The sequence below is a fragment of the Prionailurus viverrinus genome, chromosome A3 (assembly GCF_022837055.1).
Source record: "Prionailurus viverrinus isolate Anna chromosome A3, UM_Priviv_1.0, whole genome shotgun sequence".
Taxonomy (NCBI): Eukaryota; Metazoa; Chordata; class Mammalia; order Carnivora; family Felidae; genus Prionailurus; species Prionailurus viverrinus.
In genome coordinates this window covers 67489862-67634040 of record NC_062563.1, presented here as the reverse complement: position 1 = coordinate 67634040, position 144179 = coordinate 67489862, and the positions used below count along the sequence as shown (strand labels likewise).

Genomic DNA, 144179 nt, shown 5'->3' with positions numbered 1-144179 from the left:
TACCAGAGGATGTAAAGAATAAAATAACTTGAAAAAGCACCACCCAAAGAAGGTCATTATTAACATTTTGGTGTATATTTTTCCAGATTATTTTTCTATGCATATGTAACAGGGAAAATATTTTAGAACTATGTTAATGTGTTCTTCTCTTTTGCACTTCCTTGTATGTCAGCAACCCTCATTCTGTACAAAGCATCCTTTTTCCATAAACTATCAGATTCTGACGACAGGAATGCAAAGAGTGGAAAAAGAGTCAATGTTCAGTTTTTTACTTCTAAAATAAGATTTTTGATTAGACATTAAGAGTTTTGAAAGCCAAATGTTGAAAATAGAGAAGTTTTTAAAAAAATTATTGTATTTCTCATCAACCTAAGAGACACAGATAGAGTTTTACTGAAAGCCAAGAATAGGGAAACTCCAAGGATGAGGGATGTGAACTGGGGGAAGAGGGATGAGTTTGATTGGAGGATTATGGAGGGAAAAAAGAATGGCTTGGGGGAATGCGGAGTAGACAGGTGTATCCTGACCAATATTCTCTGGACCGAATTCCTGGAGGGGAGAGCAAAGGGAAAGGAGACTTCTCTCTGCCCACCAAAAGAAACCTAGGAGACTTCAGTTCAGGGAGATCCCACCCTAGTGTGGGTTGGGTAGAGCAAGAGTAGAACTGCATGGGTTGTGACTAGACAGATGAAGCAGAGCAGCAATCCCAAGCTGGTCTTGGCTCCACTGTGACCCAGAAGGGACCCCTTCAGGGGGAAATCTAAAAATTAGCCCAGCCTTTAGTTGGGGAGCAGCTAGTGTGCATCAACCAGACCATCCCCTCACCTCCTTCCCCCCTCCCCCCGTACCCCCACAGCCTCCATCTGGGGGAAGGGGGTGGGGGAAAAACAGCCTTGTTAGGGAACTGGACTTTGAATTGATGAGCATTTACCTGATAGAGACCACTTTAAATCAAAATAGACTGTTAAACCACAAGAGACTATTTAATCTGGAGGAGACTGAGATAACTTTAATTGGAAGGGTGGGAGTGTGTGAGAAGATTAGATCAGTTAAGAAAAGTAAAGAAGCCAAGTGCCCCTCTTTAAGAGCAGTGTAATCAAGCTAGATGTTCTATTTTAAGCAAATGAAATAAATGAAAATGAATAAAACTTTATAAATACTTTTAGCATACACATTTTCGTAACCTGATGTTTTTCACTTTACAGTATGGTTTATTATTATTGTGTTGTTGTCTCCATGTTCCTTCCCCCCAGCTAGGCTATAAATATTTTGAGGACAAGGACAGTGTTTTCTTTGTGTCTGCCTCAGTGCTGAGTACAAAGCAGACACTCCATACCACTACCACCTAAAACATTTCTAGTTCTTTCCCTATTTACATGCAGCTAAAAAAAATCTTGAGGCAAGCAGATAGTTTGGAAGAAAGGGCCAGTGAAAAGAACACTGCATGGATCTCTGAGTTCTCCTGATCGGTCACTGACTTAAGGTGAGTCACTTCTTCGCCTCTTGCTCTCACTTTCTCCACTTTCCTCCCTTTCTCAGAAATAATGCCTTCACTATCTTTTCACGCACATGTGAGGCTCAAATAAGGAAATGTACATGACATCACTAGGAGGTGAATGCAAAATAACCACATCAAAATCTCATTTTTACTAGTGACCCCAGACTAGAATGTCAAAGTGCCTGGGATCAGGCTCTCTTCCAGGCTGCCCTCCTTGCCCAACCTTCCTGCAAACCCATTGCTACAGTGTTCTTCCCCCTCCACCCCCCACCATCAGCTTTCTCTGACTGTGGCAGCCAGACCAGAGTCAATGATCTCCCAGTAAATACTTGTTTTTAAAGAACAACTGAAAGATTTTTACTTAGCTGACTTGTGACTGTTTCCTGAACACAGATGGAAAAAGGTTATTTAGAGACAGGAAAACAATAAGGGCATTTTTCATTCTAACAGTGATTAAAGATCGTTAATCCTTTCCACTTCACCAATTAGCAGGTCTTACAGGTCTTGATTGAGAACAAATAAAAGTAAGTATTTTCTCCACATACCAATAGTCTTAAGTCACAAGCAATGATGTAAGCCAGGACTTCAATCGGCAAGGCACTGCACCTTGGTTTTTAACCAAGAGGCCTCTGGTATCATGCTCTGCGATATATGGAATATGGTTCTAGCTCTTCAATAAAACACACAGCTTGCCTCCAGTGGTTTCAGAATCTAAGGCAAGCATGATCCTGAATAATTCTGTGGGTTTTAAAAAAATATCCAATTCCAACTTAACTATCATTCACTATGTAAATAAATCTCTGAGAAATGTCTTCTTGAAAAGTAAAGAATTGTTCATTCTTTTAGGAAACATTAAATGAGTATTTGTCACATGCCAAGAGGTGTGCTACACACTGGGATACAAAAACGAATCAAGCTGAGTTTAGTAGGGGAGACAGACATGTCAAGCGAGTAATTGTTCTACACTACAGTCAATATAATCAAAGGTGTTCACTGGCCCAGAGGAAGAAGGACTGAGCATCCAGGTTGGGTTCATGAGACAGGCCCCTGAGCTGGATGTTTTCATTCCTGCACTCATGCCACAAATACTTATTGCAACCGCTGTGTGTCAGGCATTGGGTAATAGGAATACAGTAGTGAACAAAACACATAAAAATTCCTGTCCCCATGAACTTACATTATCGTGCAGACAATCACGAAGACAAGTAAATAAGTGATGTATTTATCTAACTAACGAAAGGTTGTAAGGGGGGGCCTGGGTGGCTCAGTCGGTTGAAGGGCTGACTTCAGCTCAGTTCATGATCTCGGGATTTATGAGTTTGGGCCCCGTGTCAGGCTCTGTGCTGACAGCTCAGAGCCTGGAGCCTACTTCGGATTCTGTATCTCCCTCTCTCTCTCCCCCTCCCTCACTCATACCCTGTCTCTCAAAAAAGAATAAACATTAAAAAAAAAAGAAAGAAAAGAACTTTAAAAAAAGAAGAAAAAGAAAGGTACTAAGGAATAAAAATGAAACCACAAATGCAGATTTGAAAATTGTAGGTGAGAAGGCCATGGGAAGTCTCACCTGAGAAGGTGACTCTTAATATCTAATGAACGAGATACGTTAAGACTTCATTTCTATGAGGACACCATAGGACAATATGGCAGAGAAAAGAGCAAGCACACAGGCCCTGAAGTACAAAAGAGCCTGGAAGAATGTGAGGAAGACCAAGGTCAGTGTCCCTACAGTAGAATGAGTGAGCGGGAGAGTAGTGGGAAATGAGATTGAGAGGCAACTGATGAGAAGGAGGACAGATTTTGAATAGGGAATTATGGGAAGGATCTGAGCAAGGAGTGACCTGAGCTGAGAAGATGACGCTGCATGATATGTTCTTGGGCACAAAAGCAGACAAGAACAGTTGGGAAGTCACTGCAGTAGTCCAGGTAAAAGATTGTGTTTTAGACCAGGGTGGTGGCAATGGGAATGGTGAGATATGGCCAAATTCTGGATTTATTTTGAAGGTAGAGCCAACATGATTTGCCAATAGATTGAGTGTGAAATGTGAGCCAGACAAAGGAATCAGAAAAGCACCAAAGTTTGTGGCCTGACCAATTACAAAGGTGGAGTTGCCATCGACTGAAATGGGGCAGAGGGACAGGCGTTGGTTTAGAGGAGCACATCTGGAGTTCGACTTTGAGCATGTTAGGTTGAAGTGTTTATGATCTCAACTAGAGATATCAAATAGCTATATATTTAGGTGTGGAGTTGAAAGCAGAGGTTGGATATAGAGACATAAATTTGGGCACTACCGCATATAGATAGAATTTAATGCCACGAGCTTGGACAAAATCACCCAGAGAGAATGAGGATATGAAAGAGAACAAAGAGAAATAAAGAAAGAAAAGAAAAGAATTCCAGATAGAGAGGAAGACATGTGAGGACAAGAAGGTAAGGACAGAAATCCGCTTCGTTAAGCTAGAACAGGAGTCGACAGATTTTTCTGTAAAGAGCTAGGTCAATATTTTAGACTGTGTGGATCATACTGTCTCTTGCTCTTACTCATCTCTGCTGCCATAGCATGAAAGCAGCCATAGACAACCCCTAAATGAATTGAGAGTGGCTATGTCCAAATGAAAATTTATTTACAGACAGTGGAAGTTGAATTTAACATAATTTTCACATGTCACAAAGTATTAGTCATCTTTTGATTCTTCTCACCCACTTAAATATGTAAAAACCATTCTTAGCTCACAGGCCACACAAAAACAGGCAGCAGGACAGATTTAGTCCACAAGCTATAGTTTGCTGACTTCTGAGCTAGAAGAATATAAGGTGCAATTAGGGAGCAGTGGGAAAATAAAACTGCAGAAGTAGTCAGAGTTTACGTCATGGGTTAGAAATATCAGGTATAAAGTGACTGCTACATGGTCTGCTCTCAATTAATGGTAGATATCATTATTGATTTGATGTGTCATTTACAGGGAACTAGCAGACAACTTTAAGGAAGTGAGATTTATAGTCAAAACTGAGACCTAAAATCACAGGATTTAGCATTAGCTAAACCAAGAGACGGAAGAGGATAAATGAGGCCTTCACTGAAATAAGATTGGGGGTGACTAGAGGGGCCCCAAAGGCACCAGCAAGACGTTCTGGGTAATAGTTACTAGAAATGCACACATGGATGATGACTTGTAATGATACTTTAATTTTATAAGACATATGTGGAAACTCATTGTGGTTGCAGGCATGATTCATTTGCAGTCTCTGAATGAAGATCTGAAATCGTTAATACAAAAAGATGCTTCTGAGCAAATGAACCATATTTCTGTGATAGAGGAGCATCTTTAATTTATATGCAAGCTTATCAAACTGGAGATAAACGTGGTGTGCCAATGTTTGAGTTTAAAGTGCCTGGGTGGCTCAGTCGGTTAAGCATCTGACTTCGGCTCAGGTCATGATCTTGTGGTTTGTGAGTTTGAGCCCTGCCCTGGGCTCTGTGCTGACAGCTCAGAGCCTGGAGCCTGGAATCCGTTTGGGATTGTGCGTCTCCCTCTCTGTCTGCCCCTCCCCCACTTGTGCTCACTCTCTTTCTCTCTCTCAAAAAAATAAACGTTAAAAAAATTTTTAAGCGCTCCTATTCTGCTCAGAATCACCAGACAGAATGTAGACTGAGTATTACAGGCCTCCCCTCAAACCACCTCCCTACAGGCAGGGTGGAACTTCAGGTTTACGTGTTCTGGTGCTTACTAGTTGGGTGAACTTAGCCCCAGCCCTTAACTGTATTGGTCTTCACTCTTCTCTTCTGTAAAATGGAACTCATTATATATTTACTCATTTGAAAACTAAAGAACACATTTTTTTTTTTTTTTTACTTTTCCGGGTTTTTTTTCAGTTAATTTCAATAAAAAGACAACTGCCCAGAGAACTGACCTGCAAGATTCCCTAACTGTTGTTATCTTAAAATAAATTTTATTTTTTCCCATTGTAGATGCGAGGTATGTTCATTGCAGAAAATATGTAAAATACTGAAAAAGGAGATGTATGGCCACACAGGGGTGGAGAAACACGCCTGAACCCCCAAGAAAAATCATTAAAACTTTTGAAGCATTTTTTTTGGCCTTTCTAGAATTATTATTATATTTTAAACGTTCAAACTTTTTGCCACCATGAAATACCAGCTCTCAGGCTTGCCATAAAAATAACCTGAACATACAGAAATGTATTATTATGGAACCGATATTTTCCATCTTTGGTACACAAAACAAAACTTCACAGTCCACCAACAATATATGATTGAGATTCTTGAGGATGTGCTTCAGGGAACTGTTTGTTGAATACTTAAAAATAAAAATCAGTGTTCCATTTTTAAAGAACAGCTGGCTGTGGATCTTCTGCCGTTTTTGCTTTATGGTCCCTTCTGATTCTTAGCTGTAATTAATTTACCGGAAAGATTTTACAGGGCTGAATTAAGAATGCGAACACGCAGTTGTACGATAAAAGTCTGTGCTGTTGTTCTTCACGTCTCTATATTTTTACAAATCATCACTATTTCTCAAAGAAGCTATCAGACACAGATCAAATTGTATTATGTGGAAACAATAAAGCTCCTTTCACCACAGTTAAGAACATTCTCAAGAATCATCTTACGGCCTGCAAATGAAGTTGAAGGAATATTTGACAAAATCAAAATTCCCATCTAATGAGGGATTGTCCCTTAAAAATTGTTTAGAAAGGAACTAGAGCCATGACAAATTCACACATGGCGGCGGAGCATTTCCTGGCCTTTGCTTCAGTTCTCATATTTCTCTCTTGCTCTTCACAATATTATTGTTGTGAGGGGGGGAAAGGTACATGTTGTTAATGATTTCTGCGCCTGTTGTTTTGTCCACATTCTCCAGAAAGCCCTTTCAAGACTGTTCTTTGGAATCAGCCTTTATGTACATGCTCCAAGTGAAAGTTGGGCATTTGCCAGTGAATTCAATGTCAGCGTCAACTGTCAGGGTCCAGGAACCCTTCTGTGAGAGGCAGCTTGGGATAGAAGAAAGAGCACTGGACTAGAGTTCTGGGTCCTAATTCCGACTCTGCCACTTATTAGTTTTGTATCCCCTGACTATTTACTTAAACCAAATGAGCTTTTGTTTCCTCATCGGTAAAACGAGAATCATAATAACTGCCCTGCCTATCTCTCAGGGTTGTTGTGAGGAACAAATAAAATACTGCAAGTGAAAGTGCTTTTAAACAAGTGCTCAGTAAATGTCAAACTTTTTTTTTTAACTGTGGTAAAATATACATATAAATGTTACCATTTTACCATTTTAGGTGTCAAGTTCAGTGACATTAAGTACATTCACCTTGTTGTGCAATCATCACCGCCATCCATTTCCAGAATTTTTCATCCTCCCCGACTAAAACATTACCCATGAAACACTAAGTCCCCGTTCCTCCCTCTCCCCAGCCCCAGGCAACCACCATGTTACTTTTTGCCTCTACAAATCTGAGTACTCTAAGTACCTCTTTTAGTGGATCATACAATATTTGTCCTTCTTGTGACTGGCTTCTCTCACTTAGTATAAAATTTTCAAGGTTCATCCATGTTGTGACATATATCAGAATTTCCTTCCTATTTAAGACTGAATAATATTCCATTGTATGTATAAACCATATTTTGTTTGTTCGTTTGTGGACAACTGGGTTGTTTACATTCTTTGGCTATTGTGATAATGCTGCTATGAAAATTAGTCTACAAATACCTGTTTGAGTCCCTGCTTTCAATTCTTTTGGGTATACACTGAGAAATGGAATTCTTGGATCATATAGTAATTCTATGTTTACTTTTTGAGGAACTTCCCTACTGTTTTCCACAGAGGCTACACCGTTTCACATTCCTACCCATAGTACACAAGGATTCCAATTTCTCCCACATCCTCACCAACACTTGTTTTATATATATATATATATATATATATATATATATATATGTGTGTGTGTGTGTGTGTGTGTGTGCGCGCGCGCCATCTTAACGATTGTGAAATAATATCTCATTGTGGTTTTCATTTGCATTTCCCTAGTAATTTGTGATGTTGAGCATCTTTTCATCAGCTATTGGCCATCTGTTTATCTTCTTTGGAAAAATATATATTCAAGTCGTTTGACTGCTTTTCAATTGGGTTATTTGGTTTTGCTGTTGTTGTTGAGTTGTAAGTGTTTTTTATATATTCTGGATGTTAACCCCTTGTCAGATATGTGGGTTGCAATTATTTTCTCCCATTACATGAATTGCCAAATATTTTTACTTTCATTCATGTACCAGAGCCTATAAAAAAAATGTTCAGTCATTCACCATGGAGTTTTAGGAACTGAGAACACTCTCCCAGAGTTTCTGTATATAGACATGATACCATAGTTTAAAGACCAGATGAGAAATTTTCATTGGCAAAATATTTTCTTCTGATTTAAGTAGTAAGAAAAAGTACTTCAAACTTCCCCTACTCTCAACCTGTCTCAGTAAGATATTTAATTTAGTTGTAAGTTGGAAAGTGATTTTCTTTACCTGCTTATACAATAACTAGATAGATTAACAGATTGGCCAACAAAAAGCAAAGAGCTACAGTTATATATGACTGAGGGGAGAAAATAGAAACACTTTTTTTGAGAGAGGGAGCATGTGCATGTGCTTATGCACAGGGGAGGAGCATGGAGAGAGAGAGAGAGAGAGAGAGAGAGAGAGAGAGAGAGAGAGAATATCTGAAGCTGGCACCATGCTCAGCATACAGCCTGGAGCCCGATGCAGGACTTGATCCCATGACCCTGGGATCATGACCTCAGCTGAAATCAAGTATTGGAAGCTCAACTGACTGAGCCACCCAGGTGCCCCCATACACTTTTTAAAAATAACATATCCTGTTTATGCCTTGCCATTCACCATCCACAAAGGAAAAATAAATAAGCCATATGCTAGCAAAGAATAATCACCCTCTTCACAGGCAAACTGTTAAATTGCATAGGTGGAAATAACAGTCAAAAAAAAAAATACTGAGTATCTACAGATCTTTCATTCAATAACTTACTTTACAAACTTGATATTCAGCTCTGTGTTAGGCACTGGATACACAGAAATGAATGGGCACAGTTCCTGCCTTCAAGGAGTTCCCACTCGGGTGGAAAAAATGACCAAGGCAAAAGATAATTACAATACTATATGGTGACTACCAGGGAGTTCTGAGGAGTGTTTCCATTGTGGATAATTCACTGCTGACTTCTATGAAGAATATCTCAGAAGTATCAAGTAGCGGCTTATGAAATCCATCATGAAGATAAAACTTTATGAAATGTTAATTATTGTTATTACATTCTTGGTATTCTTTTAGTATTAAGAGATATGGTGTATAAACCACAGAGCATTTTGTGTCTAAAATTGTTTAAATTTGTTTTCATTATCAAAATAATGCATTCTTTTTATAGAGAGTGCAAGCAACACAGAACTCACCGGAGGTAAACACCACTAACAGTTCACTATGTTCTAGTTCATTTAAGATAGCATCCTAATTTCAAAGGTACTAAAAAGTGGAGAGAAAAAAAAGAATTTTAGTCAGCACTTGAAGTCTAGGGTCTGTATGAGCAGAAGGCAGAGACACCAAGGCAGTCTTAAGCAAACTGTGCAGAAGAATTCACAAGAAATCTGGCTTGCATGATTAAAAAAGGATTATATTCATTTTCATACTAATGTTTTATACTTCCAGGCCTTCTATATTACACTAGGAAGTATCTTTGTATATTGTATTCCGAAAATCCCTGGCTCTTAGAAGATGCTCCCAAAGTTTATGTTTCCAGAGTTGTACTTAATACCTTCTGAATAGGTTAAGAATATGATCTTCGTTGTTCGGAAGATTTATTCTGTATTACTCAAGTGAATCTTTGCCTGGAAGGAGATAAATCTCCAGTTTCTGAAACATTGGTCAATAAGTATGTATTGGTCCCACATGGACAGATATGAAGGAGCACATGACTTTTTTTTTCTCAGTCATTGGCCTGTATTTATTTTCTTTTCTAAAATCCAAAGGGTTTTAAGGAATGAAAACTGTTGGGATGCAGCCTGTCCAACTGTCAGGTCTCTTTATTTTAAAAACATTAAGGAGACAGCACAGTATAACATAGTACAAGAGGAAAACATGTGTATGCAGACCTAGGTTCTTCCACTAATTAGATGTGTAATTTTAGATAAATCACTTAACCTCTCTAGACCTCTGTTTCTCATCTCTAATTGCTCTACATAGTTCATAGGTTATTGTGAAGATCAAAAGAAGTCATAAATGTGGAAGCACTTCAAAAAATATAGCACATGCATACTATAAGGTATCATTAATACATACATTTATCATTGGTCTGTGATGCCACTCTTAGACTCAGGCAAGAGGAGCACTTGCCCTGGGTGCTGTGCTCCACAAACACAAACACATTCAACTTTATTAAATATCTAGCAGCACATTCCTAGTATGGCCTCAACTCTGGCAATGGCAACAATATTATCTGGAGTGATTTAAAGATTATATACAGTACTTTCTGGATCTGGCCCAAACTGGATCATCTTGATCAAACACATGTCAGATTTGACCTCACAGACATTCTGGTTAACAATGGAGATGCCATTTAAATGCTTTTGGAGGGGGCACCTGGGTGGCTCAGTCGATTGAGGGTTCATTTCAGCTTAGGTCATGATCTCATAGTTTTGTTGGTGGGTTCCACCATGTTCTGTGCTGACAATGAGGAGCCTGCTTGGAATTCTCTCTCTGTCTCTCTGTCTGTCTCTCTCAAAAAAAACAAACAAAAAAAACAGAAAAAAAAAAGGAAAGAAAAAAATTTTTTAAAGATGGTCTTGGAGAAATTAGATTTAATTTAGATAAGAGGGTGAATTGCACTAGGATAGTTAAGTAAAACCATAAAAGATCCTCAAATAAGGAATTGTGGTCTATGGTGGAAAATACTTTTAATTTTGTGCTAACAATAGTTATTTGGTATGGACTGTTGCTTGCTATTAATGATGTTAGCAGAAGCTTACATAAGACATAGATCTAAACTTGCCTATTTCACTTTTTAAAAAATTTTTCATGTGTATTTTATTTTTGAGAGAAAGAAAGACAGAGTGCAAGTGGGGTTGGGGGAGAGAGGGAGACACAGAATCTGAAGTAGGATCCGGACACTGAGCTCTCAGCACAGAGCCCAATGCGGGGCTTGACTGCATGAACCGTGAGATCATGACCTGAGCCGAAGTGGGATGCTTAACTGACTGAGCTACCCAGGGGCCCCGCCTATTTCACTTTTTAAATAATTTAAAATGCTTTTTAAATTTTTAAAGAAAATGATTTTTCTAAGTAGAAATATGCTAAATGTGACAAATACAATGAAAATGATATTCCAATAAAATAACAGAAAATTCAAAGAAGGGAATAAAAATGTTTGCATTATTAGGAACATGCTTGTATACAACTATATATCTATATATTATATATCTGTGCCTGGAGAGGTAGATGCTATTTTCTATACATTATAGGTAGAGGTATGTTCCCCTCTGAAAAGAGATTTAAACAAATTGAACCACATATTTTTCTTTCTGTTTTTCTTTGTCTCAGCATGGAAAAAACTGAAAGAAAATTTAACACTGTATGGATATAGATATTGCTGATAGGCTGGTGAAAAAAAAATTATAAGTGATAGAATTTATATGACAAAATTAAAATTTTGTAGTATTTTCTCTGATAATCATGATTGCAGCAGCCCCATTAAAACGTTTGAACATGATCTGTAAAATTTGTGGTTTATTTCCAAATATAAGCACTGATTTAGAGATTTTATTGACAATTCTAGTTGCTACTGCCTCAACAGACTAAAATTTCTCCAATTCTATCAAAGCAAATTTTTTAAACATCTAATATTAAGGAATTACTTTCTTTGCATGAAAATAGTATTAAGATTAATTTTTTAAGAGATCCTTTTTTCTAGGGATGCATATTGATATATTCATGGATAAAATGTTCGGATGTCTAGGATTTGCTTCAAAATAACTGGATATAGAGAGTTGGGTAGTATGGATAAAGCGAGACTGACTAAGCATTAATACTTTTTAAGGGTGGGTGACAGGTCCAGTGGAGTTCTTTATGCTCTATGTCTACATTTGTAAATGTTTTTACATTTCCATGGTAGAATGTTAAACAAGAAGCTAAGAAGTCTATTGATTTAGGAAAAATTTTGCTATTAGTGTCAACAGAACTCAAATTGTGTGGATTAAAACACTAGAATTAGGGTTTTCCTGAAAAAAAAAGTATAAAATAAATATGTAGTAATTTATGACCTATGTACATCTTTATCTTCCTACTCATCCAAACATCACGAGCCCATCAACAGAACGACCAAATGTATAATAATAATTAAGTTCAGTCATTTTTGCTATTTAGCTGACTTTCAGTCATATAAAAACCATTGCTGGGGCGCCTGGGTGGCGCAGTCGGTTAAGCGTCCGACTTCAGCCAGGTCACGATCTTGCGGTCCGTGAGTTCGAGCCCCGCGTCGGGCTCTGGGCTGATGGCTCAGAGCCTGGAGCCTGTTTCTGATTCTGTGTCTCCCTCTCTCTCTGCCCCTCCCCCATTCATGCTCTGTCTCTCTCTGTCCCGAAAATAAATCAACGTTGAAAAAACAAACAAACAAAAAAAAACCCATTGCTTTATACATTAAATTTTTTTTGTCACAATAACGGTATATTTATCAAGGAAGATGGATAGAACACATTTATTTAATTTTTTTAACCTCGATTCATAATTTTTAAAAATCAAAATTGGACCTTTTGTATGTAGCCCTCTATCTGCACTCTTGTCCTGGGAACTCCAAATGTTAGGGACAAGCATGCTCTCAGAATTTCCATTTTATTCTTTATTTTGACAGCTAAGATTGGCAGTGAATACCTAGAAAAGTGCTTTTTTTCAACTTATAATTGTCTTCCTCTATATATTGTAAGAAAATATGTGTATTTTTGCTCGACATCACAAATGGGGCTCAGATATCTCTGAATGTTCTACCCAAGGCAAGAACCATGTGTAGTCATAGTAATGTTGACAATCTGCCCCCTCCACAGACCAGTGACCAAAGCAGTCATCACCTCTTTAGTGAGAATAGGTGAGATCAAGTTACAGTCATTTCAGGGAAGACTTTAGGAGTTGTTTGAGACCTTTGGAGTAGATGGTCATCTACATCAAGGATGTACTGTGGAGAGTTCTGTTTATAACTCTGGCCTCTTATTTAATACAGATATTAGACTTTTGGACAATTTGTGCAGAGAGAAAGTTTAAGATCCTCTATCTTTTTTTTTTAATTTTTTTTTAATGTTTATTTATTTTTGGGACAGAGAGAGACAGAGCATGAACGGAGGAGGGGCAGAGAGAGAGGGAGACACAGAATCTGAAGCAGGCTCCAGGCTCTGAGCCATCAGCCCAGAGCCTGACGCGGGGCTCGAACTCACGGACCGTGAGATCGTGACCTGAGCCGAAGTCGGACGCTCAACCAACTGAGCCACCCAGGCGCCCCAAGATCCTCTATCTTTTACATGATAGAGACATTTAGCTTCATATTTTCTTAGCTTCCAATTCCCAAATAAGGAGATGTAAAAGGGTGAAGGAGGTTAAGATAATTATCTGGACAACAATTAGTCCATATAAGCAACTAACAACTAGTTTCTTTTGTCTAAGTCATTCATATATTCCCACCCAAAAGTCCTGTTTCTGTTTGAATTAGCTGTGTGATCACTCCAATCTCCACATGCAGCAATAGCTGACTCTTCAAAAAAAAAACTTATTATCTCCAGTGAAGTACATTCATACCACACTTCTGCAATTCTAAGATACTTTTGACCAAAGTAGGATTGACCAAAGATGTAGTAACCACTTTTTTAGGAGATAAAAGAAAGGGACTTTAAAATTAATTCTAACCTCATAAACACCAAAATGTATGTGGGGGGGAGAGGAGAATGTCTTAGAATTGAGAAAACACTAAAATATGATTTTTTGAAGTTACTTTAGAATAAGAAAGTTATTATAACTCTTATGGGGAGTGATGGGAGACAGAGAAAGGTGTACATGTGGGCCATTACGTAGGAACAGCATGGTGGCCCTCTGCTCTGGTCAGAAAGGCACAGCATGAGAGCATGAGGACCTAGCAGGAAGGACAGACACCAAGAGAGGGGAGAAGGGGGCTTGAAAGCAGTCATGGGTCAAGTGGAAATGGTGCATTAAGAAACATTATATTAGGAAATTTGCCTATAGCTGGCTCTGCCTCCAAATAATCCTAAGTAACCAGAAACCTACAAGAAATGATCAAGGTGAGCCCTCAGTTCTGTAACTTCTTCCCTTAGGTTATTATCAAAACCTAACCACCAGACAAAGCACAAGACCTTTTAGCTAGCCTGCTTGAGAAACAGGGCTGAGTGTTCTACCTCCTGGAACATTAAAAATTACACTTAATCTCATTTTAGTGTAATGTTAAAATACTTTTAAGTCTGTATGGTAAGAAATTCAAAATGTTTTGAGACAAAATACCAAAGGGTATAGTCATTAGGTGTTACTGTGTTTACCCAGTAATTGGCTCCTTTCCTATAATGGATGAATCTCTGTTTCAAAATGGAAAAATAAATTAAACAGTAAACAAATTCCCCACATAAAGGTCATATGAGCTCTTTGTAACCAGAATGAGGTATTTCAGTAAGTTTACTGAGCACCTGGTATTTTGTTCAGGTGGCTTGCTTCACTCTGTAAATGCCAATAACTAGTGTTTATAAGTCTGAACTATTATAATGGTCACTTTCATGTAATAATCGCATCCTTATTCTCTGACTGGAAAAAACAACATAAAAACTGTGAACACTATGTGACTAAATACGGAAAATAAATATGCTTTAATAGTTTGGGAATAGGAACAGTGTTTGAAGGTAGAGAATAGAAAAGAAAAAGGCATTCTGCATTTCCTTGAAAATTTTGATTCTGCTGTCACCACTTCCAAAGTCTAAGTGGGTACAAACAGCCACAAAACATCTTTCTGGCTCCGTATTCCTTATTCCCAACTCCTCCTTTCGAGGTAGAGAAAACACTTTGCTTTTTATGTGTCCTTCTATTTCTTAAGTCCTGGAGAAAAGGAGATCGGGTAGTTACCGAAGGAATTGCCTCTTTGATTCACTGAACTCCTACTATGTGCCAGACACTGTGCTGGACATCATGCAAGATGCAAGATGACAAGATAAAGTCCCTACTCTTCAGAAGCTTTAATGTGGTGTAGGGAGAGTGGTCAGGGATTGGTATCACACAGGTAAATCACTAAACTACCGGGCATTGATGGCAGGTAGGGAGTACCAAACAGGATTACCTAAATCAGCTTGTGCTGTGTGTCTTGGGGGGGGGGGGGGGGAGGGGGGGCAGTGGTGGTGTACTGGAAGGCCTTCCTGGGAAGAAAAGACACGATTTAAGGTCTTAACCAATGAGTAGAAATTAGCCAGATGAAATGCGGCAAAGGAATGCAGAAGAGCCTTCTTGGCAGAAGGGACAGAAATAAAATTGGCAGAAATCAGTGAGTCATTAGATGGGGGCTGGGTCAAAGAGAGAGGAATCTTATAGATGGGCAGGTTGTGGCTGCAAAGGCACAGGCAGAGCAGGCAAAATTGGGTTTTAATGAGATGTTTCTTTGGTCAACTCTCCTTTGTGGAATGCCCCTTTTGTCCTGGCCCAGGTCATGGCTTCTAACCTGGCATCAGTAAAGAATAGACCAGTAACTAATCTCACCCTCTGGGTTTAGCACTTTGGCAAGTACCATCTTTCTAGCTTCCTCCTTGCTCTCCATCTCTGACATTCATTCTTGTTAAACCTCTTACTCAATGCATTTTGCTGCTTGTTTGGCTGGTGTTCCAGATGCCTAATAGCCAGTTAAATTAAACTTACCTTTATAGTTATTGATCTTTCTTTGCTTGAAAAAATACTTACTCAAAATAACAGCTTAGTTTTTTTTAATGATTTCCAAAGAAATAGCCACGAGCCAAGGGCTAAGGGCCAAGAAAGCCAATAATAATGATAATAGCTACAAAAATGGACTTTTGTTGCTTGTCTCCACAGCTTCTTAGCTCTGTTTCCCACCCCCACCAAGTCTCTCGGTTTTTATTTGAGGAATCCACCTCTCCCCACGCAGCCCATGTGCTTCCAAGGAAGATGGCCCACTACCTGGTTAGTTTAAACCAACCATCACATTTCATCTTCCCATGCACAACTTTTGGTTCCAGGGCAGGCTTGTGATTTAAGCAACTGAATATCAGGATATTTGCTAGGCTGCTGGGGCCCAGTCATTCTCCCTAGATGTGGATGAGGGAACATGTACTTTTTGGAGGTGTAGGCAGTCATCTTGTGATCATGAGAGTTGCTGGCTTTAGGATAAAGCTGGCAATGCAGAAGGCTGAGTGGAAAGATGGAAAGAGGGATGAGCACTGGGTGTTGTATGGAAACCAATTTGTCAATAAATTTCATAAAAAAAAAAAGAAAGATGGAAAGACACTGAACCCTTAGTGACTAAAGACTTAATCTTCAGTAACATAAATTAATCCAAAAGCCTTCCATACCTCTGGACTTTTCAATTTCATGAACCTGTACATTCCTTGCTTAAACCAGCTTGAGTTGTGCTTTTTTGGTACTTCCAACATAAAATATTCTATGCTATACAGTTCCTATTTGTTGAGAGCCTACTATGTGCCAGGTATGGTAATGTGTGCTCTACAGACTAATTTCTACAACCATATTTTTTCTTTTTCTTTACAATTGTGGTAAAATACACATAAAATTTCCCATTTTTATCTGTTTTAAATGTACAATTCAGTGACACAATGTAATACAGCCATTACCACTGTCTACTTCCAATCATAATCATATTTTGAGGTGGGTATTCCTATCCTCATTTTACCAAAAAGGAAAATGATCATCAGAGAGATGCATTACCCACATCAGATCACAGTTAGTGGTATAGTCAAGATTTAAACCCTAGTCTGTGTGACTGCAAAGCCTAGATATTTTTCTACTTCATTATAGTGCCAAATGAAATTATGAAGCAAGGAAACAGGAAGTCTTGGTTGAATTATCAGCTCAGGGTCCACAGCATAGAGATTAGGATCTCTATGGATTAGGATCCAAAAAACAGGATACAAGGTAAGGAACAAATAGTGATCAGAATCCAAACCATCAAAGGTTGGACACTAGAGGTAGAAATCAAGGGAACAGGGAAAACCGTTTAGGCTCAAGAAGTAAGGCTGGAAAGGGGGCTCATCAGTGGACCCTTTAAGAATATCTGGTTGTATTTACTCACCCAACCCTGGTTTGTAGGTGAAAAATTACTGCCTTGTTCACTTATTTCCTAAAGGATTTTGACCTCAAAACTAATAACAAATAATACTTTAAAACAAAAAAATAGCCCCAATGCTATGCTAAGCATTCATTAAAATAAGTCACATAATAAAGTTGATCCGTATCAAAAAGGAGACACATCCTGTGATGGGGCCTGGTCCTTTAAATGAGGTCTGTGATGACTGAAGAGCTCTATTACCTTCTTGTTGGGACAAGATGGATTCCAAGCAGTGTTTCCTTAAAAAAAGAAAAAAAAATTACAAGCTTCTATGCTAAAAGCTGTCCACCTTTGATGAGTATCTCTTAATTGTTTACTTTTTAACTAAGGGTTTTTAACTAGGGCTATTAAAACTCCAGGGTGTTTAATCTGTTCATCTGTTTGTTTTCAAAAGTCTAACTCCTTTCATTTGTGATCCTAGGTAAGCAGTAGCTTGGAGGGTTTTACTTATACAAAAAGATCAGTTCCTTAATTTTCGATTTCCGTAAGTGTAAATTTTTGCAGTGTCAGAGGCTCTCTTGAAGTGGGGGAGGGGAAGTTATGAGAATGGATTGGGTAAGACTCCCCATTGTTTTCACACCCCAAAACCTGGACCTCCACACCAAGGCCCCTTCTCCATTTGGGTAGTGAACAAAAATACCAACATTTTCTCATCAATTATTTTTTATGTAAATCTAAGTGCTGACCTTAATGATTCACTGCATACTGAATAGAAATATGACAGGGAAAGGAGCTTCATAAAGCCAATGTCATTTGACATGGCTGACACATGTATGAGGCTTATCACCCTTTTCCCTCTAAAGCAGCATTTAGGCCACTAAATGCTCCATGGTTTACATTAGGGTTCACTCTTGGCATTGTACATTCTATGGGTTTAGACAAATTGATAATGACCAAATCCACCATTATAGTATCATACAGAGTAGCTTTATTGTCCAAAAGATCCTCTGTCCTCTGCCTATCACACTGTCCCACCTCCCTAACCTCTGGCAACCATTGACCTTGTTACTGTCTCCATAGTTTTGCCATTTCCCGAATGTCATATAGTTGGATTCATACAGTATGTAGCCTTCCAGATTGGCTTCTTTTACTTAGTGTATGCACTTAAGGTCCTTTCATGGCTTGATCATTTCTTTTTAGTGCTGAACAATATTCCATTGTCTGAATGTACCAGAGTTTATTTACCCCTTTACCTACTGAAAGACAAGACTTATATAGAGAGATATGAATAACTGAGCAAGTCCACCTACCTGACCAGGTGCCAGGATTACGGTTGGCCTGCCAGATCCATTGAGTTGAGAACAGAAAGGGGAGAGGATGACAATTAGGCCTCCTTACCAGAGATAGCCCATCACTACTATGCTACCATCATTCCTCTGGAGAGAATATGTCGCTTCCAAGTTTTGGCAATTATGAATAAAGCTACTATAAACATCGGCGTGCAGGTTTTTCTGTGGACAGAAGTTTTCGACTCCTTTGGATAAATACCAACAAGTGTGAGATTGCTGCATCTTATGGTAACAGTATGTTTTATTTTGTAGGAAATCACTAGATGTTTTTCTGAAGTTACTGCACCATTTTGCATTTCCACAAGCAATGTACAAGCGTTCCTGTTGCTGTTCACCTCACCAGTATTTGGTGTGGTCAGCTTTCTGGATTTTAGTCATTCTAATAGGTATCTCGTGAGTCTCCTTATCTTTTCAGTTTTTACCCTTGTCCTCTCCACCCCCACCACTCCTTGCAATAGCCTATCTTTTCAAAAGGACCCATGGAATTGAGGGCTGTGTGGTAGGTGGCACAAACAAAGCCACATTAGATAAATGATAGAGTGGAAGGCTGAGAAAGGACTGGATCAAGTCATATGGGAGCCCTGGGGAGAGGAGTCACCTGGCACCCTTTCAAACCAATAGCCTTTAAATAGCTGAGGGCAGAGAGAAATTCATTTTCTATTAATATAAAATGTATAGCTCTTTATGGTTAAAATAAAGAATTTATTACATGAATTGAATATAATAATGTTTCAACTTATTTGGAATTGTCTTTCCTTTCACATTTTTCATTCATTTATAACTTGAAGAACAATAGTTTATTCACCAGGCATAGAGGTAAATTACAACTACAGACTCTTGTTCAAAATATATTTATAAGTTCTTTTGTTTTTTTTCCAGTTTATATGTCACAAAAACAGTTCTAACTTTTCTGAAGGTCTTGTTCTTTTTTTCATTTTTCTTTTGGGAATTTCTGAGCTAGGCAACATCTTGTAAGACACATTCATGGCTTTAAAATGTAGAAAATAACCATCTGTCCCCCAAAACAGTATTAAAAATTGGTGGTAGAATTCCAAAATCAAATGCTACCTCCACCTCTTCTACTGACCAACTTATCTGAGGGAACACACATGCCCATGTCTATGCCCCAGTGAGAACCCCAGTACCATTTTATTAGTAAGCAGGCAAACGCCCAAACTTAATGCTTGGATCAAGGCTGGGTAGAGGCCAGAAGGTCTAAGTGAGGCCTCTTGGGCAACCTTTCCAACCTCAAATCTAAGTCCTGTGACCCACCCTCAAGTAAGCCAGAAAAGAGAAGAGTAGTAGGAGTGAGAATAAGAACAGGACATATAGAGAAGTATGAATAGCTGACTATAAGTCCATCTACCCAACCAGGTGCCAGGATGAGACTGGCCTGCCAGACCCATGGAGTTGAGAACAAAAAAGGGAGAGGAGGACAATTAGGCCTCCTTAGCTGAGATAGCCCATCGCTACCATGCTACCCTCACCCCCCCCCCCCCCCCCAGAGAGAGTATCTGCAAAGCATTCTCCTAGGGGTAGGAAATAAAAAAGCAGGCATTAGACTTGTAAGAAAGGAAAGTGTCTTTCAGTGTCATGATCCTTCCTTCTAGTGAAGTGTCTCCAGAGTCTCTGACCAGGCTAGTCACTTTTTCCATGTGGAGGATCTAATAAGAGGGTAAATAGAGGCAGAAGCTTGAGTGGAAATGTCCTCCTTCATGAGCTCTGACAGAAGAGCTGAACAGCCCTCCCCACCCCACCCCCCACACCTACCCCATTACTTATTTATTTATTTATTTATTTAATCTTTAACAACTGGGCTTAATAAGCAAACTTTGTTCAGCTAAGTTTGTCCAATTAAGATTAGCAGCTCCCTTGGTCATTACCACTGCTCCTTGCTCTAACTTCCTGGGACCACTGAGATGCACAGTTAAGCTTAAGCTGGTCTTCCTAAGAGTTTCGGTAATGGGTCACAACAGGTCATTAAATCAATTTAACTTCCAGGCTGTACTGCACCCTTGGCCAAATATTCACTCCCTAGTTTATTTCCCATCTGAAATCATACCTAGTCATACTGTCCAAAACTGGTCAACAGAGAATATTACTCTCAAAAGTCCAAATAAAACAACAAAGAATGGTTGGAAATGGAATGACAATAACAGAAATTCAAGTCCAAAATGAATTCCTATTTGTACCATAACTTGAACTCAAAGACCTTCAGAATCCAATTACTCTTCTCCCTGGTTTCCTGATCCTTTCAGTACCTGTCAGAGGATTCTCCTTCAAGTGCCTTGGGTTCCTTCAGCCTTCACTGCACCCTGAACCTTCTTCCATTACAGTGGGTGTAGAGCCTTCAGCACCTTAAAAATGAAGTAACCCACCCAAATCTCTCGAGTCCCATAAATGTAGAAGCAATTGTGACTTCTGCAGCAGCAGCATTTTGCAAACAAAATGATGTTTCTAGGATCCAATGAACAGACAGCCCCTCGTTGCTGTTGCCTACCAGAGATTACAGCAGACTGAGTGTTACCTGGGGGAAGCAGAATAATGTATGGGAAACAAAGGATGAAGAGAGAACATCTTTTTGGTTTCTGCCTTGCCAGGAGGCCTATTAGAATATGTCAGTTTTCCAACTGCTACATGTGAATTTAAATCAGTTGGGATAAACTTCCAAATAAGAGGTTAACTGTGACATAGGACATCTTAGTTGCTTTTAATAGGGACATAGTTGACTTCCTATACAACACCTTCCTCTTTTTCCTCAAAAAACCCTAATTTTTTTCTATGAACCCACATTTCCTCCATCAGCTGACCACATCTGAAGCTATAGGGGCAAGTCTAATTGGTCTAAGAGTAATCCTCACCCTCCCCAGAGGCTCATTCAAGAATGGGCATAGAGGGGTGCCTGGGTGGCTCAGTCAGTTGAGCCTCTGACTTCAGCTCAGGTCATGATCTTGTAGTTCATGAATTCGAGCCCCACATTGGGCTCACTGTTGTCAGCCTGTCAGTGCAGACCCCACTTCAGATCCTCTGTCCCCCTCTCCCTGCCCCTTTCCTGCTTGTGCTCTCTCAAAAATAAATGAACAACAACAAAAAAGAATGGGTGTAGAACCCAATCAGGTACAAAGAGAAATGAGGTTTTCAGAGGTAGCATCCCTAATGTCTAGATCACACCCAAATCTTCCTTCTTTCTCTTGGTATCATTCCCATGTTCTGAACCCTTCTATTTCCATTTCCTTTTTGAGTCTGGTATTCTGGCCGAAAAGACTAATGTTACATTGAACCAGGTCTCTGTGAAGTGACATAGCTTCCACCTCCACAGCACTCCACATTTATCATAGGCAACCTGGGGGGCCTGGGTGGCTCAGTCAGTTGAACATCCAACTTCAGCGCAGGTCATGATCTCATAGTTTTTGGGTTCAGGCCCCGCATCAGGCTCTGTGCGGACAGTTCAGTACCTGGAGCCTGCTTTGGATTCTGTGCTTCCCTCTCTTTTTCTACCCTTTCCCCGTTCATGTGCTCACTTGCTCTCTCTCTCAAAAATAAATAAATAAACATTAAAAAATATGTAATAACAACAGGCAACCCTGTAGTCCGTGCTTATAGCCTTGCAGCTGGTCTTCTCTGCATTTGTCCACTCCAGGTCCAAAGCCTTTTAAACTTCATGACACAGCTGCTGCCGCTGTTTCCTGCTCTAGAACTCCTTAGGTCTATTAACCTTGCTTGCAAGATCTGCTCTCCTGAAATGTATCTTAGCTGGATTATCACTCTCAACAGATTCCTGAATCTGAAGCTTCTACTGATGCTTCCAAAAGCGATAATCTCAGGATCACAGAGGAGTCTAATTTGTCCTCTGACACGTGCTCCTCCCCTAAACCCCACTTCCTCTAGCTTTCAGATTCTCCAGTCCTTGAGTAACTTCTACTACTTCATGTATTAATTTCTGCCACTTCTTTCTCTGCTCCTGTTCCATGTCTTTCTATCATCCCTACTCTTTTCAAGGAGGCCCAAATGAGTTCGTAAATTTTAATCTGGTACTTAAACGCAGCCAATTCTTCCACAAACACAGATACATCTCCAACTGCTGTCTCCTTTCTAGGCCTATGCATCCATTTCCTGACCTAATCCTTGTACTCTCTCTTAAGAGGCTCCCACAGTGAGAAGATGCCAGAGTATTCTGCATCTGCCACAAGATCCTTGTTCAAATACTGCCTGAGTGGAGAAATCCTGCAGGGAGGTCTCCCATCAGTCCATGCCTCATCACCTGCTGTCATTCAGCCTGACCCTCCCCTTTGGTGCTGTCTTGTACGTGCCTTGTAAAAAGTTTTCTAGTACTATTCATTTTCTAGGCATACTTCCTTATAACAAGAGCCATGTCTGCTTCCCTACATATAATGCTTATGTGTTTTTGAAAATCACCAAGTATGGCCTGAAACAATACCAACACCAACGGCAATAACAACAATGGCTAACGCTTTACTGAGCCCCTTCTATGCACCAAGCACTGTCCTAAGCATTTTATAGGTATTAATTTGTTTAATCCTCATAATAATACCAGGAAATAAGGACTACTGTCACTCCCATTCCACAGAGGCAGAAACTAAAGCACAGAAAGGGTAAGTGATGTGCCCAAGTCCAAAGCTCCCTGTTAGTCTGCCACTCTGACATCTACCCACACGTTGGTCACCTACCAGTTCTTCCAAGATATAATACACTCTTATCATTTGGCCTCATCTTTTCTCAGTGCTTGGAAATTGGGTTCTGCTTTTAAAAAGCAAAAATAAAGATTTACAACTGTCTGTCACAGCTCATCCTAAATCTTGAACACAATTAATTTTTTTAAAGAGTGCCATGTCTCTATTATTCCACAGGGAAGGGTATTAAAGTTTGAATCTATAATTCTTTAAAGATAACCTCTCTTACAAGTATCATTGGAGTGCGTGCTTACCAGGTTTTCCCACATATACATTAAATTTAAATCCTTAGTTCCAAGTTAATTTTCACTGTCTAACTGATAAAATATTATCTGAGCATGTACTAAAGAATGAATTTCTGCAGCTTAGTGAGATAAGTCATTCATACTCTAACAAGGATATTTTAAACAGCTGGTTATTCCTTCAGGAAAACCATATTCAGATCAAACTAATTTCCTAAATGACATAAAAGGAGTGAGCAGCTCTGAGGTGTCTTATGTAACTCACTGAGTGCTGATGGCTTGGGACTAGATGATGGAATGACAGAGGAAAGGGAGGCTGAATCTTTGACATGCTAAAAATCACAGTAAATATCACCTGCCAGGTATTCAAATGATTAAAGGGCTTATTTTTTCCACATCCCTATTGTGATAGGTTTTATAAACAAATAACTTTACATACACTATCCTGTTAAGCACCAGTAATTAGTTGAGAAAAACAAACACAAATGTACTTGAAGAGAGAGCAAACCCTGAGGGAATTTAGCCCTCTGAAAGTATTCTAAGTGTCTACTGAAATCATTCTAGGAGACTCCTATCCCAAATAAAAACCCCCTTTAAGTTTTTTTCCTGTCACACATAATATCTATCCTAGCTAATTGACAGGAAGGAATATTTACTGACACAGGTGGACCTGGCAATGGATAACAATATCTGGAATATTTGGGGTTTTCATGGGGGAATTGGGTCTATATATACCTGTGAATGGAATGGGCATTGTACTGGCAAACAGTAACTTTGCTACTAAGCAGTTACAGGATTTTTTTTTTTTTTTGTCACCTTACCTCTTTGAACTTTAGCTTCCCAGTCTGTCAACTACAGAAATGAAAATTACATGGTCTCCAAGGCCCAGTCTAACAACTCCCAAGTTCCACAATTTTAAGATGCCTTTGAACACTTTTGCATGAAGAAGATTCTAACATTGAATCCTGTAAGATAGACTAAAAATATGTAGGAACCAGTGATCTGGGGATAGGATAATATTTTTTGTTATCTCCTAATAGATGTTCCATTACTGTTAAACTAGTTTCTCTCTTGCACTCCATCAGCCATCATGGCTCCAAGAAAGGGTACAGAGCAGATACCATCACAAGAATGAAGAGGATATGGTACATAAGGAAAGCTCCTGACATTTAAGAAGGAGAAAAATTCCTCTTATAGCCCTGAGGGATGATGGAGAGAAGACAGGGGTACAAGGAAGAGGTAATCAGACCCACCATGCTTACCTTCCATCCCTTCTCAGGGAAACTATGATTGGAGGTATATAGTTGAAGGTATATGGTTCACACAGATTTGGGGAGATCCAGGAAAACTGGGGATAGTGGCTTGCTTCCCGGAGCATGCCTGTGAGAGGCTGAGTCCTCTAGAAACTCAGCTTTCAGCTTGATGGCATGTTCAATATGACGTAAGGAGGATAATGCAACATTGGTGGCGGGAGATGGCTCAATAGATAAGCCCGAAGCAAGGCTCCTGGCTCATCAAGGCCTACATGTGGTATTCAGGGAATCCGGAAGTTCCCATATATCTCAGTGAGAAGAGAGAGTGGCATTGTGAGAATCAATGGACCTGCAGGGACTTGGGGTCAGTCAGTATTGAGGTTGTAGTACATAAGGCAAATGGCTCATGTATGTACTTCAGTCAAGATACCAGCATGATACCTCAAAACACTAGAAATGACCAATTTTACCTCTAGACTATCCGTCCTGCTTTCAGACCATAGCACCCACTCCATACCAGTGGATAACAAAGGACTGGCATGCCTGGCTTCTCTGATGCCATGTAGACCTTCCCATCCCCCACGGCTGCTACCAACCCACTAGTCACGGTGTAAATTAGAACAAGACACTCCCTTTCTTAAGACACTTTACTTCCATCTATCAGAAAATTGTCATAGTATATACTGGTTTTGTTAGAACAAGTCATCTTACTGCCACATGCCAGAGAACTGTCATAATAAATTTAGAAATCTATGATGCCAAAAAAGTGAAGGACATTCTAACTGTACCTTATACAGTAACCTTTGGCCTTCATACATATCTTGGAATGAGAGGGGGATGGAGAATCAAAATCTCAAAGACTGATCATTTTTATTAAAAAAGAGGGGGCGGGGCACCTGGATGGCTCAGTTGGTTGAGTGTCTGACTCCTGATTTTGGCTCAGGTCATGATCCTAGGCTCGTGGGATCGAGTCCTGCATTAGGCTCTGTGTTGAGCACTCAGCATGGAGACTGCTTAAGATTCTCCCTCTCTCCCCCCCCACCCCCCTCCCTCTCTCCCCCCCCCACCCCCTCCCTCTCTCCTCCATTCTGTCTCAAATTTAAAAAAAAAAGAGAGAGCAAGAGCGATAATGTGGGGACTCAAAAAGGTTAAACATTACAGAAACAAGCTACAATTTCTTTGTACATCTGAATTAATGTAAGTAAATCTTCGACTATGCCATGCCAAATTACAAACTCTTTATGCCAAAGATTTTACCTTTTTATTTTTGGTATTTCTCTTAGCACCTTACAGAGTAATGCAGAAGGGACAGAAGGAACTAATAAGTGCTTGTTGAATAAAAAAGTAAACTTTTAGAAAAGTCAGAATTATGGGTCCACTTATATGTATAATAGTAAATAATTTTCCTCCCCCCTCATATTTATTTCAACCAAATCTAAAATTTTACCCATTGGCACCTAGCTAACAATCATAAAAACCTTAGGTTCTTCAGTTGTTTTCTAACAGCCCCCTCCTCAAATATTTTTTGGAAAAGGAAACTTAGATGTAAATTTCAACATTTTAAGGACCAAAGAGAAATCATCTCAAAATTACAGCATTTTTAAAAACTGAAAATGGGATTATGTAGTCCAAAATAAGTTCTTTTTAAGGTGAGGGACCCTCATTATTTAGAAAGGTAATATGCTCGAAGTCACATAATTAAATCCAGGACTCAAACACCCTGCACAATATTGGCTCATCTCTTCTTGCCCCTCTCTCCACTCCCTCCCCAAATACATACTTTTCTCCCTCTCAGCGTTATTTTATCACCCTCTGCAACCACTTAATTCCCTATCTCAAACCTAGATAGCAATTGATCAAACTCAAACAAGAGAGAAATCACCCAAAGGTCTGCAAACTAGAGAATCAGGTAAACTGCCAGTTTTGCCACATCCATAAAATAAACAAAAAAAGAGCGGAGAGAATTGAGAAAGGGCACTTTTTCTGCCATCACAACAAAGCTAGGGAATAAAAACGCGTTTTCCTTGGGGACAGATTATGCTGAGGGGACCAGATACAGATACCAAAGATAATTCCTCTTGGGTTTTTTTTCTTTTCCTTTGAGTTTGTGGGATCAAAAAAAAAAAAAAAATTAAATAACAGTCATAACCTCAGCACATTTACTTCTCTCCTTTTTCTCACATATTATTTTCTTGAACATAGACCAAGTTTCCAAAAAATAAATTGACCAAAGTCTATTGCCTGTTTACCAAAACCTCTTCAAGATTTAGGTGACTCCTCTTAGTCACGAAGATTAGCAAACTACTCCAAACTTCGGTTACAGGCTGAAAGCTCGGTAAATTGGATCCTCAAGGTTTGCAAATACCCTCAGCTGGGCTAAAGGGCACAAAATCTCTAGCGCTCCCTACAGCTCACACTTTGAACGTACCTACCACAGAAAACTCAAGTTACCAAGGATCGACTCCCTAGCTCCACTTTTTTTTTTTTTTTTTTTTCTGCTTAAAAAATTGGGTGAAGGTGGTGGTGGTGGGGCGGGGGGGAGGACTAAAAAGGCGAATCGAAGGATTAATCACTTCTCCCCATTACATCAGCAGCCCCCGCCCTTTCCTCCGAGCACCTCCTCTCCTAGAATCGTCGCTACGCACTAGCGCTCTCTTCGCCCCCCCCCCCGCTCTATTATATGCCCTGATACCTCCCCATTATCACCCGCCCCACCACACTCCCCTTCCCTCCTTCCCCCTCTTAGGCGAGGCAGGGAGGAAACCCGAGAGAGGAAACAGGGCGTTGAAGGAAGGGACTTCGCCATAAGACCAGAGGCCCCATTGGCCCGAAGGTTGTATGGGCGCCCCCCATTGGCTGCTCTGCCGAAATCCCCGCCCCTCGGCTTCCCCGCCCATTCACCCCTCCCCCCGCCGCCCCGCGGCCCTCCCCCGCGCCCCTGGCCAGCCCCGCGGCGGGGAGGGACCCACTGGGCGAGTGGAGGCTCCGGCGGTGTCAATGGCTCCTCCTGCCACGGAGCAGCAGCAGAAGCAGCGGCTACGGGGTTGAGGAGGAGGAGGAGGAGGAAAGGTTCCTTTAAGGAGGAGGAACGACGACGCCTCTTTTTCCCTCTATCTCCTCCCTTCACACTCATTTCCCCTTCGCCGAGGAGAGAAGGGGGGGAGGAGAGAGAAGAGGCCGAAGAAAGAGAGAAAAAATTCCTCACAGAAATCTCTTTCAGGGGGTGTGGGGGGAGGAAGAGGAAAAAAAAGAGCTGGGCGCCCCCTGCTCCCTCCCTCCCTTCTCTCCCTCTCTTCTCCTCCTTCTCCCTTCCTCGCCCGCCCGCCCACTCCCCCCGCCGCCTGAGACGCCGCTCGGGAGTCGGCGGGACCGGAGTCTGTCTCCTCACCCGCCGACGCCGCGCTTCGCCTCGGGATCCCCAGGCGGGCGGACGCCCTTTCTTTCTTTCTCTCTCTCGCTCTGCCCGTCTTTCTGTCTCCGTCCCTCGCGGCCGCCCCGCCCGGCGGCCTCGGCCTTCCCCGTGCGTCAGGCCCTCCCGCCCGGCCTCGCTCGGTCTCTGTCTGTCTCCGCCGGCCTTTCTCTTGAATCGGGGTCTCGTTCACCCCCTCCGCCCTTCCCATCTCCCCTTCCCCTCGCCCCCTTTCCTTCCTCCCCCTCCCCACCCCCTTCTCCTGCCCCGCAGCTCGTAGTGCGTGTGTGTGTGTGTCCCTCCGCCAACGCCGCCACCTCAGCCCGGCAAATGAACTCCGTCCGAGCCGCCAACCGGAGACCCAGGCGAGTGTCGCGGCCGCGCCCGGTGCAGCAACAGCAGCAGCAGCCCCCGCAGCAGCCGCCGCCGCAGCCGCCCCAGCAGCAGCCGCAGCAGCAGCCTCCGCCGCCGCCGCAGCAGCAGCAGCCTCCGCCGCCGCCACCGCCGCCTCCGCCGCTGCCCCAGGAGCGGAACAACGCCGGCGAGCGGGGTAAGGCCGCGCTCCTTCCCCGCCGCCCTCCGGCTCGGGCGCCAGCCGGCCGGGACCCGCGGGGAGGAAGGCCGGGGCGGGCGGGGGAGGCCTGTGCGCCCCCGGGGTGGGAGACGGAGGCTGAGCGGAGGCGGGTCCCCCGGTGCCGCAGTGTCAGCCCGGCCCGGGCCCCGGACGGCAGGAAAAACCGCGGCTTCCCCACTCGCCCGGGCTCTCGCTCAGGCCGCGCTTTGTTTGGTTGCGGGGGCTCGGCACCCTCTACCCCCACCCATCCTTTGGCTCCTTCGCTGGCTCACGGACCCCGCAGGAGTCTGTTGGTGGCTGGGGTGGGGGGAGGCAAAATGTGGGATTTCCTCCTTTTCTGCTGCCTTCCACGGTTTAGCCTCCCCCTTCCTAACAGAAGGTGTGGGGGGGGGGGGGACAACTGGGAGTGATCGGGCGGTGGGGCTGGCTGGGGAACTTGTTTTCCCCCTTTTCTCTGTTAGCCTCCCCCTTCCTGTGGAGGAGGGGGAAGGGGGGGAATCCGAGTGGTCTGTGGTGTTGGCCGGGGAACTTGTTTCCCCCACCCCCCTCCCTAGTCACGGGGTAGGGGGAGCAGCGACTACTCTCCCAACCCCATAATGTTTGCTGCGCAGTTTGGCTTTAGTTACAGAACCCCTGGAAAGGACCCGTTAAATCAAGACCTTTAAATAAATAAATATAGAATCCATCGGCCATTTCCAGTCCCCTCCCTCGCGTCAGTGCAGTTACCCTTCGGTTCTATCGACCACCCCTCTCGCCTGTCCTCCCCTAGCAAACCCCTACGCCTCCGTGCTACCCTCCGTCTCCTAGTGGGGTTTGAACGCCCCTTCCTTGGAACTGGCCCCTTGGGAGAGTGTGAGTGTGTGTGCTGTGTCCAAGGCCTAGTGAAATGTGTCATTTGGACCCAACTGTGCAGCTCTGTCTGGTAACCACCATTGTCTAAGGGCTGAAGCTCCCGGGGGTTGGATTCTTGCTTTAGCAAAAATAATGTTCAGTTCTACTTTGATGATGTGGTTATTTTGGGAGATATATGAGGTAGGATGTGGCACCTTGGTCTCCAAACGTAACTATTCTCTTTATTAATTAGCTGCTCTCAGTGGGAGTGGAGGTCAGTACCATATTTATGTGTACGGTTGTTGTTTTAAGGAGGAGGGGAATTGTTAGGAGACATTTTGCGTGTTTTCGTTGGCGGATTAAGGTTAATTTTACATGCGTTGGTTGTCACACCTCCTTTGATTAAGCGAATTGAGATTAAATGCCTTTTAAAAATTATACATTCCTTCCTTAAAAACTGTTTCAGTGTTGTACTTAGCTAAAATACTTAAAAAGAGAGATGAGAATCTTTTGAAAAATAGTTCAAAGGGTTTTCACTAGTCTCTGTTACAGATGGTCCTTGAGAAAGCAGTTTGCTATATGTTGCTTGAAAGAATGTGATGTTTCAAGCCAGTTAGAGGTGTTGTGCAACAGTATTGGTAAATATGTTTTGATGATTCTCGGATACATTTACCATGTTTTTGTAAATTAAAAATATTTGTAGTTTCATCATTTCCTTTTACATTTGCATAGCAGGGTTTTCCTGTGTTCCATTCAAATAATAGTCAAGTCCCCTTCCACCATATACTGTAGAGTTCACAGTCCTTTTTGAGAAAACAATGATACTAGATTGAAATCCTAGCATAGTAAGGATTTAATTGCTGGAAGTGTTTTTAAGGTGTACTGATTTGTTCATACCATTAGGGCTGAATCAAATCTGTTTGGCCAAACTTAATTTAGTCCTATTGTGTATTTTAAAATATTTATTCTGAATCTCCTTTTCATGATGTGTGTAATTTCAAACTTAGTTGAGGTACTTTTATCTTGGGTACTTTTCTTAACATTTGTTTGAATTATTAGCCACTAAAGTCTATTTCCTTTTGAAGTAAAACTACTTGGTTGTTGGCATTAGCATACTAGAGTGTCAGTTTCCTTTTCATTCATGTCCATAAGCTGACTAACAAAAAGATGTTCAAGAAATCAAAATTTCAGTATACACCTAACCAAATAGTAAATCAAATGCACTGTAGAATTGTTGCTTTGCTGCAGCTAGTAGAAACTGTTCTGGTAATTCCATGTTGACACAGAGGGGAAAAGAACTTGCTGATTAGCCTTCAGGGAAAATTCTGTGGGTCTTTTAGAGGGCAGATAAATGGCTTTAAAATGAATAAAACATTAAGATAACTTAAAAGAGTAAAATAGTAAAGATTTTGCCAGTTTTAAGTAAAATATGTCTTTCTACAAAAATTGGCGATTTGATTACTTTTTAAAAACGTACAGTTCACACGATGAGAAGTTAGTCAAAGGAATAACCTCTCTTTTAAAAGTTTTATGGAGCATGGGAAGTGTCACTATTTTTGGTCTGGATGGGAGAGGTTTTGTTGTTTAAGAATATAGTGGGTATCATAATTTTGACAAGGTAATTAAGGAACTACAGCCAACATGTATGTGTGTGTTGTACTTTTTACTAACTCTTAATGGGTATGTAGCTCTTGCATTAGAGTTTGGATAGAGTTACATAATAGTGGATCAGACAGCTTTCCAGGTCAGAAATTAAAGTCAGACTCACTGTTTTTAAGACACGTTATTCATTCAATATAAAAAATTACTTACTTATTTCACATAAAAGGATGGGCTTTGGCTTTTTAGTGGTAATAGTATAGTTACAATGTAGTTTTTATTTTTTTTCAAGCAAAAATTTTGTCAGGGTTGGATTTTTGTTGCTCCTTTACCCACAAGATAATTGGTCTAAAAACTTCCTTGATACATCCTTTCTCTCTCACACACACACACACACACACACACACACACACACACACACACACACACACTTTCTCTTATATGCCATGGCCAGTGTTTGAAGAGGAAAAAAACAGCCTAATACAGTGAATTCTTATGAGGACTTTTCAAAACCTTCCTTTGGGGACAATTACTTATACCCACATTGGGAAATATTTGGCCTGAGTGTTTCATGGAATGCTGTCTTCACTCATGTTATCTGTAATGGCCCACTGTCTTAACATGGAATACTAATCATTAGCTGGTTTTGGTCTTTTAGTTTAAGTTCCAGAGTTTAAGATTTCACATACTACTTTAAATTAGTAGAAAATAATTGGTGTTCCACATAGGGACACTTTGATGATATATTCCAGATTCAGTGAATCTGGAAGTAGTGTGGGGTAGATTTTTTTATATTTATTTTCTTTTGAAATCCTGAAAGGATTTAGCTTTTGCAGCTTGTTGTGATTTATGTTAATATCTTTTTGATAGTCTTTTTCTAAAAGTATGAGGTAAGGTTACAAGTCTGCAGAAGTGCTATGTATTCCGAGCATTTTTAGTTTGTAGTTAAAATTGGTTACTTAAAATAGGTAATAAATACAAATGATTTAAAATTCAGAAGTTTCTTGTCTACACCTGCCTTCAGCAACCAAATTCTCCTGCTTGGAATCAATCACTATTATTAGTTTCTCATTTATTGTGTTTTAATAAAAACATAAAAAATGAAACTTGACAACTGAAAGTCTTGATAGCAAAGTTTTTGAAAATAGGTGTAATTTTTTCTGGTTGGAGAATTCATAAGATTCTTTTGAAGTGCTGAAATTTTAATTATATAATCATTGATAGTTCAAGAGATTTAATACAATATATTAATGGTATTGCTATTAATTTCTAGTCTGAAGTAATTGTAGAGAGTAAAAACATAGTCTTTTTAGTTCCATGTTTGTGGGATAAAAATCTCACCGATGACCCTGGAATTAGAGTTTTGTTTTAACTAAACATGTTGAAATAATGCAGTACATACAGTATATGTGAAATATTCCTAATGGAGCTACATATTATAATATGCAGCAGCCAGGAAACTCCTTAGTGTTCTAGTCATGCATGCTAATCATACCTTCTGTGGGCTTGTTCTAGCTCATGATATTTTACCTTCAGGTTCTTCAGAATAAGGAACTTACAGAATGCAAGAATAAGGAACTTCTGCAACCTTTTTTGACAGAAAAGTTCTGGGCAAAGGACATGATTTTTCCAGTCTTAGGAATTAAGTACTGTGGGCCACTACTCTCCCATCTGGTGGCCAAACCTTCAAAATATTTACATCCATGAAAGGAGAAATGCCACCCAGTTTTTTGTGGGAGTAGGGTGGGGTGGAAAAGAGCCTGTTTTCTCAAAGCTTAACAAGTTATTTGAGGGATAGAAATGAGATAGTGGGGTGCCTGGGTGGCTCAGTCAGTTAAGGTATGACTCTCGATTTCTGTTCAGGTCATGATCTCACAGTTCATGAGATTGAGCCCTGCATCAGGCTCTGTGCTGACAGCATGGAGCCTGTTTAGGATTCTCCCTCTCCTTCTCTTTCTCCTCATCCTCCACTCTTGCTCTCTTGCTGTCTCTCTCAAAATAGATAAACATACATTTTCAGAGAAAACATTGAGATAGTGTGACAATGCTGATGTGAAAGTTCTGCTAATTAGGCCTATGGGTTGTCCCTATACTGCTTTTCTCTTTCTTTACTGGAAATTCTGGCAAACCCAAGGACAGGCCAACCAGCTTGGAAACCTACCAGGTAAGGCAAGAACTACCCGTAGATCCTGACCTGTTAGGACCCCTGGACTTAGATTTGGGAGAATTCAAGGCTAGTGAGTATTTCCAAGTTTGTTTGGTTTTTTTCCCTATGTGTTTTAATTTTGAAGCTAAACAATCTGTAATAAAGCGTTATTTCAACTTGAAGTTCCTTATAGTCCCCATATTTATTACTAATAAGTTAACTCTTGTGGTTTTTTTTGTCCCACTAGTCTCTGAAGAGTTATTCTGTTTTAGACCTTCCATTTTATTAATCAGCCCTTTGAATTAATTACATTCTCAACTTGCAGAGAATTCCAGTTGTATGTGAGGTTACTAGCAAAGTACCCCCAAATTGCAGTTGTTAACCCTCTGAAAATAAAATGATAAGCAAAATATGCCAGTTGAGACAGTTGGGCAGTATGATAGGGAGAGCTCAGGGGTGCCTGGGTGGCTCAGTCAGTTAAGTGTCCTACTTCGGCTCAGGTCATGATCTCACAGTTCTTGGGTTCCAGCCCCGCGTCGGGCTCTGTGCTGACAGCTCAGAGCCTGGACCGTGCTTTGAATTCTGTGTCTCCCTCTCGCTCTGCTTCTCCCCCACTCACACTCTGTCTCTCTCTTTCAAAAATAAATAAACATTTTAAAAAAATTTTTCTAAAAAAGAGCTCAGAGTTACAGCTAGCTAGTTCTAATCCTGGTTACACCATCAACAAGCTGTTTGACACATGGCGAAAGCAATATAAACTCTTGGAGCCTTACATGATTATCTTTAAAATGAAGATGGTAATACTTGTCTTATGGAATAATTAATGATGAGAGATTTAAGTATCTAGGACTTGACAGATGCTCAATAAATGGCAGCTTTTTAAAATAGTAATAGGTGCACCTGGGTGGCTCAGTTGGTTAAGTGTCAGGATCTCATGGCTCCAGAGTTTGAGCCCGCACCAGGCTCTCTGCTGTTAGCACAGAGCCTGCTTCAGATCTTCTGTACCACCCCCATCTCTGCTCCTCCCCTGTGTGCTCGCTCGCTCTCTCTCTCAAAAATAAACACTAAAAATAAAATAGGGGTGCATGGGTGGCTCATTCAGTTAAGCATCCGACTTTGGCTCAGGTCATGATCTCATGGTTTGTGAGTTCAAGCCCCACATTGGGCTCTGAGCTGACAGCTCAGAGCCTGGATCTGTTTCTGATTCTGTGTCTCTCTCTCTCTGCCCCTCTCCTGCTCACGCTCTGTCTCTGTCTCTCTTTCTCAAAACTAAATAAAATTTAAAAATTTAAAAAAATAAAATAATAATAGTAAGCAATGGAATCAGTTATATATAAAACTAAACCCAAGAGATAAAATGTGCATGAGTCATTAGTTTCTGGCATACCCCAAAATGCAATCTAGGTGACTTGATAAAACCTTAGAGAGGGGCACCTGGATGGCTCAGTTGGTTAAGCCTCCAACTTAAGCTCAGATCATGATCTCACAGTTTAGGAGTTCAAGCCCCGTGTTGGGCTCTGTGCTGACAACTCAGAACCTGGAGCCTGCTTCAGGTTCTTTGTCTCCCTCTCTCTCTGCCCCTCCCCTGCTCACACTCTGTCTCTCTCTCAAAAAATAAAATTAAATAAACATTAAAAAAAACCCCAAAACCTTAGTCTGGTTTATAATTATAAATCATTTTATAGCCAACAAATTGAAATATTCTTTGAAGAAAGAATAAGGAAACAGAAGAAATGAGTATTTGAAATACAATAATAAACATAGATCACTGTTTTTGCTTATGTACTAGAGTCTAATACACTCTCATTTAACCCTTTTAGCAATTCTGTAAGATGGACGTTAGTCAGCAGTGAGTAGTCCTAGTAAATAGCAGAGATTTTCAAAATTGATTTATATCACTGAATCTTCCCATAAACAAGAGGAGAGATAACAAAATACATTTGGCAGAATGTGTCCATCACATTCAGAGGAGGGAATAACCTAGCCCTTGAAGCACATCTGTCTCCTTTCATATCCCATTTATTTTATTGAAGACTGGTACAGTAGTCTGATGCTATATATTGTTAGACACCTGCTTTAACATTTTTTAAATAACCTTCTGATCATAACTTTACCTCTAATGTAGATTTGTCTCTGGAAGAGATTGCACTGATTGGCCAGCATGTTTTTCCAGCTTGTTGAGATCACTAAGTACTCATTGTGTAAAGAGGGGTAGATTTCTCTTGAATTACTTATAAGTTATGAATAAAAGGTGTTAAGTCATTTTAGCTCATGGTTATAGACTAGCCTATTTCAGGAAGGAAAAATGTGAGTTAAATTACACTTCAGTGGTAATTTTGACAGGTTTGTGGACTAAATATCCTTTTGTCACCATAGCTTGATGTCTTTGCATGTATAGCCTGGGGTTTTTATATGTTTGGTTAACACAGAAATGTGCTTAAACTTAATCCTTAGAAAATAGAGAAATGAAACCAATTAACTTCCCTTGTATAATTTATTTTAGTTTAAGGAAATATCAAAAATATGTACTTTGAAAATGAATACATTGTGTATTTTTTGTTTTAAAACATCCAAATTAAGATAGTATATTAAAGCAAATGTAAGTTGCTTATTGTCCCCAATTTCTAAAGATCCAATTGTCAGTGTTTAGTCCTTCTAACAAATGAAAAATTGTGTGTGTTCAAAAGAGGAGAAAAAATTATTAAATGCTGTTCCCTCAACTGGTGAATAAACCTTAAAAAACATAATGGAATATTTCCACATCTCATGAAGGAAGAGGTACAAAGAGAGCCTACTTTTCTGTTTTCTCAAAGCTTTGAAATTGAGTGATAGAAATGGAATAATAACCTGTGCTTTAAAATTATTTTTCTGGTAACAGTGAAAATCTTTACTGATTTCTTCTAGTGTGCAGCATGCACTCATTTTCTAGATGTTCAGGTTGGGTTGTGTCAAAACTTTGACTACTAAAAATTTTTCCTCAGAATGGAATTAACTGGCTCCTATAGGGGTTCAGTCTTTGACATTGATTTCTTTAGTACCATGTATTGATAACTGACTTGAATCAGTTTAGCCTCTGCTGGTTTGCTGCCTTTACTTGAGTTTAATGAGAATTCTTTTTTACACTGAAATATTGATTTTGTATCTTGCATCCATAGTCTATAACATAGTATGTATAAGACCATGTGGCTTTATGAGAATCTGACACTTAAGAGGAAGCAGGTGGGGAAGAGAAAGAACATACAGCTCTTTTTTATTCACCTGTTATATTTTGAGTTGGACAGGGTTGGTATATATATGTCACTAGTAATTGTTTCTTCCCATATAATCATACATATTAAAAAAAAAACAGGCTTTAAGGGAAATTAGAAGTGAAATAGAATTTAACAAATGGAAAATAGAAATCATTCTGGGTTTGTATCATGGCAGAGAGAAAGGATCAAAGAAGACTTGTTTAAAAGAAATGGAGGTGGGTGAAGATCCTATATTTTGAAATTGAATTGTTGGCAAAGTGATTGTATGGTAAAAGAAATGGTGGAATCACTCATTTTTCTGTGTTAAAAGTAGCCACAGAACTAATTCACCGTTGTGTGTAAATGACTGATATCTTCAAGATCCTTTGAAATGCATTTGCATTTTTAAGAAACTGATCCCTTAGTCAAATTTTGGTATTTTAGGCCCAGTAGAAGAGATAGAAATAAGTGATTTGGACAAAGGCTTTGGGTAGGAGTGCTTCCTCAGAGACAAAATAAGTATGTCAGGGGAAGGTGAGGGTAGAATAGTCTTGTAAGAATCACTTCCCTTACACATTTGTTTTTACTAATCTACTTCTGACCCTAAAATTTTCTTAAAAGTTTCACATTTTATTTTTTCAAAAGACTAATTTTGGGTTGAAGATTGGGATGGAGAGAAGAAAAAGAATTAGAGCAGGTAGGAGTGACAGTATGTGTGGGTCATTTTAAATTAGCAGTGGTCATTTAAATTAGAAAGTCTGTATGTAATTACACACACACACATACATGCTATATATAACCATATATAATTATTTAAATTGTGAAAAATCTATTAGTTTTTTTTTTTAACTAAGCTTTTTTTAATGTTGATTTTTGAGAGAGAGCATGAGTGGGGGAGGGGCAGAGAGATAGAACGAGACACAGTCTGAAACAGGCTTCAGGCTCTGAGCTGTCAGCACGGAGCCCAACATGGGGCTTGAACTCAGGAACAGCAAGATCATGACCTAGGCTGAAGTCGGACGCTTAACCCACTGAGCCACCCAGGCACCCCCCCCTAAACTGACATTTTAATAAAAATACACAAGTGCACAAATCATTGGTGTATAGCTTGATGACTTTACACAAAGTGAACACGTCTGTGTAGCCAGTAATACCTAGATCAAGAATTAAACGCTACCAGTATCCCAAAGGGGTGCCTGGGTGGCTTGGTCTGTTGAGCGTCCGACTTCGGCTCAGGTCATGATCTCACAGTTGGTGGGTTTGAGCCCCGTGTCGGGCTCTGTGCTGACAGCTCAGAGCCTGGAGCCTCCTTCAGATTCTGCCTCCATTTCTCTGCCTCTCCCCTGCTCATGCTCTGTCTCTCTGTCTCTTTCTCTCTCTCAAATATAAAATAAAAAACAAACAAAAAAACCACTACCAGTATCCCAGAAATCACCATTCTGTGTGTTGTCCCAGCCCCTTGCCTTCCCAGTCACTATCCCCAACCCTATCTTTCTTACTGCTTGGATTGCTTAGATTAGTTTTGTCTGTTGTCTGTCTTAGGTACCAACTTTATATAACTGTAATCACTCAGTCTGTATTCCTGTGTGTCTGGCTTCTTTCCCTCAGTATTTGTTTATTTCAACCATGTTGCTTATAGCAATAGTTTGTTTAGTTTTGTTGATCTGTAATACTACATTGTATGAGTATATGACAATTTATTCATTCTATGATTAAGAGACATAGAACTTTAATATTTGGCTGTAAGGAATAGTGCTGTGAGCATTTTATGTATATCTTTTGGTGAATACAGGTACCCATTCCTGGTAAGTCTTTTACCTCAACATTATACCATCAGTTTTCTTTTCTCAAAGACAAAGCTTCCATTTACTTGGGAGATAAAACAACTTTAAGACAGATGTGAATATGGGGCACCTTGGTGGCTCAGTCAGTTAAGCATCCAACTTCAGCTCAGGTCTTGATCTCACTGTTCCTGAGTTCAAGCCCCACGTTGGGCTTTCTGCTGTTAGCACAGAGCCCACTTCAGATCCTCTGCCTCTTTCTTCTTTCTCTCTCTCTCAAAAATAAATGTTAAAAAAAAGACAGATGTGAATGTGTCCTCTCATAATTAACGCTGCCAAAACAATTGATTTTATTTCAAATATTAGTATTCTTCTTAAGTCTTTGGTATATCTGCTCTAGCATCCTTTAACAGTGGTGTTAGGAAGTTTACCTGCCACCTTAATATACTTTAATTTTCCCCATAGGTTGTAGGTTGGGTTATTTTGAGGAGGAGGGAAATCATTTTTTATATTTAGGAATTTTCAAAATTACTGTGGAATTTAATGTGATCCTAAGCCTTCATTACAAAAATTATTTGTTTTTGCAACTGCCATAGTTTGTTTCTCCATTTCAGTGTGGAATCCTTTTTTTTTTTTTTTTTTTTTTACTACTTTTAAGCTTACCTTTTTAATGCCTGTGAAAATATTTTGCTTTTATTTGGTTAATTGTTTAATTTATTTTTTTCTGCATATCCTGATTATCCTTTATTAAATTATGCTTATTTTAAAATTACAGAAGCTTCATAGAAAAATTGGGATGCATTTTGTTCTCAAGTTGTTTTTCTAGTCCTTGACCAGATCATCAGTTCCTGATGTATAAGAAGAAGGTGTAAAAGTACCTCTGCCAGTATCATTGATAAGTTTTCCTCAGCTGAAAGCTTGTGCTGAAGTGTGCTAGTTAGTGTCTTATAAGCTTATGCTCCCCATGATATAAGTATCCCCTGAGAATGGCAGGCCATCAATGACTGAAATGGGGTTCTGTTGTTAAAGAACCACTTGCTTAAAACAGATAATATGGTAGCCTTAGATATCAAAAAGTAAGATCTTATTATTTCATGTCTGTTCGTTCAGCACTTACTAGTTCAGTGTTAGTGCTAACAGTTGTTCTTTCTTGTCCACGATAAGCAGTGTGGAGGAGACTGTTACCTTCCTGTCTTTTTTTTTTTTTTTTTTTTTTTTTTTTAAACACCTATCCAGGGGCGCCTGGGTGGCTCAGTCGGTTAAGCATCCGACTTCGGCTCAGGTCACGATCTCGCGGTCCGTGAGTTCGAGCCCCGCGTCGGGCTCTGGGCTGATGGCTCAGAGCCTGAAGCCTGCTTCCGATTCTGTGTCTCCCTCTCTCTCTGCCCCTCCCCCGTTCATGCTCTGTCTCTCTCTGTCTCAAAAATAAATAAACGTTAAACACCTATCCACATCAAATAAATGTTAAATTTGGGGATAAGGAGCCTGAGCTTTTTCATCAAAGTGGCTTTTTTTTTCCTTCCCTTCCTAGAATTAAATTTCTACATCAGGGGATTTTGAATAAGGTGACTTCTGAGTTGCTTTAAAACTCTTTCTGTATCATTTAAATTGCCAGTAGAAATCAGTGAGGTCTGAATTTGTTAGGTATTACTATACAGACATGGTTCTTGCCTTTATGGAACTTATAATTGAGTTAGAGACTAAATTTAAATAACATTTGAGACCAGAATGAATTGCAAATAAGGATGTTGATATTGTTTTCATTGTCTTCTGATACATGTTTTTTTTTTTTTAATTTTTTTTTTTTTTTTTTTTCAACGTTTATTTATTTTTGGGACAGAGAGAGACAGAGCATGAACGGGGGAGGGGCAGAGAGAGAGGGAGTCACAGAATCGGAAACAGGCTCCAGGCTCTGAGCCATCAGCCCAGAGCCCGACGCGGGGCTCGAACTCACGGACCGCGAGATCGTGACCTGGCTGAAGTCGGACGCTTAACCGACTGCGCCACCCAGGCGCCCCTGATACATGTTTTTAAGGATACACACACATATACATGCATGCATACATATACCACATTGGAGTTTTATTCATAACCTTATCTGTCCACTGTTTCCAAGTCCAGAGTCAGTTGGAGAGTTTTTTATGAAATGGTATGAAGATGAAGGTTTGTTTTGACTCCCCGTAGTCTGATATATATTCTGCCCTTTAATCATTTATTGAATTACCTCTGTGCCACACTTGGAAAGTTGTTGCAGCCCAAGGTTTAAGCTAAATTATAGCATGCTTGTGTGTAAGTTATTAAGAAAGAAAATGTGCCTAGTGAAAGAAATTACCTGCAGAGTTGGAGTCATTTATCTTGTTTTCATGGTGTAGTCCTTCATTGTATTCGTTATTTTGCTTATATATCCAGAAACTGAAGGTAGACGGACAGGTTTAAATAAAATTATATGTTGCCAGAATCTAAGATCTTCAATTGCAGAGGTAAAACAACACTTTAAGGTCCTTCATAGCAGCTGTAATCCCACATATAAGTTAGCTGTAAAGGCATACTCTGAAGGTGCCTTTATGGATTTTTTCTGATGCTCTCTTAGTCTCTACTGCAACATCTCACAGGGAAACTTCCCTCTATTTCTGAGTCATTTGATTTGAGAACCTCTTAGCTGAAATCTTTAAAGCTGAAAAACAGAGCTGAGACATCTGGGTGTAGTGAACTTGTCCAAGGTTTATAAAGTTAAGTCTGGTTTTAGAGGGCTACAGAAATGTCACATACCAACATACATATGCATTGATAACACACACAACACTCTCTGAAACTGGGAATATGCACTCCTGATTTTGTGAAGTGTCTAAAAATTTTTGGTGAAATGTTAGCAGTAGTATCTTGGGATGGTGGAGGGAGGTGATTTTTGTTACTTCTTTTACATTTCTTTGTTTTTCAAATACCATATATGGAATCTGGAAGGAAGGAGGTTTGTATTTTTTTTAAAAGATTTTAATGGTTGTGATTGATGATTGTGATTATTAGTAGTTGGTTTGATGACATGATCCTCAGATAGGTCATTTTACATTTGAATACAAGCTTGAAACTTTACATTTCTCAGTTCTCTGTGTTTTGAGTGCTTATTAATTTATAGACATTTTTAGTTTTTGTATTCACAGCAACTTTAGGATAATAATTGCTTATATCATTTGCAGGAAATGAAGATGACTGATGATAAGAAAGTCAGAATTCGAATGAAAAACAAATTTGTTATTTGGGGTTTTTTTTGAGCCAGTGATACTGTCTTTCTAGGACAAGTTTGTGACTGTAGATTATTTACATGCAAATACATACAGTTTTTTCATTACATACCTGCCTGGTTGAATGATGGAAATTTAGCATACAAACTGGATATTTGAAAGAAAAGTGAAACTTCTTATTGGTCAGAACAAGTGGCTATTTCTTTTGTACTCTGGTGGTATGGACTCATGTCTATTTGATAATTTTATACGGAGGATTTTCTTCCCATAAAACTGGAGATAGCTCTGAAAAAAATAATGACTATTAAGTTGAAACAGATTGCTAAGAGATTGTTGCATCATTATCAGTAAAAAATCTTCCCATTCTAAGATACTGTATTCTTAGAAGTTTTGGATTGTGGAACCTAATGTGTTTGAGAATAAATAAGAACCCACAGTGACTTTCAGAAGATACGGACCTTTGAAGCCTAAATTTATTAGATTTGGAATTAACTTATCTCACACTTGGCCAATCTTCTGATCATCTTATAGACTCCTTATAAACCTTAACCAAGAGAAAACATTTTCTTATTGGAAAATACACTAAAAACCTTCATTGAAAGAGGTGAACTGTTTGTTTTGCTTTTAATGTAGGGGCTACTGTGTGGTTTAGGGAAAATCAGTCATTAAGTACAGATTCTAGATAGTAATTATCATAGTTTTATGAAGAGCTGATTACAGATGAATTTAAAGTATTTTCCTGAAACAGTGACTTGGGGTAGCTGAAGAAGGAACAAGAGTAATAACATAGGTGTATTTAAATACAGCTTTTATTCTTTTATGAAATAGTCATATTGGTGTTGTGAGGTTGGGGGAAATTTTTTTAGGTTGAATTATATGGAAGCAACAACTAAAAAATAGCGCTAACCATTTACAAATAGACATTTACAAAAATTTAGTAAATGGTTGTTTCTGTTTCCCTTCTTTTTCCTTCTCTGGACTGAGGTTTGTTCATATTACTAATTTAGGTTACTATACATATTAAGTTCATAGATTTAAAAAAGCAGGGGCGGGGGGATGCCTGGGTGGCTCAGTTAGTTAAGCGCCCAACTCTTGGTTTCAGCTCAGGTCATGATCTCATGGTTTGTGAGTTTGAGCCCTGCATCAGGCTCTATGCTGACTGCACAGAGCCTGACTGGGATTCTCTCTCTCCATCTCTCTCTGCCCCTCCTCTGCTCTCTGTGTCTCTCAAAATAAATAAACTTAAAAATTTTTTTTCTCTCTTTTTTTAATATATGAAATTTATTGTCAAATTGGTTTCCATTACAACACCCAGTGCTCATCCCAACAGGTGCCCTCCTCAATACCCATCACCCACCCTCCCTTCCCTCCCACCCCCCATCAGCCCTCAGTTTGTTCTCAGTTTTTAAGAGTCTTCTTCTGCTTTGGCTCTCTCCCACTCTAACCTCTAAAAAAATTTTTTAATAAAAAAATAAAAATAAATAATAAATGCACTGAGATTAAGTACCTCAAAAATCAAGAATAGAAGTTAAATTACTTTGAATGGTCTGTTAAACAAACAAATGAACCTTCATCTTTATAGGAACAACAAAAAAATAAATAATCACTTAGAAATGTTGAGCCAGAACTAAGTATGGCAGAAAACAATATGGACTACAGGTGAATCAACCTAAAGTGTGTTTGTGTGTGTGTAAACACATGATAATGTATCAGAGTAATAAGACTTGTAAAATGTTGTAATGGTTGAGAAAATATGTCTATTAAAAAAAATCAAGTGTTATTCTAAAGAGGGATAAGCTGACAGGTAACTAAACCTTTCACGTGATTGGAAGTATATGCTCAGAAGATAGCTAGGGAAAATGAATTTAAATTATTTGATGTTTAGAGTGATATAAAGAACATCTGGTAAACATCTTCAACAGGTCGATAAAGAAGATTATATACTTTGCTCTTTTGGTGTCAGCTATTATGATTAGATATTTTAATTATCGTAGAGATGGTAAATTAGTTAGAAATTATAGAATGTTGGATGTAGAACCATAGTCCCAATTCTTGAGGTTTTTTACTTGTTTAAGGTGGTGGTTGGAATGAACCCAGATCTCCTGAGTCCCAGTCAGTGATGATGGTGTTATCTGTTCTTGCTTCAGAATTTTATTAACATTCTGTTCATTTTTTCAGTTTAGTGATTAGTTGAACCTATTGATCAGATCAAGTTTTCTGTAATTTTTTTAGCTGAAATAAAAATTAATTTGTTAGAATAATTATTAAGTTATTATTAAGTTATAGTTATTAAGTTATTGTGTTCAATAACTTAAAATATGCAAGTAAATTTTAATAGCTTTTTTTAATTAATTGACTTAATTTTTTGTTTTGTTTCAACCAGTTGTGACTGGTTGAAAAAAGGCAGTTATGTTATTCCAGCAATTATATTATTTACTGTTCAATAAATGATACTGAGACTATTGATTATTCATTTGGAAAAAGCATTCAGTTAATTTCCTACTTTGTACAATACCAAAAACTACATGTCGAACGATTAAAGAGCTTGACATTTTTTTCAATTGAAAAATGTTTTATTATAGTAAAAACATTTAACATGAGATCTATCCTTTTAACAAAGGTCTAGGTGTGTAATACAGTATTATTAATTGTAGGCAAGGTGTACATCAGATCCGAAGAACTTACTCATCTTGCATTACTGAAACTTTATACCCGCTGAATAGCAACTCCTTATTTCCCCTCTCCCCCCAGACCCTGGGAACCACCATTATATACTCTACCTTCATAAGTTTGACTATTTTAGATACCTCACATAAGTGGAATCATGTAGTATTTGTCCTGCTGTAAGGGGCTTATTTCACTTAGCATAATGTCCTCCAAGTAAGAGCTCAGTATTTTTAGAAAATCATAGAAACCTTAGAAGAAAGTACTTTTTCCTCAGCAACACCAAAAAAAAAAAAGAAAATCATTAAAGAAACATCAAGGAATTGACTACGTAAGATAAGTGGAAAGTTCTGCGCAATGAAGGTTGCTAATAAACAAAGTTAAAGCAAATGATAGACTGAAAGAAAATTTGCACCTCTCTAACATAGAAATGATCAATATCATATGTGAGTTTTTATGAAAAAAATTATACATAAAATTAGCTAAATCTTTTTTAAAAAGAACCTTTCATCCCATTCCCTTCCTCACTTTTACCCTCTCAAGAAGCAACAACTGTCATAAATTTGATATAAATCTATTCATTCCATTTTTAAGTACTTTAACATATTTGTGTGAATCTGTAAACATTTAGTTGTATGGTGTTATGGTTGTTACTGTGGGAAAGTAAAAGCTTACCTTCAAGGTGTTTCAGTGCAGTAAACAAGAACATAAAATATTCTTTCAAAAAATGTTTAATATGTAAGTGCCAAAGAAATAGATAAGTCATAAGCCTGGCACTCTAGAAATTTTTGAGTGATTGTTAAGTGAATTAATGAATATAGAAGGATATCACGTTTAAAGGAAAAGTCCTCTCTTCCCCTGACCTACCACTCCCTAGAGGTAACTCTTAACTGTGTGTGTTTACTATAGAATTTTTTAAATATATGTGTATGTAAACACATACTCTTTTTATTTAAAAAGAAACCATACTATATTAATTTGTAAATTAAGTGTTGTTTTTTACTTAAATATATCCTGGGCATTTTTCTGTATCAATATAAGTGTAAATAGCTCTTTTTTTTTTTTAACAGTTGCAGAATAGTTCATTATACGAATGGATTATGATTTATGTTAAATGTACCTCTGTTAATATTCAGGTTCTTATTTTTTGCAATTATAGTAAACATCTTTGTACAAGTATCTTCACATGTTTATGTCACAGTTTCAGTTTCATAAAAGTTATTGAGTCAGAGATATTTGCATTTTAAAGTTTGATAAATGTCAAATTTGTTTTTTAAAACAATAATCCCACCGTTAATATATGAGATTAAATGTTACTGATTGAATGTATACATGAAATACTTAAGAGTGGAGGGGAAACTAGTCTGAGGCTGAAATGGTTTGAAAAGACTTGCCAGAGAAAGTGAATGCTTAAACTAGATCTTGAAGAATGAGTATGTCACAGATAGAAAAAAGGGAAAAAAAGGATATTCTTAGTAAGAGGAAATGGGCCAGAGAACATGGAAGAATTACCAGGACAGATTTTTAACTCTGTCATCATATTCTGTTCATCTTACAGTTCACTTTGTCTTGGTGTTTCTTTTCCAAAAAAGAAGTTAAAGTTGAGTTAGGCACTCTCCACTTCAGGTCTTCCCACGTGTAGAATAATCTAAATTCTTTAACCCAGATTCAAAATGCTCTATACTTTGCCCTTTTTTCTTTATTATGATTCTGTTTTGTCATTGACAGACTTACCTATAAATTGTTTTTGAATGAACCCTGTATGTTGCTACTGTCATTTTTTTTTTTACACTGTCAGAAATTTTTGAACTCAGTGGTTGCTTGACTTCAGTGTTTAATCACTTGCTTTTCTGTCTCCATGCTTTTTTGGTAGCTACCCATATCTCAGCCTCAAGTGCTTGCTGTCATTTACATTTATGTAGTAAATAAATATATGTAAGCATAAAGGTCATTTATATTTAATGTTTGGAGGATTATCAGTAAATATTTGATAATATTTTCTATAGTAAGCTCATCTTGTTCGATGTCCTGAATGTTTTTATTTATAATACTATTTGACAATGAAGTTTCTGAAAACTTACCAGAAGCTATGGGAATTCCCTATTAATAGATATCTGATATCAGTGTAGGGACTTTTAATACACAGTGCAAATGATGTATTATATATTGCATATATAATATCAATGTATATATTAAGCATAATAAGAAAATACTTTTGAAAGCACTTAAGTAGTAATTAGCTATTTTTATATCCATGACAAAACACAAGGAATTTTGGTAATTCCTGCCCAGTAGTTGTGATATTAATAGACATCATTTATTGATCACTCTATTCTTGGTAGACAGTAAGTGCATGTTTTATTTTTGTAACAGCCCCCATCATGTAGGTAATATACCCTTTTTATATATGAGGACTTTGAATTGAAGTAAAACCTAAGTTTCCATATTAAAATTGTACATTACTGAACGGTTGTGTAGCGGGATAAATAGCAAAAAACGTCTGCTTTTAAATCCTTGGTAGTGGGGCGCCTGGGTGGCTCAGTTGGTTAAGCGTCCAACTTTGGCTCAGGTCATGATCTCATGGTCCGTGAGTTCAAGCCCCGCATCGGGCTCTGTGCTGACAGCTCAGAGCCTGGAGCCTGATTCGGATTCTGTGTCTCCCTCTCTCTCTGACCCTCCCCTGTTCATGCTCTGTCTCTCTCTGTCTCAAAAAAAAATAAACGTTAAAAAAAAATAATAATAAAAAAAATAAATGCTTGGTAGTGAAATTATAGAACATAATAAGTTCTTCTTTCTTTCTTTCTTTCTTTCTTTCTTTCTTTCTTTCTTTGAGAGAGAGCACATGCACGTGACCTGGGGAGAGGGGCAGAGAGAGAGAGAGAATCTTAAAGCCAGTCTCAGATCAATGCACAGCTCGATCCCACAGTGCTGGGATCGTGACCTGAGCCAAAGTCAAGAGTTGGCTGCTCAACTGACTGAGCCACCTAGGCACCCCAAGAGTTCTTTAAGATGGTGAAAAAAAGAGTGCTTACCCCAAAATATGAGCTATAATGACAGTATATTTACCAGGACAATAATTTCCAGAAGATAGTGGAATACTCTTTCCTTAAAATATAGAGGTAATATAACTTTAGTTTGAATTCTATACCCATTTAAACTATCAATTATCAGCAAAAATGAGGCCCAAAGTCAGGCTATACGCAAAATTAAGAGTTCATCACCTATACAAACTTGATGCAGGGGGCGCCTGGGTATTTATTTTTTTATGTGTATTTTTTTAATGTGTATTTATTTTGAGAGCATGTATGCAAGAGAGTGCACGGGAAGGGCAGAGGGAGGCAGAGAATCCCAAACTGGCTCTGAGCTGTCAGTGCAGAGCCTTATAGGGGGCTTGATCCCACCACCATGAGATCACGACCTGAGCCGAAATCAAGAGTCGGTTGCTTAACCCACTGAGCCACCCGTGCACCCCAAAGTAAAAAAAGGGCGCCTGGGTGGCTCAATTAAGTGTCCCAACTCTTGATTTCAGCTCAGGTCATGATCTCACAGTTCGTAGTTTGAGCTCCGCATTGGGCTCTCTGCTGTCAGCACAGAGCCCACTTAAGATCTTCTGTCCCCCTCTCTCTCTGCCCCTCCCTCACTTGTTCGTTTTCTCTCTCTCTATGTCTCAAATAAAAACTAAAAAAGAAAAAAGAATACATCATGAGTGAAGAATTAGTAAAATATGTTAATAAATTGAGTAGACTTCATTGTAAATATGTATAATATTTTTAAAGGTAGAGCCAAAATACTAGGCAATAACAAGAAAAGTGGAAGAAAGGGGATTATAGCATGTCAAGAGTGCTACGGGGTGCCTGGCTGGCTCAGTTGGTAGAGCATGCGACGCTTGATCTCAGGGTTGTGAGTTTGAACCCCATGTTAGATGTAGAGATTACTTTAAAAATAAAATCTTTGAGAAAGAAAGAGTGCTATAATTCTTTTTTCACTGAGAACTCTAGGTCATCTTGTAAAAATAGCTATTTCTGTGGCTCTGCAGCCAGACTCTCTGGACGTAATCCTAGCTTATGCCTTACTAGCTGTGTGACATTAAGGTTACTATACCTTCCTGTGCCTAAAATTTCTTATCTACAAATAGGAAGGCAATAACCCTCAAAGTGTCATGGGGAGGATTAAGTACAATACATGTAAAACCATTAGAACACTACTCAGTACATGTAAACACTCAATACATGTCTGCTGCTTTCATTTCTCTTTTACCTTAAGGGTAACCCTGAAAAGAACAGAAATAAAATCTATGGCTTATGAACCAGTAAAACTAAAATAAGAGAATGAAGAAAGCTTAACCCTTAGTGTACTGTCAAGAGCAGTTGCACTAATTTTAGTTTTTTATTTTCTGAGCACTTCTAACACTTAAAAAGCTTTGGTATTTTATTACTTTTATTCTTCTTACAGATCTTCCAAAAAGCAGAAAAATTTTTACTTAAAAAAATCAATCTATGTTGCAGTTATATGAATCCATCAGATGCTTTTTGTAAACCTAAGGTACATTATGGAATCTTAGCGATCTGTATTTTGAAATATTTTGCAATTTCTAGGAATTTTATCATTGCCACCAATTATTTCCTGCTGTGTTAAAAAAAAAAAGATTTGATAAAGCAAGAATGGTGGAATCCACTGGAAAGAAGGTATAGTGAAATAGTCATTTTTTTAGGTTTTTTAAATTAATTTTATGTTTTTATTTTGAGAGCACACTGGAGAGGGGCAGAGAGAGGAGAGAGAGAGAATCCCAAGCTGGCTCCACCCTGTCAGCACAGAGCCCCATGTGGAGCTCAGACTCACAAACCATGAGATCATGACCTGAGCTGAAATCAAGAGTTGGACGCTTAACCTGCTGAGCCACCCAGGCACCCCTTTTTTCAGTTTTGTTTTGGTTTTCAAAAATTTTTAATTTAATTTTTTTTTTACTAGCTGTATTGCATCCTTCAAAAAAGGTGTAAAAGAGGATGAGAGACATGCAGATAAGATAAATACAAGGAGAGAACTAGTATTCTAGACCTGGGCTGTCTAGTATGGTAGCCACTTGCCACATACAACTACTTATATTTAAATTAATTAAAATACATAGAATTTAAAATTCACTTCCTTGGACACATTAACCATGAAGTAGTTATATAGAGGGAATATAGCTCTCTATTAGCTTCATTTCACTATGGCTACCATATTGAAATGCAACTATAGAACATTTTTATCATTGCAGAAAATTCTATTGGATATCACTGCTGTAGATGCTAAGTATGATAGTGAAATTGATCATATAGGTGATAGTAATATGGATCATATCCATGAAATTTCAGATTTTGAGACTTGAGATGTTCTGTACCTTCCAGGGATGGTATTAAAGAGTGCAATTTGGGAAAAACTAACTTGTCTAAAACCATAGACTTAACCAGTACTGACACTGAAACTTCCTATGTCCCAACTTTATTACTCTGAAGAGCTTTTTAAAATGTGGGTTATAGCTGTTTACTATATCATAAAGCATATTCTCTTACAATAATATATTAATATACTCTCATGAGTAATAGCTTTAAAAACAAAAATAATGGAGTAGCATTGTTTTACATTTTTGCAAATCTGGTGTCTACCTTAAGAAAAAAATCAGCTGGATTTTAATATCTACCTCAGCATTTGGTCAGTTGTGATACCCCATGTCCTATATGTAGCTTCTGAAAAACACTGTACTCTTGTGAGAAAATGAGAGTGAAAAGGCATATGATGTCTTACTATTAATAATGAAAATAGTTTGGACCTTAGTACCCATTGAAAGTCATCCTTTGATGACTCCCAAGGGTTCCCATACCACACTTTGAGAATACCTTCTCTACCCTAAAGCCTGCCAGTCATAGCCCCATACAGAATTTAGAAACCACATTTAATACCTTACTCTAGTATATAAATGGACAGCTGATGATTATCAGACACTTGAGAAAAACCTATGAAGTGAAAGATGGAAGCCAAAGCAGAAAGGTAGAAACAAGTGATTGGGAAGAAGTATAAATGGTACTGGGGAGAAGAAAACTTATAAGAAAGTAATAACCTCAGAACACTAAGAGGTTATTATATGTGTGAAACCAGAATCAGATGTTAAAAATAAGGACCGTCATAGAGCAAAAGGAGCTCCAAATTAAAAAATCAGAGCGGAGGGGCGCTTGGGTAGATTAGTTGGTTGATTTTGGCTTAGGTCATGATCCATGGAGCCCCACATCGGGCTCTGCACTGGGCGTGAAGCCTGCTTAAGATTCTCTCCCTCTGCTCTTCCTCATGTGCGCACATGCGCATTCTCACAAAATCAGAGTAGATATGAAGTATGAAAAGTATAATTAAAAATTATAATAGAAATGTTGACAGTTTATGTTTGTAATGTAAGGGTAGTGAAGGACTTTGTATACAAAACTTCAAAAGCACATGGCATGAGTCAAAAATGAAATGAATTTGTTTACATCAGAGTTAAGGCATTCTGTGGATTGAAGGGACATCATGGTAGAATGGGAGAAGATATTTGTAAAATATAAAAACTAACAAGGGATTTAACATCAAGAAAACGGAAGAAACTCCTAAAAATGCAAAGGGAAAAGACAGCCATACCAAAATAAAAATACATAGAAAATATGTAGAGGTTCTAAAGAGGCATTTATAGAAGGAGAAACCCCAAAGCTAATAAGTCTGTGTAGATACACTCAAAATCGTTAGTTAACAGAAAATTTTAAATTAAAACAATAAGATATCACATTTACCCATTAGTTTGGATAAAACAATGTATTAGTTATCTATTTCATCATAACAGATTACTCCCCAAATTTAGCATCTTAAAACAAAACGTGTATTATGTCACAGCTGTGAAGGACAGAGAATCTGCTATCAGCTTAGCTGGATAGTTTTAGCTCAAGGTCTCTCATGAGGTTGTAGTCCCACTGTGAGCCAGGGCTGTAGTCATTTGAAGGTTTGAGTGGGACTGGAATATCTGCTTCCAGGATAGCTCACTCAAAGCTGTTGGCAGGAGGACTCAGTTCTTTGCTGGTTGTTGGCAGAAGATCTTAGTTCTCCACTGCATGAGCCTCACCACAGGGCTGCCTGAGTGGATTCTGAAGGCTGCTTCTAATAACATGGTGTTACAGATTGAATGTCATGTTTCCTTTCTCCCCCAAAGTTTGTTTAAAGTTTCTATGTTGAAATATAACCCCCAGTGTGATTGTATGTGGAGGTAGGGCCTTTGGAAGCTGACTAGGTCACAAGAATGGAGCTCTCATGAATGGTATTAGTGCCCTTATAAGAAGAGGCTGGAGAGTTAGCTCACTTTCCCCCACCATGTTAGAATACTAGAAGAAGTCAACTGTAGCTTGGAAAAGGGCCTTCACTGGAACCTAACCATGCTGACATTATGATCTTGGACTTCTGGCCTGTAGAACTGGGCAAAATAAATTTTGGTTGTTGATAAGTCACTCAGTTTATATTATAGCATCCTGAGTGAAGACACATGGCATCTGGCTTCCCCCAGAGCAAGTGATCCGAGAGTAACCAAACAGGAAGCCATTGGTGCCTTTTATGACCTCTTCTTTGAGTGAAATTTCTATTCATTAGAGGCAAGTCACTAAGTCTAGCCAGTACTTAAGGGGAGGAGAATTAAGGCCTCACTCATGAAGGGAGAAGTATCAAAGGATTTGTGGACTTTCTAAAACTACACTGTATAATGCCAAATGTTAACAGAAGTATGGACTCTGCAGCCTTTCCAGAGCTCAACCTAGCAGTACTTAAGAATATGAACACCCTGTGGCCCAGTAATTTCCTTTCTGGATATGTATCTCAAGAGTTTCATAGGAGTTATGTACATGGGTGTTCACTGCAGTAGTATTTGTAGCATCAGAAGTTAGAGTCAACCAGGATGTCTCATATACTGGTTTGAGTGTAGATGGGTAAAATTTGTGAATGCACATTGTATTAGTTTCCTAGAGCTGCCATAACCAAGTATCACAAACTGTGTGGCTTAAACAACAGAAATTTATTCTCTTACAGTTGTGGAGGCTAGAAATCCAAAACCATTGTGTGAGCAGGGCCATGTTCCCTCTGAGACTTTGGATAGAATCATTCCTTGCCTATTCCTAGATCATGGTGGTAGCTATTAATCCTTGGATTGCAGCTATATCACTTCAATCTTTGGCGCAGTTGTCACATGGCGTTCTCCCTGTGTCTCTTCTTATAGCGTTTTCTTCTTATAAGGGCATCAGTCATATTGGATTAAAGCCCACCCTAATGATCTCCTCTTAACTCGATTACATCTGCAAAGATTATTTCCAAATAAGGTCACACAGGTAACAGTGGTTAGGACTTCGGCATATCCTTAAGGGATATAATTCAATCCATATACATGTGGACTATTACTCAGAAATTAGGAGCAACTAATTAGATGTACACCTGCACATAGTATATAGCAGGAAATACAAGAAATAGAATGATGGAGTAGTAAAAATAACATTTTTGTTTTATTTTAAGTTTATTTATTTTGAGAGAGCAAGCACATGTGCAAACAGTGGAGGGGCAGAGGGAGAGAGAATCCCAAGCAGACTCTCTTCTACCACCACAGAGCCCGATGTGGGGCTGGATCCTATGACCATGAGATCATGACCTGAGCTAAAAGTGAGAGTTGGACGTTTAACAGACTGAGCCACCTGGGCACCCCAATAATAACATTCATATAAATGAAAAATCAATGTGTAGGAGAGTTCTCCAGAGAAACAAAACCAATAGGATGGAGATAATCTATCTGTATTTATATCTGTATATAATTAGGTTGAGAGATACTGAGAAAAAGGAACTGGCTCACATGATCATAGAGGCTGGGAAGTAAAAATCTGCAGTGTGGGCTGATAGGGTGTAGAGAGCCAGGAAAGCTGATGGTGCAGATGAAGTCCAAAGACTGTGCTAGTGAATTTCTTCTTGCTTGGGGAAGCTTGCTTTCTTCTAATTAAACCGTCACCTGATTGAATGAGGCCCACCCGCATTATGGAGGGCATTCTGCTTACTCAGGAGTTTACCAGTTTAATGTTAATCTTGTCCAAAACACCCTCCAAGTTGACACATAAAATCAAATATCACAAGTCCACTCCATGTCAAACTGACACCCATAGACCTCTTCCTTTAACCATATTTAGAATACAAATAAAGACAATAACCAGGTCATACTTCTACATATATGTAGAATATGTTATATTCTATAACATATATGTATGTTAGCATACAAATATCCTGTGTATAGCCAAAAACAACCTACATATATGTAGAATATGTTATATTCTATAACATATATGTATGTTAGCATACAAATATCCTGTGTATAGCCAAAAACAACCTACATATATGTAGAATATGTTATATTCTATAACATATATGTATCTTAGCATACAAATATCCTGTGTATAGCCAAAAACAACCTAAGCCTTTTCCCAGAGGAGGATGCAAAATCCTGATGTTTAATTCTTCTCTTTGATATACCATAACTTAAATATGTTGTTGTTTTTATGTGTGTTTTGTATATTATGATATAAATTCAGTATACCTCAAATGATGAGATAAGAAAGGGAAGAAAAACAAAAATATTTGTATATACAAACACACAGGCACACAAACATATTCATAATAAAATACATGACAGTTACAGTCCTCTTTTCTGTAACATCACATGGTCATAGGTGGTATTCATAACTACTTTTGCCTACTACCTATTTTATATTACTTTTTCCTTCAGCAGTTAACTCAGCTGGTCATAGTTCTTTACTTGGTACAGTGACCCAAATCTTCCTTCCTGAAAGGTCTGAGCCGTTAGTAGTCTTGCCTGAATTGGGTTATAGTTTTCCATTGATTTTAATAACAGCATGATAACATGGAGAGATGTCCTTGGGGATCTCCTATACGCCAGATATACTCTCTTACCTCCATTGCAGAGTAGCAATCCCATTTCCCCTTAGTCCCAACCATTTAAACAGCACAGTGACTTCCTGCTTTGACTGTTTATTCAGGGGCATGAGGTATCTAGAATGTCCAGGTGGCAGTTTTAACTTCCAGTTCAGTGAGATCATTGTTATGTCTCCTGATGGAAGCATTCCTTTCTTTGGAATTAAGACCTATACACCACTAGGAGAGCATAAGGTCATGGAGAGAAGAAACAAAAATTTTGCAGGTGGATCACTAGGAATAAATCACTAGGTGCCACTTCTATTTCTACCCCTTGATTCCTGGATCTATGAATCCTGACTATGGGGGAAACATCACCATATATTGAATACTGATACACAGCCTCCTGGAGAGTCTTTCCCCATTCCTGCAAGGTGTTGCCAAAATGACAAAAAATCATTTCATTATTCTATCAAGCCAGTTGCTTCAGAATGCTAGGGCACATGATAAGAACATTGGATTCTGTGAGCATGGGTCCACTGCTGTAACTTGCATGAAGTTACTTCTCTTGATCAAAAGCAGCATCATATGCAATACCATGAACATGAGTAAGGCATTTGGTCAGTCTACAGTAGTTTTGGCAGAAGGTTTGCTTTCAGGGAAGGCAAATCCATATCCAGGATAAGTTTCTATTACAGTAAGAACAAATGCTGCCCCTTTCATGATGAAAGCAGGTCCAATGTAATCAACCTGCTATCAGGCTGATCACACCAGGGAATGGTGCCCTTTAGGAGATTCCGTGTTGGTCTCTGCTGCTGGCAGATGGGCCACTTAGCAATGGCTGTAGCCAAGCTTGCCTTGGTGAGTTGAAGTCCATGTTGCTGAACCCATGCATAACCTTCCTCCTCCACCCCAGCCACTTTGTTCATGAGCCCATTGGAGGGAACAGAGATGGCTGTTCCATTGGGAACAGAAATAGCTGAGAAGAGAGGCTGACTGGTATCCACAGAACAGGTCATCCTAGCCACTTGATTATTCAGGTCCTCCTTGGTTGAGGTCACTCCTCCAGGGGCCTTGACATGAGACACATGATGTTTTCACCCATTCAGAAAGGTCTGTCCACATACTTCTTTCCCAGACTTCCCTGTCAACCAGTTTTCCAGTTGTGTTCCTTCCAAGTCATCCCATCTAGCCAAACCATCGGCCACAGCCTGTGAATTGATATTTAATCACACGTCTGGCCATTTTTCCTTCCAAGCAAAAGGAACAACCTGGTGAACCGCTCAAAGGTCTGCCCACAAGGAGGATTCCCCTTACCTCCGTCTTTCAGGGATGCTCAGAAAGGAGCTGTAGTGCCGCAGCTGTCTGCTTTCAGGTGGTGCTTGCACATCATGCAGAACCATCTGTGAGCTAAGCTTGAGTTCTTTCTCCGCTCCATCATCTGATTGGAGGGAACTCCCCGTGAAGCTGTAGGTGCGGGCTGGGAGAAAGCCGATACTGTGGCAGGGGTAGCGACTGTGGGCATTTGGGCTGCCTCTTCATGGAACTTACTTGTGCCTTCAGGATGTGTTCGGGTCCCGTGTCATAATACCACCTCCATTTGATGATGGAATGCTGCAGTGTATGCCCATCTTTATGGCGTGGTGGGTCAGGTAACACCCAGGTCATGACCAGGAGCTCAGATCACATGGGAACTTGATTTCACCCATGGTTAAGTGTTAAGTCTCAGCGAGGGCCCAGTAGCAGGCCAAAAGCTGTTTCTTAAAAGGAGAGTAGTTATCTGCAGAGGATGACAGGGCTTCGCTCCAGATGCCTAAAGGCCTGTGCTGCGCTTGTCCTAAAGGAGCTCGCCAAAGTTTCCAAACGGCATCCTCGTCTGCCCTCGACACTTTGTGAACCATTAGATCTTTTGGATCACAAAGAGCAGCTTACACAGCAGCTTGGACCTATTGCAGAGCCCTCTTCTGTTCTGAGCCCCACTCAAAATTAGCACCTTTTCGGATCCCTGAGTAAATAGGCCAGAGTCACAGACCCAAATGATGAATAATGCAACAACTTATCATTCACCTTAGGAAGGATATCTCAACATGCGTCATACCACTGGACCCTTAGAAATTTCAAAGAAGTTAAAGGTTCCTGAATTTTTGTCAGATTTATTTCACATCTCCTGCCATGTAAACTGCACAGTAGGTCCAATCAAGGTGGTGATACCAGTGTGGTATCTTGTGAAAGGGAAAGGTGATCATGATCCCTCATCACACCATGTATATAAACTAACAGTTTATATACTGTTATAATAAAGATTAACATTAGATATTTTAGAATAGTTGTCTTTGTATAAACAAGAGAATGAAAATGGAAAATGAACAAATTCAACAAGAATTTAAAATATGCAAATGGAATTGTTAAGTCTCCCAGAAAACTAGGATCAGAAGACCAAAAATACGGAATATGGGTAAGAAAAAGAGAAATAGTAGAAAAGAAAAGTAGAATGTTAGTCTGGGAGACCCAACTCTGAAATCGGAGGGGTTCCAGAAAAAGAAAATAGAGAGGAAGTAATTCAAACACCTATTTCAAGAAATTTTCTTAAAAATAAAAGGACATGAATTTTTAAATTAGAAGGGCCCATAACACATTCATGAGAGTGAATGACAAAAGGCCCTCATTGTGGTAGTACATGATGAAATTTCAGGACATCAGGGGATAAAGAGAAAAGCCTCAAAGCTTCTGGGAGAAAGAGGAGTCACATACCAGTGATCTGGAGTCAGAATATCCATGAACTTCTCAAAAACAAACCTGAAAGACACTTTAGCAATGTCTTCACATTCGTGAGGAAAAACTTAGTTCTGCCTTTAGAATTCATTACTTTTAAGCACACTGTCAATCAAGTGTATAGAAGAAGGTATAATAGTCTTAAAATCTGAGGAGATTATAAAGCCAAAAGTACAGACAAATGGACAAGTCTGACTACATAGTCACATTTCACACACTTAATAAAGATACAGAAAATTAGCCAATACAATTGACAAGCTTGATTTTAAAAGATGTAGAACCCTGTATGCACACAAGCACATACATAAGTAGAACATATACACAATTTTCAAGTATACAAAATTTAAGTTAACAAAAGTTAATTTGTGTTGTCACGGGAAATTTTATCAGTTTTCAATCAGTGCCATTTAGAACATATTCTTGGACCTCAACTTAAATGAGAAATCAAGAATAATGAGTTTAAAAAAAACAATAATGAGTTTAAAAATTATATCTAAACTTTGGAGAACTAAGTATAGTACTTAATGAGATAAGAGAAAATATAGTAGACATTACAAAATACTAGAACTCTGACATAGACACTACATGTCAGAAGTTGGAGGTTGCAACTAATGTGAACAGACATTTGTGGTTTAAAAATACTGGTTTTTAAAAAGATTGAATATAAAGTAATTAAGTCTTCAACTCTTGGAATAGAAAGATAACAGAAGAATAAAACCAGAGACAAAAGGATAAAAATAAGTATAAAGGAGAAATTAGTGAAATAAAAGACAAATAATTGGATCAATGTAAAGGCCAGTAGACAAACTACTATTAGGGGAAAAGATACAAATAAGTAATGCTAAGACAGAAAGAAATATAACCACAGATAGAACAAGAATTTTAAGAATCTTAAGGTAACTCCATGAATACTTTGTCAATAACTTTGAATCATAGATGATACAGACAATTTTTTGGAAAAATGTAATTTGCCAAAATTAACCTTAGAAATAGATAACACTGAGAAGTTGATCACCAGTAAATACTCAGAAAATAAAAGACAAATTTACACATACCAGCTTCCCAAAGGTACACCAAACCTCAAAATTTTATAGTTACAGAGAAGAGAAAAAGAAGAGTTCTCCATTATACCAGACTAATCATTCAACAAGTATTTCTAGAGTGTTTAAACTATGTGCATTAGTGAAATAATACAAAAATATTTGATACCTAAAGTAGGCAAACAGTGCAAGAAGATATAACGTAATCTTATGAACAGGTATACAGAAACCTTAAAATATTAGCAAATTAAACCCAGCTTATATTAATGAAGGAAAACATCACAATCAAGTGGGGTTAATCCCAGAAATGCAAAGTTGTTTTAATACTAGAAAACCTCTTAATGTAACCTGTCACTTCCAACAAGTTAAAAGAGAAAAAAGTAGTCCCTGTACTCATTGAGCAGATATTTAGTATCCATCATAAACCAGGAGGTAGGCATTAATAGTTTAGCAGTGTACAAACCAGAGTCCTGTTTGCATGGAGCTTACAGTCTAGTTTAAGAAAAATTATGTTAGCTAATCTGATAAATGCTATGAAGAAACATAAATCAAGTAAAGGGAACCGAGTGATAAGTATTATTAATAAACATTTACATATTAAATAAACCCTCAATCTCCTGTTTTTTCCATCTCTGTTCTTTGTCAGCTTGCCATTTATGTTTCCCTGAACACTGTAAAATAATAAGATAATCAAATACTCCTATCCAGAAAATAAGATGACGACCACTAAAATTGGCCAGCAAGGTCTGTCTTGAAATAACTCAGTCATTATCAGTTGAAGTTTAAAAATTTGAGTCTAGGGGTAATAATACATATGTATGGAATATAAACATTTATAATATATAGCATACTTATATAATCTGTGTATTTATATAATTATATAATTGATAATAAAATGTATGGAATAAATATATATGGAAGTTGTGTTTCTTAGTAAAAACTTGAAATTCAGAGACTGCTCATATATAATTTTTTTTCTACATAGAATTTTTAATTTACATAGAAGGAATAAAGGAAAAAACTGTTTTCCTAAGGTTATTAAGTGTGGTAGCACAGTATCTTTAGCATAACACTAGAGATATGAAGAGCTGGGAGTTAAGTTTAGTTTGAACACAGTGCTAAATGAAGCAAAAGTCATATAAATTGGGGCACCTGGGTGTGTTAGTTGGTTGAGCGTCCGACTTCTACTCAGGTCATGATCTTGTGGTTTGTGAGTTCAAGCCCCACATCAGGCTTGCTGCTGTCAGGGAAGAGCGCACTTCAGATCCTCTGTCTTCCTCTCTCTGCCCCTCCCCAACTTGTGCTATCTTCTCTCTCACTCAAAAATAAATACTAAAAAAAGTCATATAAATTAATTTCACATAGAAAGACCTGTTCCTAATCCCAGATAAACAGTGTCACAAATGCATCCCCATCAGTCATTATTAGGATGCACTGTGGAATATCTGTGGCTTTACAAAAAATGTTTATGTACTCCCAAAACAACCCAAAGTCATGGCTGTTTGTGTTCCATAGTAAGCACTGTATATGAAGGACAGTATTTATTTCAGAAAAATCTGAACTCTTTAATTGGATTTGGAAGATCTTCGTTGGATATAAGTTTGTTGGTTCTCTTTGTTTAATTCTTGCCAAAGAATTAAACTCTCAGGCCTTCACTTCATTAAAATAATACATTAGGAGCTTCTGCTAAAAGATGCTTATAGAAATTTTTATATTTGTGTATTTTAAGTAAGTTCAAAAGCAGAATTGTATAAGGTATTTTAGGTCTCTTTTGTCAGACTCTTAGTTTACTTCAAGATCCTTCCCTCTAGTAAAATAAGGGTTTATTTTTTCTAAGTTGCCTCTGAGACAACAGTCAAGAATTGGGCAGCTTCACAAAAGATGTGTGCACAAAAGGTCTTTGACTTTGCCTAGCCCAGAGGTTTCAGATTTGCAGCCAGCAAACTGATCTGGCCAACAGAATGTTTTATTTGTTCTGCATAGTGCTCCTAAAAAATCAGTTGGTTTCCAACATTTTTAAATGTGAAATTTCACATAATCTCAATTCCTGAGTTCGTTTAACATTTCAGATCATCTGATACCACTGGCTTGAATTTCTACATGGCTACAGTTGACCAGGGTTTAGCACTGGGTGAGGATTGCATGAACCATAAACTGTCCATTTCTCTGTATTCCCACCATTTCTTAATGTTTCACTTCACTCATTTTCTTCACCTGTGACTTACATAGGTATTTAAGTATGTGACCCTTGCTAACTTACTGGTTCATGTGGACAGCCCTTTTAAAATTTTTGTTATGGGGTCGGGGGGGGCTGATGGCTCAGTTGGTTGGGCATCCGACTTTGGCTCAGGTCATGATCTCACAGTTCACGAGTTCGAGCCCTGTGTCAGGCTCTGTGCAGACACCTCAGAGCCTGGAGCCTGCTTCAGATTCTTTGTCTCCCTCTCTCTCTGCCCCTTCCCTGCTCATGCTTTCTCTCTCTCTCTCTCTCTCTCTCTCTCTCTCTCTCTCTCTCTCTCTTTCTCTGTCTCTGTCTCTCTCTGTCTCTCTCTCAGAAATAAACTTTAAAAGAAATTTTTTTGTTATGGGGCACCTGGGTGACTCAGTCAGTTATAAGCAACTGATTCTTCGACTCCTGTCATTATCTCAGGGATTGTGAGTTCAAGCCCATGTCAGTCTCTGTGCTAACGGCACAGACCCTGCTTGGGATTCTCTCTCTACCTCTCCCCCCCAATGTGTGCATTCTCTCTCAAATTAACTAAATAAATAAAAGAAAAATTGTTGCTTTTAATTATTATGGCATGGGAAACTAACACTGACTAGGATAAATTAAACGTTTTTAAAAGCCTGAATTTGGGCTAGCATTGCCATCTTTCTTTCCCTAAGCTGTAGTATGTCTTTAGGAGAATATACGGATATGCTTATCAATTCTTTATTCACTTACTCAAAGCATTTGATATGGATTCTCCTGGAGTCTGGTAGTTTCTGTAAGAAGAATGTTGTGACTTCAATGAGGTTTGTTAAGATCCTAATTTTGTTAAGTGATGATATGACTATTAGAAGTAATAATTTTTCAAATCTGTATCACTAAAAAACATTTATTTAACCTCTTTCTGTGTCATTAGGCTAGGCATTTAGTGTAGTTATTTATACTGCTTACTAAATATTTTTGGCTCTCCTCCATCTGGCATTTTCTGACCCCTCTGTCATTGGGCTACGTCAACAGTTCTGGCCAAAGAGTTGTGAATGGAAATGAGTGTGTAATTTCCAGGCCAGTCATTTAATTGCCAGTATGAGCTCTCTTTCCTTCTGCTGCTACCACTAGCAGTGTTTCAGAGAGTGACTGCTCCATAGTCTGAGTTCCAGAAGAGGATAATACGGAGCAGAGCTCTTCACCAACCAGTGATAGGTATAAAGTATGCAAGAAATAATTCTGTTATTTTAAGCTAGAAATTTTTGGAGTTGTTCATTACTGCAGTTTAACTTAGCATATCTGATGCTATATTGTAGCAGTGAAGAAAGAATTAACTTATTAATTAAAGCACTTAATTAAAGGTAGCTGTGCTAACCAAAATCTATAACCTGTAAGCTATTAGAAAATTGTTTTTAGTCTTTAGGGTAACTCTTTATTTATAAGTTGTGTCACCAAAGGCCTTAAGTCTTAGAAATTTCAACTTTGTTTGAGAGTACACATACAAGATACTAGCGATCGCTGTACATTTTGCAGTCAGCACTGTGTTATGTACGTAAAGTCTGAAGGTTCATGTTTAATCCTACTTGTTATCAAGGAGGTGTGTGTGTGTTTATTTTTTTTCTCAAGAATAGCATGGAGCTGAAAGTTTTTTTTTTTTTTTTTTTTTTCAACGTTTTTTATTTATTTTTGGGACAGAGAGAAACAGAGCATGAACGGGGGAGGGGCAGAGAGAGAGGGAGACACAGCATCGGAAACAGGCTCCAGGCTCTGAGCCATCAGCCCAGAGCCCGACGCGGGGCTCGAACTCACGGACCACGAGATCGTGACCTGGCTGAAGTCGGACGCTTAACCGACTGCGCCACCCAGGCGCCCCTGGAGCTGAAAGTTTTTAAGCAAACTTTCAGGATAGATTATAGACTTTTGTGAGCTGACATAATTTTGTGATGGAATTTTAGAGCTGGAAGAACGCTTAGGTATCATGTAATACAACATTCTTATTTTATAGATGTTGAATGCTATAAAAGACTAAATGAAGAACATGTTCCAGTTACTTACTTTTACATTATTTTTAGGTCTTAAAATACCTTTTGAGAAATTCCAGCTAATCCCTTTGCCAGCTAATATTTTTCTTAGCACTCTTTGTTGACATTTGTGTTCTTTTTGCTTCCTCATTTTCCCTTCATTATATTTGATCCTCATAGTAATTCTAAGAGGTAGATAGTTTTCTGCCATTTACAGTTCTGGAGACTGAGACTTAATTGAAGTGAAGTAATCTGCCCAAGATCATATGGCTAAGGAGCAGAGCTGGGATTTGAACAGGTTCTATTGATTCTAATAATCCATGTTGTTTCCACTAATGTCTTAAATGTATTTAAGATTCTTATACAAATGTAGAGAATATTTTACTTTGTGTGACTATTAAAGTTAGATTTGTCAGAGTGACAGGAAACCCAAGACAACAGTTGTCTAAAAAGATAGAAGTTTATTCCCCTCTCTTGTGATTAAAGTCTGGAGGTAAGCATGTAAGGTTAGTATGAAGGCTCTCCACCATGACTTTATGGATCAATACTTACTTCTGTTTTGTTTACTCCACTATCCTTAAACACATGACTTCTGTTTTATGCTTCAAAATACCAGCTCGTGTTCCAGCATTCTATCTAGCAGGAAGCAGAAAGTATAAAGAAGCACCCTTTTCTTTCCCTTTAGTACCTATTCCGGAAATTATATAGGACACTTCTGCTAACATTCCATTGGCCAATACCAAGTCATATGGCCAACTCATTTGTAAGGGAGGCTGAGAAATGTGGGCTGTGTTCTAGATGGTCACCTGCTCAGCTAAAAATCTAGGGTTTGTGACAGACATAGTTGACTAGATTTGAAGTAATAGCAGTTTCCCTCACAATGATGTAATCCGGTTTTGTTTCAAATTGTTTATTCATAGGTATTTATTGAGTACTTATGTACCAAAACACTGTCATAAATATATATGATGGTAAACTGCATTAGTTCTTATGTTTATTTTTACAGGTTAGGAAAATTTTTCTCTATATCGGCTAAAATAGTACCCAGATGTTTTCTTTGCACATATATAAGGAAAAAAAAACATATCCAGCTTTAGCTTTATATTTATGATCCAATAAAACGTGCTATATGTTTTCAAAGTGAGCCAGTACTTTTGAAAATTTTGTGCCACAACCCTAAAATACTGTATCTAATGAACACTGTGAAACTTTTGAAATAAAATTATAACTTTCACTTAGGTACTTTATAAATTAAGATCTGTTTATAGACCCTTTATTTTGAACACTTTTCAAAAGTGAGACTCTTATGATCTGAATGTAGGTTTCACTTAAGTTTTCTGTAACTAGATTGTTTCAGAGCCATGTGAATGAGCTATTTAAGAATACTTATGGAAATTAGATATATTCTCATTTAATTCTGTTCCCTATTAGCCTTACAGCAGAACACCTATAAAATCAGCTAGTGATTATTCTTGACAAAAACTTATAAATAGAATTATCATTTAATAATTAGTTCATTTAGCTTTTTTTTGTACTAACACATCTGCAGCATTTTAAACTTGAAACAGTATCACATTGAGCTAGTTTAATGAGAGTGTTTTGGTTTTATTTTCTATATTGAAGTAGATTTGAAGTCAAGGGGAACATTGCATTTGAAGCTAATTTAAGTCTTTGTACTAACTGTTTTAGATTTATTTTAGTTATTAAACAGTATTGGTATGCCTAGTGCTATGATAATCACTGATGAAGGAGGATCCAAAGAAAGAATTGTGCATGTGTGCATATTTTGAATTTGCAGTCACATTTTTATGGTTAAGAGTTTGCTCCCATAGATTAGGTTTGGATTCTTACTCTTCCCTTTTCTTCCCAGTTCTTGACATCACTCTGCTTTAATTGCTTCTGAATTTCTGATTATTGCTTCTGTAGTCCTGTGGCTTTCAGCCCTGGTTGTATGTAATGAACAGTAGAGCTTTTTCAGAATTCAAAATGCATTTGAATGTAGCTTAAATCTCACTCAAACTGGCTTAAACTGTAAGAAAATTTACCTCATATAGTAAGTTTTGTCTTAAGTTTTCCTCAAGGACCTAGGCTGGTTGCCTATCATAAAAAAATGCAACATCTATCCTTGTTTGTATCTACTAGGAAAAGAGAGAAGGACCTCTCCTATCCAGAAGCCAAAAAAGCAAACTACTTCTTGTGCCTCACTGGGCCAAATTGGCTGAGTCCTGTTCATCCTTGAAAAGTATGGAATTACCATAAATAGCCAGACTATGTATATGCAGTGGAATGGATATTATGAAGTAAAGCACAATGCCCATTTCATAGTAAATAAATTGTGGATATATGTGTTTTTACAGGAGCTACAGCTGATTCAGTGTACCACTAATTTTGAGCACTACTACACTTCCCAGTTCAAAAAAAAAAAATAGGGAAGAAGAAAACGTAATTATTTTTCCTTTTTCCAATGGAACAAAGAATGGTTTTGGTTTCACTTATTTGATTTCTAATGAAGAGGCTAAGTTTAGGTAGCGTTGGTTAAGGCTTCAGGATAAAGTAATTGTTAATTAAGGATTGGATTGGAAGATCTATATTCATAATTGTCATTTAAATTTATTAACCATGTGGAAATACAGCCAATTTCTAACGTGGTGGCTGTTGTTAGAGGTCCTTTGGCTGTGTACTATCTGGCAAATGAGTTTACCACTCAGAGTACAATGATAAAAAGTATTTTAACTATTTGGAATAAAGCTGCCCAGCAATCTCATTTACCTTAACGCTGAGGCTAAAGCAATAAAGACTTTGAGCAGCATGACATAGTTCTAATACTCATGGTCCTTTATTCTCAGAAAAGTTTCCTAAGCTCATTTTTAGTGCCTGTTTACCCTAACTATTAATTAAGATATGTCCAGCAAGCTATTATTTTAGATTATCCAAGAAAAGAGAAGTTTATAGTTAGTCTAATGGACAGCTTGGAAGAAGCGACAGCTGACAGCATGACAGCAAGAAAGGGAGAAAAAAAATCTGTAAACTGCAGGAGTAACACAAGAAACCCAGCAGTGTAGGACAGTTTATTCTAGAATATAGCTTTATACTCATAAGTGGGTCCTCCGGGGGGGGGGGGGGGGGGGGGGCGCCTGGATGGCTCAGTCAGTTAAGCGTTGACTTCAGCTCAGGTCATGATCTCAAAGTTTGTGAGTTCGAGCCCTACGTCGGGCTCTGTGCTGACAGCTCAGAGCCTGGAGCCTGCTTCGGATTCTGTGTCTCCTTCTCTCTCTGCCCCTCCCCCACTTGTGCTCTGTCTCTCAAAAAATAAATAAATGTAATAAAAATAATAAAACAGCATGAATCTCCCCTCTACAATTCTATAATCAAGTGTTGCATTATTTTAAGGGTATTCTTCTAAAAACAAAATAAGGTAGGGGCACCTGGGTGGCTAGGTTGGTTAAGAGTCCGGCTCTTGAGGGGCGCCTGAGTGGCTCAGTCAGTTGAGCGTCTGACTTCAGCGCAGGTCATGATCTCACAGTTCGTGGGTTCAAGCCCCGTGTTGGGCTCTGTGCTGACAGCTTGGAACCTGGAGCCTGCTTTGGATTCTGTGTCTCTCTTTCTCTCTCTGCCCCTCCCCTGCTTGCACTCTGTCTCTCTCTCAAAAATAAATAAAACATTAAAAAAAAAAAAAGAGTCCGGCTCTTGATTTCAGCTCAGATCATGATCTTGTGGTGTATGAGTTCGAGCACCGGATCGGGCTCTGCACTGACACTGTGGAGCCTGCATGAGATTCTGTCTCTTTCCTTCTCTCTCTGCCCCTTGTGCACTCTCCCCCTCTCTAAATAAATAAACTTAAAAAAAAAAAAGATTAAGGTAATTTACTTCAGAAACATTTTCGATCAAGATTGATTAAAATTCTATTCTGAGGTGCCTAGATGGCTTAGTTGGTTAAGCATCTAACTTTGGCTCTGGTCATGATCTTACTGTTCACTAGTTCGTTCGATCCCTGCATCGGGCTCTGTGCTTGGAGCCTGGAGCCTGCTTGAGATTCTGTGTCTCTCTCTCTCTCTGCCCCTCCCCTGCTCATGCTCTGTCTCTTTCTCTCTCTCAAAAATAAATAAAAACATTTTTTAAAAATTAAAAAAATATTTCCTGGTGTTTGAAGGGTGTAAAACCCTCAGGTATCCTGAAAAAGTAACTATGAAAACATTTTCTTTGAGGGCTACAGATAAGAAAGACATAGTAAAGCTTTAGCTATTTGTATACAAGAAATTTGACCAAAATCTTTCTTGAGATCTCATCCATTTGTGAATTTATGAAAATGTGCTGTTTTTCCTCTGTGTAAATCATCCAGAGGCTATTACTTTTAAATCTTGCCAAGTTTCCCCCCCCTTCCCCTAACCCCAATCAGTGCAAATTAGTTTAATCCTAAACTAACCCAGACATCATCAGAATGAATCATTGATGTTGACACGAGTTGTTCCCCAAATCTCCAGTTATTTTTATATTTTAATCTTTGAGCTCTGGATGATTTTGAGATGAGTGGATATATTTTGTTGTAGTATTCCTCCTTATACATCTTAGAATCAAGAAGGGAGGGCGCCTGGGTGGCTCAGTCGGTTGAGCGGCCGACTTCGGCTCAGGTCATGATCTCACGGTCTGTGAGTTCGAGCCCCGCGTCGGGCTCTGTGCTGACAGCTCGGAGCCTGGAGCCTGTTTCACATTCTGTGTCTCCCTCTCTCTGACCCTTCCCCGTTCATGCTCTGTCTCTCTCTGTCTCAAAAATAAATAAATGTTAAAAAATAAATTAATTAATTAAATAAATAAGGGAAATACATTTCTGTAAAGGGTAGCTTTAAATAACCCATATTGCTAATAAATTCTGTTAGTGTCATTAATTCTTTACTCTGTAACTCCTTTGTAAGAAGTAAAACTTAGTAAAACCCAAAGTACTTCCAATTCAGGTTTTTGCATTAAGCAGTCTTGTGTTTTTCAAGAAGTATTCATGCTCTAGAACATTGTTATTGACATCAGTCTGTGGGATACCACATGAAAATCTGGATAATTTATAAATTTTAAAAAAATATTTTTCAGTTCTAATATGAAAAGTTTTTTTCCTTTTATTTAATGATTTACATGACTCAAAGCATTAGTGAAAAAAATATTTTGGCGCCACCTGCTGTTTAATAGGATATTTCATCTACTCTGGTAAAACTTGAAGGTAGATTTGAGTATGTATATATTTTCTATTTATTCCTGTAAAGCAGAAAAATAATGGAGTTATTTTTTAATCTGCTTGTGCTGCCTTGTGATTCCTATATTTCTGATGCTCAGACTGTTTCCTTGGTAATTTGGGAAATAAGCTTACTGAAAAATATTTCTGTACTCTTACCTCTGCCACTTTTGTATATTCATTCAGTGCCTCTGGGTTCCTGAAGACTTTTTCCTCTACCTTCCTTTGTCTTCCCATGAAAGCTTTGAGTAAGACAGACTCACTGGGCTTCTTACTTAACTTTTGCTTTCTTATGTCCTTTTCTGAAGACCTAGTTTTTTATCCTTCGTAGTCTTCCTGCATCTTATCCTCAAGCCGCACCTCTGTCTATTCTGTGAAATCGTCCCCTGTGATTCTGAGCTACATTTATTTTTACTGCTTTTCTATAGTTTCTTTTATACAAATACAGAAGTAGCATCTTATTTTATATTGATAGTCTCTAATTGTCAGACATGACCTAGTACTCTGGTATATTAAGAGGGAGAGAGTGAGTTTGTTCATTAGTTGTCATGTATGTCTCTTCTCTCCAAAAAAGAGTCCTGTTCTCTGTTGACTGGGGAAATTTATATACTGATTTTGTAGTCTTTAGATAACAAATGTTTATGCACTTTGGGGTATAAAAACTTGAAAATCTGATGCCTTGATTTAAAAAACTGTGCAGGGGTACTTGGGTGGTTCAGTTGGGTAAGCATCCGACTTCAGCTCAGGTCATGATCTCGCTGTCCCTGAGTTTGAGCCCTGCATTTGGCTCTGCTGACAAGTCAGAGCCTGGAGCCTGCTTCAGATCCTGTCTCCCTCTCTCTCTGCCCCCTCCATTGCTCACACTCTGTCTCTCTCCTCTCTCAAAAATAAATAAAACATTTAAAAAATTAATAAATAAAAAACTGTGTACATAGACTAAAGATAAATGAGTCCTAAGCAGTGAACTTTGAGTAAAGTTGATGAGTTTCTGTGCATAAGTAGCATGATGTCTCTTTTGGCTGATCAAATCTTATTCTGTTTCTCCATCAAATTTAAACATTGTTGATTTCTGCTGTGTTGATTTACTTACAGCGTTCCTACCACTCACCTCAACCCAATAAAACTTTGAAACATGTATTTAAAGCTTAATTTTACATTTCCTCAACTAAGAATAATATCTCTAGACTTCCTCTTTTGTAAGATGAGGATGGATACTCATAGTTCTTGCCTTTCACCACAAAGGTGGTTACAGCTGTACATTCTCATTATCAAGGTTAATAAATGTTTGCCATGTTGTTAGTGAAGTGTTTTTTAGTGATTTGTACATAAAATGACTTGAGGTTGAAAAATGAGTGTTTACTATGAATATGGAGATATTTTTCTCTGTAGCGCCAAGTATGTGCTAGTTTCTCTTTCTCTACTCCCTAATAGGCCACTCAAAAGAGATCATTCCTAACTAGTCTGATGGATTCTTTTTTTTACATTTCACCTGTTGCCTTTATCATGTTTTCAAGTTATTCCAAGCTTCTTACTATCTAACCTGTTAATTTCCCTATGAAATTTCTAGGAAATTTTCATTCCTGCAGCTCTTTGGAGTCCTCTTCTGATCTGTAGTTCCTTTAGGCCTGCTTCATAACCTTTATCTTGGAATTTCTTCCCTTTGTTGCTTTTCTGTGATAACTTGATTAATTTCTGGATCCCAGATCATCTTCTTTCTATATTTACTGCCCAGTTTTGTTGAACTATGTCATCAAGTAACTTCCTAAAGAAAGTTATATAGGAGACCAACTTTCTAAGTCTCAGCCTGTCTGGAAATTTCTTTATTCTCCCTTTATTCTTGTGTGGTGGTTTGATCAGACTTGACTTCCTTTTATTGATCAACAGTGAATGTCATTCCTTTCAGATTCACATACCATGATTGTCCTTTACTGTAATTGCATTTTTCAGAGTTCAAAGCTTATCTGAGGTTTTGAGAGGATTTGACAGCTCCCTCTTCAGTTGTAGCCTCTAACGTGCTTTAGTAGGCAGTAGCTTCTTCTGCTTTGCTTCTGCAGTCAACACTCATTTATTTTTGTGTCTTCTAGAAATCCATTGAAATCTTTTGTGTACTGATGGCTTTATCCTGTTCTCTCTTTTGTAGCGGTTTGTATCTTTTTATTTCCTTACTAATGATGTAAGGAGCCTTGGGGATAAAATGAGTCTATCAATCCTGCCATTTTCCCCCAGGTTTTTTTATTTTTAAAAGTTTAGGGGCACCGGGGTGGCTCAGTTGGTTGGTTGAGTGTCTGACTTCGGTTCAGGTCATGATCTTGCGGTTTGTGAGTTTGAGCCCCGCGTCAGGCTCTGTGCTGACAGCTCAGAGCCTGGAGCCTGCTTTGGATTCTGTGTCTCCTCCTCTCTCTGCCCCTCCCCTGCTCATGCTCTGTCTCTCTGTCTCTCAGTAATAAACATTAAAAAAAAAAAAAAAAAGTTTAAAGTTGACCTGTACTAAGAAAGTAACTTGAACATTAGATCCCTATTGATATTATAGTGATTTTACTGTGGCAGAAAATTATTCCTGATTTCATGCTGTGTTTTCTAAATAATAGTAGTATGTATACATACAGCTTTTCATTGGATAATTGGAAAAACTTTATCAAAGAAGAGTGACTGAATCACAATTTGGGTTTGTTTGTTTTTTCTTCTTTTTTACTACCATCACCTTAATCCAGGGTTTTCTGGTTTATTGCCATTATTGAAGGAGTCTTTTTATTGTACCCTAGTTTCTTATATGCACATTGCTGCCTAAGCCACCTCTTAACAAAAGGTTTATTAAATGTTACAACTCTAATTGAAAATTTTCCTTTTTTTTTTTTTTTTTTTTTTTTTTTTTTTTTTTTTACCACACCATTTACCTTGGCTTTCAAAGACTTTTTGTGTGTGTGGCCCCATTGATTCTCAAAAATGTGACTCCTGACCCAGCAGAGGCAGCATCCCTTGGAACTTGTTGGCAGTATAAATCCTTACTCCCATTCTTCCCTTTCTGATTCAGAAACACCGAGGGTAGAGCTCAGCATTGTGTTTTAACAAGATCTCCACATGATTCTCATCTGTACTGAAGTTTGAAGACTGCTGATCTAAGTCCATCCCTCTCAGTTTGCAGGCAAAGAATTGAGGTATAGAGAGGTTAATTGGTTTGCCCAAAGTGATACAACTAGGTAGTTTTCTTTCTAATACTCTACATTTGATTTGACTTTTTATAAGTTGCAATTAGAAAGCAATACAAGAGGCACCTGGGTGGCTCCATTGGTTAAACATCTGACTTCAGCTCAGGTCCCAATATCACTGTTCATGAGTTCGAGCCCTGCATCGGGCTCTGTGCTGACAGTTCAGGGCCTGGAGACTGCTTCGGATTCTGTGTCTTCCTCTCTCTCTGGCCCTCCCCGATCCTACTCTGTCTCTCTCTTCCTCAAAAGTAAATAAACATTAAAAAAAAAAAATCAGAAAGCAATCCAAAAATGGAAAAGTTGGGAAAGGCTTCATAGAGAACATGGGACTTGACAGAACACTAAACTATATAACCTTATGTAAGTAGAGAGAAAAGAGACGGATATTGTAAGCAGAAAGAACACAGTGAATAAAGGCACATAGATGTAAATACATATGTAAACATATCCTAGGAACAGAATAGTCTAAGTTGCACTAATACTAGCTCTGCTTCACAGGAGATGGAGATAATATATGTAAAATAATGATCACACTACCTGGCACATTGATAAAATGTTAACTGCACGTTATTAGTGCTGGTGGCTGGGTAGTGTCGATTATGTTGTTGATGTTGTTGTTTGGGAGGTGGTATGGAACAGAAGACTGTGTCTGAACCAAATCCCAGCCTTGCTGCTTACTAGCTGTTTGACTGGAAAGTTAATCTCTCTAAACCAACTATTTTTCAGCTTATATCTGTTATTATTAATAAGTTATCTTATTTGACACTGAATGACATAAAGCTAATGTCAAAAATCCTATCTTTCCTGAAAGGGTGAATTTTTGTCTTGAATTGAAAAAATTAACAAAAATGGCCAAGGAAAAATGGAAACTTTAATAAGAGCGGAGTAGTTAAATAAATTTAACAAGAGACTGTTGGAATAAATCATGGAACATTTATATTCTGTAGCCATTTATAGCCATGTTTCAGAAAAAATTTCATGACCTGTAAACATACTTCATGTTCATGGTACAGTGAAAATTAAAAAGATATACAAAGCAGTATGTACAGTATTTTAATTATATCATTTGATAGGGAAAAAAACTGGAATATTCTAAAGCATTAATGGGAATAAAATTCTGAGTGATGGGATTTTTCAGTAACCTTTTTCCCTTTTGTGTTTTTCTTTACATTTCCTAAGTGAACATATTTTTATAATAAAAAAAAATGAGTGTAACAAATACTTCAATTGTGGCAGGATTGTTGGAATAATTTTATAGCCTCCCAGAATGATATTTTAAAGGGGATAATACTCATTTTTTTCTGTGGTCAGCCCATGGCATTTGTGGATTTCACATTATATTTTGTGCTATTTAAGAACTACTCTGAACACCCATCATAGGTAGTTTGTACTAGTAATTATTATTTCTACTTCAGCCTTTTTTTTTTTTTGAAGACTGAATTGGATAATATTAAAAAGGCTTCTAACTGGAATATTTTGAGTGGACCTGGCTAAATTTCAGCATCCCATCTCATTTATGGATGTCTCTGCCAGGTACTGTGTTAAGTATTAATGTTTACAACATTTTATGAGGTAGGCGCCATTATTTCCATTTTATGGATGCACTGAAAATCAGACAGAGTAAGGAATTTGTCCATGATTGTAGAGCTAGCGACTAAGCCAAGATTCTAAGCCAAATAAGTACCATTTTCCCAGTCTGTATTTTTAATCACTGTACTATACTGTATCCAAGTATTATTGATATTTATAATACAAAAAGATCTAAAGAGGTGCCCATTATGAAAATAAAGGGTCTGACGTATATGTTTTGGTGTTTTTGTATAAAATGTTAACTTACTAACACTTAATAAAGACCTGAAATAGTATGATTTTTTTAAATCCTGTAAACATTTCCAAAAGAATATGTTTTATTTCATGATACTCTTCTGTATGATAAATACTCCTAGTAATAAGTATATCCAGTAATATTTATCAAGATTAATTTGTATGTATATATGTATTTTTACTTTTTTTAATGTTTTTATTTTCTTTTGGGAGAGAGAGAGACAGAGTGTGAGCAGGGGAGGGGCAGAGAGAGGGAGACACAGAATCTGACGCCAGCTCCTGGCTCTGAACTGTCAACACAGAGCCTGATGCAGGGCTCGAACTCACAAACCGTGAGATCATGACCTGAGCCGAAGTCGGAATCTTGACCGAGTGAGCCACCCAGGTGCCCCAAGACTAATTTGTATTTAGATAGTACAGTGGTTAAGAGTATGGGGCTCTGGAGCTAGTCTGAGTTCAGATTCTGCCTCTGCCACTTAATATTGCATAACCTTGGGCAAAATGCTTAACCTTTCCTTGACTGGTTTCCTTCTCTGTAAACTAGGAATAAAATAATATGTTCCTCATAAGGGAGCCTAGGTGGCTCAGATGTTTAAGCGTCCAACTCTTGATTTCAGCTCAGGTCATGATCGCATGGTTCTGGGATCAAGCCTCCTGTCAGGCTCTATGCTAAGAGCATGCGATCCCTGCTTGGGATTCACCTTCTTCTCTTTCTCTGCCCCTCCTCCCCCATCTTGCGTGTGTGTGTGTGTGTGTGTGTGTGTGTGTGTGCGCGCGCGCGCGCGCTCTCTCTCTCAAAATAAACAAACATTTAAAAAAGTAATATATGGGGTGTGTGAGTGGTTCAATTGATTGAACGTTTGACCCTTGATCTTGGTCAGGTCATGATCTCCTGGTTCGTGGGGTTGAGCCCCATGTTGGGGCTACTTGGGATAGCACAAGAGCCTCCTTGGGATTCTCTCTTTCCTTCTCTCTCTGCCTCTCCCCCATATGTACTCTCTATCTCTCTCTCAAAGTAAATAAATAAACTTAAATAATAATATGTTCCTCATAGAGTTGATACAGTGATTTAGTGACTTAGAACAGGGATACTGTGTTTTTTTTTTTAACGTTTTATTTATTTTTGAGACAGGGAGAGACAGAGTGTGAACAGGGGAGGGTCAGAGAGAGGGAGACACAGAATCTGAAACAGGCTCCAGGCTCTGAGCTGTCAGCACAGAGCCTGACACAGGGCTCGAACTCACGGACCGCGAGATCATGACCTGAGCCGAAGTTGGCCGCCCAACCCACTGAGCCACCCAGGCGCCCCAGGGATACTGTGTTTTATTGCACATCACTTTATATTACAGATACTGCATTTTTTACAAATTGAAGGTTTGTGGCAACCCTGCATCAAGCAAGTCTGTCAGTGCTATTTTTCTAACAGCATTTCGCTCTTTTTGTGTGTATGTGTCATGTTCTGATAATTCTTGCAGTATTTTGAACTTATTCATTATTTTGTGGTGGTCGTCTGTGATCAGTGATTATGACTTCCTGAAAGCTCAGTTAATGGTTAGCATTTTTTAGCAATAAAACATTTTTTAACTTAAGTATGTATGTTGTTTTTTTAGACATAATGCTATTGCACAACTAACAGACTACAATATAGTATCAACATAGCTGTTATATGCACTGTGAAACTAGAAATTTATTTGACTTGCTTTATTGTGGTAGTCACTTTATTGCAGTGGTCTGGAACCAAACCTGCAAATCTCTTGAGATATGCCTATATGTGTATAAAATATCTGAAACAGTAGTGTTTGCCACATGTAAGTATTCAGTATTAGGTACACTAATAGTGGTAGTACTAGTAGCAGTAGTGGTACTGCTGCTACTACTATTAGTCCAATTACTATCATTATTCATATTATAAAATAAACTTTTGAGACATTCTCATTACATATATACATACATACATACATACATACGCACATACATACATACATACGTACATACATATGTAAGATTGTACTTAGAGTCCATTGAGCTGAAACTTACTTTGCTTCCACTTACTAACTTTCTAACCTTCAGCATTTCCCTGAACTTTAATGTCAGTAAAACAGGCTGATAATATTCTTTCCTGTCAGGTAATCTCTTGATCTGTAAAACATTACTAGAAATCATATAGTTCTAGAAATTATGGTCTAACTTTAAAACTATGAAAGAAAGAGAACTGATGATGCTCTGCCTCCCCTCCCTTCCATGAGGTCCATTTTCTTTCTTTCAGAAAAATAGTTTCTCAAGTGAGTTGACAACAAAGGTTAAGCATTTAATGCTTGTTAGATTATAATAGTCTTATTCTTATTTCGATCTTCATACTTTACTCTCCTGGTCTTGGTATTCCTTCTCTATAAAACTAAAGTAATAAAAGGTATTTCTAAAAATTTCTAAATTTAATGTGAAAATAAAATTAGGGACAAGCTAAATTGTTTTCTTTTAAGCTGTGTGTATATGGTGATTAACGTACTCTACCTCATATTTTCCTAACACCTTGTGTATGCCTTTAATATGGTGGTTATTATAGTGATTCAGTTGTTTGTATGTCTAGCTTCCTACTGAATCAAGCAGACCTTTATATTCATTGTGACTAACAAATAGTTGGAAATTAACAGGTTTTTAAAATTTGCTGACTTACATGAATCCTAGATTAGCCCATAATTAATGAGGTTTGTCTTTTTTTTTTTTTTTTTATGAAATTTATTGACAAATTGGTTTCCATACAACACCCAGTGCTCATCCCAAAAGGTGCCCTCCTCAATACCCATCACCCACCCTCTCCTCCCTCCCACCCCCCATCAACCCTCAGTTTGTTCTCAGTTTTTAAGTAATGAGGTTTGTCTTAATTGCTGACTTGGTGCCATGGTCATTCTGATCTTAAATTAATGATTCACTTGATTCCCTGGTCATATCAGCTTCTACTTTAGATGTAATGTTGCTTTTGAATAATATCATTGTCTAAATCCACTTAAAGCTACTTAAAATTTATGAAAGTTGCTAACTTTAAAAAGATTCTTTTATTTTTCATCAAGCTAGCTAGAATTATGAACTCTTGTCAATTCTGAGACCCACAGATATTTTTTAGATGTGGTATTGATAATTTTGACCTCAATAGATAACAATCCGTTGTACATTATATAGCTTTTCCTCAAGGATTGGATAGCACATTAGTATCAAGTATCTATATTATATCATAGTATGTAAATAAGGATAGCTAAATCTATGCTTTGTAACTCTCTTCTCCTACTATAGTATATTTGCAAAGTGATAAAATTCTCTCTTCAAATCACTCACTGAAACTTGAGTTTTGTTGAGAATCTCCACTTGTATGTCCCACAGTACCTCAAAACTCAAAACCCAAACCTGAACTCATCTTTTCCTCCCCATTCCATCCCTAGCTTGCCCACAAAGATCCCTGCCCTAGTACATGGCACCATCCATTGGATTGCCCAAAAACAGTATTACTCCTGGCTGCATCCTCTTCTCTACCTGCCCCTCATATCCATTCACTCATTAAGTTTTATGAATTTACCTTGTGCATGTATCTCAAATCTATTCACTTCTTCCTTTTTTATTAACCATAGTTCAAGCCATGTTTATCTCTTCTCATTTGTATTTCTGCCATAGCATCCTAAACTGGTCTCCCACCACCATTACCATCCATTTCCAGTTGTTTTTACACTGTGTAAGTAATCTTCCTAAAATACAAATCAGAGCATGTTGCTTGCTGCTCTATTTAAAACCATTCAGTGGTGGGGCTCCTGGGTGGCTCAGTCGGTTAAGCATCTGACCAGCTCAGGTCATGATCTCATGGTTCATGAGTTTGAGCCTTGCCATCAAGCTTTGTGTTGACAGTGTGGAGCCTGCTTAGGTCGGTCTGTCTGTCTGTCTCTCTCTCAAAATAAATAAATAAACTTAAAAAAATATTCAGTAACAATCCTTGACCTTCAAGATAACATCTAAATTCTTTAAAGTGTTTATAGCACCCTTCATAATCCAGCCCCTACTACATGATACAGCCATATGGAGCAACTTGTAGTTCCTGGAGACCTGTGCTGGAGGTGAGCACCTTCAGGTCTTGACACACACTATTCTTCCTGCTTGACTAATTCCCAATTGTCATCAGTCTCATTTTGGAATTTTTTCAAGAAACCTTCACTGATACCCCAGTATCCTACTCCAACATCATCTAATATTGGATTAGATATTCTTGTATATTTCCATAGTACTTTCTGCTTATCCCTGTTAACAGCATGTGACATACTGTATTGTCATCGCCTATTTAGTTGTCTGCGTCTCTCCTGAATTCCTGGAGGGCAGGTACAATATTGTTTTGGTTGCTGTGTTTCATTTCATTCTTTCTTTCTTTCTTTTTTTTTTTTTTCCTTTTATGGTTTGCCAACAATGTTGGAGCTACTTTCTTCAGATGTTTCTCTCTCTCTCTCTCTCTCTCTCTCTCTCTCTCTCTCTCTCTCTCTCAATTAAAATTTCATTTATTTTTTTGACTGACTTAGCCTGGAGACAAAAAGTTTATTTCTCCCACCATCTACCCTCTACCTCTAGCAACTGTCACTCTGTTGTCTGTATTTATGAACTTGGTGTTCAGGGAAGGGGGTTGGTTTTGTGTTTGGAGTTTTTTATTTTCTTTTAGATTCCACATGTAAGAGAGATCATATGGTAGTTGTCTTTTCTTCATCTGACTTACATCACTTAGCGTAATGCCTTCAGGATCCATCTGTGTTTCCACAAATGGCAAGATTTCATCCTTTTTTTATGACTGAATAATATTCTATTGTGTATATATACAATTTTTTCATCGATTCATCAATCAGTGGACACTTAGGTTGTTTCTGTATATTGGCCGTTGTAAATAATGCTGCAGTGAATATGGGGTGGGAGGTGTATACATCTTTTCAAGTTAGTGTTTTTGTTTTCTTCAGGTAAATACCCAGAAGTGGATACCAAATGGATCATATGGTAGTTCTACTTTTAACTTTTTAAGGAAACTCTATACTTTCTTCTATAGTGGTTGTACCAGTTTACATTCCCACCAGAAGTGCACAAGAGATCCTTTTGGGTTTTTTTTTTTTTTAAGTTTATTTATTTATTTTGAGAGAGTAAGCAAGTGTGAACGGGTGGGGAAGAGGCAGAGAGAGAATCCCAAGCAGGTTCTGCACTGACAGTGGTGCTTGAAGTCATGAACCCTTGACATCATGACCTGAGCTGAAGTCAAGAGTCAGATGCTTAACCTCACTTGCTTAACCGACTGACACACCCAGGCACCCCAGAGATCCTTTTCTCTACATCGCCAACACTTGTTATTCTAGTCTTTTTGATAATAGCCATTCTAACACGTGTGAGGTGATATCCCTTTTGATTTGCATCCCCAATGATTATAAATGTTGACATCTTTTCATGTATCTGTTGGCCTTCTGTAGGTCTTTGGGAGAATGTCTATTCTAATTTACTGCCCATTTTTTAAATTGGGTTGTTAGGGTTTCATTTTTGTTTTGCTGTTGAGTTGTAGGAATTCTCTATATATTTTGTATATTAGTTTATCAGATACATGATTTACAAATATTTTATTCCATTCAGTAGGTTGTCTTTTCATTTTGTTGTTCCCTTTGCTGTGCAGAAGCTTTTTAGTTTTGAAGTAGTCCCATTTGTTTATTTTTGCTTTTGTTGGTTTGCCTTGGGTGTCAAATTCAAAAAATCATTGCCAGGACCTGTGTCAAGGAGTTTATTGCCTATGTTATCTTCTAGGAATTTTACGGTTTGAAGTTTTTAATCCACTTTGAGTTTATTTTTGTGTGTAGTGTAAGCTAGTAGTTCAGTTTCATTCTTTTGTATTTGGCTGTCCAGTGTTTCCAACATTGTTTATTGTGTCCTATCTGCATTGTGTATTCTTGGCTCCTTTGTTGTAAATTAATTGACCTTATATGTGTGGATATATTTCTGGGCCCTCTATTCTGTTCCATTGATCTATGTGTCTTTTTATGCCAGTGTGATACTGTTTTAATTACTATGTCTTTGTAATATATTTTGAAATCTGGGAGTGTGATGCCTCCAGCTTAGCTCTTTCAAGATTGCTCTGGCTATTCAGGGTCTTTTATGGTTCCATACAAATTTTAGAATTGTTTGTTCTGTTTCTATGAAAAATACCATTGGGATTATGAAAGGGATTGTGTTGAATCTGTATATTGCTTTGAGTTAGTATGGACATTTTAACAGTACTAATTTTTCCAATGTATGAGTACAGAATATCTTTCCATTTATTTGTTTCTTCAATTTCTTTCATTAATGTCTTCTAGTTTTTAGTATATAGGTCTTTTACCTCCTTAATTAAATTTATTCCTGGGTATTTTTTTTGTTTTTGTGCATTTGTAAATGGGTTTTCTTTTTAATTTCTAATAGTTAATTCTTCATGTATGCAACAAATTTTTGTGTATTGACTTTGTATCCTGCAACTTTATTGAATTTATTCTAACAATTTCTTGATGTTTTTAGGGTCTTGTATATATAATATGTCACCTGTAAATAGTGACAGTTTTACTTCCTCCTTTCCAATTTGGATGCCTTTATTTGTCTTACCTGATTACTCTGGCTAGGATTTCCAATACTGTGTTGAATAAAGTGGCAAGAGTGAGCATATTGGTCTTGTTGTTCCTGGTTTTTAGAGGAAAAGCATTTAGCTTTTCACCATTGAGTATGTAAGCTGTGGGTTTATCTTATTTGGCCTTTACTGAGGTATGTTCCCTATACCCACTTGGCTGAGAGTTTTTATTGTAAATGGTTGTTGAATTTTGTCAGATGCCCTTTCTGCATCTATTGAGATGATCATATGATTTTTTTCTTTTATTTTGTTAACGTGGTGTATCACATTGACTGATGTGTAGCTGTTAGGCCTTCTTGCATCCCTGGAATAAATCCCACTTGATCATGGTGTCTGCTCCTTTTAATGTATTGTCGAATTCAGTTTGCTGATATTTCATTGAGGATTTTTATATTTATGTTCATCAGGGATATTGGCCAATAATTTTCTTGTGGCATCCTTATCTGGTTTTGCTATCAAGATAATGTCTGCCTTGACTTTGGAAGAGTTTTGTCCTCTTCTATTTTTGAAAGAGGTTAGAAAAATTGATATTAAATCTTTGAATGCTTGGTAGAACATAACAAGAACCCATCATAAAAGGAAGAAGACCCATCATATGCTGCCTTACAAGAGACTCATTTTCCAAAATAGATTATATGTTAGGCCACAAAAAAAGTCTTAATAAATTTAAGAGAATTGAAATCATATCAGGCATCTTTTCCAACCATAATGGTATGAAACTAGAAAATTAATTATATAAAGAAGACCAGAGAATTCACAAATTTGTGGAGATTAAATAGTATGCTACCGAACAACCAGTGGGTCAAAGAAGAAATCAAAAGAGAAATCAAAAAATACCTTGAGACAAAAAAAATGGAACTGTGACAGACAAATACGTGGCATGCAGCAAGAGCAGTTCAGAAGGAAAGTTTGTGGCAATAAATGTCTACCTCGAGAAACAAGAAACTATATTTCAAGGAACTAGGAAGAGAAAAAAAGCCCAAATTTAATACAAGGAAGAGAATAACAAAGATTAGAGCAGAAATTAATAAAATAGAGAGTCAAAAGACAATAGAGAAGATTAAGGAAACTAAGAATTGGTTCTTTGAAACAATAACAAAATTGACAAACCTTTAGCTACACTCACCAAGACAAAAGGAAATAGGACATAAATAAAATAAAAAATGAAAGAGGAAATATTACAACTGAGAGCACAGAAATACAAAAGATTGGGAGAGGTTTTTTTTGTTTGTTTTAGCATTGGAAGATTAGAATGAAGTTGTATGCCAACAAATTGGACAACCTAGAAGAAATGGATAAATTCCTAGAAATATACAACCTACCAAGACTGAATCATGATGAAGTAGGAAATTTGAACAGATGAATTACTGGTGGGGAGATTGACTCAGTAATCAAAAACCTCCCAGCAAACAAAAGCCCAGGACCAGACTGCTCCACTGGTAAATTCTACCAGACATTGAAAGAATTAATGGTTGCTCTGTCTCACCAGTAACTCATACGGTGCATGGCACATTCGTTCGTTCATTCTACATTTATTCAGCAAATATTTGTTGAACACACTTTATGTTCGGCAGTTTAGAATGAGTTGGTCTAAATTTTTTCTGTTGAAATGAAGCCTTGAGTTTTGAGTAAGTGTTGATAATATCAAAGAAGTGGCTTCTAAAGATTATTATTCAGTGGTCAAAGTGTAAATATTTTTTCTTTTACCAGTCTTAGATAATCCCTATAGTTCATGTTGTTTTGGAAATTCAGAAGTGTGTGTATATGTGTGTAATTAATAACTGAATATGTGAATGGAATATGTAATAATATCTTGAATAATTACATATTATGACTTTATTTCTGGACTCTCTACCTTAAAATATTTAAGAAAAATTTTTAAGTAAAATGCTTAAAGTTTTAAGTAAAATATTTTAAAACATTTTAAATGAATTTTATCTTGATTTCAGTTTATTCAGTGGATTTTTTTAGTAGTTGGAAAAAGCTGTGGTAGTTCGCAACTGTGTTAGAAACAGTTGTCAAGTGTGGTTCTTTACAATGTGAGACTGGGAGCTGTTTCTAAACACACAGTTACTAGCACAGATTTGCTTAAGTTTCCAATCTGATCTGTGGCTATGGGTAAGTAATGTGGAATATGTATAATATTTGGGGGTTGGAAACCACTGTAAATTAATTTCCATAAACTCTAACTTTAGGTTGGTGTATAACCTAGTGTATAGATTTTGGACCCCATCCAAGCAGTAATACAGTTTTTTTGTAAACCTTTAAGATAGTTAAGTATGTAAAAATTAAGGTATTCTTCTAGTTTCAGAATGTATAGACTTAAGTCTCTTCTTTTGTTGGAATAAATCCTAATATAAATTTTCAATGTATTTAATATCAAAGATTTCAAAGATTATTTTTTAGCTAAAGAAAGAAATGTGCTTATTTTCCAGAAGGCTTTGCTTAAACCTTGGTTCCTATTCATAGTGAAGACTCTGGTATATTAATGTAGGGTTTACAGTAAAATCTAAAAATTATAAAATTAAATATGTGTATGTGTGTAAGCATCCCTTTAAATTGTACACTATTATTTTTTTGAGCACTGATAAGGTCTTAATAAAATGTGTGGGTGTGTACACTATCCAGTTTGGGTAGTCACTAGTCACATGTGACCGTTGAGCACTTGATATAAGGCATGTCTGAAAATAAATGTGGTAAAAATAAGTACTGATTTTCAAATATTTGGTATGAAAAAAGAATGTAAAATATCTCAATTTTGTATTGGTTAAATGTTGAAATACATTTTAGATATCTGGTTAAATTATATTAGAATTAATTTCACTTTTTTTTTCACATACAGCTACTAGAATATGAAAAATTACATATGTGGGGGTGCTTGGTTGGCTCAGTCAGAAGAGCACGTGACTCTTGATCTCAGGGTTGTGAGTTTGAGCCCCATGTTGGGTAAAAAGATTATTAAAAAAATAAACTTTAAAAAAATTTACATATATGAATCACATTCTGTTTCTATTAGACCTCTCTGGTTGAGAACATTTCCTAACTGAAAATTATGTTTTCTGTAAATTATGGTTGAAATTGAGCATTTTTTGTATTGAGATTTTTTTTTTTAGTTTTAGATTACAGCTTGGCATTTAAATATGGACATTCTAATACTAGGTGTAAAAGTGAAACTATAAAGTTAAAATTTTTTCAACAAAATATTATGTTGAGGGCTTGCTTTTAGACTTCATTGTTGGAACAAAGCCATAAATAATATTTTATGATTTCTTGATTCTTGGATTGGAGCTAGTATGGCAGTTACCATTGATCGTTCACTTTATTCATTGTTTCATTTATTTATTTAATAAAATTTTTGTTTATTTGCTTCATATGTGCCAAATCTATCTTGGGAATACTTCATTTTAGGAGGGAACAAAATATCATACATATGCATGTATATAAGTTCATTGGAGTTGAAGGTAGAAAGACATGAAGCAGTTCCTGTCCAGATTTTTATTTTCTGTAAAGTAGTATCTAAAGTCATCATAGTTCACCACTAGGGATGGTTTTTGGGGAAAACTCCTTGAATTGAAGAGGTTCTCCAGAGATGTGAATCAACATTTTTTTGAGTACCTACTGGACAACAAAGTAGATACTGAGAAAGAATATAAATGAGAGACCTGGCCATCAAAGCTTATATTTTTGTCAAGAAAATATGGCATATACCAAAAAAGTAAATAATAACATAAAGTAGCTATGATATTGCAAAGAATATATGGTACTTACACACTACTGCAGATAATTATACAGTACTACAGGAATTCAAAAAATGAAGAGAATACTAATGACTAGAGTTGTTCTGTTTTTTAATCTTTCTCCTTTGCTTCATATTGCAATAGTGGCCAAGTGATCTTTTCAGAATGACCCCTTTTTAAATACCTTTTAGAACAGTCAGTGGTAATTTATTATGAGAACTATATAGAAATTTAGCACAGATTCTTTACCTCAGCACAAATAAGAATCAATAACAGTTCTTTTAGAACTGAGCTTTGAGTGCTTTAGAACAAGACAGTGTTTACAGATAGGAAGTTGAGGTTACTATGGCATTACACAATTCAAATTATGTAGCTTTGTGTATCTGTTTGGTGTGAACTTTTGGGTGCAGCTGAGTTAACCAACACCTTTTCTTTCTGTTAGTACCTCTGAATTCCTTACTTTTTAGTCTTTAATATTTGCTGTGTTGATGGTGAGAAGGAAAGGATTCCAGGGCAGGATGGGTGAGTGAGTTAGGTATCTGTAATAATAAGATCTATAGATTTGAGGGTTTTTGTTTGTTTTTAGAGAGAAGGCACAAGTGGGAAAGAGGGGCAGAGGCGGGGAGAGAGGGAATCTCAAGCAGGCTCCACGCTTAGCCTGGAGCCCAATTCAGGGCTCAGTTCCCATGATCTTGGGATCATGACCTGAGCTGAAATCAGGAGTTGGACACTCAACCATCTGAACCACCCAGGTGCCCCAAGATCTATCGATTTTTAAACAGGAATAGGAATGGGGTGAGAGAGAAGAAGGTTGTATAGGATGAAAAGTTTTGAGAATATACTTTTTTGAGTGTTGTAGAAACTGATTGCTAGCAGCATTATAACCAGGGTGATAGAGATATTATCCCCACATGCATACCTACCACAAACATACAGAAATGTAACACAAAACAAGGACAGAAATGTAAATGCGTAGTTAAGCTCTAAAGAAGGAAAGAAGCCAGAAATGAGAGAAGTCAAATCAAAGCAGTAAGTAGGAGTAGGTGCTATTGTATAAAATAGCACAGGGACTTTTTGGTTCTGGACTATATGTCCTAAGGGATCTGGGTTGGAGATTTAGTGCATATATGGGCATGGGAGATATGTGGTCTTAGGCATTTTCAAAATAGAGCTAGCACTAAAACCTAGGCATATGGCTTAGAACCTGAAACAACTTCCGTAATTGTACAAAAATCTAATTTTTTTTAATGTTTGTTTATCTTAGCCTGAGCGGGGGAGGAGTAGAGAGACAGGGAAACAGAGGATCTGAAGCAGGCTTCATACTGTCAGCAGTGAGCCCAGTGTGGGGCTCAAACCCATGAACCGTGAGATCATGATCTGAACCGAAGTCGGACACTCAACTGACTGAGCCACCCAGGAGCCCTGTCCTTGCTTTGTATTTTGTAATGACCGCATAATAGTTTATTGTATAGCTGTACCAAAGTTTATTTAACAGTTATTGATGAACATTTTGATTGTTATCCCGCAGTATTATAAACAACTGCAGTGAATATCTTGGTACATACTACTTTGCCCATATGTGTGAATATAGTTGCAGAATCAATTCGCAGAAATGGAATTCCTTATTAATAATAGCAATTGCCAAACTGCTCTCCTTAAAGCAATTAGGAATCTTTTTTCCCTCATGCTGTCCTTTAATGATACTAGTATTTGATCACACTTTTTGATATTTGATAACTTGCCACATAAAAAATCTCATTGTCAGGGCACCTGGGTGGCTCAATGGGTTAAGCATCCAGCTCTTGATTTCAGCTCATGTCATGATTTCATGGTTTGTGAGGTGGAGCCCCACGATTCTTGGGATTCTCTCTCTCCCCCTCTCTCTGGCCATCCCCCTTGTGCGCTTGCACACGCGCTCTCTCTCTCTCTCTCTCTCTCGTGCATGCTCTCTCTTTCAAAATATATAAACATTTTTTTTAATCTCATTGTCATTTTTATTAGCATTTAAACTTAATTCTGTCTTGTCTGTTCATGTCCTTGGCCTGATTTTCTATTGAATTGTTTCTTTTCCATATTGATTTGTAGGCATGCAGATAAAATAAGGAAATTACCCTTCTGTGACATGTATTGTAAAAATTTTTTTCCTAATAGGTTGCTTCTTGATTATGTTTGTGGTGTTAATTTTCCAAGCAGAATTTTAAAACTTTTTATATATTACTCAAATTGATTAGCTTTAAAAAAATCAATGTTTATTTGGGGGGAGGTGGGGAGAGAGAGAGAAAGAACGAACAAGAACAAGTTGGGGAGGGGCAGAAAGAGAGAAGGAGACATAGAATCTGAAGCAGGCTCCAGGCTCTGAACTGACAAGCAGTGAGCCTAATACAGAGCTTGAACTCATGAAGGGTGAGGTCATGACCTGAGCTAAAGTTGGACGTTCAACTGATTGAGCCACTCAGGTGCCTCTATTAGCCTCTTTTTTTTTTTTTTTTAAACAATTCGTACTTAAAAGTATAATACAAGGAAGGTTTTTTTCCTTCTGAACCCCCACAAAAGTAAGTTGCCAGCCTGTTATCCTGCTACCTCCTAATACGTTAGGGTGTATGTTTCCTACAAACAAGGATATTCTCCTAAATCACTGTACGTACTACAGCTATTAAAATCTGAAAGTTAACATTGACCCATTACTACCTTCTAATCTTTTAACTCCCATTCAAGTTTCACTAATTGTCATAATGGCAAATTTTTAGCAAAAGGATCCAGTTCAGAACCATGTTAGTTGCCATATCTCTTCCATATTCTTCAACCTGGAACAGTTCCTTAGACTTTGCTTGACTTTCATGACTTTGACAATTTTGAAGATTATTCAAAACAAATTAGAACAAATTGAGCTTGTTTGAGGTTTCCTCAAATTAAATTTAGGATATATATCTTTATCATAGCAGTTGTGATCCTGTTGTATGCTATCAGGTGGCACACAGTTTCAGTTTGTCCTACTGATGATAGTCATGTTGATCACTTGATTAAGGCAGTGTCTGATGGGCATCTCTGCTATCGAGTTACTATTTTTCCCTTTCTACTTAATAAGTATTTGGGGGGAGGTACTCAAACGTGCCATTCCATATCAAACTTTAAAGTTAATTATTTATCTCTAGCAATATGAATTTATGGGTTGCTTTCTATTCATTGGATTATAATACTTTCACTGTCATTATGAATTTTGATGTTCCAACATAATTTTGCTAGTGAGTGATCATTTAAGCTGACCTCTGTGTCTTTTTGACACATCTTCATAATTCTTTGAGCATTTTCTTTTCTCTGCCACAAGATATTCCAGGCTTGTTTTATAATTTCCAGCGACCTAAAATCAGCCATTTCTCCAAGGAGCCCTTATCCTTTTTATAAAAAATGTTATCAGAAGCCAAGATCCAAATGTTAGTCATACTCATTGGTACTGGAGTGTCAACTGCTTTCTAGGTTCTGTCAGTGGACAGAGCTAGGAAATATACGCAGGTACATTTATCCACATCCAAACATTTACATATGTATTTATGTATTAGAAAACCATGAGTTTACATTGATAACCTCCAATTCCAGTCTTAACACCCAAGTTCTTATTCTAGTTTTCTTTTTATAATTTAACTCTCTTCTCTGACAGAAACCTGGCTTCCATTATTGTTCAATTATTTGATGAATCCCTCTGCTGTATGCAGCCAATCTTCCACTTCCACCATCCCTTTTCCTGTATGCCCTTCTCTCCTTGCTCTTGCTCTGACTCTCCATTTCAGGCCACCCCTTCTCCCACACAAGCTTCCTTACCCTGTTGAGCTCTACCACCCTATGCCAGACCACCGTCTGCAAAATGTTGTTTTCATCCTACTTGATATGTGATACCCACCCTCCACTTAGCTGTCCCTCTGCATGGACACCCTCCTCATCCCACTTTGATTCTGACATCTCTTGCCAGGCTACTCTTCTCACCCTACTTGGGCTATAATCATGTATTAGTAAGTCTTCCCATTCCTCAAGTGAACATGCTCCTCACCTTTTTTTTAAATGCCTTCCAGATTTTGTGTTCTACTTCTTCTCCGCTTTAACATTACAAAAAATGATTACCTTTGGTTTCTTTTAGTGATAGATTTTTTTGTACTTGAATACATGCTCTATTTTGGAATTTGTTTTGAAGTAAGAAATGAACTAGAAGTCTAGCATTTCTTTCAGATGTTTGTCCAGTTGGCTGAAATTTTATATAAAAGTTGTACCTACCCCTTCTCCCCCTATCAAATTTATGAAGCTTCTTAAAAGTATGCTGCATCCATAGAGCTTTTTTTAAAAAATGGGTGTCATTTTTCATATTGCTTTTTTTTATAACAGATGATGATGTACCTGCAGATATGGTTGCTGAAGAATCAGGTCCTGGTGCACAAAATAGTCCATACCAACTTCGTAGAAAAACTCTGTTGCCAAAAAGAACAGCGTGTCCTACAAAGAGCAGTATGGAGGTAAATAAATGTAATGAAGGAATTGTTAAGAAACAAAACGGGAAATGTCACCATTTAAAAGAAATTTTTTTTAATGTGTATTTATTTTTGAGAGAGAGACAACATGAGTGGGGGAGGGACAGAGAGAGAGAGAGAGAGAGACAGAATCTGAAGGAGCCTGTAGGCTCCGAGCTGTCAGCACACAGCCTGACATGGGGCTCAAACTAAAACTGCGAGATCATGACCTGAGCCAAAGTCGGACGCTTAACCGACTGAGCCCCCCAGGTGCCCCTGAAATGTCAGCGTTTTTTAGAAATAATGATTACGTATGGTAAAAATATTTGCTTAATTAGTTTTCCTTTTGTTTTTGAAGGGTGCCTCAACTTCAACTACAGAAAACTTTGGTCATCGTGCAAAACGTGCAAGAGTATCTGGAAAATCTCAAGATCTATCTGGTATTTCCCTTGGGAAAACTAAGGGATAGAGTTAAATACTCTTTTTAATTTTGTTTGATAGCAAAAATTAAAATTTTATTAAATATAGATTAATGGCACATTTTGAATTGAAAAGGTGATACTATAGAATAAACATGAGAACCTGATCTCTTTTGACTGTAATTGTTGTATAAAAATACATTTTATGTGTTTAACCAGTTTCTGAAATGGTACGTAACAGCTAAAAGAAAGAATACTTAAGTTAGGACAAAAGAAGGTAAATGTGTATATTATCTATGAAAGTAAAATGCTTATAAAATGATTGTCATCAAACAATAAAAGCTATTCATTAGATAAAATGAAAATAATGCTCTTTACATAATGAGAAAGTTGTCACTACCGCAATAAATAGTTTAAATTCTGTTTGTTAATCTCTTTATAGCAGCACCTGCTGAACAGTATCTTCAGGAGAAACTGCCAGATGAAGTGGTTCTAAAAATCTTCTCTTACTTGCTGGAACAGGATCTTTGTAGAGCAGCTTGTGTGTGTAAACGCTTCAGTGAGCTTGCTAATGATCCAATTTTGTGGTAAGTGAAAATTTATTTCTTATTATCTTGAGATATATTATTTGCTGCCCTAAATGTTAAAGATGGTAGGGAAGTTGAAGTGTGAGGTGGTGGTTAAAATTAAACAGTTGGAACAACATTAGAATGCTTATAAATTCCATATTACCTGTTTATCACAAATGTAGGTTGTTGGTCTAAGCGGTATTTATAAAACAAAAAATGAAGTACTTTCTGTGTTATTTATCAGTTAATAGCAACTGAGTGATTGTGGGAAATGTTGTTCATTTAAATTTAAGCTTTTTAGAAATAGAACTGTGTCTAATTTCAAATAGGTAATTTTTTAAGAAAAAGAAAACAGGTAATTCAATCTGATAGTTTAATGAGAGTGTAGATTTTGTTACATCACTTTTGGAAAACTGTTAACATCACTGAATTTGACAGTTGTATTTATGAGCCTTAAAGTATGCGAGCCCTTTGACCAATGTAATTCACTTCTGGAAATTTTTTTTTCCTTATGTACAAATTTTTCATAATGGCACAGTTAATAATAGGGAAAATTAGAAATCTAAATGTCTAGCAAGAAGAAATGGACTAATAATGTAACATCTACTTGGAGGATGATGATACAGGCAATTAATAGTGATTTTTACAAGAGTTGCTACTAACATGGTAAAATGCTATGTTCTAAAAAATTTTTTTAAAGAGCAGAATACAGAATTTTATATGCTATATAATCATAACTGTAATAAATGAAACTATCTGTAGATAAAAAGACTGCAAGAAAATACCAATTTTTACAGGAAGTGATTAAATAGTTACTATCAGTACATTTCTGAGATTTGTTGGCTCTTGATAATAACATGTAAAGATATACAAAGAGTTAATTAGGTTCAGAGTATTTCACTGAAAGCCATCCTTTAATTATTTTTTTCAAAGTTTATTTATTTATTTTGAAAGAGCATGCACATGTGTGAGTGGAGGAGGGGCAGAGAGAGAGGGAGAGAGAGAATCCCAAGCAGGCCACGCACTGTCAGCGTGGAGCCCAATGCCCGGCTTGATCTCACAAATGATGAGATCATGACCTGAGCCGAAACCAAGAGTTGGGTGCTTAACTGACTAAGCCACCCAGGCAACCTAAAAGCCATCCTTTTAAATAATAACCGTATGAGCCTTTTACAGTAAGGGTACCCTTTTTTCCCCTAAGCAAATTTTGAAGAATTGACACTTCTTATTTTGGGAGGTGTACTATTTTTTATATGTAGTTACATATTGTTTTTTAATGTTTATTTATTTATTTATTTATTCTAAATTTTATTTATTTTTGAGACAGGAAGAGACAGAGTATGAACAGGGGAGGGTCAGAGAGAGGGAGACACAGAATCTGAAACAGTCTCCAGGCTCTGAGCTGTCAGCACAGAGCCCGACGCGGGGCTCGAACTCACGGACGGCAAGATCATGACCTGAGCCGAAGTCGGCCGCTCAACCAAGTCGGCTGCTCAACCGACTGAGCCACCCAGGCGCCCCTGTTTATTTATTTTTGAGAGAGAGTGAGTGGGGAGGGAGCAGAGAGAGAGGGAGACACAGAATCCTTAGCAGGCTGCAGGTTTCTAAGCTGTCAGCACAGAGCCAGATGTGGGGCTCAAACTTGTGAACTGTGAAATCATGACCTGAGCTGAAGTCAGATGTTCAGCCAACTGAGCCACCCAGGTGTCCCTATATGTAGTTATATTATTTTAGCCAAAAACCATTTTACATTTAAAATTTTGGTTTTTTATATTCTTATATGTTTTAAAGCATCAGATAATTTTTCTAGTTGTTTTATTTTTATTTTTTTTAATGTTTTTTAATTTATTTTTGAGACACAGAGAGACAGAGCATGAGCAGGGAAGGGGCAGAGAGAGAGGGAGACACAGAATCCGAAGCAGGCTCCAGGCTCTGAGCTGTCAGCACAGAGCCCGACGTGGGGCTCGAACTCACGGACTGTGAGATCATGACCTAAGCCGAAGTCAGTTGCTTAACCGACCGAGCCATCCAGGCGCCCCTTTCTAGTTGTTTTAAAGGACATTTTATGAAGAAATCTTTCATTCCTTTTCTCCTTCAGGAAACGATTATACATGGAAGTTTTCGAATATACTCGCCCTATGATGCATCCTGAACCTGGCAAATTCTACCAGATTAATCCAGAAGAATATGAACATCCAAATCCTTGGAAAGAGAGTTTCCAGCAGTTGGTATGAAGTATAAATGGAAAATACTGATTTATATTTGTAACTAAAAGTTTCTTTTTAAAAAATTTATTTAAACTTAAGAATAGGTTTTAAGGCAATGAATATTTATCAGTCAACAAAATATTCAACAATTTTTTTAACTGCGCTTGTATTTATTAATAATTTAAACAGTGGCAGTAAGCATCAGTAGCCCAAGAGCAGTTATACTTTATATGGATCTCTTTGAACTTTTTCTTAAATTATTAGTGTTCAGTAGTTGTTTTAAAGTTTCACATTTACCTTAATTTTCCTATGGTCTTTTATGAGTGGTTCTCAGGTGGGGATGGTTTTGCTCCACAGGAGACATTTGGCAATGTCTGGAGACCTTTTTGGTTGTCACTGGAGAAGAGGATTCTACTGGTATCTAGTGGGTAGAGGCCAGGGATGCTGCTAAATATTTTAACAGTGATGCACAGGACAGCCCCACAACAAAGAATTATCTGTCCCAAAATATCAGTAGTGCTGAGATTAGCAAATTTTGTCCTTTCTTACTGGATATTACTGAGTCATAAGCTGTTTCAGAATTTACACTGCACTATGCAACAGAAAATTAGAATAATTAAAACCTTTTTTATATTTAATAAAAATACAATATGAAATTAATTTAGAATATAATGTTTATATTAGTAGTTAATGTTTCTGGTTTTTTTGTTTGGTTTGTTTTTTGACATTTTAGTATAAAGGTGCACATGTAAAGCCAGGATTTGCTGAACATTTCTACAGTAATCCTGCAAGATATAAAGGAAGAGAAAATATGTTGGTATGTTTGATTTGTATTTTTACAAGACTTAAGATGGTAATCTTTCAGTTCTGTACTGAATGCTTTTGGTTTTTTTTTTTGTAGTATTATGATACAATTGAAGATGCCCTTGGTGGGGTACAAGAAGCTCATTTTGATGGACTTATCTTTGTTCATTCTGGAATATACACTGATGAATGGATATATATTGAATCTCCAATCACCATGATTGGTGCAGGTATTTTGAGATGCATTGTCATTAAAAATTTAATATATTATTTACGTGATTTTTTTTTTAAACACTAGTGACTTAAAATCCAGGGGAACCTTGGTAATACCTTAATGGTAAGAAAGAACAGGAATATTGCATATCACAGAAATGAAAACATGACAGTTCAGACATTATAGATGAATTTTTTTTTAAGATGTATATATTTCTTGATGTCTGTACTTTGTCCAACTGTCTTATTCATTAAAGAAAGAAAGATACTTGTTTTATCTTTTATTTGAAAATCAAGATGGTTAATGTTTTTATTGCTGTGTTTTTAATGAAACAGATATCCTTTGTAAATTTTTTTTGTGCTATTGGTCAGGTTTCTAAGAATTAATGTAACAGTTGTTGAGCACTGATCAGTCATTTCAAGATTTCTTCTGCCTTTTTTAAGGACACTGTACCTGGACCATTTTAAGATAGCTAGCATTTATTACTTGTAACTGAAATTTTTATTTACTGCCCCTTGTGCTTCCCTGCTCCATTTCCACGATAGAGAATAGGGGGGGGAAGGTATAATAAATTTTGCCTAGTGACTTGCAGTACTTTCCAAATCAAGGCCAGTTTGGAAATAAGTTTAAATTGGGAGGTTTCTCTCCTTCTCTACCTACTTATCATCCCCCTTCTTCTTTCCCCTCCTTAAGCTTCTTTTTCTGGTGCTGCCAGAGGTGATTTTATTTTCACAAGAAACCATTTTTTAATCTGTCATTGTATTTGATACTAAATACTATTAGTAGTTAAATATTATTAGGAGTATTGTTATATATGAATGAGTATAATAGTACTCAAATAATATCCACATTAAATATGATGGCCTGTAGAAAAGGCCAGTGAAACATAGTTACCTGATAAAATGAATAGTCTTATATATTCAATACTAATGTTTTTTTAAAACTTCCCCCTCATATTATGCTAAGTGAAATAAATTAGACAAAGACAAATACCAAGTGATGTCACTTATATATGGAATCTACAAAACAAAACAAATAACAGTAAAAAGGAAATAGACTCATAAATACAGAGAACATATAGGTTGTTTATAGAGGGGAGGTAAGTGGACAGATAGATGAAAAAGGGGAAGGAGATTAAGAGGTACAAACTTCCCGTTATAAAATAAATGTCACAGGTTGAAAAGTATAGGATAGGGAACATAATCAGTAATATTATAATAATTTTATGATGGTGACAGAGTAATTACACTTCCATAGTGAGCATTTTGTAATGTATATAATTATCAAGTCACTGTATTGTACACCTGAAACTAATATGTTAACTATACTTCAATTAAATTTTTTTATTAAAATTTTTCTTAAAAAATGAAAAAAAAATTCCTCCTCCAAAAAAAGTACCCAACTTAAAACAATAAAAAGGATTTTTTTATTATTAGTTTTATGGCAGAATATTTTTGCTGATTAAAAAAATTTTTATTTCAATTTCATCTGATAAATCATGTGCTTTAAAAAAATAAAGGTAATGTGTTTTAAAATATCTTCTCCACAGCACCTGGAAAAGTAGCAGACAAAGTTATAATTGAAAACACTAGAGATTCAACCTTCGTCTTTATGGAAGGTTCTGAGGATGCTTATGTTGGATATATGACAATAAGGGTAAGGAATTTAAGATTTAGAGTATGTATGTTGAAATCGTTTAAGGCAGTGGTTGTCTGTTTCAAGCAGAATTTCTCCTTTTCAGTTTAACCCTGATGACAAATCTGCTCAACACCATAATGCACACCACTGCTTAGAGATTACAGTAAATTGTAGCCCTATTATTGATCACTGTATCATCCGAAGTACATGTACAGGTTAGTGTTTCCATTATGTTTTATTATGAAATGAGTTATTGGGGTGCCAGGGTGGCTCAGTCAGTTGAGTGTCCCAACTCTTGATTTCGGCTCAAGTCATGATCCCAGGGCTGTGGAATCCAGCATTGGGCTCTTCACTGAGCATAGAGCCTGCCTTGGATATATATTCTCTCTCCCTCTCTCTCTCTCTCTCTCCCCCCTCCCTCCCTCCCTTTTCCCCTCTCCCCTGCTCTTGCTCTATCTCTCTCCCTCTCTCTCTTAAAAAAAAAGTCATTGTATTGTTGTCCAGTAGATTTTTAAATAAATTTTTCTTCTTACAGTTGGCTCAGCAGTATGTGTTAGTGGTCAAGGAGCATGTCCCACTATCAAGCACTGTAACATCAGTGACTGTGAAAATGTTGGACTTTATATAACAGATCATGCACAGGTATCTTTTAATTTTGTGGGGTTTTTTTTCTTTTTTAAATTTTTTTTAAAGTTCTGCTAATGTCTATTTCTGATTAATTGTTGCAGGGAATATATGAGGATAATGAAATTTCCAATAATGCTTTAGCTGGGATTTGGGTTAAAAATCATGGAAACCCAATTATTAGACGGAATCATATCCATCATGGACGTGATGTTGGTGTGTTCACATTTGATCATGGCATGGTAAGAACATTTATTCTTAATAAAAAAAACCTGACTTCTTATCAGTTAAGCTATTTTTTTTAAGATTTTTATTTTAGGGACACCTGTGGGGGCTCAGTCGGTTGAGTGTCTTGACTCTTGAGTTCAGTGAAAGTCATGATCTTATAAGTCATGGGATCGAGCCCCACATCAGGCTCTATACTGACAGCATGGAGCCTGCTTGAGATTCTCTTCCTCTGTCTCTGCTCCTCCCTTGCTTGTACACACACACACACACACACACACACACACACACACACACACATTCTCTCTCTCAAAATTTTAAAAAGAAATTTCAGCATCATATTTTAAAATCAATGTGCAGTAATCTGTAAATTCATGAATCTAATACTATGTGCATGTAGAGAAGATGGTGTCCTTAGGGAATTGATGAATCTTTGAGGGGAGTAAGATCTAATATAGTAGTTCTCAAATGTAAGTGTGCATAAAAATCACCCAGATATAATAAATAATATAAATGGGGATTAGGATATGCATTTTTAATAAGCACTATAAGTGAGTTGAATGCAGGTTGTTTTTAGACTACACTTGGAGAATTAATGGTTTCATCATTCCATTTTAGTGCTTTAAAATTTTTTTTAACTGGCAGAATTTTAATAAGAGATACAGTGATAATAAAATATCAGTTCTAAAACTGATGCAGCAGTTAATTAGTGTCTTGATGGATATTATATTTTAAATACTATTATGTCATTTTACACAGATTTTTAGAGGCACAACTTTTTGAGCTCTCTTAGACCACTATTTTAAAATAATGGTCTTTGGTGTCTATTCAGGTATGCTTTTCATTTAATGTCTAATTTTCATTGAGGCAATTTTTAAGTCCTAGTACAACATTGGCAACATTTATTGTTAAGGAGTCTGAGATGGGAGAAGAGGTGATGATATGGTGGGCAAATCGGGTTATAGCGAAGTTGTATTGCTGTTGTATAGCATGAATCAAGCAACAGAGGAATGTTGGATTCATATATACAAATCATCAATTAGTGAAGGAAATTTTTTATTTTTATTGTTTGTTCCAAAGCCCTAATGTAGAACTGTTTTAAAACTGATCTAGACCAGGAGGGAGCACTCTTTTATGAAATTCTGATTAGATTTAAATGGTTTCAGACCATCCAGTGCATCATATTCCTGGGGTAACTGTAACCTGAGAAGAATAGTTCACTTAAAATGTAGGCTATAACTTGGGCCTTTAAATAAGAAAGCAGAGTGGGGGAAATAAAATAAATAAATAAACAAGCAAACAAATAATAAAGAGTGGAGATGACCACTTGCCCCTCTCCAGCTGGAATAAAGAAATTGACATTTCACTGTAAATTGTACCTCTGTTTTCCAAAGAATAGGGAAATAGGAAGCATGGGAACTGGGGAGTCTGGGCAAAGGTATGGAGGATATCAAAACATAAGAATCTTGAAAATCTCCCCTTCTCCCCTGGCCTATATTGCCTATAGTTCCTAAATGGAACTCTCGTTTTGTAATGGCACCACTATGCTAGCTAGTATTTCTCTGCTCGCGTTGCCTTTACACTTTGCCCCAGAGTTAACGTACAATTCTAGTATCACGTTTTTGCATTCCTCTGGTCTCATTGACAAGGGAGATTTGAGGTGCCAAGATAATTTTAATCTGAGTAAACTTCCTCATTTTTAAAAGACCTGTGGTGATGGTCACTTAACTAAAGTTCATCATAATAATTTAGTCCTCATTGTACACCTGTATTTGGGCTTACAAATTTTTTAACTTATTTTTAAACAATTCTAGGCGATGCTACAGATAGATACTTTCATTAAGGATTGATGAAGAGATTTGTAACGTATTACACATTTGTAAGGGAAGGATGGCAATTAAAGCATAACATCTTTTGGTAGGATGTTCTTCCATTTCAAGTATTCTTTTGGCTTGTCTTCTTCATCGTCTTTGTGTTGACAGCCCATGATCGGTAGGATAACATCACTGTGAATAATCTTTCTAAAATTTGACTTTGTTATCTATAGAACTTCAAAGAACATTAGAATAAACATTTAAAACTAGTTTCTATTCTGTCCACTTTCTTTAAATAGACATGTATTCTCTGAATTTTTTTCCTTTACTTGCCTGCTGACATACTTAGACTTTAAATTCCTATACTCATAAGAATTAATCATAAAAGATTTTGTACTCTTTTTATTTTAGAGAGTTGTTTTTGTAAAGATACTACATGCACTAGTATAAAGGACACCTCTAGGATTAAGTATGAACTCGTACAAAAAATGAGGGAATGAACACCTTTTATTTCAACCTGTCACCATTCCGTCATTTATATTCTTATTTTTCTCTCATAAAGATTTGTAACATTTGCATTCCTATAGTTATTGGTGTGTATTTATTCTATATTTGTTTACCTTTAGTCCTTTTATAACAGTTTGTCCATTGCTTAATTTTTTTGATTCATCCTTTGTATGGCTGGACTTTGTCATTTAGCCATTTATTATTTGTTTTTTGGGTTTTTTTTTAAGTTTATTTATTTATTTTTGAGAGAGAGAGACAGACACAGAATCCCAAGCAGGCTCCACACTGCCAGTGCAGAGCCCAGTGCCGGGCTTGAACTCACAAATTGTGAGATCACTACCTGAGCCAAATCAAGAGTCAGATGCTTAACCAGCTGAGCCACCCGCCACCCCTTTTATTTATTTTTAAAAGAGGGGTTTACAAGTATTGTAGCCTGAATTCTTACCACTTGAGAACACCTACCCCATTACCTTTTAACTTGGCTAAATATACACAGTTTTGAGTGCACTTTTTTCCCCTCTGAATTTTATAGTCAGTTTTATATTTCTAGCATCCAGTGTAGCTGGCAAGTCTGAGATCATTCTGGGGTTTTTTTGTTGTTGTTGTTGTTTTCTTTTTCTACTTCAGTATCCTTATGTAGGTTTTTGTTGATGTTGTGTTTTACTGGGTTTTTTTTTTTTTATTCCATGTGTTCCTTTGTTTAGAAACTTGGCTCTCTGTGTCCCTTACTATGTTTCTATAGTTCTTTTTTTCCTGTTTTGTTTCCAGTAGGGTTTTTAGCTCTAATTTTTAATGCATTTTGTTTTATGGAATTTTTCTAACGTACATAAAAGTAGAACAGTATAGTGAATGAATCTCCACATACCCGCTTTCCACTTCAACAGCTATCTCAATTCATGGCCAATTTTGTACTTAATCACTGTACTTAATCACTTTAAGTACAATTCATCTGTACTTAATCACTTTACTCTCTACTCTCTAGATTATTTTGAAGCAAATCTTGGACATCATCATATCATCTGTATACATTTCAGCATGTATCTTCAAAAAATGAGGATTCTTTATTTTTCTTTCTTTCATATAACCACAGTACCAGTCTCATTCTTAAAAACAATTTTTCTGTCATTGTTCACAGTTCCCCAATTATCTTTTTTTAATATTAAATCCATTCCAGAGTATTGTTTTGTATAAAATGTAATTAGAATACCACAGCAATACCAAACTGCTATAAAATTTTTTGAGACATTTATTCTTAATTTATGAATTTGACACATGACAGATGACAGAAATTTTGAAATTGCCCTCTCTCATTTTCCTTTACTTTGGATAATCTCCCTTAGATAGGAAGCATAATTTCATGCTTAGTGTGTTTCTTACTCACATTTACTTGTTGTGCCTGGGATATTTCTATGAAAATGATACGGAAATATCTCTTTCTTATGTTCCGTTCATGCCATTAGATCTCATCACTGTAGTATTGGCTAGGCTCATTGGAACCTTCAGCTATTTGGGGAAAACTACCTTGCTAAAGGTAGAAGATAGCATTTGTTAGGTTTCAGCACCTACTCTTCCTTATCCAGATTTTGCAGTATTTGGCAAGTGTTCTGTAAATAGTAGTTTGCATTGCAGACATTTATTTCAATGAAGATAGCATGCTTTTTTCCCTCTATTTTTCATTCTTGTTTTCTTTGAAGAGTTTTAAGAGAAATTCTTGAATGCCTTTTACTTTGTCATATTTAATAAAGACTGTTGTTGGGGCGCCTGGGTGGTGCAGTCGGTTAAGCGTCCGACTTCAGCCAGGTCACGATCTCCCGGTCCGTGAGTTCGAGCCCCGCGTCCGGCTCTGGGCTGATGGCTCAGAGCCTGGAGCTTGTTTCCGATTCTGTGTCTCCCTCTCTCTCTGCCCCTCCCCCGTTCATGCTCTGTCTCTCTCTGTCCCAAAAATAAATAAACGTTGAAAAAAAAAAAAATTTAAAAAAAAAAAAAAAAAGACTGTTGTATTTCCAAAAAATTTTAAATGAACAAGTCCTTCACCTTTTATTTTTATATCAGTGTTAAGTTTTTAACTTTATAAAAGTTAATTTTCAAAAATTTATATTAATGTGTATGTCAAGGATTTAGAAACACTTGTGGTATCAAGTTAACAAGCCCTTATTTTATATATGGAAGAAGCTTGGGGTCCCTGGGCGGCTCAAGTCAGCTAAGCGTCCAGCTCTTAATTTCAGCTTGGGTCATGATCTCATGGTTCACATGTTCAAGCCTCGCATTGGGCTCTGCATTGACAGCATGGAGCCTGCTTGGAATTCTCTCTTCTCTCTCTGCCCCTTCCCCCCTTTGTGTTGTCTCTCTCAAAATAAATAAACTTAAAAATGTATATATGGAAGAAGCTCTTAGCAATCTGTTATCTTTGAAATGATTTTTTGGGATTTTCCAACAAAACACCCTTGCTTTTGGAGTTTTGTACATATATGTTGGAGTTTTTGTGGTTTGCATCTTACAAGGCAAAGTAGAATTCTGTCTATATCCAACTTAATATTTCTGTATTATTAGGCTATTTTACACTAAAGGCATCTCTTAAAACATGCATTCCATTAAAATGTATTTTAAAGCAGAATTATGTTAACTGAACCCTTTAAGCCCATAAGAGATAGATTTCTTTGTAAAATTATTAAACTATAAGTCAGTCAATCATTGTTCTGTAATGAATGTAATAAAATGACAGTTGTAGCAATAGAGAGGCTTCTGGTTTTCAAAGCATGTAGTGGGGGGGCGGCTCCTGGAGCATGTGACTCTTGAGTGTAGGGTCATGAGTTCAAGCCCCACATTAGGAGTAGAATTTACTTAAAAAAAAAAAAAGTATGAAAGAAAGTAATGTTTTTTGCTGCTTTCTGTTCTTGAAAGTTATCCTCAAACAAAAAATACGGGTTACAAACACCGTCTTTGATAAAACCTAGGAGACATTTTAACCTTTAAATTGCAATGTTGTAAATGACTGCATGCCTATGACCAGGGCAGCCAGTCCAGTTTAGAGCAGATTATAAAACCTTATGTTCAGGAAGATAAATTGATAAATCTGATGTGAATATAAATATATTCAAGTGTTTAAAGAACTGATCACAGGTTTAGGATAGAATTATCACTAGAGACCTAAGCAAAGGAGAACAAGATAATTACTAACTTCAATAAAAAGTTGTATGGCAAAGAATACGTAGTTGTACTTTATGGCTCAGCTCTGAGTAGCACAGTAATCTTAACCAAAATTGTGATATAACTACATTGGAATGATACAGTGTGAATGTGTGTGATGGGAGATAGAAATAGAAAGAGCTAAATTGTTACCTTCTATAATAGGAAGTCAGTGGATAATCCCTAAAACTGCAAGCTGAAGATACAATACAAGTTGTTTTTTTGGTTTTTTTTTTTAATGTTTATTTTGAGAGAGCGAGCACAAGTGGAAGGGGGCAGAGAGAAAGGGAGAGACAGAATCCCAAACATCTGTGCTGGTGGCGCGAAGCCTGCTTAGGATTCTGTCTCTCCCTCTCTCTCTCTGCCCCTCCCCTGCTTGTGTGCCCGCTCGCTTGCTCACTCTCTCTCTCTCAATATAAATAAACTTTAAAAAAATAGATAGATAAAAAGAAACAGCTAACGAATGGAAACGGGGGCCATTAGATCAGGGAAAATGAGGAGAGGAGGCTGCTGTTTGCCTTAATAAACTTGTGGATCTAGTTGACTATCTTAGGGGTGCCTGGGTGGCTTAGTGGGTTAAGTGTCCAACTCTTGGTTTCAGCTCAGGTCATGATCTCACAGTTTGTGAGTTCAGGCCCTACATCAGGCTCTGTGCTGATGGTGTGGAGCCTGCTTGGAATTCTCTCTCTCTCTCTCCCTCTCCTTTCTGTCCCTCTCCAACTCGTATGTGCTCGCACTCTCTCAAAGTAAAAAAATAAACTTAACAAAATAACAACAACAAATAAATTGCTTTAGTTGACTATCTTAACTATACAGAATCAAAACCTAAAGAAAACAGAAAGAACATCCCTGCATTTGAATCATGTTTAGTCAATACGTAGCAAAATATACTTGCAGTACTGTATGTTTAGTATAGTCAGTAGATGACAGTGGGCTGTTACTGAAATCTTTATGGAAGCCCAATAAGCAGCACATTTCCTTGCCACATTCTGAACAAATTAAGAAATAAAGCCATGAGGTAGCAGGAGGGGGCTGAAATAGCATTTTATTAACCCTTAAAGAGCTAAGTTGGAGAATACAACCTAGAACAAGAACTACATGGATCTGGTTGTAATTGCACCCCAAAATTAAATAGACTTACCCACTTAGTCCTAAGATTTGTTTGTGGAATAGTAGCAGAAGGCATGCTCCCTCAGGGCAGCTCACTTCTGTGAGGAAAAGAGTGAAGCTGAATGAGCATACCCAGTTTATTCTTCCCCAAGTTTACCAATCAGAGAAGTCATTCAACTCCCAGCAGAAAGAAACTAGGAGCCTAATTGAACTCCTTTCTCAATAATGAAAACATCAGAAATGTGGATTCATTCCAACCTAACATTAAGTCCATTTGGTCTGAACTCTTTAAATTTCTTGGTTTTTTCTTTGATGCTCAGTTTTGCCATAATAGTCTGTATATATATCCATTATACATCCATTTTTATTTGGTGTAAAATCAAAGAAGATTTTCATATTTAAAGAAGTTATTTTTCAAAGTTACAGATAATTTGTACTTGTAGAAAATGAATCCAGAAACTACTTCTGAATGTTATTCTCAGAGGTGTGTCTTCTTAAAGAGTTAAATATATAGTAAACTATTCAGATTTACATCCTGTTTTTAGCCTCTACTAGATTTTGCAAAAAGTTAATTAGTTCTTACTTGAGTGTTTAGTGTGTGTGAAGTCCTGTATAGCTGCACCAGAAATTAGTATATTCATTTCTATATAGGAGCTTATGATCAGTTAGAAATGGATATGACCAATATGGAAGTAGTACAAAGAAGTACTTAGAGGTAGCATAAGAAAGTACTTAGTATTAAAGAGAATTTAAAGAATGGAGAACACCTTCAGTTTTTGAAGGGAGATAGACCAGGAGGTAAAGTGCCATCTTAGGAATGTCTTATTTTTTTCTCTTAATTATTTACTCTTGATTGGATCTTAGAATTTAGGATATCAGTATTACAGTAACTTTGACTCTCATTACAAGTAAGTGAAGCATGTCCAAAAAATAAAAAAAAAAAAAAAATAAGCATGTCTGTTACAGAAGATTTAAGAAATTAAGAGAAGTGTAAAGGATACAAAAAGTCATCCATAATACTTCTCAGATAATCATGCCCTCATATTTTTGTTTTATTCTTCAAGTTTTTCTTGAAATAAAATTGAGATCATATTTAATGTATACTATCTTAGATAGCATGTAGAGCATAAACATCAGTCTTCAGAAGGGTTTTATTGTCTCTGATTATGTCCTTAAGTCAACTTTTTAGAATTTGATTTCTTGGGGCATTTTTAACAAGGATTTATTTTATTTAATACGTAATAAGTCTTTGTTAAAGGATCTATATATTTATTGGGTAATGGTGTTTATTTGCATTTATTGAATAAATCTTTCCCTATTTTTCTTTCCTGGTTTTGAGTATACTCAGACTAATTAGAGAATTTGTAGTTCTGTTTTACTAAAATACTTAAATCTCTTCGTTTATCATTTGAAATTTAGTGTATATCTGTTTTATTCTTACTCAGCATTTCTGATACTTAATTTAGAGGTATACATTAAAAAGGTCAATTTTTTTAATGTCATTTCTTTTTGGAAGGTAGACTTACCTACAGTTTAATTTCTGTGTTTTTCAGGGTTACTTTGAAAGTTGCAACATACACAGAAACAGAATAGCAGGCTTTGAAGTAAAAGCCTATGCTAACCCCACGGTGGTTCGATGTGAAATTCATCATGGGCAGACTGGAGGAATATATGTGCATGAGAAAGGAAGAGGACAATTCATAGAGAATAAAATCTATGCAAACAACTTTGCAGGTGTATGGATTACCTCAAATAGTGACCCAACAATAAGGTATTTATATGTAATTATGGATGGAAATTACTTTATCACATTGTTTTGTGTTGTAAGAAAAGTCAGGATACTTAGCTTTAACTCTCAGTGTTTTTCCTAGACACCTGACTGCTGTAAAATAGATTTTCCTAGTAAATGTCTATGCATCTGAATGAGCATAACAATTGCTTTTATTTTAGGGTGTTAGTTTTTTAGTGATCTAAACCATGCATTAATAATATTTTATGAACAATTGCAAATGCTGAGATTTTTATTTTAAATTTATCAAACTGCATTATAAATGGGTACGTAGAGCCATGAACTTTCTCTTGGAACCTGAATGATCTTGTCTTCTCTTTTTGTCTGAGAGCAGGTAGCATAAATCAGGAAAGTAGCTATCTCAAAGATTCTTGGACAGAGAGTCCAAGAATAACAAAAAGTCAAAACTTTCCTTTAATAGTTCCTACCACTCCCTCTGGCCACAGTAAGGAAACAAACAGATACATTCTGAAAGGCATTGACTAAGACTGTAAAACAGAACTATTATAATTTGATCAATGATAATTTATTTTTAATTGCCAAGTTTTATTTTCCACTGGCTTTACGAAAGTAGATTATGGGATTTCCATCTTGTTAATATTCAGCAAATGTTTCCAGATCAGCTAAAAAACAGTTCTTCTCATTGTGTTAGCTATTTTGAGGGGGGATTTTTAAGAATGTTATTTTGGGGGTGCCTGGGTGGCTTGGTCAGTTAATAAGCGTCCAACTTTTGATTTTGTCTCAGGTCATGATCTCAGGGTTCATGGGATCAAACCCCACATCAGCTCTGCGCTGACAGGGCAGAGCCTGCTTGGGATTCTCTCCCTACCCCCCCCCCCTTTCTCTCCCACCTCCCCCCCCCAGCCCCTGCTCGTGTGTACCCATGCTCTCTCAAAATAAATATTTTGGGGAAAAAAAGAATGTTATTTTGTCTCAAATACCAGGAGGCTCTTGTAAGCTTTAGGTCTTAGAAAGAACTGCAAGGGAATTTAGAAATCATCTAATCTGAGTCCCTCATTTTACAGATTAGGAAACTGAGGCCCTTAGAAGATAAATAATTTTTTAAGGTCACATGATTATGAGTGGCCTTAACAATTTATTGTGTAAAACAAGTAAGCTTGTAGATGTTTGAATAGATGTTTATTTTTTATTATTTATTAATTATAGGGGAAATTCTATATTTAATGGAAATCAAGGGGGAGTTTACATCTTTGGTGATGGACGAGGCCTTATTGAAGGAAATGACATTTATGGTAAGCATGTGGTTTTGCTGTATACAGTCTTGGAGCTTGGCCTTTCTTCTTGACATTAACACAGTGGACCACTTTGAAACCATCCAAATAGGATAATTGATCCAGTTTCTTTAAACTCTCAATAAAGATTATTTCTGATATCTATTTACTTAATAGTCATTATTCACTTAACATTTACCGAGTACCCATTGTGTACCAATCACTATGCCAGATTATCAGTGATGAAAATATAAATATGACCTTAGTCTCAGAAGTATCTACAGTTTCCTTAGATTCACTTCATTAACTTTGGTACTAACTATAAAAGGAAAATACTCCTCATTAAAACTTTTTGAGATATTAATTCAGCACACCATTATTAGGTGTCTGTATGCCAGACACTGATATGTTCCTGGGCTTTGTCTTTTGCTAATACGTAACATAAAGCTTACTTAGTTTCAGGCATTATTCTGAACACCTTACCTGAATTAAGTCATATAATATTCACATCAACCCTGTGAAGTAGACACTATTAAATATCCCCACTTACTGACCAGGAAACAAAGGTACGATGAGGTTAAGTATCTTACAGTCACACAGGAAGGTAGAAATCCTGGGATTCAAAATTTGGCAGCCTGACTTCTGAGTGTCTACTCTTAACCATTATACCCATACTGCCTACAGTTTTTCTTTTTATACTCCTGGTTCCCTTAGTTTTTTTTAATGTTCATGGACCACAAATATCTTTCTGAATATGACATATTCACAGACTAATGCTTTTCCTAAAATTGTAAAAATGTTTAACTACTTTGTAATGCAAAACTCTTACTGTGTTGCACTAGGCTCCTTATGTTGACATTGTAACTTTTATTTTTAAATAGGCAATGCACTAGCAGGAATTCAGATTAGGACAAATAGTTGTCCAATTGTTCGACATAACAAAATTCATGATGGCCAGCATGGTGGGATTTATGTGGTAAGTTAATGAATATAGTTCTAGAATGCCATGCATTAAAACCAAGAGAGAAGAGGTAGGCCACATTCAACTTGTAGAGTATGAATTTATGACTCTCTTTAATATTTATACAATAAGATTCTTGTTCTTTCTGCCGGTATATATGAATAACTTACTTTTATAGTGTGGGTAGTGTTCTGTAAAATTCAGTCAACTGACTGAATTTAGGCATAGAAGTATCTTCTTACTAATTTTTTAAAGTTTTATCTATTTAAGAAATCTCTGCCCCCCAGCGTGAGGTTCATGACCCTAAAAAAATCAAGAGTCGCACGCTCTTCTGAGCGAGCCAGTCAGGTGCCCCTAGACTTGAATCTTTTTGAATATTTTTTGAAAACATTTTCTCATTTGAATTTATGTTGAAACATAATTGAGCATCTTACAAAATTGTAAAAACATCTATTAGTCCTATGTCTTCTGTTACCATGGTGTCTGAAACTGTTACAACCGATTCAAGTGAGAAAATGCAGGAAGTTTTAGAAAGGTCCTTGTGTAATGCTAGGTGTGACTCTAATTTTTATTTTCAGTTCTAGAAATATCCATATCTTAAATCTTCTCAAAAATTTTAGTAACCTAAGACCTTTTTTTGAATTATTTCATCAGTAATAAATTTGAAATAACTATTAACTTACTAAATGAAAGATAAGTTTTTTTGCTGAAGAAAATTGAATGCTACTACTCTTTCTATAATAGATTTAAAAGTACAAAGCCGCATAACAGTATATAAACTTCTGGAGCTTAAATTCGTGTAGAGACTACATAAAAACAATGTAATCATTACCTCTTTAACCAGATTAAAAAATAAAAATTGAGATTTTTTTATGATAACTGTTTTTAAAGGGGGAATATAAACTATTTCTAGAAGATATATATGTATATATATATTGTAATGTTTCTAAAAGATATGTATTGTAATTTATTGTAATAAATCTCATTTAGCATGAGAAAGGACAAGGAGTAATAGAAGAGAATGAAGTTTATAGTAATACTCTGGCTGGGGTCTGGGTGACAACTGGCAGCACTCCAGTACTGAGAAGAAACAGGATACATAGTGGGAAGCAGGTAAAATTATTTTGGACTCTTATTTGGGAAACACATTGTTTGGTAAACACTTTCTTGTCATTTGAAAAATAATTTTTTTTAATTTTAGGTTGGCGTTTATTTTTATGACAATGGACATGGAGTGCTAGAGGACAATGATATCTATAATCATATGTATTCAGGGGTTCAGATAAGGTAAACGTTTTCACATTTTGCTTTCGGGAAAAAATTGGGTGGGAGTATGTGGGGCATGTAGAACTTTCCTTGTTATTTAATGCTCAATCTTTATTCCTCCATATATATATATTCACTCTCTTATCACATGCTCAGCTTTGTCAGAATATAACTTCTCTTGAACGACCTGAAGATGGTAGCCAGTGGCACATATGCCTGCCATAAGTGCACATTTCCTCTGTTCTCCAGTGTAATGGTTGTAGTTGCCAGTGTACTCCATCATACTTGGAAAAGTGGAAGGCTGTATAAAAACACTTATGAGCTATACCTGGCATGTTGTAGGCACTCGGTAGATGGGAGCTTCTTTTTTTACACTATTTCTGTAAAATTAATAGTTTTTTAAATCCCTCTTTCCTGTATTTTAACAGTTTTAAAAACTGTAATAGTACTTAAATTCAGCCCTTCATTTTATATATGAGGGGAGCATGCAGTAATGCTCGTTTAATCTAACTTCCCTCAGTTTAGTTTGTATATTATTAGGAGACTGTATAGTAGTAATATAATCTATAACTAAGTGTATTCTATAGTAAATAGAATTAAGCAAAATTAAATCAGTGTCTTTACCAATAAATTTTCTCAGAGCACTTTGGAAGGATGCCATTGTTATATTTATTCTTACTGTGATTAATATGAATTTTTCCACTGTTACCTCACATAACATGGATAAGAGAGTAAAGGCAATTTATTTTTTAACGTTTTTATTTATTTTTGAGACACACACACGCACACACACAATGTGAGTGGAGGAGGGGCAGAAAGAGGGGGACACACAGAATCCGAAGGAGGCTCCAGGCTCCAAGCTATCAGCACAGAGCCCAACACAAGGCTCCAACTCATGAACCACAAGATCAAGACCTGAGCCGAAGTCGAATGCTTTAACTGACTGAGCCACCCTGGTACCCTGGGAGTAGAAGCAATTTAAATGGCATTATTTTCTATTGTATCCATAGGACTGGAAGCAACCCCAAAATTAGACGTAACAAAATTTGGGGAGGACAGAATGGTGGAATTCTTGTTTATAATTCTGGTACGTTTAATCTTTCATCTTTTTCTCAATGCTAATTGCCTTTAAAATATACTTTCCAAATAACATAACCTACATTTTTACACTTGTAGGTCTAGGCTGTATAGAAGACAATGAAATATTTGACAATGCAATGGCTGGAGTCTGGATTAAGACAGATAGTAATCCTACACTAAGAAGAAATAAAATCCATGATGGAAGAGATGGTGGCATCTGTATATTTAATGGGGGTCGAGGTATCGTTGTTAATTTTGCATTAGTAAAAAATCAAGTTTTTCATTATTCTTCTTCCATATCTTTAATGATTAGTGACATTACCAATTAATATGTTATAAATGAGTGAATCTCAAGTTTATTTATCAGGTCTTGAGATGGTTTAGGAGATTAGTGCCTAGAGGTAAAGGAGACAAATGTTAACATAATTTTTCTTTTTTCTTTTGTAGCCATCTTGACTATGCCAGTTGTTAGGCTTTTTTAAGGTAGAATTTGTTTACATCCTCTCTCTGGACTTAATATTTAGAATAGTTATAGGATTATAATAAACCTCAAAGTCCAGTTACATAACTAGATGAGAAATTAATTGGGTCTGTAAATATATGAAAATGTCTGTAGTAAAGAAATATTGCTTTGTAACTGTTTACAACTGTATTGGAGAATGGAATTAATGAAGCCCAGCGGGCATGCCTGGTTTTGTATACATAAAGGTCAGCTCAGTTTGCATTGAGGCAAAAGTTCCACAGTCCCTGCCCCTTGCAAATGCATGTTGCTTATAGAGAGAGACTAGGGGAGAATGTCAAATGCAAATTTATCATCATTCCTGAAATGTCAGTAACCCAGCACTGTAAATATCTTATACAGGATAGCTAGTTATTGCTACAACATACCAGTCAACAAAGTTTACTACTACAGCCAAGCAGTGATGATTCCATTAATGACAGACTCTGAAGGAGCTTAGAATTTAGTAATAAAGTAACATATCTGATAGGAGTATTTACAAGATATAACGAGGAAACACAATACAGTGGATGGTTTTATTTGTAAGGTGTTGAGAAAAGGTTCATGGAGTAAAATCACTCTTGAGCTGTGCCTTGAAAAATAAGTATTCACAGGTCAATGGGGTGGGGAGGTCATTCCAAGTGTAGAAAGCATACTTATTTCAGTTTCATTTGTTCTGTACATATTAACTGAATACTCATGTACTAACAACTGTGATACCGATGCTAAAGATACAATGCTAAATAAAAACAGTACTACATCCAGAAAGTTTATAGTCTAATGGCACATTAAAACAAAAGTCTAGAAGAAACAAAGTGGTTTAGTAAGGCAAAGAGGTACTGAAAGGTGAGCCTAGAAAAGAGGCAGAGCCCAAATCTTAAGAGACTTTGTACATGGAATTCAGACTGGATCTTAGCAAAAGCAAACTTACAGATAGGGACTTGAAGCAATTTAAGGTCAAGACTGAAATACCACAGATGGGTCAAATGTCTACAGAAATAAAAACCATGTTTCACGTCTTCAGGGAGCAGAGAAACACTAGTACACAACTAATAATTGTCTATACATAATTATAGGAGTAATATAGCTTAATATTTTAGTGCTGTGTACTTTTACATATAGTAATTCATGTGATCCCCATTATAACCCTATATGGTAGGTGCCATTATTCCCATTTTACAGATAAGGACATGGAGACAAAGAGTAGGTAAGTAATTTACCTATTCAGAGCTAGGAGGAGGTGAAATCAGTGTTTGAAGACCAAGTCTAATAATTCCTCAGCTCACTATCGATCATTATGTTATACTCCCAGAAGAGAGAATAAATTTGATGGAGAGAAACTAAAAATCTTCCAGAGGACGTGACATTAGGAAGAAAGAGGGTAGGACATTCCGGAATGAGGAAATAATACAAACCAAAGCATTAGAGATAAAAACGTATAGCATATTCAAAGCATAGGTAATGTAGGAAGACAGAATAGGTTGGGGAATATTTTGAAAGGCTTTAAATGGCAACTTAATTTTAAACTTTATTCTGAAAATACTTTTTAAGCAGAGAGGTATGTGATAAAGCTGTAGGTAACTGGGAAAAATAACAGCAAGAGACTGGAGTAAAAGAAATCGGTCAAATAATGATTATTATGGTAATGGCCAGAAATAATCAGGGCTTGAATGAAAACACTGAGGGTGCTGCAGAGGTTCCAGAAACATTTAAAAGGAATTAATTTTAATTCAGTATTTTTAGTGAGAAAAACTATGTGCCAGCCACTGGGGATGCAATGGTGAATGAACTGCACATGGTTCCTGCTACCATGGGATTTCCAGTTATTTGTTAGTATGGTTACATGGCAATTTTCAGTTAAGTCTTACATTCCTTTGAATTACTAATAAACTTTACTTTCAGCTGAAAAGTTAGTCCTGTGAATTTTACACAATGCAATAAGAAACTAAAAGAATACTTAAATACCACCAAAACACCTGGTAAAACTTGTGTGCATTAGTCTTAATCTGAGGAAATATTTTATTATAGGTCTCCTTGAGGAAAATGACATTTTCAGGAATGCTCAAGCAGGTGTTCTCATCAGCACTAATAGTCATCCAGTCTTAAGGAAAAACAGAATATTTGATGGATTTGCTGCAGGTTTGTATTTTCTTTTGTTACCTGTAGCTTGTTTTCTATAAAGTGTTTGATTTTTAGTCTATTCTCATTCTCTTTTGCTTAATAACTAAAGGTGTAAATTGTATTACAAAAGTGGCTGAATGCCTATCAATTTACAATCCTTATTAGAGTACCCAATCCAAGTTCTGGATTCTTCTACTCTAAGCCCAACTTTTAAGAAATCTCTCTCAATATCTGGTAGTAATTATGAAACAATTGGGATAGAATGCAGGCTTGTACTACAGACAAATTCAAGCCCTCTGGCCTCACAAAGTATTACGCATATATTTCAACTTTTTGCCAATGAAGATGACAATTATTTTTATCCCAAATAACCATTCAGCTCCTTTTTTCTTCATGTGTATAACTAATGGCTACCTCACCATACTTCTGAGCGTTTATCCTCTTCTTAGTTTGCAAAGAAAGTAGTAAGTTATGAACCATCTGTAGCATTGCTCACTTTGGCAAGGAGAGTGGACTAGTAACAGTGGAAAATAAGTGTTATTCTCAAGGACTCTAACATTTCATCTTATTCTTTAGATATTAAGAGTTAATACACTTGTTAGTTTTTATTTGCTGTAGTGCAGGTTTCTTTTAGGAAACTGTATAATGTGATGATGTATCTACTGTTTGTAAATTTTACTTCAGGTATTGAAATTACAAATCATGCGACTGCAACACTAGAAGGCAATCAGATTTTTAACAACCGGTTTGGAGGCTTATTTTTAGCATCTGGTGTTAATGTGACAATGAAAGGTATGTTGGAGTCTGCTCTGCCTATAAATATAGAAAATACGCCATGAAAAAATAATGGTATCAGAAGCCATTGGTATTTGACTGCTTTGTCAGTCTACCAAGGCCTGTTTTCCTGTTTACCAAGACTGCAACTCACCTATTTTCTAAGTTTCAGGTTGTTCTAAACATTTGGAATCTCTTACACAAGGAAAATCCTTTAAGGTGGTTTACTCAATTGGCTAGCCGCCTTTAAAGATCTTAAAAAGTGACTCTTCTTTAAAATAATTCTATCATCTATTTTTATCTTAAGTCTTCTATATTTTGTCTTTGTCCTCTAGAATTTTACTTATTTTTTTCTTTTATTACAGACAACAAAATAATGAACAATCAAGATGCCATAGAAAAGGCTGTTAGTAGAGGCCAATGTTTATATAAAATATCAAGTTATACCAGCTATCCCATGCATGATTTCTACAGGTATATTTCTAAATTACTTGAGTCTTGCAAAGGGGGAGTTCGTGATTTTTCTTTTTCTGTGTGTGTGTGTGTGTTTTCTTAACTGGCAATACCTAACATTTTTAGATCTTTCTCTTAAGGCAGAGGAAATGGGGTATTTGCCAGTGGAAAGAAAATATAACTGTGAACTTTGTATTTGTCCACATTGTGTTTTGTGGTCAGTCTACTTGAGGATTGTGTGTTGGGGACCATAAATATGAAAATATAATACTGCAGTAACTATTCCTATCACTAGAAAGATGGAACACAATGCTTATATTGTTTAATTGGAGTTTCAAAGTAAAGCTGTCATTAAGTGTTCCATATACCCTAGTCACTGAGTGGTTTTTGACTCCCTTCTCCCCCAAGTTGATTCAATACAGACTTTGATAGGTTAAATTGCAAATCAGTGGCTTTTCTCAGAAGACACAGGAGATTCACTTGTTACATTTAAGTCCTTTTGCAGAATTAATGTGGCATGGGGCCACAAAATGGTTTTGGTCCTCTTTTCTTGTAAACCAAAGGTCATAGGGTGAAATACCATGTTTTGAGGAAATCTCATGTTCAAGAAAAATAATGTAAGCTTTTGCTTTTTAGATGTCACACTTGTAACACCACAGATCGAAATGCCATATGTGTGAACTGCATTAAGAAGTGCCATCAGGGACATGATGTAGAATTTATTAGACATGATAGGTATGTAGCACACTTACTTGCTCTATTACCCACTTATTTTCCCCCTCACTTTCCTAATTTTTGGGTTTTCATTTTGCTTTAGGTTTTTCTGTGACTGTGGTGCTGGAACACTGTCTAATCCTTGTACATTAGCTGGTGAGCCTACACATGATACAGATACACTATATGACTCTGCTCCACCTATAGAATCTAATACATTGCAGCACAACTGAATTCCTTCCCTAAAGAAAAAGTCCTGCCATTCTAACATCATAACTTAAAACATTTTTTTTGGAAGAAGATTTAAAATATTTGCCCATGCTACAGGAAGAGACTGTATTAAAAATGGATACACGAGGTCAGTTGACACTATGAAGCTCAAGCTACCAAAAAGAAAGTGGCAATATATTGACTCAGGATCTCAAAGCTGGGTGTTTTAGCATTACTGTGTAAAGACTTTTGAAGGGACAGAAGTGAAGAAATAAGCTGCAATTTTGTACAGATACCAACTTCTGAAAAAAAGCTGGTGTTTTTACAACTAGCATTGAATGCAGTCCAATTTGCAGTAGTACTCTTCAATAGACAAGCAGCTTTGTTGCTGCCTTTATGGACATGGGTACCAATTGCTTTTGTAATATGGTAAAAATGTGAGCTAGCACTTCTGCGTTTCTTTTGATTTTTTTTAACATGTATTCAGATTGAGAAATATGATTTTAATGCTTTAATCTCATGTAGTTTGTTTTTAATTTCAAGCAAATCTTCTTGTACTTGAATGTGCCCTGTTTTGTTAGCACACCTAGACTTGCTGTAACTGTACTCATGTCCCAGTATGTACGTTCTTTCTATGAAAGAGAAAACACTAATCTTAAATTATATCCAGCAATGTTTCTGGTATCCTTTAAGAAAAGTTAAGACTATTATTTCCTTCCCTTCCCTGTGCAGCATTCAAAAATCACCCCTAGAAAAAGTGAGTGTTTTAATGAGACTTCCTAGGAAGGGATGCACTGTAAAACAAAAGTATTCTTGTAACTCAGTTTTGTGAAAGGTAAAAACTACTATGTTTTAAAGTACACTTTAGAAAGTCTCTTCAAAACAGTCCTGTATTTGAACTCTGTTCATAGTTTTTTTTTGAACAGTTTAGACAAACTGCTGGAAATTAAAAACAATTTCCTGCATTAAGCTGAGACAAGTATATATACAGCCCTATACAGTTTCATAGCTCCCCCTCCCCCATTTATGTGTATTGGTGACAGTGGGTATAAACAGCCTGAAAGTGTATGCATGTACCATAACATCTAGACTTAATATATTGTGGAGTATTCAATAACCATTATGTAGAAGGTAGATAAGAATTAAAAGGGTTTAATTTCCTAGAAAGAAAATGGAAAAATGGTCATTTTTAAAAAATAAAGTTTATTAGATCATAATGTTGTCTGAATTTACCACCTTTGTCAAAAAGTCAACTCAGAGCTTCCAATGTAGTCTATAATTCCTTAATCAAAGTCAGCAACTTAGGGACAGCTTCAGCATCTATAGTCGACCTTTCACTAGCCAGGCAAACTTCCCTTAAAATTAAAAAAAAAAAAAAATTGAGTTCACATCAACCATCCCCCATTATGGTTTTAATAAGGTTGGCTGCATGGCAAAATTATATCTAAGTATAATTACCGAAATAATCGCAGTGATTGGGTCATCTTCTCAAATTCTCTTGCTTTTCTATGTCCCTTTTGAATAATCTCCTCTGGAAGATTAGCAAGCTTTGCTGCATTAAAGCCATAGCTTTTAGGACAAGCTCCCTTAATGAATTTATATAGGAAGGTAATAGTCTCCTGGCTGGGATCCTCACATTCATTTTCTACCATGCATGCCTAAAAAAGAAAAATATTTTATTACATTATATTCATGTGCTAGTAATGGAAGTACCTGATTCCCTCAAAAATCTAACCTTTTGCATAAGCAATTTACACATACCATGTGTCCCAGGCGCACTGCAACGTTTTGAGAATAATCTTCCACTAATGAATGGTAATGGGTAGAAAACAATGTACGACACTTTATGTTCTCAGCAAGTTCTTTAACAACTGCATTTGCTATTGCTGTTCCATCAAATGTTGCAGTACCTCTTCCTATGAAAGTAAAATATGCATAAATTACATATCTGCCTAATACCCAAAAGGATCTACCTTATAATAGAAAAAAAGAAAACCAAGATAGAACAGTAACATCAATTAGTGCATCCAAATAATAGGCCCTGTTTAGCTAAATAGGTCTGGTCTCATTTAGCAGCCCTTGGAGTGGGGTGCATTTCTTAAAAGCATACTGTTCAGGTACCAGTCATCTTCAGAAAGGTCCTATTGGTTTCTCCTTAAATATTCATATTTTGATAGATTAATTACCAAGGCTTGAGATCTCTTAATGTGAAAAAGTTCTCAGTATTATCTCTTCAATCTCTTATCTCCAACTATGGTCTATGGCACAAAGGTGAGTGCATTCTTTTAGAGAACTGTCCTGTCAACCATCTTCAAGAAAAGTAATTCTTTGTACTAAAGTTTTAAAAATAGCCTTCAAATGGAAATTGTAATGTCTTACCTAATTCATCCACAAGCACCAGAGAATGTGCTGTTGCGTGTGTAAGGATACTGGCAGTTTCACTCAGTTCAACAAAAAATGTACTTTCACCTAAAACACACACATATGTGAAGGAGAGCTTTAGAATCCTAAAACAGTACATTCATCTTTAAGGTTCATATTCTTTGAATCCATGAGCTACCCAGGTTAAATCTTTTTACACAGATTACGCATGCAATTCTTAAAACAATAGAATGATTTCAAATGTCTGAAAGCATTCCAGAAGAAAAACATCAAATTTAAATGACTCATATGCACGCGGATATATTTATCTGATATATCTGAAGGCAGATATATTTATCATTTAAAACATAGAAATGAATTGTCAAATTCATCAGATGTCTGATATATCTGAAGGCAGATATGTTTATCACTTAAAACACAGAATGAATTGTCAAATAATAAGGCCTTAGGTGGAAAAGAAAACTCACCTGACATTATTCTGTCTGAGGCACCAAGTCTAGTAAATACTCTATCAATAGGTGTGAGCCTGCATACTTCAGCAGGTATGTAACAACCCGTCTGGGCCATTACAGCTAACAGGCCAGCCTGTAAATGGAGGAAAAGGTCATTTCTAATTGGCATTAAAAACATAGATACATAGACAGATACAGATCTATATATATCCAGAAGACAGCAACACCAAGCTAATAAACATTATCTTTCATAAGAACTATTATGGTAGCAGTCAGGCACTCCTAAAAGGCAAAGCGAAGCCTAGAGAAGGCAAAAGGCTTAGGGCCTAACTGGCTTGAAAACCTCACCCTGTGAGGTCTGAACCCACTACATCAGTGATTTTTAACCCTGGCTAGCTACACAGTAGAATCACCTGGGAGCTCTTTAAAATTGCTGATGCCTAGAAGCAATTCCAGACCAAATCAATCTGGGAGGATGGAACCCTCCTGCACTTTGTCAAGCTCACCCCATTTTCATTTTTTAAGATCACCTGGAGAGCTTGACAGAAATACAAAAAAATCAAAACCGATCAATTAGAACCGTACTGTCCCTTGCTAGTTAGGAAATTTGATGACCATAAGTATAAGATTATACAGGAGAGCAGGGGGTCAGCAAACATTTTCAGTTCAAGGGCCCAATGTCTCAGTCACATTTTTTTTTCCTTTTTATAACCCTTTAAAAAATATAAATCATGGTTTAGCTCAGTGGCTGGCCAACCCCTTATGTATTTATTGTCTTCCTTAAAAGCAGTTTCCAACAGTTACTTGAGGTCATAAATTTTATTTGCTTTCCTATCTGAACAAGTCGGTCATGGTTTTTTATAAGGATTCCCACAAATGAGTCGAATTAAAGGACAAACCTGCAACATTTTCATTCATTATGAATACACCTACCTTCAGAGGAAATGAATCCAGTCAAGTCAAAGTTTATAAAGACATAACTTGAAATCTCCCTTGCCTTTTTATTTTTCTAGCCTTTTTAAATATAGGCTTCCTGTACATCAGACAGACATTTGATGAAGTGAATACAATTCTGTTTTATAATACATTTTTCCTTTGTTTCCTAGTATTCTAGTGACTGAACTGTTATTCATGTGCTATTTGGAAAAGGGCTTAAATATGTAATATATTCCTAAAGCGTACAAGTAACTTTGTTGTAAAACCTTAAAGGTCAGTTTACCTGTCTCATGAGTGTCGACTTGCCCCCCATATTAGGTCCAGTAACAAGCACACAATAAGCTTTGCCACTTTCCTCCTCCTCTTCCTCACAGCCTATTAGAATGTCATTAGGAATAAAGTCATCTCCAAAAAAAGTCTTCGTAATGCAAGGATGACGTGATCCTCTAAGGTCCAAGAAGGGGGGTGTGTCTTCTTCTGGAAACAGAATTACTGGACGACACATAGGGCCATCACCCCCTCGACTGTAGTTAGTCAGGCACAGTAAGACATCTGTTAAGGTAAAAGTGAGGCTTGATTTTTGAGGTCTGATAAACACAAAGACCCGACTAATTAATATAAAAAGCCTGCTGGGGATTCTGTGTCTCCCTCTCTGTCCCTTCCTCAGCTCACACCCTGTCTTGTGTCTCTCAAAAGAATAAACGTTAAAAAAAAAATTGTTTTTAAACAAAACAAACACTTTCTCAGTGGAGGGTGGTAGTATGTTCTACTTGCTTTTTAGACATAGTGTTTTTTCTTTTCTTTAAAAGGCACTCCAGAATACATAAAATGCTTTGTTAATGCATTCAATAACCTAAAATCAGTCATCAGCCTAAATGTTTTAGGGGTCTTCTATTATAGCATTTGTAATGAAAAGAGAACTCTCATTTTTGGCCCCAAATCCCACTTCTCACCCAGTCTCAAAAAGACTTAGTCCCCTAACATCCAGACCAGAGGAATGCCAGGGGAAGCTAAGAGATACAACTGGGAAATGCTATACTGACCTATTTTACTTGATCTAATCCTGGAGCTAACACTTCTTAGAAGCAGAATGTTTTCACAATAGGCACACTGATATAAAACAATCTTTTTTTAAGTTCTTTTAAATGTTTATTTTTGAGAGAGAGAGAGGACAAGTGGGGTAGGGGCAGAAAAACAGAGGAAGACACAGTTTCTAAAGCAGGCTCCAGGCTCTGAGCCATCAGCAGAGCCTGACACAGTGATCAAACCCATGAACCTAAGATGATGACCTAAGCCGAAGTCGATACTTAACCAACTGAGCCACCCAGGTGCCCCTAATATAAAACAACCAAGAATAAATTCACAATTTTGAACACCTGTGCTGAGGGAAGTTTGGTTTGTTTTTTTTTTTAATTATCCACTGAACTATTCAAAGCTGTATTGGTTTAAGGAATAAATGTGGCACAGGGGCGCCTGGGTGGCTCAGTTGGTTGAGCATCCGGCTCTTGATTTTGGCTCAGGTCGTGATCCCAGGATCGTGGGATCCAGTCCCTGAACGTGGATGGGGCCTGCTTGGGATTCTCTCTCTCCATTGCCCCTCTCTACTGCTAGCATGCACTCTCTCTCTGTAAAATTAAAAAATAAAAAATGTGGCAGAAAAAGGATGCCAATTCTGGACAGCCGTGTTCAGGTCAAAATAGTTCTGTTACAAATTTGGTTACTGTGTTTTTAAAACCACAGGGAAAAAACCTGAACTGAAACACCAAGGGCTCCAAATAAGTTGGCCATGAAATTTATAGAAAAAGGATATTAAGCTTTTGAAAAGGTTACCAAATTACAAATCTATAAATCAGGGCTCTGAGAAATCAACTGCAGGAAAGAAAGTGTGATAATTTGGGCTAAAAGAAAAAAGATCAAAATCTTGAAATATGCATGTAAAGAAAAGAGATGCACTGAAAATATAGAAAGGTTGCAAAAGTTAAAATTAAGAAGTGATGGGCCAAGATTTTTTAAGCTTCTATTTTTTGTTAGACTAAATTAAAACAGTATCAAATACTAAAAAACTCCACTGTAAAGGAAATTTGATCTAAAACACATTGCCTCATTAAAAGTACTAAAAATATTTTATCTTTTGTTCAATTATTCAAGACTGAGTAAGGCCAAAAAGTGAACAACTTAAATTGCTATGGACAAACTAGTCATTTTGTCTAGTGAGGAGGCAAGCATACACACATCAAGACGTATATACCTTGTTATCTATGCTCAGAGATACACCTCAGTGGCAACTCTCCAATGGATGTAAATCTTAATGTACAACTAGGACATAACGCATCACTAACCAAAGCTTTAGGAATAAACTTGTTCAAAGTCTTACCCAATACTGCGATGCACTCAACAGCAGACTGCCAGTCCTTGTAATTTTTATCAAAGTTATAGAAGAGTCGCCGCATGCAGTCTTTCAATGATACGTCTCTCCGCTCTTCAGCGTTTATCAGATTAGCCAACTTCTTCTCAATAGTTTTGGTCCAGTATCGTTTACAGCCCTTCTTGGTGGATTTCAACTCATATTCTTCTGGCAAATTACGAGTGATGAAATTCTCTGGAATTTCCAACTGGTAACGGTTCCTGCCAATCCCCCAGTAGACAATGGTCCTACAGCCAATTCGACTGCGCTGTTTCTCCAAGTATTCCAGGAGGCTCTGTTCATTTTCTCTTATGTCAGCAAGAGCTTGGTCATAATCAGGGTCAAATCCTGCTTTGGGAGTAATTAGTCCAGTCCTTCGAGCCTTTTCATGGTCAAAGGCTGTATCCCATCGGTTCAGTTCTATAGTCAAATCAGGAAAACGGCCCTCAGGATTTTTTGTCTGCAAAGTAATGACTTGCTTAAGGATTTTAGACTTAAAGTTGTCAGCAACTTCTTCCATAGTCTCTATAATTTTACATATTACTTTGAATCCTTCTAGAGCAGAAAGAAAATCAATAATCTTTTTTTTGCTGTATGTAGTTTCTTCATACATTATAGCCCTGCTATCTGGGTGGTTCTGGCTCTTCAGGGGAGACCCAACATTATGAATTTTACTCAGCAGCCTCTCAAGGTCTGGAATCTTCTTTAGAAGGTCTGCAACATCAGAGATTTTGTCAGGCACAGCCATGAGGTCTTCTATAGCATCTAAACGATCATTGATAGCATAAGGGCTACAGAGTGGGGCACAAAGCCACTGCTTTAGGAGCCGCTTACCAAAGGGAGTATGGCAAGTATCAATCTTTTCTAGCAGGGTCCCTTCAGTAGAACCATTTGTTCCATTCAGGAAAATCTCCAAGTTGCTTAATGTCACAGCATCTAGCACCATCCGTTGATTGGCTTTTGCAAAAACAGCACCAGGTCTTGTAGCACTAACCCTGTCAGAATCCAAGGGAATGTATTCTTCAAAATTAGCCATTGATAAAAGCTCTTGATCAATAAGGCATTTTTTGAGGTAGAAGACACAACCACCTAGAGCAGAGAGGGCCAATTCACTCTTCTCTCCTGGTGTTAACCCAAGAGAATCAGACTCTGAGGTCATACCTTTAAGCACCTGGGGTAACATCACCCCACTGTCCTCATTTAACTTTTCCTTAAAATATGCTTCTTCAAGGAGAGTTCTCAAAGTTTTGGCTGCATCCCAAAACTGGGAGCCTGGTATCAGACCTTCCTGAAGAGAGGAGGATAATGAACCCTTCAGAATCATCTTAGTTTCTGTTGAGAGATTTCCTTTCTCAAACAAGACTTGTACTGGAGGGTAGTGTGCCACTAGAGTCCTAAATCTAGAACAGTGGCGATCATCTGGAAACTGACCTATGAAAAACTTTCCCAGTGAGGTATCAACAAAGCATACTCCATACACTCGAGTGTGGCCAGAGGAATCCTCCTCTTTTTCTTTGAGGCTAAGAAGATACTTACTGTAGTTCTCAGAGGGGTCACCTTCCAGTACACTGTAGGTCTGTGTACCCTTGGTAATGACTCTACAGATCTCCCTCCTCACCACTCTGTCATACTTAGATATATGTGCCATCTTCCGGCATCGTGCCTCCATCATTTCCGGGGTCTCAGTCTGTTCCACTCGTGCTACTTTATAGCCCTTCTGAACCAGAGAATCAGAGTATCGGCCAAATGCAATTTCAGGGAAACCAGAATGAGCCCAGTTGCCTTTCATGAATACCAGCCCGAGTTCATTGACTCCAACAAGAGCATCCATGTGGTACAACTCATAAAACTTCCCCACCTTATAAAAAATAACAAGATCAAAGTTCTGAGACTTAATCTGCCACCACTTCCTCATCCCAGGAGTACAGGAATTAAGGAAATCCTCAGGCACATAGAGTGTGGATGCATCAAAATCGGGGTGATCAGGTCGCCTCCTGTGGAGATCTCGTCTCTTTTCCTCCTTAAGCCACTCTAAAGTTTCATGATACCAGAAAGTGGGGCGACTACTATCCTCACATCCTCCACCAGTGTGGGCTTGAGATTCAGAATTCTGAGGGGCAGAGAAAGCACTCAGAGTGCTCTTGGTTTCTGATGAAATGCCAGTTGATCGTTTGGTGGCCAAGGGCATTTCCTTCCTTGAACTTTTCCTTTTGAGAGCGCCATTTCCAGACACCATTTTCTTCCGTTTTGAAGCAACTTTGACAGGGCTGTCCAAGCCTTCACTGTCACTGTCCCCCACTCCACTGCTTATTTCATCACTGCTTCCTTCCTCCTTAGCATCTGGCTTGAATTCCACATCAGAGCCACCAACATCACTCTCAGAGTCTGATATGACCCTTCGTTTTTTTATCTGGCGGCTACTTCGCCTAGATCCTTGCACCTTAGGTGGCACTTCTTCTTCACTTTCAATTTCCTTATCTTCTTCACTCTTATCTGATGAGTAAGTTGCACCTACCTGGCAGGCAAGGAAAGAGTTATTTAAATACAAAACAATCTGGAAAATGACAGTACTGCTGTGAAGTATTTCTCAATACTTCCTATGTCAAGAGAAGAACCCATCTCCAAAAATGAGAAACTATTTTTTTCCTCAAAGAATATCAGTTTCAATAGTATCACATTACAGGATTAAGTGATTCTATCATGACAGTTCTATCTTATAGAATAGTGATGCAGCCCATTAGCATGACCGTACATCACAAATGCCCGTAAAGTGATGCCCCCAGGAACAGTCAGCTGTGGAAATAAACAACTTTAAATAACTCCATTATCTTTCTTCCAGGGTCACCTCTCCTCTTACAGATGGACATATTACGAAATTTGCCACTTTATAAATTCTTAAGTGTTAAGAAAGCAGTAAGCAATCTCTACTGGTTCTAGTCCTTGCCCTTCCACAAACCAGCTGTATCTTCTTGGGCACGGCACATCCACTTATCGTGGATCTCCCACATACGTGAAGTCACAGGAGGCTAAATGATTTCTGTATTACCATCCAGTTCTAAACCTTTGATGAATGTTATGATCCCTGCTCTCAACCTCAAACATAAGATTAAAAACACTTTTCCTCTCATTTCTCTTAAAATACCCATTAGATTAACTTGTTTATTCCCTATCTGTAATAGAATAAAACACAGAATCTCTTCAGCACACCGCTCACTAATTTCTTAGAGAATAATGACCATGTTTGTTTTAAATGAATCAATTATTTCTTCCTTAACAGAATTTAATTCAGTCAAATAGTGACCACTAACATTTGAAACCCAGGTTGTATGTCAAGGTTATTTAACCTTTATTCTCATCCATACAAAATACAACAAAAAAAAAGGAATGAACGCATAAAACCAGGCAATTAATTACCAGGGCTTGACCACACCCTCCTATAGAGGTTTACTACCAGATACCATGACCAATTTTGTCACCATGTCCTTACTGTCCTGAGCTCATTACTTGTTACCAAAAATGGTTCTACCTCTTACACGATGTGTCCTCCACCAGGCTTGAAGCTGTAAAACTTAAGCAAAATGACTGCTGAGATTCCAATCTAATTTAACCTACAGTCCTGAGGAAACACAGACGTATGTGTACAAATATTAAAGTGTATATATATGCAAACAACATATAAATAAGAGAACATCACTTTGCATATCCACCCCCTCCTTCCATCACTCTCCCAACAGAAGTAACAACTGACTGTTTAACAATGTCCCACCTCCATCTCTTCTTCTTCCTCTGGTTCTGAGGGCTCATCACACACTGCCAATTCAAGCCTCTCGATCTTGTCTTTATTCAAGGCTTCATCTGCACGTTGCATTGCTCTGAGTATTTCAGGCTTTGAACTATAAAAATGACCTCCTTTTTGTGCTTCTTTCGATTTTGAACCTAAAAAATTTACATTTAGATTGAATTTATATTTCTTAAGCAAATCTTATTCTTTTTTTTTTTTTTTTAAATTTTTTTTTTTTTCAAGGTTTATTTATTTTTGGGACAGAGAGAGACAGAGCATGAACGGGGGAGGGGCCGAGAGAGAGGGAGACACAGAATCGGAAACAGGCTCCAGGCTCTGAGCCATCAGCCCAGAGCCCGACGCAGGGCTCAAACTCACGGACCGCGAGATCGTGACCTGGCTGAAGTCGGACGCTTAACCGACTGTGCCACCCAGGCGCCCCAGCAAATCTTATTCTTATAAATAGGACCTGTTGGTGGGGTAGTGGACTCAACCTACAACACCTGTCCTAATGAACAAGAATGATGAGAATCTAGTTTTTAATTTAATGACCCATTACTTTTAATTGATAGTAGACCAGGAAAGCCTACAAGGAAGGAATTCTCAGGGAAAAAATTACCAGTGAAACTTAAATTACCTATTTTACCTCCTTGAAGTTGCCTTAACTGTTGGGTCATCCAGGACCACTTCATCTCTCTTCTAATTTCTTGGGAAGTGGCCCTAAATAGATAAAGCCCACCTCCTCTTCAGGTGAGGCATGACATGTAAAAGGTGTTTGTGTTGAGACCCTTTTTTTATTACTTCAGGAAGGCCAAAACTACACCGTCAGTTAAATGGAGTTATGATACTAAGTTTATCCCTAAGTTAAATAGGATATATTAAAAACAAACCAAAAAACAAACAAACAAAAAAAACCCTCTACTGGTAAGGATACTAATATTTTGGAAGGGTACCCCAGTTCAGACTTTGAGTGTTTTTTGTTTTAAAGTTAAACTGTCTTGTTTTCAAGCAAAACTCTTTCTTTACTCCTTGCATTTAAAGAGCTGTAATTTTAAATGACACTATCCACTGAGCAAAAGATTAGATGCAGAAGATCACAAATCTAATGGCACAAACTAGGAATGTCTGTTTTCTTCTAACCAAATATAATTAGAAAACAAACCTGCATTTGTCTACATTTGAAAGCTCCAAACATGGCATTATTTCCTTCTTTCTACTGAATACTAAAACTAATAGTACATGCTAAAGTGTCATGGAATTTGCAACTTTAATGAGCTGCCTAAATAAAATAAAGGTACAATTTTTCATTTTTCTATAGAGCTGCACCAACACTACGAAGTTAGGATAATCAAAATCCATTGGAGGGTGGCTCCTAACTTCCTCCAGTGCCTTGTTTGCAGCTGCACTCACCCCCCAGCTATCTAATGACATCATTCCCCGAAAAACCCTGATGCAAACTACTTTACAATCCTAAGACCAAAAAAAAAAAAAAAGAAGAAAATTAAAAACCTACTTTTCCTCATCCACGCTATTGCAATGATTTAGAAATTTAAAGGGCCAAATGCAGTATGCAGAGGGTGCCTTTACAAAATAATGACAACGTAAATGCAAAATTTTTTGGTATTTTTAAAGTCATACTGCCAAAGCTTTGTTTAGAATCTCCAAATCAGTCCTAGGAAAAGATCTTACTTGTCATCTAGTTCAACTCTCTCACTTTATATATGAGTGAATAGTATCTGAGTTGCTTTGTTGGCCAAGATTATACAGCAAATTAGTGCAGGAGACCGCACCAAATTTCCAGATTCTCTTTCTGTCCTGCAGGTCAGATTTCTGTGCAGGCTGAACTTTCTTCAGTATGCTCTCCTTGCCCTGCAGGATGAGCGGTGCTAGGACCAAAAGGCATGATTCCCAGAGATTCCTGGGAAACTGACCCTTATTCTGACTCCAAAAAACTTGAGTTCAACAACATCCTAGCCTGGAGAGTCTGGGATAATAGATAAGGACTTATTCATCATCAAGTGTATGTATAAGCACTGAATCCTGCGAACATCATGTGCATGCACTATATAATTCAAGAAACTGAGAAGGTGCACCTGGCCCAAGTGAGGCCCCACAGGCGGGACTGCTGATGTCTAGGACCATAAAAAAGCTGGGCCTGGAAAAAGAAAGTTATGGTTCCAGAAATCTGATGTAAAACTCACCTCAGACGTAATCATAGGTGAGGATTTTGAAGGCCAGGTAAGCATGCATCTCCATCTGTCCTAGAGAATGACACTGATTTATATGCTACATATCCTGACTGCATTGCCTTTCTCTTGGACCCTTGAAGATGAGGACACTGTCAATTTACCTTTTTCATATCTGAATTTGGTATTTTGGTCCAAATGAGATCTAATCATGAAAACATTTTTCCTTTAAAGGGATGATATTGCCATAAGTCAACTGAAAAGACAGAAAAATTCCACTCCATGCAACAAATCTGCTGAAGACCAGCTACAGCATCTTATATTTTCCCCATCTATCTTATCCTTTTCCCATGCTAGAAGCATTTCCTGCCACTCCTGAAATTTATTGGCATAAAATACACTTGATTTCACTGTATAGGAGACAGAGACACTTGTGCTCACGTGCATGCATGCTTGCTCTCTTGCACACTCACTCTCACAAACATTCTGCAGAGTGGACTCCCTTACCTGTATATGGCTTTAATAGCCTTCTGCTAACCCAGCCCCTTGTTGGGCTGTCATCAAAAAACTGTACATGAACTCGGACAGACTTCCCTTTCTCGCGGATGAATGTTCCATCAAAAGGGTGGTTATAAACCAGGCAAGGCCACCAGGGGTAACCCTCCATCTTGGCCCAAACCAAATCACCTGGTGAGAAGTCACAAGAACTGTTGCCAAAAGGAAATATATAACTTGGTTAATATTTGGTTAAGTTGCATTCAAGGCAATTACCTACAAATAAAAGCAATTCCAAGGAAGGTATCATTAACACTCCTATGAATTCTGGCATTAATATTCAAGCATAAAAATCCTAGAATTAATGATTTTTAAAAACCAGATGTTCAAGTCATTTTAAAAACATAAGCAAATAGCACAATGCTTATTATTTAACTATTAAGACAAACACAAATACAATGAATTCTGGTATTAAGGTGAGAAACTACTTCTCAGAATCATTCACAGTTTAAAAACTATAGCAGAATTCTGGTAGAATAACAATGTTAACAACAAGACTCATTGTACATGCTCTCCAAGTTATAATGCATCACATCAATGCCTGCATACCACAATATAGTATATATCAGGAACAGGACCTGACCCACAGTATTAATAAAATACCAAGCATACTATGTAATTTGCTAATGATATTAAATATTACCTCATTAGACTTTGCTTGGAATCAGTCTCCAGTCAAGCTCCTATGTATTCCACACATTCCAAAAGCTACCTAGCACACTACTATCCTTCACTCCTAAAAATCTAGTTTTATGGAAAATGTCAGTAAAGTGCCTAACATCCCTGAAGTATTGAGTACATATGCCTTTAGACTCGAAAACAGAAATTCAATCTTAACAAAATGATTTGGTCCTGAAGGTTTCCTGAGAAAGGGAAAGGAGGAGAGGATAGGGAGAGAAAAATCTAGCTTAAAAGACTACAGCAGATGTACACCTGAAACTAACATAACACTGTATGTTAACTAATTAAAATTAAAATATAAAAATAAAAATTAAAAGACTACAGCACAGTCCCTCAGTGATGAGGAAGCCACAACAGCTGATAAATTCTGCTCAAGTACTATATACCAAGATTTTCTAAACTTGCTTAAAGATTTCACTGAATATCAACTGCAAAAGTAAAATAAATATGACAAACAGGGAACATTTTAGAATAGCTTCCGTTAGTCACCTGGGGCCACTGTATTCAGACCCAATAACGAAATTATTCCTTTTCTTCAAAAATGTGAATATGGAAACCCCTAGGCTAGACAATTAGAAGAGAAAAACAACAGCATGATTCAGCTGGGACTTTTCTCAAGGGCCTTTACAGTATGTGCATTCTTAAATCTACAGCAACCTACACAAGCAAAGATCTATAAATATTGCCATCAAGCTCACCACATAGGTCATCTTTAACAGGAAGCTGTGACTGTACAATTTCAAACAAACTTCTGTTAAGTGCCTCCTGGCTACTAACATCCATTAACAGGAGACAAAGACCCTTACAGCTGTGCAGAATGGTTTGTTTACAAGCCTCCCTACTGTCAAGCAGTCTTTCCCTTGACTCCAGCCAGGTAGCGACTAACCACACAGCCTTTGTGCCAAAGTACCTGGGACTACCCTAAAGCTGGACTTTTATTTCTGCTGCTAAAGGAAGGAAACATCTTTTGTCTTTGTAAAGACACTAACAGTTGTGAGTCTGAACCGTGGCAATAATTTTTACAAGATTGGCCAAAGAGCAAATACATGTTATTTCAATGAACATGTCTCCCCTCATGAAGCGTATTTCTGTATAGTCTTGAGACATCAGGCTTCAAATTGTGTTATCCAAGCAGATTTTTCTGAAAGGGGGACCAGTCGGGATACCTATCTGTCAAGCCTGGCTGCCCTTCTCAAAGACACTTAAATCCCTTAAAAGATGGAGACTCAGGTAAGGTTTTGGTGTGTTTGTAGCTAAGCCTAAACCCCATCATTGGCTAGTTTGAGGCAGTTCCTCCCCAAGTATTGAAGTTATTCAGTATACGTAGATGAGCCCTGAGCCTGACCATTATGGAGCGAGGTTTACAAAGTTTTCTTGGTTTGGAGTGCCTGGCTGGCTGTCGGTGGAACATGAAACTCTTGACCTCAAAGTTGTGAGTTCGAGCACCACATTGGGTATGGAGATTACTTAAAAAATAAAATCTTAAAAAAAAAAAAAGCGTTCTTGATTTGTGAAATTAAAGACAACTATTCTTCTTGCCTGTGTGTACAGAGTTATGCAGGGTAAGGACTAAGGGCTGAACTGGACACCAGCTGTTTCATTACATCTGTGTCTTATAAAAGTTACAAATTCTCGGGGCGCCTGGGTGGCTCAGCTGGTTAGGCAACCAACTTCGGCTCAGGTCATGATCTCACAGTTTGTGAGTTCGAGCCCCACGTCAGGCTCTGTGCTGACAGCTCAGAGGCTGGAGCCTACTTCAGATTCTGTGTCTCCCCCTCTCTCTACCCTGCTCACGTTCTGTGTCTCTCAATAATAAACGTTAAAAAAAAAATTTATAAAAGCTACAAATTCTCAAGAATGGAGTTAGTGCATAACAGACTGACAAGAATGCACATCTTGGTAATACATTTTTTTAAGTTTATTTATTTATTTTGTGACACCACAAGCGGGGTGGGGGGGGGGGGAGGGAGGAGGGAGGGAGAGGGAGAGGGAGAGAATCCAGAGCAGGCTCCACGCTGTTAGCACAGAGCCCAACGTGGGGCTCCATCCCACAAACCATGAGATCATGACCTGAGCCTAAATCAAGAGTTGGACACTTAACCAACTGAGCCACCCAAGGTGCCCCATCTTGGTAGTACATTTGAAGTTCAAGGGAACAGGATGCCTCAAATCCAGTGGAATTCTGTTTTGCCTGGTATGAGGCAACAGAGCACTTGCAGGAATCTCAGTTTTCTTATGGGATCCCAGAAAAACTGTCATGACTAGATCAAAATTCTTGAGCCAAAAATGACATGGCCACACCTGCCTCCTGAAAATTCCTTTCTATACTCAAGTAAGAGTAACTCAAGTTTCTGAGACCCAAAGACATGAAAAAAAAATTTTAGTTTTATACCTAAACTTAAGATGTAATAAAATATTACTGTTTTAACATGAATAAGTTCATTAGTTTTATCCCAAAGGAAATAACTTGAGCTAAGTAAGACTCAAGTTATTAACTGCCATTTATACAAATGTAGTGCAAATTGTAAAACAAACTGTACAGTGGTATTCAAAGGTCTCAAAAATAATTAGAAAAGATAAATTTCCAAAGCAACCAATTTAAAAATTCAATGTCTTGGGTACCTGGGTGGCTCAGTCAGTTAAGCATCCAACTCTTGATTTTGGCTCAGGTCATGATCTCACAGTTCGTAAGATTGAGCCCCATGTCAGGCTCTGTACTGATAGCAAGGAGCCTGCCTGGGATTCTCTCTCCCTCTGCCCCTCTCCTGCTCATCCACACTCTCTCAAAATAAATAAATTAACTTAAAAATTGTTAATATCTTTATCTTGAAAGGCAGATAGCCATACTTACTGGAGGAAAAAAAGCGTAAAAAGCTAGTTTTGAAATAAATTCCTTATTTGTAAAGTTAAAATTAACTGTTCAAATTGTTTTTCAACATCACCATACCCTAAATAGAACCTTATACTTAAAGAATCTTACACACAATCTAACTTTTCTGCTGTTAGGAATTGGCAGTAAACTATAAAATGCTAAGGCTAAAATGTTTAGTAATATGCACTGTTCCTCTACTAATGCTAAAAATGACATTTTAAAAATTCCAGCCCAGGAAACAGTGGTTTCCAGCCAAAAAGAGAAGTAAGTGGGTAATAAAATACACTGTTGTATACTGTGTAATAAAACTAGGTTATTTTAAACATTTCAATTAAAAATTTTCTTCACTTAATGCTAACAGAGTTCTTATTAAATCTATTAATTTTGTGGGTACACTCCAATTGTTTAAAAGTAATTTTAAAAATTTAATCTCAAAATAAGTAAATAAAAAATTTCTAGCAGTTGTGTAGTTTCCAAAGAATACCAAAATAAAAGGAACATATATTTTAATCCATGCAAATATTCAGGTTTTCCTACCAACACTAAATCCTGTCTTTTAAAATATGGAAATATAGGGGTGCCTGGGTGGCTCAGTCAGTTAAGCATCCGACTTCGGCTCAGGTCACAATCTCACAGTTTGTGAATTCGAGTCCCACGCGTCACTAAGAGCCTGCTTCAGATTCTGTATCTCCCTCTCTCTCTCTGCCCCTCCCCAACTTGTGCTGTCTCTGTCTTTCAAAAATAAATAAATGTAAAAAAAAAAATGTGGAGGGGGGGCGCCTGGGTGGCTCAGTCGGTAAGTGTCTGACTTCAGCTCAGATCATGATCTCACAGTTCTTGAATTCAGGCCCCGTGTCGGGCTCTGTGCTGACAGCTCAGAGCCTGGAGCCTGCTTCAGATTCCGTGTCTCCCTCTCTCTCTGCTCCAGCCCCACTCACACTCTGTCTCTTTCTCAAACATTAAAAACAAATTTTTTTCTTAAATTTTTTAAATATGGAAATATAATGCAATCTTGAAATATGCTATAATTTGAATACCTGCCAGTTTTTCATACACTGGTTTTCATAAAAGCCTGATAACCCTATGAAAATCACATCCACCTATTTCACTGGCTCTACTTTCTACTTAAAACTTTGCCCAACAGTCATGTATTAACTGTATTTTAATATTTGGCTATGTTTTCTGACAATCTTAACATTTTTCCCTTTTCATATAACTGTATTAACAAGAATCTTTAGCCCTATGCAAATCAAATTTGAAAATATCTGGGCCAAAAAGTCACCTCTCATCTAAATATTTTATTACAGGGGAACCTGAGTGGCTCAGTCGTCGGCTCAGGTCATGATCTCACAGTCTTTGAGTTCGAGCCCCGCGTTGGGCTCTGTGCTAACAGCTCAGAGCCTGAAGCCTGTTTCAGATTCTGTGTCTCCCTCTCTCTCTGACCTTCCCCTGTTCATGCTCTCTCTGTCTCAAAAATAAATAAATGTTAAAAAAAAATTTAAACATTTTATTACAATGTAAAATACACTGGCTCTTCCTAAAGCCCAAGCTGAAATGCCAAAATAAATACTGGAATGATATCTTACAATATACTTATAAATAAGATCTAAATAGGGTGCATGGGTGGCTCAGTCTGTTGAGCTTCCGATTTCAGCTTAGGTCATGATCTCACAACTCATTAGTTCAAGCCCACTTGAGCTCTGTCTGTGCTAACAGCTCAGAGCCTGGAGCCTGCTTTACATTGTGTCTCCCTTTCTCTCTGCCCCTCCTCTGCTTGTGCTCTATCAAAAATAAACATTAAAAAAATTTTCTAATCCAATTATGACTTTATATGTTTTTAAAGTGTTAATATAAATGTTTTTAAATCTATTTAAGTAATCTCTACATCCAACATGGGACTCAAACTCACAACCCCAAGATCATGAGCTGCAGGCTCTTTCCACTAAGCCACCCAGGCACCCCAAAAATGTTAATATATCTTAAGTGTTTAATATTCTTGAGATTCTAAAGATAGTGTTAAAAAAAAAAAAAAGGAAAAACCAGAGAGCTCAGAAAAATAAATGTAAAAACCTTCATACAACTAGGGTGCCAAGCTGTCTCAGTCTGTACAGCATGCAATTCTTGACCTCAGGGTCAGGAGTTGGAGCCCCATTTTGGGCATAGAGCTAATTATTAAAAAACAAAAAACAAAACTCATACAACTAAAACTGAGAAATGACTTAGTAAAGCTAAATATATATTGAACAGATTTTTAAAACTATGCTTTAAAAAAAAAATCACGTTATTGCTTTCCTTTTGGTCCATAATTTTGTTGTCAATTACTGATTGTGCCCCCAAATTTATAATCAACTTTTTGAGCTATCTACTTAAAAAAAAATTCAGTAGGTACCAAAGCACTGCTAGAATCTGCTTCTATAAACAATAAAAGATGTCAAACAAAAATATGTGCATATAACCCAAAAGCACTTTCAGACCAACTTCAGAAATCAGCTACCAGTGTTTGCACCTAACTCTCAAGGTGGACCATTAGTGCAGACTTCCTCTACCCTCAAATAACTAAATGCAGTACTGAGAAAAGAGAAGTAATCAAAGCAACTAATTCCAAGGCCCCTACAAGACCTACCCCCCCCCCCCCCCAGTACACCTCTGCCCATATATACCCTTTCCTTCTCCTTCAGCTTGGGTTAACTGTTACCCATCACTCATGCACTAAGGATCTAAGGTGACCATACAAACTGTCATCCAAACTGGTGTCTACTATTTTCTAAACAGGATCAGAAAAGAAACCTAAAGGAAGTTAAAAAAAACAAAAACAGGTTCTTTGTGGAGCAGCTTAATTCCATGCCTTAGAGCAGGGAGGGAAAAGTGTCATCAGAATGAATGTTTTCAAAAGTCCTGAGGTAATGTTAAAAAGTTGTAAAAGCTCACAAGAGGCTCCCACAGACCAAATTATGACAAGCTGAGCATCTTTAAATACCCGTTTTAATTATATCAATTAAAACAAGTTAGGTCTGTGAAACTGAGTCCACAGGATACTTTTTAAAAGGGCTAGAATTCTTTCTCTTACAATAAGTAATATTATATTGATGTCATATTAGTTGGAAAAGTATACCGCTATCTACAAATACATTTAACTATGAAAATTCTTAGGAAATGACTTACAACTAGTACAGACAAGGGTGCTTAAAGAAGATTTGCCAGGTCTGACCACTCCTCCTCTGAATGCGGATGGGGCATACACTTCAAAGAGAGACAATTATCATTGAAATAAGATTGTAAAAAATAAACTAGCCAAGATTTGTAATAATAATTTTTAAAAGCCAGATTTAAAGCGCTCAAATTTTAAAAAGCCATACGTATTACAGCTCTCTCAATTATCTTAGTCAAAAATAAAGAAAAAGGGGGTTCATGACTGAACCCCTACACACCTCTCAAAGGCTCACTTCTCCTTTCCTTCAATCCACAATTTGCTGGACCTTCTTCCTGAACCAGCTTCCTAACACCCCCTTATTCCCACCATAGCCTAACTCCTGTCTGTCTGCTGGGTTTCACCCGGAAGAGATGAAAGCCTACCCTGTCATATATACTCTCTTCCTCTCACCAAAGCTCACAGAGCTCATACACTCTGCTCCTACTCTAAGAATTACTCTTTTGCTTGTTCTATATAAGGTTGTATCCTGGACCCATAATGCCTAATACTGTGCCTGGCAGAGCAGGTACATGGGCATTTGTTGAATGAAGGTCAAATCTATATACTGGAGTCTCTTTAGAAGCTTAGTATCAAATGCTGATCTTTCTTGAATACTCTGGGAACAGTCCCTTTAGCAGGTGGTCAAGTGTAAACAATGTCATGTTTTTACAAGTCTCCTGAATTCAGACCTCAAAAAAAAAAAAAAAAAGGAGCATGTACTTTTCAATACATAAAACACAAACCACACAATAAATGCGTCCTTTTAGCATGGATGCAAGAATAGTCAACTCCTGTTCAAATAAACATTATAACACATCTTGCATTTCTTACAATGAATGATGAAAAATTTTATGAAAAACAATGTTATGGAAGATACACATGTTAGGAGAGGAAAAATGTTTTTCCTCAAGCCTTCTGAGTTCTTGGCTAAGACCCGCAGTAATAAAAGATTAACGAAAGAAAACCAAACTGAGGTTTATTAACATGTACACCTCCTGCATACATTGGAGATACTGAGGGAAACAGTTAACTCCCAGAGATAGCTCCAAGTTACCACCTTAAATGCCATCTGCAGCTAAAGACAAAAGATGGAGGAGGGGTGGGGAGAGGGACAGGTACCGAAGGGTACCAGGGAAAGAACACCCAACAAGGGTTGATTGTTATGCAGATTTAAGTCAGAACCATCTCCATTAGAAACGTTTTATCCACTTTTAGTTATCTTTCCTCTTCCTGGTTCAAAGCAGGAGACATCTTTACAAATGGAGGTTTCCCTTATAAATGTAAATTGATGAGTAAAGTACCCTTTTCAAGAACTGCTCTAGTGTCTGCTGTTTCTCAAAAAGAAAGCTCAAGGAGCGCCTGGGTGGCTCATCTGTTGGGCTCTTGACTGTGGCTCAGGTCATGATCGGGCTCAGCGCAGCTTAGGACTGACTCCCGCTGCCCCTTCCCCGCTCGAACACCCGCTCTTTCTCTCAATATAAATAAACTTAAAAAGAAAAAAGAATTTTGACAATAAATTTCATATATTGAAAAAAAAAAAAGAAAAAAGAGCCCCAAATAATCTCTAAGCCAGAGGCATACCCTACTACTCTTCACACAACTACATAAACTCACTGCTTGAAAGGGTCGCTTAAAGGAAGGTAACACTATAATTACACTTAGACTTCACAATCTGTAGGACACCTGAAACTAAAGACATTTGGATTACTCAGAACCACTAACACTTCAATCTTGAATGAGTTGGGTTTTTTTTTCTTAACCTCTATTTCTTCATCCTTTCAAACGGCTAGCATTACATTTTGTGCCTAATACAATACCTAGGATACAGCAAATACGAGCTTTTCAAAATGTCGCCGCTTCTCCGACAAAAGGCCAACCAAGCCGTGGAACAGCACCGAACTGCTCGGAGAGCTAGGACACCTCCCGGCCGGATTCCCCACAATCGTGGCGGTATATCCCTGTCCAGGGCCAGCTCAAGGCCTTTCCAATCTCACTCTCAACTGTGAAAAAATTACAGTGCCCCCTCCTCCCATGGAATCGTCAACAAAAGAGACACTGTATCATAACATCTTTTTCAACTCCACACGACACTTCCACGTGTGTCAAAATTAACACGGCTTCTAAATTCTTCATTTGTTGGTGCCTGTTCGGCCTACCTATGGGATGACCCAGCCGGATCCCAGCACTTTCTGCCCCCCCCCCACCTGCCCCGCCCCACCCCGCCCTGCAATTCTCCTTCCGACCAATCGGACCCCTCGGTCTGCGACGTGATACACCCCCGACGCACACAGCTCGTAGCCCACCCCCACTCCCACCTCCCCAACAGCCCACACAAGCAGGCCGAGGGCCCATCGCCCCCACAGTCTAGGCGTCCAAGGCTCAAATCAAGCATCAAAGTGTGTTCCCCGAACGTCTAATGGCCCCCAGTTCACTATCCCAGCTCTGAAGGAGGAACCTCCTCCTCGAATCCCAGTCACTGCCGCGCCCCCACAGCCTCTGGGCTGCAAGCGTTTATCCCCCCCCGCAGACATTCCTCTTTCCCGCCACCCCTCCCCCGCCGCAGGCAAACACCACCCCCTCCCCCGCCCTGGGTGCGCACCCCGCAAGGAGCGTGCAAAGCTCCCTTCTCTTCCCGCCCCACCCCCAACGCTCCCATTTCCCCTTTCTTCTCGCTACCCCAACCAGTTTGCACTCCATCTCTACCGCGGCCTCCCACCTGGCGGAACGCATCTCTTCCTCCGAAGTCTGCACGTCTCCTCCCCCCCCTTTCTTCCTGCAGCCAATTTCCTACTGCCCTGTTTACAATCTACGCCCCCTAACGCCAAGGCTACGAACTCAACCCCCGCACTGTTTCAAGCCAAGTATACAGCCCCACCTCCTCCGAGCCCAAGGCCTGGCTACGCACCCCGCAATCCTCCAAAGCAAGCCTCCCTTCCCCAGGCTCCCTGCGCCCCGCCGCTGTGCCCCCGCCCTCGGCACCCCCCCCCACACACACACACCGCGCTACCTGGGGGGGACCGCGGGCGCGGCCGACTTCCGCAGCCCTCCATTGATGTTCCTCGCCTCGGGTGGCGACGCAGAGCCCGCTAGGGGCCCAGGCTCGGCCTCGCTCCAGGCCGCATCCCCACCGGGAGAAGCGGAGGCCCGGGTAGCAGCGGCGGCACCACCGCCTTCACCTGAGGCCCTGACCGAGGCCTTGTTAGCATTATTCAGCGCTGGAGACTTGGGGAAGAAGCTGTACAGCGTGCTCTGTCGCGACATAGCGACGGCCGACAAGGCCCAACCGCTCGGTCGGACCCAGCGCCTAGAAGCTCGGAATTAACCGCGCGGCGACTGCTGGCGGGAAATCTGGGGGGAGGTGCGCTGCGCAGGAGGAACACTGGCCCCAGCGGCCAATCGACAGGCGCTGGGGCGGGCGCAAGAGGCGTAGCGGCCCGTGCGCGACCTGCCCCGCCCCCTCGGGGCGCCAGGCGACGTGAGGAGGGGAGGGGCTGGCAGGCCGCGCGGGGCCCCTGCACCCCAGGGCAAGAATGGCAACAGGCCTGCTGCGCTCCCTCCGTGGCTGGTCGAGGAAGGAACGCTCGGGCCGGTAGCCGGCGGCAGCCTCGGAGCCGCCGCTTCGGAAAAGCCAGCCCTCTGTGGAAGGGCGGTGGCGGGACCGTGAGCTGGGGGAGAGCACGCACCGCGTGGGCATTAGTGGCCGGGGTGCAGAGGGCTAACCCAAGGGCCGGGGAAAGCGGCCCTTGCGGAGAAACACCTTCCCGCGCCTGCCTGAAAAATTCCGTGGTTAGAGCGCTTCCGCCAGGAACTCGAGGGAAAAAAGAATTCAGTCTGCAGTGAATCAAGCCCCCTGTTTATCCTGAATTCTCAGAGTGTTGCACTTAGTAGGCACTTGATACACTGCTAAGTGGCAGGCACTTTATGTTTTTTTTTATTTTGTTTAATGTTTATTTATTTTTGAGACAGAGCATGAACAGGGGAGGGGCAGAGAGAGAGGGAGACACAGAATCTGAAGCAGGCTCCAGGCTCTGAGCTGTCAGCACAGAGCCCAACGCTGGGCTCGAACCCACTAACGGTGAAATCATGACCTGAGCTGAAGTCGGATGCTTAATGGACTGAGCCACCCAGGCGCCAGGGCACTTTATATGTTTATGAAAACCTGCCGGCTACACAGAGCTTTCCAATTTGTTTACATAGACTAGTTGAATCTGCCCAATAACTGATGGAAGTACCTCAGGTCCACAACTCCTTATCTGAACCTTTTGGACCAAGTGTGTCTCAAAATGCAAGGTTTTTCAGATTTGGAAAGTGATGTGGAAAGGTTCAAAGTTCAGAGCGAATTTTTGAGAAATCTTTGGTGTAAAATGGTGGCTTTATTAACGCACAGGGACAGGACCCGTGGGCAGAAAGAGCTGCACTGGGGTTGTGAGGAGCAATTGATTATATACCTTCAAACTGGGAAGGGGTTAGAGATAGCTTAAGTCTCTAAGGAAGTTTGGAAACAAGGTTTGGGGGGGGGGGGGGGTAGCTGTTGTAAGGAGGTCATTTATTACTGTCTAGTAAAACCTTAGTAATGAGACTCTTCAGAGGTGTATCAGTGGGCCATATGCTTGGAGGATGATTGCTAACATATATCTTGGGGGGTAGAGATAAAAGAAGTTTCCAAAGGAATATTTATATGTTAAAGGAGACCTACAGGATCCTGGAGGTCAGAATAATGTGAAGCTAAGATTGCTTTTTGCCCTTAGCAAATATTAACATGGAGGCAGTTGAGTTCCTAGAGGAGGGTATTCTGCCTGTCTCAAGGACTTGTCAATGAGCTAGAAGTTGTAAGGAAATTTAAATTTTTCTTTTGTCTTTGTTCTCCACATCAAAAAGATGATAGGGTGTGACTGAAGTTCCCATTCTTCAAAGCCAAAAAAGAAATAGGAAGACTGACACTTCTTTGGCCTTAATCCCAAATTGTGAATAAGTAACTAAAATCCAGAATCCTGGAAACCAATCCCAATCAGCAACAGCTGTGCTTTGGTAAAAACCTTTATAGGACCAGTTCTCTGCTTTATTCAGGAAGGCTGTGCTCTACTACAAGTTCTCCTTTGCTAGACAAAAAGTAAAACCAACATTGTTTCAAATATATTTGAGAGGTGCTTTCTTCCCTCTGTGGGTATAATATGTGATACCCCCAGAGATTCTGGGGCAACACCCTGAAATCAATATTAATGCAGTAAAACCTGTTCAACTCACAGTAACTGGGATAATTATAGACCATCAATAGCCTCAAGTAAACTCAGGTCAAAATTTGCTATCACTTGAGTTTGCCACAAAACTTGTTTTTCAGAGATATTTACATTTCAGAGTTGTAGGCAAGGGATTGTTGACCTGTATTATATCTCCACACTATGGCTGTAAAGACTGAGGTACACATGGTGCAAGTAAGGTGCCTAAAATCAAACAGCTAGAAGTGATGGAGTAGGGATTTTAATCCTGGAGAGATGTTTCTGGGGTCTTGTGTTGTTATTATTATTTTTTCAGTGTTTATTGTTTATTTCTTTTTGAGAGACAGAGAGCAAGTGTGCGCGCGCACTAGGAGAAGAGGGGCAGAGAGAGAGGGAGACAGAGGATCCCAAGAGGGCTCTGTACTCAAAGCAGAGAGCCCAATATGGGACTCCAGCTCACAAACTGTGAGATCATGACCTGAGCCAAAGGACGCTTAACCAACTGAGCCACACAGGAGCCCCTGGCGTCTTGTATTATTAACAGAAATGTTATACTGCCTTCAATTTAACATAATTTCATTTCACTTAATCCTCACAACAAACTTGGATTAGATTGAATTGTATGAAATTGCCAATACTGAATTCTTTTTAGGAATGAATCAGTTATGGGACTGAGGTTAAGTGCCACTGCTTTTAGATAGATCAAGAGCTAGGCTCCATCTCAGCCTACCAGCCTGGTAACTGAGTAATTTTACTTCATTGAACTTGTTTCTTCATTGTTATTGAGAACAGTCCTAACTTGGGGCCAAATTTTGGAGGCTACAGTCAGATGTCTCCCACATCTAACTTTTCATTAAGAGTCTAAAAAGTAAGAAGTCACACCACACATCTTAGAATTCTCAAACACAATTTTTTCGTAGGTGAGATCACCCAACCATCTCCAGAAGGCACATAATGTTTGTAATTATAAATGAAGAACACCCAAATAAGAGCAGACAGAACAAGCTACTTAATCAGTGCTTGCTACAGCAAGAGACTCAGCTACCATCACGGGCAGAGATTCAAGGGCAAGCTAAGGAGTAGGAAAGCTTCACAGTGAGCAAAGAGAAGGCTTCAGATGTGCTCTGATTAGAAGTAGTTGGCCTGGGGAAACTAGACATGGGCTAACTAGAAGTAGAGCATCCTTTGTGGTTGATTTGGGAAGGATATTTAGCCTTCTCTGATCGGTCCTGAGTTGGAAGAGGGAACAACAACAACAACAAAATAGAGAACCTGACCAGTCATTCACCAAGTCCTGACAGTTCTGGGCCAACTGCTGCAGAAATCTTTGGTTGCTGCAGAGGTTGTGGTTTGGCTTCAATCTACAGCAACTAGCTCAAGAAGTCAACCATATCTGCAGCAACCAGTCCAGGGAGCCAAACAGCATCCCTGATAGCCTTTGAATCTCTGCAACATGCAAATGGTGGTGGCTGTGACTCCCTTGCTGTAGCAAACTGAATAAATAGCCTTTGCTCGTTCTCATTTGGGTGGTCCTAACTATTTCCACATGTCTGACAAGAGTCTTCCAGGCCAAGGGCACAGCTCCTCAGTGAAGAGCAAACACCCAGAGATTGGGTGTATCGAGGAGGCCTGAATTGTGAGAGAAGAATAAGCTGGGAGGAGCAGCAGGACAGGAGGTCAAGGAAGAAAGGCTAGGGTGGATTATCTGTGCCCTTATGGGACTTTTGACATTGACTCAGAGTGAGCTGGGGAATCATTGCAGATTTTGAGCAGAAAAGTGACCTGATGTGACACAGACTGCAATGTTGATAATAGAGTGCAGTGTAAAAAACAGTAACCTAACTCAGCTCTCTTGTTCTTGACAGAAGAAAGTATGGAAATAGGGAGAGTGCAGTCTGCATAAAGTCTAGGAAAAAAAAGAGCCAGAAGAGCAAGAGAAATTAGTGGTATTTATATCTGAAAGTCTGGATGTATTTACTCATGTATTACTCATCAGTGGGGGAGGGTGAAATATCCCCCAAAACTTCATCATGTGTGCTCTGCACCTGTGCTCCCTAAGCTCATGCAACATCTCCTCCAACTGAATTCTTGCTTTGTGCCAGGCTACTGATGTTGGCACAAGGGATACAGTCATGGGCCAGAAGGGCATGTCCAGAGGAGGTAGAGACTACTGAGAAAACAAGCCCAGTCCCAGTGTTCCTATCACTTTTGATAGGGATTAGGCTACCACCATGGTTCCCAAACTGGGCAGCAAGGCATCCCAGAGAATAAGAGAAAATTCATAAGGGCACCAAGGGTATTTTAAATTTTCAAGGGAAACTCAGCAACATCTGTTGGACACCAAGCAAAACTACTACAGGTAGTTTACAGTTTCAATATTAAATCATGTTACATTGCTTTTGACAATATTATTGGGGAGGAAAAACAACATGTTCTCTACCCTCTTAGGTTCACTTCTTGGAAGTCTGTAAATTTAACTGACAAAATGCAGATTAGCAAGAGAAAAGAGACGAAATATTTTTGCATGCAGTGCAAATACATGTGGGAGTACTCAGTGATAAGTAACTCACAGGAGTGGTTAGAATTTCGGGCTTATATGTCTAGTTTAGTGGGGGTAGGAGAGAGGAGGAAGAAAAGGCTCCTATAAGGAAGAACAAATCACGGTTTTTTTTGTTTTTTTGTTTTTTTTTAGAAAAGACAAATTGGGGGTGCCTGGCTGGGTCAGTCAGTAGAACATGTGACTCTTGACCTCAGGGTTGTAAGTTCAAGCCCCACATTGGATGTAGAGACTACTTAAAAATAAAATCTTGGTGGCGCAGTCGGTTGGGCGTCCGACTTCGGCCAGGTCACGATCTCGCGGTCCGTGAGTTCGAGCCCCGCGTCAGGCTCTGGGCTGATGGCTCAGAGCCTGGAGCCTGTTTCCGATTCTGTGTCTCCCTCTCTCTCTGCCCCTCCCCCGTTCATGCTCTGTCTCTCTCTGTCCCAAAAATAAATAAACATTGAAAAAAAAATTAAAAAAAAATAAAATAAAATAAAATCTTTAAAAAAAAAAAAAAAAAAAAAAAAAGGAAAGAGACCCCTGGGTGGCTCATTCGGTTAAACATCCTATTCTTGACCTTGGCTCAGGTCATGGTCTCACAGTTCATGGGATAGAGCCCCCAGTTGGACTCTGCACTGGAAGCTCAGAGCCTGCTTGGAGTTCTCTCTCTCCTCTCTCTCTCTGCCCCTCCCTCATTCTCACACACTCTGTCTCTTTCAAAAAAAAAAAAAAAAAAAAGGAAAGACAAATGGGTTTTTACAAAAACAAACAGAAGATGAGAAAGTTTGTGATAATTGTTTATGCAGGTATGAGTGTTCGTTTTCATGGCCAGGAAACTCCCCAGGAGAAGAGATTTATGACAGCTTCATTTCTCAGAACTTGCTGCTTTTAGTCAGATAAAGGAAACTCCAAGAAGACTTCTTTTGGCATCTGTTACATCTCAAATGTCTTCAGCTTAAAACACTTAAGCTGACACCTGGATGGCTCAGTTGGTTGAGCAACCAGCTCTTTATTTTGGCTTGGGTCTTGATCTCACAGTTTGTGAGCTGGAGCCCCGTGTTGGGCTCTGGGCTAACAGCACGAAGTCTGCTTGGGATTCTCTGTCTCTCTGCCTCTCCCCTGCTCTCTTTCAAAATAAATAAATAAACTTAAAATATTTATACAAATTCTTGGGTTTTGAATGGATCCCCACACATCTTATCTTTGTGAAACTGAGTTTTTGGTGTTTTCTGTGATAAAAAGCAACTACCATGTGTTATAAAGAGAAGCAACAGGCCCAAAATGGCATAACTTGGGCCAGGACAAGTCACCAAACCAGGGCTTATTACCTAACCTAATTGCAGTTTCAACCTTCTTCAGAAATTAAGTTTCAACCTATCAATAAAGAATTTTCTTATTTTGTTAAGTATTCTTTTTATTTAAATAATCTCTACACCCAGCTGGGGCTCAAACTCATGACCCTGAAACCAGGAGTCACACACTCCTCAGACAGGGCCAGCCAGGTGCCTCAGAGTTTCCTAAAAAGCATCAATGAGGTAATCTGTCACATGGGCCCTCTCTATCCCCTCCCCAACCCCACACCCCAAAGAAATAAGAGATAATCTGCACAATAAGACCCACTGCCCTTCCCCCTAAGGAAAGGCGGTCTTGCCTGAAGCAATCCTTTCTTTCGCTTGTAACTTTCTTGTCCCACCCTCCTTTCTACAAACACCTTCCCTTCTGTACAGTTCCTCAGAGCACCCCTCACCCTGCCAGACCAGGTGCTGCCCATTTCAGGAATCATTTAATAAAGCCAATTAGATCTTCAAATTTATTTGGTTGAATTTTTTTTTTAATTTTTAAAAATTTTATTTTATTTTTCAGTAAACTCTACGTGCTCAACGTGGGGCTTGAACTCACAACCTGAGATCAAGAATCACGTGCTTTACCGGCCAAGCCAGTCAGGTGTCCCTGAACTTTGTTTTTTTTTTAACACATGAGAAAAATGAATGTAGAGTAAGGGTGATGGTGTCCAAATCTGATCCCAAAGTTGGAAAAGTGTGTAGTGCCCAACTAGCACACATTCCATTACTAGGTGCAGGTTATTTAAGAATGAAATACAATTTTTTTCTTTTAATATAGATGTTTATATATATATTTTTTATATAATATATATATTACATATATATTTTTATATAATATATATTATATATATTTTTTTACTCTACCCTCTTAGGTTTATTTATTTTTTTAATGTATGATTTATTTTCAAATAGTGATGGCATTGTTAGGACCTAAATGTTTATTAAGGTGTATGGACATAAAACTTAATACACAGAATTGTTAAGTATTTCTTTTGGACTGGGGGGGGTGGGGGGGGAGAGGGTTGGTGAAGAAAGTACTGAGATACTAAGAGCATCAGAGGTTTAGGACCTAGTGGTTCAGGGCTCTGTACTCAAACTCTGCACTCAAGCTCTGTACTTAAACTTGATGTTTCAAATTCCAACTAAGCCACATACTAACTGCATGACTTTGTTGGGCAAGACATTTAATCTCTCTGTGTGCCTTAGTTTCTTCACCTATTAAATGGGAATGATGATAAGAGGACCTACTTCGTGGGGTGTGATAAGGATGGAGTAATAAGACACTGTAAGGCCCTCAACCCAGTGCCTGCCACACCATAAGCACCAGAGAAATGAGACAGTCATATACAGAAAGCTGTTAGGATTTTCCAGAAGAATGCGATGCTCTGTGTGCTCTCTGTCTATCCAAGGAGCAGGCTGACTCAACAATTCTTGCCTTTGTCTTGGGCTTTAGGAGATAAAGTCAAGTCCTAGCCCAATCACCCCATGGTCACCAGAAACTTGCCTATAGTCTGAAAAAGTCAGGGTTTTTTGGTCAGTGGCAAGGAAGGAGAGTCCATAGCACAACAGGAACCACGAGGCATCTCATCCAACAAAGAAGAACCTACAGTTGTTATGGGGGAGGGTGGAGGTTAGAAATGTACCTGAGGGGCGCCTGAGTGGCTCAGTCAGTTAAGCATCCGACTTCGGCTCAGGTCATGATCTCACGGTTTATGAGTTCAAGCCCCACGTTGGGCTCTGGGCTGACAGCTCAGAGCCTGGAGCCTGCTTCAGATTCTGTGTCTCCCTCTGTCTGCCCCTCCGTTGCTTGCACTCTGTCTCTCGCATTGTCTCAAAAAATAAATAAACATTTAAAAAAAATTAAAGATTAAAGAAGTGTACCTGAACCCATGTTTGGATGGGTTCAAAGCAAAGTCGAAATCTAGACTGCAAAATGAACCCAAGGCCGCATTTCCTGGGAAACTACTAAATTCAGATAGATGTAGAATGGTGTGCCCCCAAATCCTTTATCTAATGCTGTCCACCTGGGTTGTAAATTGAAGTTGCTTCTCTGTGTCAGAGTGCATCAAATACTCCAGGCAAGAGCGGGATGTTTCATTCCTGCTGATACAATTTCAAAGAGCAAAGTTTCTGCTGGTCTCTGCATGTAGAGATTGGAGATCTCTCGACAAGTATAAGTAAGCACCAGTCTTCATGGCCCTGTACAGCTAGGGCTTAGCCTTGACAGAAAGTGTTTCTTCTTTAACTTTGTAGCTGGCTTTGTCTTTGCTGTCCCTGCCCCATGCATGGCAGGGCACATTTTTAACTTCTCATTCCTTGCTAATTTTTACTTTCTCAGTCCCCAGAAATAAGGAGGGCAGGAACTTTGTGGCAGCCAGATAGAAGGAGACAGGAGCTGTAGCCTGCCTTTCAGGCAGGAAGGGGACAGAAGTCAAAGGCACCTGTGTACTCCTCAAAGTGCCCAAGGTGTGCTAGAGGCACTGAGGCACTGAGCCTAGGCTCTGTCGCTCAATGCCTCCACCACAGGGAGAGAGAGCTGCAGCCTCGGTGTGTTTCCCCTTCACCCCCCCACCCCCCACCGCCCCTAGCATGCTTCTCAGACCAGGAACAGCAGCTGGAGGAGGGCTGGCTCAGGTCTTTCCCTGGCTGCCAGAACCATCTGGGTGGACAGGTTTTCTAATAACTAGAGAGGCCCTTTCATGTTTCAGATGGTCTCAGCCTCTGATCTCCAAAGTCTGGCCTCAGTGTCCCTTCCAAGCATCCTCTGCCTCCACTGCTCACTGTTTGATCCTGGGGACCCCACATACAAGTTGTGGCAGTTTGAGTGTGAGAATGTGTGAGTAAATTACTTGCACTTGAGCCTTGGTCTTCTAATCTGATCAGTGGGGATTGGACTAATCCTTACCTCATAGGATTATTGGGAAAATAGAATGAGGTGAAGTAAAGGCACATAATGTGTGCCCTGTAAATACCAGTCCCTTCCCTCCCACATGCTGTCTCAGCCCCTGCAATGCTCTTGCCCACTTCCCTTCACAGATTCCAATCCACAAAGCCTTTGCCAGCTCAATTGAATTCACCACCCTCCCCTGAACATACTGTCCCCAGACCAAGACACCAAGGTGGAAGACACCAAGCAGTGGTTTGAGAGCTGTGGCCCCAACTGCTGTGGCATGCATGTGACCCTTGTGACATGCCTCACATTGTCATTTGCCATTTTACGGTGAGCCACAGAATGATGGAACTGGATGAGACCTGTGGGGACCCACTCAAACCCCCAAAGTTCATATAAAGATTATTTTAGGCTGAAGACATTTGAAATTCAACAGATACAGGGGGAAAAAATGCCTTCTCGGAGTTTATCTAACTAAAATGAGGGCTGCCATAAATTCCCTCTTTGGTGTGGTTCAGCTCCCAGGAGACAGACCTAGAGCAAACATGCCCTCAATCCCCTCCCCAGGGAAGCTCTATGGTTCCAAGACAGAAAGACTATTCGCCTCTGCATAAACAAACACGATTACAAACTTTCTTATCTCATGTCTGTTCTTCTAAAAGCCCATTTGTCTTTCCTAAAGAGATTTATTTGCTCTTCCCAGGAGAGCCTTTTCTCCCCCTCCGTTTTTCCTAGTAAATTAGATACATAAGCCCCAAATTCTAACCACCCCTTTGAGTTACTCACTGAGCACTCCCACTTGTGTGTGTGTGTGTGTGTGTGTGTGTGTGTGTGTATGTGACACATGCAGAAATAAACTGTTCTCTTGCTAGTCTGTCTTTTGTCAGTTTAATTGCAGTCTCTATTCACTTAACAGGAGATGATTGAGGGAAAGTTTTCCCTCCTGACAAAGAGTCTCTCCTTGACCAAATTTAGACAGGCTCCGCTGAACTCCCTTCTCAACCAGGCTCCGACTTTCAGACTTCCTGTTCATCTCTGCATTGTCCACTTTGAGCAAGACTCTTGCTGAGTCAGTTTAGTGAAAATCCCCCACTGTTGGTCTGACACCCTGAATATCTTTTCACTCTGGCCTACCTTCAGCCTACATTCCTGCTAGGTCAGCTTAACAAAGAATTGCCCTATTGTGGAGGCCACTTCCAAGTAAACAGGCTTGGGCAATGAACTGTAGAAAAGCCCCATCAAAGGACCCACCTCAAAATATCCATAGGCCCTAACTGACCAATGGGGCTACTTAGAGTTAGACATAGTTACCAAAAAAGGGAAAATTCCATACGTTGCAATACCTCCTCACCTGCCCTCCTTAAAAGCAGCCCCCTCCCACTGTCTCCTGGCAGACAGCCTCT

General features: G+C 38.1%; 2 protein-coding genes across 3 annotated transcripts; one reads left to right on the top strand and one right to left on the bottom strand.

Annotated features, from left to right (window-relative positions):
• Positions 1-27654: 27654 nt before the first annotated feature.
• FBXO11 (F-box protein 11) lies at positions 27655-112566 on the top strand. Of its 2 annotated transcripts, none has more exons than XM_047851266.1 (23): positions 27655-28320; positions 86812-86939; positions 87292-87373; positions 87798-87939; positions 90020-90149; positions 90862-90945; positions 91030-91162; positions 92696-92802; positions 92888-92999; positions 93320-93426; positions 93513-93650; positions 101804-102021; positions 103207-103292; positions 104153-104247; positions 105223-105345; positions 105434-105519; positions 106509-106585; positions 106675-106818; positions 109106-109216; positions 109883-109990; positions 110338-110446; positions 111062-111160; positions 111243-112566. In XM_047851266.1, exons 1-23 carry the CDS (start codon positions 28101-28103, stop codon positions 111370-111372), a joined length of 2769 nt encoding a protein of 922 aa, XP_047707222.1. In that variant the 5' UTR covers positions 27655-28100; the 3' UTR covers positions 111373-112566. The 2 variants fall into 2 exon arrangements, with proteins under 2 accessions (XP_047707222.1, XP_047707223.1); XM_047851267.1 differs by having other exon boundaries at positions 27656-28320; positions 87795-87939.
• On the bottom strand, positions 112533-134144 carry MSH6 (mutS homolog 6). The gene is made up of 10 exons (XM_047851265.1): positions 133796-134144; positions 123998-124197; positions 121290-121459; positions 117494-120038; positions 115403-115671; positions 114199-114316; positions 113729-113818; positions 113111-113265; positions 112808-113007; positions 112533-112704 (listed from the first exon to the last, which is right to left on the bottom strand). Exons 1-10 carry the CDS (start codon positions 134047-134049, stop codon positions 112623-112625), a joined length of 4083 nt encoding a protein of 1360 aa, XP_047707221.1. The 5' UTR covers positions 134050-134144; the 3' UTR covers positions 112533-112622.
• Positions 134145-144179: the final 10035 nt, after the last annotated feature.

What these genes read in the sequence shown, in the direction of transcription:
- FBXO11 (XM_047851267.1), top strand. Translation starts at nt 28,101, where the DNA reads ATGAACTCCGTCCGAGCCGCCAACCGGAGACCCAGGCGAGTGTCGCGG. An exon ending in GGATACATAGTGGGAAGCAG is followed by an intron (nt 105,346 to 105,433) that starts GTAAAATTATTT and finishes TTTTAATTTTAG; the next exon opens with GTTGGCGTTTATTTTTATGA. An exon ending in TGTTAATGTGACAATGAAAG is followed by an intron (nt 109,991 to 110,337) that starts GTATGTTGGAGT and finishes CTTTTATTACAG; the next exon opens with ACAACAAAATAATGAACAAT.
- MSH6 (XM_047851265.1), bottom strand. Translation starts at nt 134,049, where the DNA reads ATGTCGCGACAGAGCACGCTGTACAGCTTCTTCCCCAAGTCTCCAGCG. An exon ending in TGAGTGCATCGCAGTATTGG is followed by an intron (nt 115,672 to 117,493) that starts GTAAGACTTTGA and finishes TTACCTTAACAG; the next exon opens with ATGTCTTACTGTGCCTGACT. An exon ending in CAGTGCGCCTGGGACACATG is followed by an intron (nt 113,008 to 113,110) that starts GTATGTGTAAAT and finishes TTTCTTTTTTAG; the next exon opens with GCATGCATGGTAGAAAATGA.